Source organism: Archocentrus centrarchus, chromosome 10, assembly GCF_007364275.1.
Source record: "Archocentrus centrarchus isolate MPI-CPG fArcCen1 chromosome 10, fArcCen1, whole genome shotgun sequence".
Lineage (NCBI taxonomy): Eukaryota > Metazoa > Chordata > Actinopteri > Cichliformes > Cichlidae > Archocentrus > Archocentrus centrarchus.
The window spans coordinates 34,855,599-34,999,777 of record NC_044355.1 but is presented as its reverse complement, the minus strand read 5'-3'; the positions used below and the strand labels follow the sequence as shown (position 1 = coordinate 34,999,777).

General features: G+C 40.4%; 7 protein-coding genes across 13 annotated transcripts in view; 2 read left to right on the top strand and 5 right to left on the bottom strand.

The window, feature by feature from the left end:
* atoh8 (atonal bHLH transcription factor 8) overlaps window positions 1–14,529 on the bottom strand; it is a 14,709-nt gene extending 180 nt beyond the window's left edge. Inside the window, exons 1-4 of the mRNA XM_030740269.1 lie at window positions 12,622–14,529; window positions 11,000–11,155; window positions 6,097–6,288; window positions 1–589 (exon numbers count right to left, since the gene is read on the bottom strand). The exon at window positions 1–589 is cut by the window's left edge and continues 180 nt beyond it. Of these exons, the coding sequence (XP_030596129.1) occupies window positions 563–589; window positions 6,097–6,288; window positions 11,000–11,155; window positions 12,622–13,269 (1,023 nt within the window). The 5' untranslated portion in view covers window positions 13,270–14,529 and the 3' untranslated portion in view covers window positions 1–562. The remainder of the gene's footprint in view (window positions 590–6,096; window positions 6,289–10,999; window positions 11,156–12,621) is intronic.
* An 11,055-nt stretch (window positions 14,530–25,584) lies between these two features.
* Window positions 25,585–46,806, bottom strand: rnf103 (ring finger protein 103). The gene is made up of 7 exons (XM_030739099.1): window positions 46,187–46,806; window positions 44,020–44,168; window positions 35,118–35,233; window positions 34,048–34,470; window positions 33,776–33,908; window positions 32,687–32,773; window positions 25,585–29,684 (listed from the first exon to the last, which is right to left on the bottom strand). Exons 1-7 carry the CDS (start codon window positions 46,410–46,412, stop codon window positions 28,704–28,706), a joined length of 2,115 nt encoding a protein of 704 aa, XP_030594959.1. The 5' UTR covers window positions 46,413–46,806; the 3' UTR covers window positions 25,585–28,703.
* A 1,313-nt stretch (window positions 46,807–48,119) lies between these two features.
* Window positions 48,120–82,843, bottom strand: abhd18 (abhydrolase domain containing 18). 3 transcript variants are annotated; one of them, XR_004020479.1, is made up of 15 exons: window positions 82,394–82,841; window positions 76,148–76,256; window positions 74,352–74,436; window positions 74,174–74,274; window positions 63,566–63,641; window positions 61,319–61,403; window positions 60,628–60,655; window positions 60,049–60,187; window positions 59,692–59,781; window positions 58,698–58,799; window positions 57,989–58,176; window positions 56,969–57,105; window positions 52,376–52,538; window positions 50,272–50,913; window positions 48,120–49,655 (listed from the first exon to the last, which is right to left on the bottom strand). XR_004020479.1 is itself a non-coding variant. In XM_030739675.1 (15 exons), the coding sequence occupies exons 3-15, from the start codon at window positions 76,237–76,239 to the stop codon at window positions 50,856–50,858; spliced, it is 1,344 nt and encodes a 447-aa protein (XP_030595535.1). In that variant the 5' UTR covers window positions 76,240–76,256; window positions 82,394–82,503; window positions 82,580–82,841; the 3' UTR covers window positions 48,120–50,855. The 3 variants fall into 3 exon arrangements, 1 of the variants encoding a protein (XP_030595535.1); XM_030739675.1 differs by having other exon boundaries at window positions 48,120–50,913; window positions 82,394–82,503; window positions 82,580–82,841; XR_004020480.1 differs by lacking the exon at window positions 56,969–57,105 and having other exon boundaries at window positions 48,120–50,913; window positions 82,394–82,843.
* Window positions 82,844–84,273: 1,430 nt separating this feature from the next.
* Window positions 84,274–93,616, bottom strand: tmem129 (transmembrane protein 129, E3 ubiquitin protein ligase). Of its 3 annotated transcripts, none has more exons than XM_030739437.1 (7): window positions 93,357–93,616; window positions 91,211–91,269; window positions 90,103–90,360; window positions 85,663–85,823; window positions 85,412–85,571; window positions 85,234–85,306; window positions 84,274–85,158 (listed from the first exon to the last, which is right to left on the bottom strand). In XM_030739437.1, exons 1-7 carry the CDS (start codon window positions 93,559–93,561, stop codon window positions 84,971–84,973), a joined length of 1,104 nt encoding a protein of 367 aa, XP_030595297.1. In that variant the 5' UTR covers window positions 93,562–93,616; the 3' UTR covers window positions 84,274–84,970. The 3 variants fall into 3 exon arrangements, with proteins under 3 accessions (XP_030595297.1, XP_030595298.1, XP_030595299.1); XM_030739438.1 differs by having other exon boundaries at window positions 85,663–85,790; XM_030739439.1 differs by lacking the exon at window positions 90,103–90,360.
* Window positions 93,617–97,967: 4,351 nt separating this feature from the next.
* ccdc142 (coiled-coil domain containing 142) lies at window positions 97,968–117,971 on the bottom strand. The gene is made up of 18 exons (XM_030740270.1): window positions 117,849–117,971; window positions 116,696–116,775; window positions 115,965–116,005; window positions 115,192–115,237; window positions 110,054–110,301; window positions 109,359–109,583; window positions 107,438–108,774; window positions 106,052–106,341; window positions 104,406–104,492; window positions 103,883–104,071; window positions 102,491–102,651; window positions 101,860–102,012; window positions 101,240–101,354; window positions 100,635–100,812; window positions 100,149–100,259; window positions 99,577–99,680; window positions 98,696–98,864; window positions 97,968–98,521 (listed from the first exon to the last, which is right to left on the bottom strand). The coding sequence occupies exons 2-18, from the start codon at window positions 116,754–116,756 to the stop codon at window positions 98,413–98,415; spliced, it is 3,624 nt and encodes a 1,207-aa protein (XP_030596130.1). The 5' UTR covers window positions 116,757–116,775; window positions 117,849–117,971; the 3' UTR covers window positions 97,968–98,412.
* A 5,870-nt stretch (window positions 117,972–123,841) lies between these two features.
* On the top strand, window positions 123,842–129,905 carry slbp (stem-loop histone mRNA binding protein). The gene is made up of 8 exons (XM_030739321.1): window positions 123,842–124,279; window positions 125,169–125,315; window positions 126,226–126,339; window positions 126,455–126,526; window positions 127,801–127,923; window positions 128,082–128,237; window positions 128,335–128,443; window positions 129,248–129,905. Exons 1-8 carry the CDS (start codon window positions 124,221–124,223, stop codon window positions 129,308–129,310), a joined length of 843 nt encoding a protein of 280 aa, XP_030595181.1. The 5' UTR covers window positions 123,842–124,220; the 3' UTR covers window positions 129,311–129,905.
* A 603-nt stretch (window positions 129,906–130,508) lies between these two features.
* Window positions 130,509–144,179, top strand: part of immt (inner membrane protein, mitochondrial (mitofilin)) — a 16,864-nt gene continuing 3,193 nt past the window's right edge. Inside the window, exons 1-14 of one of the 3 annotated variants that reach the window (XM_030739278.1) lie at window positions 130,510–130,690; window positions 133,000–133,067; window positions 133,200–133,389; window positions 134,063–134,201; window positions 136,077–136,088; window positions 136,343–136,435; window positions 137,901–138,020; window positions 139,679–139,812; window positions 140,867–140,970; window positions 141,491–141,626; window positions 141,878–142,007; window positions 142,522–142,745; window positions 142,839–142,970; window positions 143,973–144,102. In XM_030739278.1, coding sequence (XP_030595138.1) covers window positions 130,649–130,690; window positions 133,000–133,067; window positions 133,200–133,389; window positions 134,063–134,201; window positions 136,077–136,088; window positions 136,343–136,435; window positions 137,901–138,020; window positions 139,679–139,812; window positions 140,867–140,970; window positions 141,491–141,626; window positions 141,878–142,007; window positions 142,522–142,745; window positions 142,839–142,970; window positions 143,973–144,102 — 1,654 coding nt within the window. In that variant the 5' untranslated portion in view covers window positions 130,510–130,648. Of the gene's footprint in view, window positions 130,691–132,999; window positions 133,068–133,199; window positions 133,390–134,062; window positions 134,202–136,076; window positions 136,089–136,342; window positions 136,436–137,900; window positions 138,021–139,678; window positions 139,813–140,866; window positions 140,971–141,490; window positions 141,627–141,877; window positions 142,008–142,521; window positions 142,746–142,838; window positions 142,971–143,972; window positions 144,103–144,179 lie in introns of all 3 variants that reach the window. The other 2 variants (XM_030739279.1, XM_030739280.1) reach the window with 2 other exon arrangements.

The window sequence follows — 144,179 nt, the reverse complement described above, 5'->3', positions numbered from 1 at the left end:
TCTGCAGTGATCCTGTGCTTCTTTCCACCGTAGAAGAGTTTGGTATGGAACATGATGTTAGTACTGTAGCCTGACTTGGAACAGAATATGTTGCACGCTGCACCCATGGTATAGTCAGAACTGAATTGCCATATCCATTTTGGAATTTGAGCATGTAATGCTCCAAACTTGATACACAGACTTGACCATTGTTGTGCAAGCCAAATCTTTTGCTAATACTATCTATTATTAATTATAATCTTGCTCATCCTCACTAACATCATCATTATCATCATAACTGCTAGTTATTAGACCTTCCAAGCATGTGATATATGTGATACAGGTATAACACCAAGAAAACACTCAATCAGCCATTTCTCAGGAAATCTGAATTCTGTTTGGATTACATAAGGTCATTATTTTTAAAATGCCATTTGTTTTTGCAGTAAATGTTATTGTTTCCCATGAAAACTGAATGCCTTTTTATTTTTTTTATTCAACACAGTCTAACAATAGAATGTAGCCTGAGGCTGGTTGTATGATCATAAGAAGGGACGATTCTGGTAACAGCAGTCTGAAAACATCATACATCCTCTGGCATTCTTCCAACCTGTCAACAAAACAAAAGCATTTCAATTTAATAAAGGAACAAAAACATTCTTGACAAAGAGACATGCATTTAATTTCTGTTATTTGAGAAAGCATAGGGTGAGGAAATATGTGATAAGGATTCAATTCATTTTGATTTCAATTGAAACAACCAATCCATTTGATTTTGAATAGAACTGGATCTGTGGTACTGGGGTACCGTGGAACTAGATCAATTCAATTCAGTTTTATTTTTATAGCGCCAAACCACAACAAACGGTAGCCTCAAAGCACTTTATATTATAACGTAAAGACCATACAGTAAATACAGAGAAAACCCAACAGTCAAAACGACCCCCTATGAGCAGCACTTGGTGACAGTGGGAAGGAAAAACTCCCTTTTAACAGGAAGAAACCTCCAGCAGAACCAGGCTCAGGGAGGGGCAGTCATCGGCTGCAATCGGTTGGGGCTGAGGGGAGAGAGATGGGACAAATGACAGACTATGGAAGCAAACCAGAGATTAATAATAACCAATGATTAAATGCAGAGTGGGGTATAAACAGAGTGAAAAGAGGTGAATGAAGAAGAAACGCTCAGCGCATCATGGGAACCCCCCCAGCAGCCTATGCCTATTACAATGTAACTCAAACCCATAACAATAATTACATGTAAAGAAAACACTGAAAAGATGTAGAATTTAGACATATTTTATTTTATCTTTTCATTCATAAAAACTGACTTCCTGGATGTCATCACTTTTAGTCTAATTTTTTTGACATCTTATCCTACAAATGGATGCAGGAGAATATAGATGTTTTTCAATAACTCATGTTCTCATTATTGTAGATTGTATTATTATGTTTTTAATATTTATTCAACTCTATTCTAAATGCCATTTGTCTGTGTAAGTGTTTGGAGTCATTTTAACATCTGATCTGTTTGTTTTTGTTCAGTTAGCAGCATGAGCTGTGTAAACATATAGAGAGATTTTGAAGTTTTAAAATCTGGGCATTTTAAGTATTAATCACAGTACATTTAAGCTGGAAGACCGCAAAAACACAGAGCTAAACTGTGATGTCATCAAGTATGCTGGTATTACAACTGAAAAATTCTCACGCTGCATCCTTGGAAAGTGCATACTTGTCAAGTACACAAGTACAAACTTGCGTACTTGTCTGTGGCGGGAGACTCACGGTGCTACGTCATCTTAAATCAACAATGTCATTTAGACACGCCAGATCTTTCACAATTTGAAAACGTGACCCAATTACGGCAAACATTGCACTTTTTGTGCAAATTTGATATGAATCTGGTAGTTTTGAGGGAGTTTTGTTAACAAACATACCAGAAACACTACCCTGTTCACCGCTCCAGCGGCAGGGTAACAATATATAACCAATGTTAGTCGTAGTAGTACATAGTGGCTGCTTCAGTGAATGCACAATATTTTGTATTCTTAGAAATTGTTGCTGATGCCTTTTTATATAATGGATACAGCCTGGTGCAGGTACAAAGGCTTAAACATTGGAAGAGGTTGCTTTGGTTGAGGATGTGCTCACTGAGTGCTTTCAGTGTTCTTTAATGGCTCTGAATTTATTCTTTTGGCAGCATGTGTTTGGAACACCATAAAATTTCCCTAACGAAAAAACATTTGCCAATACATCAGAATATTTACAGAATATTTGTTCTTAGAGATTTACAAATCACCAAAGATCAATATCAGTCTTAAAAATCCTTTATCAGGCTCTGACTAACACTGTCACCAGCTTTATGTGAAAGATACAGAATGGAGATATGTTCAGGGATTATATAACCAGAAAAGGCTGTTTTGCCTCCCAATACTGCTACTGCCACTAAATGAGTAGCTGTCGCTGCCAATTGAAAATTTAGGATTGGCATGAGAGGTAGGTTGTTGACATAATATATTTGAAATAGCTGAGCTCTGAGATTTCCATGTAACTGTGTAAAACACAGACATGTTTTTTTGTTCAGTAAGGATCACATCTATTATTTGTCCCGTGGTATGTGTGACCTTTGGGCCAAAGTGGTGCAAAAGCACAATGAAACAAGGTCTTTTTTCCTGCTAAACGTGTATACAGACTCAGTGGCTCTGAGAAAATAGCTTACACACACACACACACACACACACACACACACACACACACACACACACACACACACACACACACACACACACACACACACCATCTTTCCACCAGCTGCTGCTGTCTGACAAGCTGATGACTGTGTTTTTTCCCCTCCTTGTTTCAAAGTATGTTGAGCAGATGGCCTGGAGAGGCAGAGTAGGGGAATGTGTTAGAGAGTGTGTTAGACTGCTGGGGAATGCGCCAAGTGTGTGTGTGTGTGTGTGTGTGTGTGTGTGTGTGTGGTTTCAGTTCGCGTGCCTTCTCACTGCCCTCTGCCCTTCATGGCGCCAGCTTCACTTCCCCTTCGCTCTAAACATCTGGTGTCTGGGGTTTATAGAACACTCACATGTACGCACACACGCACACACAGAGCAGAACAGCTAGCCAGCAGGGAAAAAGCTCTAAGCTCGTTTACATCTAAAAGAGCAATATGTCTCGATTAGTGTGAAGTGAAGAAATGAGAGTACACCGTGTACGTATCACAACTGAAAATCTTTTCATCATTACATACTAAGTTTGTCCCATCTCCTTCAAAACCATATAGGTGTGCCATTCTCCTACAAAGTTTAGTAAAATGTGTAACGCTGTGCAAAATGTAAATTAACAAAGAAGGCAATAACTTGCAAACAATTCAAAGCTTACATTTTGTCACCTTGTTAAAATAATGGCCTAAGCAAATTTTTAATGAAAGTTATATTTTTGCTTAAATCATCTAGTTTTTGGTTTCAGTTCTTTCGTTTCTCTGAAAAACATGATAAAAAATGACAGATTATTATTTTAGCAAGGTGACAATTTGATTTTAAAGGGTTGAAAAATATTTGCTACCTTTTAATTTGATTCGAGCAACACATTTCAGAAAGTGAGATCCCTTGTATGTTGCATCACCACATCCATCACTAAGTGGGGAATTGATCACTCTTTTCAAGTAGTCTTTTAAACACATTAAACAAACTGGTGTATTTGTGGTCTTGTGTAAAAACTTCAGAAGTGGTAAATAGAATGTTGTTTTGCTCTTGGTGTAAAAATATCTAATTATGTAAGTTAATTGATAAATGCTTGCCTGGTTTATTTTGGGGAGGGGCTTAAGTTTAATAAGCCTGGGTTGATGCTCCTGAGGGGAAGTGAGGGAGGCATTGCCGGCCTAGAGTGTTGACTAGTGCCCAACAGCCTAGCCTTTGTTTTGTTTTTTGGCTTAGTTGATTTTTGAGTTTTCTTTGGTTCTTTTGAACAGTTTTAAGTTGGTTTTTGTATAGTTTTTGCATCTCTTGTTGGTCATATCACATATCATCTGATCTGCCTTGTTATCAGCACCTGTAAATAAATTGCACATCAGGTTAAGAGAATTCCTGCCTCCAAGTGTACTTCGTCAGCCGTAGCTGTAACCCTACTACACACGCATTGTGTAACTTTGCATCTATACACCACCACAGTAAATTTTGGATCAAACAATTAAGATGTGGAAGTGCAAGCTTTCAGCGTTAATTCAAGTGGCTTAACAAAAGTATTGCATTAAGTTTTTAGGGCTGCCAGACAGAACCTGCAGGCTGTTTGTTGCATGCAGAAATTTGTTTCCATACCACACAAATCAAACTTTTCTAAAACACACAAGCTTTTTAATTTATAGTCTTAAGATATAGCATGGCATAGATCCTATCCTATGGAGACAGGACAAAACACAAACTATGGAGGAGAGAAGACCTGAGGGATGAAAAGAGGTGGGTGGAGAAGAAATTCTCAGTATATTATTGGAAGATAACCCATAGGAGCATAACCAAGGGATGGTTAAGGATCACCTGATCCAGGCCTAACTATAAGTTTTATCAAAAAATAAAGTCTTGATGCAGAAAAGGTGTTGAAAAGGTTTTGTCTGTCACCTGAATCCAATCTGGCAGCTAGCTCCACAGGAGAGGAGCCTGAGAGCTGAAGTCTGTTGGAACACTAAAATGTATATTAAAACAGAATGCTATAATTTGCAAATCTCATAATCCCATAGTTTACATAAAACATCAAATGTTTTCAAATGTTTCTGTCATGGAAATGTACTATTTTATTATAAATATTAGCTCATTTTGAATTTGATGGGAGCAGCATGTTGGCAAAGTAAGTGGTACTAAAAAGAAACAGCTGCAGGAACATTTAGCAACTAATTAGGTTAATTGGCAACAGATAAGTAACATGATTGGGTATTTTTTAAAAAAAGGCAGCGTTTCTCAAAAGTAAAGATGGCCAGAGGCTCACCAATCTGTATCCAAATTGCATCTACAAATTGTGTAAAATTTCAGAATAATGTTCCATAAAATTGCAAAAACCTTTGTTGTATATGTGAATATGTCATTATCTAAATAATATTCCAAGAATCTGGAGACATTTCTGTGAGCCAGGGACAAGGCTGAAAATCAATATTGGATGCCCATGATTTTCAGGCTCTCAGGTGGCACTGCATTAATAATTGACATGTTTCTGCCATGGAAATCACTGCATGGAAAGCTTCCAGAAATCACTGTAAACACTGTTCACTGTGCCATCCATAAAGGCTCTATCATGATCCAGAAAGGTTGCTGTCTTCTCTGGGCCAGAGCTTATTTAAAATGGACAGAAGCAAAATGGTCAGATGAATTGAAATTTGAAATTCTTTTTGGAAAACATGGATGGTGGATCCATCCTTATAAGCACAAACAGTATGGGGTGTATTAGTGACTATGGAATTGGCAGCTTGCACATCTGGAAAGGCACGATCAATCCTGAAAGGTGTATATATTGGTTTCAGAGCAACATATGCTCACATCCAAACAATTTTTTTTATGGAAGGCCTTCCATATTTCAACAAGACAATGTGGAACTGCATAATGAAGTTGTTAAAACAGCATGGCTTTTCATAGTAGAAGAATCTGGGTGCTGAACTTTGACAGAAATACAACAAGGAAGACCCAGGACTGTTGAGCAAGTAGAATCCTATATCCAACAAGAATGGGACACCCCCCTAAAATGTCCAGCAGCTAGTCTCCTCAATTCCCAGATGTTTACGGACTGTTGTTGTGATGAGATATTAAACAGTGGTATATATGGCCCCTTCCAACATTTTTGAGATGTGTTGCTGCCATCAAATTCAAAGCAAACATTTTTCTTAAAGTGGTACATTTTCTCAGTTTAAACATTTAATATGTTTTCTACATTCTATTGTGATTAAAATATGGGTTTCTGAGACTCGCAAATGCTTGCATTCTGTCCCAGTAAGCCTGCAGTTTAAGAGCAAAGTGCTCTACTGCGATAACATGAGATCTTTAAGATATTATGGAACCCGATTATTCAAGACCATGAATGATAAAGGCCTCATTTAGTAATTGACAATGTATGTTATATGGAAAATGAATGCCACCTCACCTTCCTCTTCTTGCTCCTTCCCTCAGCCTGCAGGGTCCTTGTGCACTGTTCGACACACTGAGAGAAGTTCAGACTGCTGTGATCTGAACTGTAGTCCAGCTCAGCTAACTGAGCCAGAGACAGGATGTAATTGCAGGCTATACGTAATATAGCCAGTTTGGAGAGCTTCTGGCCATATGAGTAACATGGAACCTAGAGAACGGTCAGTTGGTTGGAGAAAGAAAAAAAAAAAGGAAAATGAATAAAGGCATTTTCTTTTTCTTTACTAGGGATGTTCCCTGTACTAATTTACTAGTCATTTAAATGACAGAAAAAGAGAAAACAAAAAAATCAAGCAAGTCAGCTAGTCTAAAAGTAAGGAGATACTCAAAAACTGAGCTCAACCTAATCAATGATTAAAACACTGTCTGTTCAAATATTGCACATATATCTAAGAGCTTTATCAAACTAAAAAGAAAACAGCCTTGAAATATTTCACTTTATGTATTGATATAGAATATATGAAAGTTTACACTTTTGAATTAAATTACAAAAACAACCTTTTCACGATATTCTTTTTTAAGATATACTAGTCCATTTATTGATCAAAATAGCATACTGTGGGACCTTCAAAAGACAGCAAAATATCAATCTGTTCTTGAAGAACGTTTAAAGGACTTCGTTATACTTCATACAATTTATCTAAAATTCTGGAAGCTGCTACAAAAAAGAAAACAGGGCATATTATGACAACAGCAGATAAATCATGGTCCACATATTAAGGAATTCACCCATCACATATTCAAAGTTGGTTGCAAACACCTTGTTAGTCTCCTCTCATTTATCTGAATTGCTATGCTGTTTTCAGCATGGGCTTACACTTTGTAATTATTGTTGCTAGTGCATTACTTCTCATTGGGTCTGTTCAGTTTGGACCTGCTAATTTGAGCAGCTCTTGGTAGAATGCTGGTAACTGCTGAAATAAACTGGCTCTCTTTTTTTATATCAGTTAATACATTGACTCCCATCAGTGCATTTTGGCATCACACTGATTTTTTTTGTTTTGGTTTTGTGTTAGATTTTGTTGTTTCTTTGTTCATTTTGTATATTTGCTGAGATCATGGATATCTTCCCTGGAATTTGCTGGAGACAGTCTCCTAGTTTGCCACAATTTTCCGATTACCACGACAAAAAAATGTTACCTTCACCTTCCACATCCTCTGTAGCTCTTCTCTCAGCTCTTGGTATTTCTCAAGCTTCTCATGTTCCTTCTTACTAATGTTGCTATCCCTTGGTATTGCTACTGTCAGAACACAATGTGTAGCAGGCAGGATAGGACCCCCAAAATGCAGGCTCCGGAAACGGGACATAAACTCAGAAGCACAGCTTTATTGCGGGAAACTAAATTATAAACAAGGAGCAGACCAGGAACTAAATACACTGAGAGAATTAATTTGGGGGAGAACATCAGAGACAAACACACAGCATGGAGAGCTGACAGCAACGACATGACAAAGGACACAGGAAAACTGAGACAATAAATGCACGGAGGGATAATCAGGAAACAGGCAACAGGTGGGGACGCACATCTGAACATAATCACAGAAACGAGACCAGAAGCAAAACTAAACAGAGAGAACAAGACACCAAGTCTGAAAAAGTAAAACAGGAAACATAGAAACAAGAACGCAGAGTTGGCACAGGAGGCAGGCATAAGAATGAACGTAAACACAAAGAACCAAGACACATGCACAAACACAGAAGGAGGAACTGAACTAAGGAGCAGTACGGAAAACATGATTAAATATACTCAAATGGAAACAAAGGACAAGAAACCAAAAACCAAGGATCACAAAAATAATGAGATAAAAACATAAGAACACTGGGCAAAAGGACCAGGACCATCACAGCTGCATCTATCACTATGGCCTTCTTCCTCTGCTTGTCCACCACCACCATCACCAGTTTGTTTGTATCTGGAAGTCCCACATGATCTCAGCATGGTCATTCTCAACCACCGTTGGGGGTGAATCCCATTTTGACCCCGGGACTTCCAGGCCATACTTGGCACAGATGTTCCTGTATTTCCAGCCACTGAGTTGGATCATCTCAGGAGCATCTCTGCACAGCCTGCACCTGAGGTCTTGCCTGGTGTGGTAGACCGCAGCCTCTATCGATCTTCTTCTTAGAGCCTGTTCCTGTACTGCCAAAATGCAGAAGTGTATGGAAAAACTAAATACACCCTTACTGCTTCCACAGGAATTAAGAGGGAGTAAGTAGCAGCCAGGTACTGCTAATCAAATGTTCTTGATTAACTGATCTTCAGGAAGTCTGACTACCTTAGAACCTATCTTAAAAAGAAGAACTTGGTTGTACATAGAAGCTATGCTATACAGTTTCCATAAAAACTTGTTTGGAAGGGTTGCTTGGAGAAAGCCTTTTCTCTCTAAAAAGATCATGGCAGCGTGGCCTAGGTTTGCAAAGTGACATCTGAACAAACTAAAAGACTTCTTGAACAATGTCCTTTGGACAGATGAGACCAAAGTAGAGATGTCAGGCTGTAATGCAGAGAGTCACATCTGGAGAAAACCAAACAGCATATCAACAAAAACACCTCATACAAACTATCAAGCACAGTGATGGAGGGGTGATGATTTTGCAGCCACAGAACCTGGGCGCCTTGCAGTCACTGAATCGACCATGATCTCCTCTGTATACCAAATTATTCTACTCACAGTCATCTATCCGATAACTAAAGCTTGGCCCAAATTGGATTATGCAAGAGGACAATGAATCCAAGCAAATAAGTAAAGATGGTTCACTTGGGGAAAAAAAGAATAAGGGTGTTGCAATGGCCAGACCAGACCTCAACCTAATTGAAATGGACCTTAATTAAGAGAGCTGTCTATAAATGAATGCCCAAAAACCTCAATGAACTGAAGCAACCTTGTAAAGAAGAGTGGGCCAAACAACAAACATGAGAAAAAGAAGCTAAAGTTAATGGCATGCAGCACATAGATGCACTAGGAGTGTAAAGAGTTAATTGTCTTGTAAAAATGCTCACTGCATCATAGAAAGTCCCCAAAAAGTCCATCAAAAAGGAATCTTTGATGAGTGTAGTGATCACAGTGTAAGGTTTTATAATGCCTTAAATGACACTGTGAATGACAGAAATACGACTGTTCAAATGCTTGCCTTAATGTGATTTGGTGCTATATAAGTAAAACTAAATTGAATTGAATTAAACTTCCTCCCACTCTACGCTAGGTTAATTGGTGATTCCATATTGGCCATGGATATGAGGTAAAATGCTTTGAGTGGGCAGTAAAATTAGAAAAGCACTACATAAATGCTGGTCCATTCTATGCCATTCTAGAGTAAACGGAGCCAATGAAAAGAACACAATATAAGAAAAATCTGTTTTTTTCTTTCTAGCCCATCTTAGTAGTCTTGCCATGGTGTTTTGGATCAACTGAAGGCTTTCCAGGGATGATTTTAAAAAACCTGATAATAAGGAATTTCATAATAGTCAAACCTAGAAGTAACAAATTATAAACTACATTTTCAGCATTGGTCTGAGATAGAATGTTCTTTGTGCAACCTGAGGCCGCCCTCTGCTACCCATCGGAAAGCGTGCAGGCTGAAGGCATTTCTGTGTTTCAGACCTGGAGTTTACAGGCTTCTTTTATATGCAGTCTATGAACCATGCTTGTAGTGGACTGTTTTGAAGAAGCATACAGTACTAAAAATGGGCAGGCCAGTGGTTCTGGATTTGCGAGTCCTGGTAAGCAGGAGCCTTTCTTTGTTTCCTCCTGTGTCTGTGTACTTTTCTCTTTCTATATTCCAAAAACATGCATGTTAGGCTAACTGAAGATTCTACATTGTCCAAAGATGTGAATTTCAGTATGAATACGCTAGTAAGGGTTAAGTGTACTGGAAAAACCACAGTCCAAATGCTCGTAGACCTGGTAGTGGTGAATCCCTTCTGCATGATTTATCCATTAATTATCTCCATTAATTCCATTAATATTAAGTTCCTGTAAAAGTAAACTGTATTCTTAATTATTTCAGAACTTCCCCTCTTACAATTTAAGGGACTGATGAAATCTTCAGAAGAGTGGGTAGGATGGTAGGGGGATTATTCACTCTCTTATCATCAGATGTCTCTGGTGTGGAGCCAGCTTGTGGACACTCCGTATGGGTGTCATCTACCCAGTCTACATCAGACACACTGAGCAGGCTTTCAGGCTCAGGGCCAGTGAAAAACCTTTTAGGCTCACAGGACTTCTTTTTGAGCTTCTTGTTAGTGCTCGGCAGAGAGATCTGTACTGAATCTTTGTCACTTTTCTGTTGAGATCTATTCCAGGTATTAATCAGAGGAGGAAGATTCTTCATTTTGCAGCAGTTACATTAATTAATAGATAAAGTAAAATACATTTCACCAAAAATCTAATTTGAAAACCAAAATTATATTTGGAAACTACAAAGAGTCTGTGTGAGAAGAGAACATAACTCTTTCTTTTTGGGCAGCAATACTTTTTTTCTTTCATGGTTGACTTGTGAACTTAAATCATTCCAGGTTTTTTCTGCTCTTAATTGGGAATATTTTTGGTTTTACTTTGATTTTACCTTTAGCAGCACTGAGTACACTTCAGTGCTTTAATTCACTGTAATTTGAATGATGTAGAACTGATGATTAATTAAATTTTGATTCATTTGCCAATGTTGAATCTTTTTAAACAATATTTACAAGGTTGTGTGGTGTAAGATAAACACAGCCTTTACAAAATGACTGACAAACTACACAAAAAAGAAATTGGATGGGGTGACCACCAAGACTCTCTTCTAACGTGAGAGAGACTCACCCCATCCAGTTCTCATAAACATATATCTGTGCTTGTACACTGTAAAGTGGAAGCCTGACCTGCTTCCTTAGAGCCTCAAATGCAGCGCTAATGGTATGGACACGGGTCCTCTCCCTGGCATTAGCTAGCAGCCTCCTGGTCTGCTGGATGGCTTTAACTTCTGGAAGACGCCCGGGTCCATCAGCACTCAACCCAACCCGCTTCCTGGGAGACTCCTGTGAGCAGAAGAAAAGAGGCTCTGATTGGTGAACTGGTGAAACATGTGTTTTTCTATTTCACTGAAGTACACACTAGCACACTATTATTGAATTTGCCCTCTAGTAAGTTTGTAAATTCTAAAATTATTTAAATACAACCTCAGAACACATGAGTAACACTGTCATTATTTATTTAACTAAAAATAAGCCAAAATGCACAAGTGTGAAAAAGTAAGTACACCCCCCACTCTTCTTTACAAGGTAGCTTAATTTCATTGAGCTTTGCAGGCATTTGTTTATGCACAGCTCTCCTGAGGTCCCACCACAGAATTTCAGTTAGGTTGAGGTCTGGACTTTGACTGGACTATTGCAACACCTTGATTCTTTTCACTTTTCAGCCATTCTGTTGCACAGTCATGGCAGTAGTACCACTGTCACAACTAAATTCTGATTTCTTTATTTGTCAATAAAAGTATTTTAAACTTATGAAATACTTATTGTTCTTCATTATGTAAAAGGAACATAATGAAGAACTAAATAAAAACTGAAATGGCAATGTGTATGAACCAAAATCTGTGCCATTGCCAAAACTTTTGGCCAAGACTGTAGTCTTTCTTATGTTCTTAGGATGATTATCCTTGCTGCATGACCCAATTTGGGCCAAGCTTTAGTTATTGGACAGATTGACCTCACGTTAAACTCTAGAACACTTTGGTGTACAGAGTTCAGGGCCGATGCAATGACAAGAAGGTGCCCAGGTCCAGTCTTGGGGTTTGTTCCGATACAGATCTGTGCTGCCATGTTCTTTTTAGGAAGAAGAGCCTTTCTCCTGGCAAACCTAGCAAACAAGCCATAGTTGTTCAGTCTTTTCCAATTGCGAATTTTAACATTTAATACGCTAAATGAGGCCAGTAAATTGTGAGCTCTTAGGGTTTTTTTTGCAGTTTCTCTGAGCACTGCATGGTGTGACCTTGGGATGAATTTGCTAGGATGTCCACTCCTATGAAGACTGGGAAATGTCTTAATGTTTTCCACTTGTGAATAATCCTTCTCACTGTAGAATGATGGACAAATTGTTTGGAAATGGCCTTATGACCCTGCCCAGAATAATGGGTAGCAATAATTTAATCTTTAATGCACTGCTAATGTCCTTCCTTCTTAGCATTGTGTTTATACACTCCTGTGCTCCAGACCACCAAGCTGCCAAAACTACTTTTGTAGAGGTGCTCACACTTGCTGATGACCAATCAAGTGTATTTGATTATCACCTGTCTGCTACTTACCCCCTTAAAGCACCCTATAGAAGCAGTAAGGTGTACTTAGTTTTTCCACACACTGTTTCTGCATTTTGGCTTCATTTTTGCCAAAAAAAACAAAAACATAATTTTAGAACCTACTAAGGACCAGATGTCCTGGTACATAAAACTTTTTTAAAGACAGCATACTTTCTTTTGCACATGACTGTATATATATTACATATTCACCTTATGTGATTCGACTTGGGGATCCATGTGTTCGGAGGACTCAGAGGACTGGGAGACTCTGGGGATAGACAGAGCTGCAGACTGGCCTGGAGAAAGTTCCAAGGAAAGGGCCTGGTGGCTGGCTGAGTGGCTGTTGCAGGTTGATGTTGAAAGAGGGAATATGGAGTGGAGGCCCAGTTTTAGTCTGCTGGACAGAGGCTGGGAGATCGAGGTGGGCCAATGGGAGATCTCTGGGTTAGAGAATGGGGAGGCGGGTACCTGGGAAACTTTGGAAGGAGCAGCAGGCACATCACTGCCAATTCTCATGTCTATGGCACCACTCTGAGCTGTAGCCATGCTATCTTCTTTAAATCCTGACAGAAACCCTGTAGTACTGGCCATTGCCTCCTGTGACATCATCAGGTGTCTCTGGAGTGGAGCCAACTTGTGGACATTCTGTGACTCTGTATGGGTGTCATCTACCCAGTCTACATCAGACACATCAACTTGGCAGGTTTTCATCCTCTCAGGCTCAGGGCCAGTGAAAAACCTTTTAGGTTCACGGGACTTCCTCTTGAACTTCTTGTTAGTGCTCGGCAGAGAGATCAGTACTGGATTTTTGTTAACAGGTCTGTTCCAGGTATTACTCAGAGGAAGAGGATTCTTCATTTTGCCACAGTTATGGTAACTAATAGATAAAGTCAAATAAATTTTTAACAAAAATCTAAGTTCAACACACAAAAAAATATATTTGGAAATGTATATTAACTACAAAATCTTAAAAAAGTTCAATAAAATGTTTCAGTTCATTCACTATGTAAGAGTGACCACCAGCTTTCTAAACCTTCATCTCCTGGAAGAATGTACTTCGCTACTGCACAAAAAAGACAAAGGGTACATTTGGGTTTCAGACACAACTTTTGGTCCTAGTCCCAATGTTTCATCCAGGAATATACTATCCACACCAACAATAACAAAAATAGCAGACAAAGCCTCAGCTTATAACTGTGTAACAAATGCTATTTCACTGCATGGGTAGCTGCATAATCATGTGTTACTTCAATTTTATCAACAAGTTTTCTGTGGCTCCGCTCTGTCTGCACAGCAGCATCCTGAATAATCCACGTTAGTACATAAAGCTGTGTAACATCTGCTGCTCAGCACAAGTTGTCCCTCTGGATTGAGAAGTGCAGAGTACTCATCCCCTGCTGTAAAGGTTTCTTTCTGTGAATGCAGTCCAGGCCTTCGCCTCAGAATTGGGGTTACAGTGGAACTGTCTGAGCGTGGCTCCAGTCAGTCTGCATAGCAGCACCGTGAATAACCCACACTGATACACACACCGAGCACAGATATGCTGGAGTGCAACTGCTGGACATAAAAATGAGAACAGCACATGAACAAGACAGCAGCTCTTCAGGAGCAGAATCACAATCCTATATGCAGTCACACTTGCTACTCGTGATATGTAGAATAGCGACGATAGTCACTGTTTTACACTTTGCATGGATAGAGTTTCATTGGATCACAGTCGCAGAATTTTGAAAAACCTTTACATGCTCAGCGTGTCAACATAATACACAGACGAAATTCCTTTGCAGAGTTACGCTGTACTTTCCAAACGCACCAACCTTCCCCGAAGGAGTGTCAGCAGCAGTTGCCGTGATACCCCCGTTAACGATGCATCCCTCGGCAAAGTTCTGGGCCCTTACTGAGGAAAGCTCCGGTGCCGCGCGGAGATGTGAGCAGGATATTTGGAACTCGGTGCGCTGTCTTAACACGAGGCAGTGACTTCGATAAATGACCTGGTATCCCGGTATTAATAATTGTGAGCTAGTTAACTGGCTGTATTCTCTCAGTTGTCATCGCAGATCGGGTCTGGTCCTCAGTGTCCCTCTGCTTCACTGAAAACACAAACACAACCTCCTCCAATTCTACTCGCTGGCGTCTGACTGGCTGGACCCCCCCCCCCCCCCCCCCCCCCCAAAAAACACACACACACACACACACACACACACACACACACACGTGAGAATAGATTTGTGCACTGGTTTCCGAGTCGTTTTTTAAAACTATAACTTAGAGTATTTGCAGCTATTTCAACGTTGCAGAACATCCGCTATGAAGCAGATCAACAGCGCCATATGTTGGCAAGTATAAGAGACTCACAAGCTTAGGCAAGTGTGCTGACATGTAACTGAATAAATCACAGTAAATCCCAAACTCTGCGCTGTAATTCAGTATACCTGTAATACAACTGAGACGGCTCAAAATTAATTTTCCCAAAGGAGCCACATGAGAAACTGAGTGGACTGTTGCAAAGGGCCACACCAATAAACTGAACTCACTTCTGCTCAGTATTAATTTTTTATCTCTTTATAAACTTATACTGGAAGAATAGATGTTACAATCGAATTACGAATACTGACTTATTTATCAATTTAAAAATGGTGATTCCACTCTTTTCAGTTCCATCTCTTCACGGCATTTCTTTTCCTGATAGCTGTGGGATGAACTACCACATTAGCAGTGACGTGCAGTCAGGCGAGGCAGGTGAGGCACTGCCTCGCCTGTCATCATGTCAAGTAAAATACTAACAATGATAAGAGAAAATACATTTGAGCAGTTGACTGTTCTATAAAATTATTTTATAAAACTGTTTTCTGAATTATTTCATCACTTTAATGGTTAAAATCGCGGAATTTACGCATCGCCTGTTCAAACACATGGAAGAAATGCGGGGTGAGCCAGTGCAGTGCCGTGCCTCACCTCTGGTGGCGCTGTGTCACATACAATAAATGAAGCAGGCGGTTGGCGCATGTCCTTTGCTGTCTCTCTTTATATCGCCAATATACATATTGGATTACACATGTGCTACACATGCTGATGTTCCACACATACCTGTCTAGTCTCCCGTTTTGGCCGGGAAATTCCCGTATTTTACCCCTCTGTCCCGGCGTCATCCCGTATTTTTATTTTCCCATATTTTCAATTTTTTTAAAGCATTCCTGTGCCGCTCCAAACTGAATTGTCACTATCACTAGGTTAGTGCCGACAACCTCGTAAAAACAACTGGACCTCAATTGGGCTCAGTATTGCCAGCTTAGCGTTTTTTGGCCCATAAAGCGATACAGCGAAATCTTCCGCTGTCACTGGGTTCTGTGTACATAAAGCCTTCTTACTGTGTCCCTTCGTACGCTTTGGCCCAGACCTCACTTCTCCACCCTCCAACCCCCGAACCTCACTTAAATAGCGAGCCTGCCCACCCGCTCCCTCCGCTCCCATCCCCGGTCCTCGCTTCGGCCTTTATCAACCTTTGAGAGCCGACAGCGAGTTTTCTTACACAAGTTGGCAACAGTGGCCCAGATAAAGGAGGAGGGTTGAATGTAGCTGGCAGTCTCACCCCACAATGTTTTCATTAAATTTGATATTCTCACATCAAACAATACGGGACTGATCTATGTAATGTGGGTCTAGGAAAGGCATTAAAGTTATTAAGTTATTTCATGAAGTTTATTTGTAGTTCTAAACATATTTATGGTGTTTTTTCTTCACTTTTTGTCTCTTCAAAGATGTTTCTCCTCTCTTCTGCAGCCTCGATTGCAACTACAGTACATCCAAATGAACAATTATGCAAATTGGGTGATGACGTCATATAATGACTTGACAGGTATGGCTCCACAGTCTGTCTAATATATTGAATGAATGTGTGTGACATGTTTATTCTTTGTGATCGGTCATAAATGCACGTGAAAACACACAGTGTGAGGCAGAAAGTACCGTGTCGCACCGATAGGGGGTAGTGCTGCCCCTTTTTATTTATTTAAAAAGAGATCCCCCCCCCACAGTTTGACCTTACATTAAATATTTTGTTTTACTTGCAGTCATTGTTGAACAGTATGGAGCTGATTAATTATTAGTATAATTATCATTAGCATAATTAAAATTGAAATATAAGCTTCTATTTTGGGTTTATACATGTGAACATTTGACTCCAGATGAGTCAGTGCCTCACCCGTCACAAACCTCACCGCACGTCACTGGATGTAAGGATTGGTTAGAGAGACAGACTGGAGCCTTCCGCTGCTAACGGGAACTTTCTAAGTGTGAGTGCTTGCACAAAGGTCATTTAATAATTATTTAAAAGTCTGCAGGTTTAGCATGTTACCTTCAACAGGTGCACACTTGGAGGTTCAAGTCTCCATTTCACTGCAGTGTCCCTTCATATACTTCATATATGTGTTGGACAGTGTGTGAGTACCGAGGTTAAAAGCTTTTATGTATATATATACATATACATATGTACATTGCTGCCCTCTGCCAAGCAAAAGACTAGAGATGACGCTATTGGTTTAAGTTCATTTAAGTTCATTTGTTTAAATTAGTGCACACATGGCGGCATGGTGGTTAGCACTGCTGCTTCACATCTAGACGGTCTGGGTTCAATTCCACTTTGGCGCAGACCTCTCGCTGTGTGGAGTTTGCATGTTCTTTCCTCTGGGAAGAAATACTCCCACAGTCCAAAAACATGCAGTTACTGGGGTTAGGTTAATCTGTCTCTCTGTGTTGGCCCTGTGACAGGCTGGTGACCTGTAGAGGGTGTACCCTGCCTTTTGCCCTATGTCAGCTGGGATAGATCTTACCATATTATTTTGTGATACTTAAGAGTCAAAAGATCTGAGACAGGGTGATTAAAATAATAGCTGTCAGTTCTGTCATCCAAGGCAAAGACCAGAGATGACACTTTTACTTTCATTTGCTTCAATTACACAAGTGCACACATTCCTGGCCTCTTCAAAATCCGATAGCTTAGATTGTTGAATCTAAGCAAGATATAATTAAATTTAATTTAATTCTATTTTATTTATATAGCGCCAAATCACAACAAACAGTTGCCTCAAAGTTCTTTACATTGTAAGGTAAAGACCCAACAATAATTACAGAGAAAACTGAACAGTCAAAACAACCCCCATGAGCAAGCATTTGGAGACAGTGGGAAGGAAAAATGTCCTTTTAACAGGAAGAAACCTCTGGCAGAACCAGGCTCAGGGAGTCTGCACACAGACCACTTTTCATTGTGTCAAAGTGTCATTTTGTCAGTGTTGTCCCATGAAAAGATATACTTAAATATATGCAGACATGTGAGGGGTGTACTCACTTTTGTGATACACTGTAATAACTAATGATTAAATCTTTCTATAAACAGAGTACAAAGACGTGAATAAGAAGAAACAGTGCATTATGGGAACCCTTCAGCAGCCTAGGCCTATAGCAGCATAACTAAGGGATGGTTCAGGGTCACCTGGTCCAGCCCTAACTATAAGCTTTATTGAAAAGGAAAGTTTTAAGCCTAATCTTAAAAATAGAGAGTGTGTCTGTCCCCCAAATCCAAACTGCGAGCTGGTTCCACAGAAGAGGCGCCTGAAAGCTGAAGGCTCTGCCTCCCATTCTACTCTTAAGTGTCCTAGGAACCACAAGTAAGCCAGCAGTCTGAGAGCGAAGGGCTCTATTGGGGTGCTATTGCACTATGAAGTCTCTACGATAAGATGGGGACTGATTATTCAAGACCTTGTAGGAGAGAAGAATTTTAAATTCTATTTTAGATTTAACAAGGACCCAATGAAGAGAAGCCAATATGGGAGAAATCTGCTCTCTCTTTCTAGTTCCTGTCAGTACCGTAGCTGTATCAGCTGAAGACTTTTCAGGGAGCTTTTAGGACAGTCTGATTATAATGAATTACAATAGTCCAGCCTAGAAGTAATAAATGCATGAATTAGCTTTTCAGCATCACTCAAATTGCGCAAATGCAAAAAAGCAGTCCTACATATTTGTTTAATATGTGCATTGAAGGACATATCCTGGTCAAAAATGACTCCAAGATTTCTCACAGTGTTACTGGAGGCCAAGGTAATGCCATCCAGAGTAAGTATCTGGTTCGACACCATGTTTCTAAAATTTGTGGGGCCGAGTACAAGAACTTCACTTTTATCTGAATTTAGAAGCAGGAAATTAGAGGTCATCCAGGCCTTTATGTCTTTAAGACATTCCTGCAGTTTAACTAATTGATGTGTGTCATGTGGCTTCATGGATAGATAAAGCTGGGTATCATCTGCATAACAGTGAAAATGTTCTGGAGCAGGAAAGACCTCTTTCTAAAGTCTTGTCTGCTGACGTGAAAATCAGGCCTGTTGTCCTCACCTGGCAAGACATATAGATCCTGGAGGCAGTTCAGAAAGCTCCAAAACCCCTTCAGGACTTCACTGATACTCTGAGGAGAAGCGTATGTGACCCTGTCCTATGTCGAACCTGTGCTACACCTGTTTAATGCTAGTTTAACACCAACACAAGCAGAATACAGCTGGGGAGGTGGCCGAAGCAAAAACTCGGGTGTGGGAGGAGTTCAGCAGGGCCATGGAAAAAGACTTTTGGATGGCCTCAAAGCAATTCTGGCAAACCATCAGGCGAATCAGGAGGGGAAAGCAGTGCACTACCAACACAGTTTGTAGTGCGGGTGGGATGCTGTTGACTTAGACTGAGGCTATAGCTGGGAGTGGAAGGAATACTTTGAGGACCTCCTTAATCCCACGGATAGGCCTTCTGGAGTGAAAGCAGAATCTGGAGATGAGGGGGACAACTCGCTCATCAATAGGGGTAAGGTCAATGAGGTGGTTAAAACAACCCTGTGGTGGCAGGGCCCCTGGAGATTTGCCCTGAGTTCCCAAAGGCTCTGGATGTTGTAGGGCTGTATTCACTGACACACCTATTCAATGAGATGACAGCAGACTGGGGTGGTGGTTCCCATTTTTAAGAAGGGGGACTGGAGGGTGTGCTCCAGCAATCGGGGATCACACTCCGCAGCCTCCCCAGTAAGGTCTATGTCAGGGTGCTGGATAGGAGGGTCCATCCCTTAGTCAAACCTTAAATTCAAGAGGAACAGTGCGAGTTTTTGTTCTGGTCGTGCAAGGCTGGACCAGCTCTTTATCCTCTCGAGATATTCGAGTGTGTGTGAATCCACAAAACAAATGTAGACTGGTTGGGCATTTGATCGCATCCCTCAGGGTATCTTGTGGGGGGTACTGCTGGAGTATGGGATGTCTAGCCCGTTGTTGTTGGCCATTCACTACCTGTACAACCGCAGCAAGAGCTTGATCCATATTGCCGGCCGTAAGTTAGATTCCTTTCCTGTGGGCGTTGGACTTTGCCACGGCTGGCCTTTGTTACTGTTTCTGTAGTGAGTTTCTCTAAGGGAGAGTGGCTGCCCTCTCCCTTAAAGATAGGGTGAGGAGTGCAGCCATTCAGGAGGGGCTCAGAATAGAGCCAGTCCTCCTCCAAACTGAAAGAAGCCAGTTAATGTGGTTCGATCTGACTAAGATGCCTCCTGGGCACCTCTTGGGTGATGTGTTCCGGACATGTCCTACCAAGAGGAGGCCCCAGGGCAGACCCAGGACATGCAGGAGAGATATAATCTCTCCAGTGTGTCCTGGCCTGGGAACACCCTGGGGTCCCTGCAGATGAGCTGGAGGAGGTGGCTGGGGAGAGGGAGGTCTGGGCTTTTTTGCTTAGGCTGGTGTCCCCATGACCCGGCCCCAGATAAGTGGAAGAAGATGGATGGATGGATATCTATTAAATGATCAAATAATGAATTGCTGTGTTAATGTCTAAATAAAATAAATTACAATTTTATTCACAAATGAATTTACTAATAGATTTTTTAAATTATTAAACCATAAAATGCACGTGACTCTCATAGTCCTCCATACTTTCCAAGTATGTTCTGGTCTTGTCCCTTTCACTGAGTGCACTGTTGCCAGCTCCTCTTTCATTATCCCTCGTACAAACACGTACCTGTATACTACAAGCATCAAACCCATGGTACTGCTTGTGAAAAACACCAGAAAAACTCAGAAAATGATTTAGAGAATTCAGCCAAGGGGCCATCAGTTCCAGGACATTTTTTTTTTTTAAGGTGAGAAATTGCAACCTGAACATCTTGCATTGTAAGTGGCCTGTCATAATATTTCAGCTTTAATGTCACGCTTTTGCTGCCAGATTTTTTAAAAAATATACCAGATTCAAATGTGAAAAATCCCAGTTGATGCCAAATTTATTTTCATTTGTAGCTTTGTACCAAAATTTTTTAATCAACCTTGAGATTTTTATTTTCACTCCTTCATATTGTAAAAAGAAGTGTTCAACTGTAAGACGATGCAATGCAAGAACAATCCTGAAGTGAGGTTTTAAGGATTAAAAGAATGGACTTAAGGCCTTTACACACCAAGTGTGTTATGAAAAAAACAACACAAAATTCCAAAGTTTCCGGATGTAAACTAGTGTAACCTATACATGTAGCATTTTTTGCAAATAACTGTCCTCAAAAAATGTGTGAAAAAACTGAAGGGATCATTAAGCAATGATAAGCTGGTCCTGATGTTTCTATGGAAGAAAAGGAAGAAACTGAGATTCCAGGTTCATCCAATTCTCAGGAGAAGGAAGCAGGAAGGAAAATTTCATGGTTTGACCCAGGAGTTGAAGCTGTATCACAACCGCTTTCATACATATTTCAGGAGGTCAGTGGGGCAGTTTGACCTGTTGCTGGCAGAGTTGGGACTGTGATTAGAACGATGGCTTGATTATAACAGAAGGGGAAAGAATGTTGTAAATGGTTGAATACTAGTCAGATTCCTTGCTGTAGGCATAAGAGTGGAGACTGCAACAGACTTCTGAACAGGCAACTGGCTGGAAAGGCCTGTCTCTCCCCGAACAAGATTTGCCCGTGTACACATATTTCTTCTGATTCGTTAATATATTAAATGTTATAATTTTTTAATTGAAGTGTTTCAGGTGTCTTCCTTCACAAATAAACACACGGCCTGACATTATGAAGCACAACAACACACATCTGATTACATGAAAGAAGACTCATGAAAAGTGCATGTGTTTGAGGGTGATGAACCGTTTGAGAAAAGTGGTACAGGTAGAGGTAGGAAACTGAAATGGTATGGATCGATACTGTTTATTGAAGAGAAGATAAATGTGCAGTTATTTTATTTATTTATATACTTTTTTACAGTGTCCCCGTGAGAACGTTCCACATGTTTCTCTTTCAAAAGCTGAACAAGAAGCAAAATGATGTTTAACAGTGCCCTGAAAGAAAACCTGTCAATTTTTATCCCTCTGGAGGGGCCGACATTGTTTAATATGTCAATGACTTAATGATCTGTTCTCCTTCTAAGCATTCCTTTGAGGCCAATACAAAAGTGCTATTGAACGGTCACAAGGTGAGCCTCTTCAAATTACAATGGAGAAAGTCACCTATCTGGGCCACGTGATCATGTCAGATGGTAAGTCCCTCTCTCCAAAAATGTTTGCATGGATTCAGTCCATTCCAAAATCACAACCAAAGAAACAAATGATGAATTTTCTGGCCATGATGTCATTGGTTGCTAGTCGATACCCAACTATGCTGCACAAGAGGCTCCACTGTCAGCAGTGATACATGGGTGGGGACTGACTGCACATAACAGACTACAGTGGACTGATGACACCGACACCTCTTTACTGACTTAAAACTGACAGTGCAGGCTGCACCAGCTCTAGGATTACCAAATTTTGGCAAACCATTCACCCAGACAGTGGACCAAAAGGGTGGATACGTGACCTCTGTTTTGTTGCAACAGCATAGGATGACAAAGACCAGTGGCATATGTCTCATTCTACCTGGACTCCGTAGCAGCAAGCCTTTCTCCTATCCTGTGGGTGGTAGCAGCAGCTGAAAAGGCAATTCTAGCTTCATATCACCTTGTGGGCTATTCAGACTTAACCCTTTTGCTGCCACATTCTGTGTCACTGATCCTTCTAGTGCAAAAACTATGTATTTATTAATTGGTTATGGTATCAATTGTATTGGTGGACATGCCAAATGCTACAGTTAAAAGATGCACTGTGTTAAACCCAGCTTACTTTTTCCCTACTGAAGCAGATGATGAACCTCATGATCGTATAGTAGTTATTTCTGAAACCTGTTCTCCGGGACCTGACGCAACGCACCCACCTCCTCAGCATCCAACTCTGATCTGGTGGTCTTTGTGGATAATTCGGCATCACACAACCCAGACACTGGTAAAGGTCAAGTAGGATATGCATTGGTCAGCATCAGGCTCATTACCACTTCACTATTCAGCTCAAGTTGCTGAACTGAAGACGGCACCTAAACAGAACATGCAACCACACTAACTTCATCTCCTAACACAGATTTACAGGCTATCCAGAGCATGGCCACTCCAGAGAGAAACAGGTATGGGAAACAGCAAGGGCTGGTGAGGTTTGGTATAGTCCCAATAAAATCCCCATTCCGCATTATGCCAAGTTAACACACAGGAAGGACCATGTGTCAAAAGGAGGGATAGTACAACAAATACAGCAACACTGGATCACAAAGGACAAAAAAGAACAGATGCATGCAACCAGTCTCATGACATGGCAAAACAGAGATGTTGTTAGAGAAAGGAGACGTGTGTGTGATGTTTGGTGATGCATGTTGTACATTCTGAACAAAACTGCCACTGATGGTTCTTTTATAGGAGCACTCACTAGCTTGGAAACATCGGGGTGGCTGTAGCTCAGGAGGTAGAGCAGGTCACCTACTAAATCGGAAAGTCGGCAGTTCGATCCCTGGCTGCATGCCAAAGTATCCTTGGGCAAGATACTGAACCCCAAGTTGCTCTCTGACACTTGCAGTTGGAGTACAAATGTGTGTGAATGTTAGACAGTAAGCACTTAGCTTAGATGTATATGGAAGTGCTGGTGTGAATGGGTAAATGTAAACATGTTTTAGCACTTTGAGTGCTCAGAGTAGAAAAGCACTATATAAGAACTAGTCCATTTACCATTGGCTAATGAACTTTAAAAAAATGCAGGCAGAGAAAATTCTACGTTTAAGTGGTCTGACAGAATTTTGGGGAAATGGAAAACTTTGTTATTGTCACTTATCACTCATGACAGGAGTCATTGAAGCTTTAGCCCTCTTAACACTGTAGATGCTGAGTCATCCCGTGTTAGAGGCCTGATTGTTAGAACCACTGATAAATCTGCCTCACATCAAATGGCTTCTTTAAATGAACAGCAGCCTCTCATGAAGGAACAACTGGAATTAAAGCCAGTATCCAACATGACGCCTCCCTATCAAAAAAAATGATGCGTAATTTTCTAATTCTCTTTCCTGTTGTGATCATTGAGATGCCTGTTTTACTGAACAGCTATGACTTTTTATGTTTTATGGAAGTTTTTTTTAATATTATCACTACTATATTACTACTAAATACAAACTTTAAAGGGTGATTAAAAATAGTCAATATCAGAAAATCAGTTTGGTTTCAGAGCTCAACTTATTTTTTCCACCACAGGGACTACATCTGAGGAGGCAGAAAAATAATTTCAAAGGGCTGATTGACTCGGTGCAGCATCTAGCTGTGTGTCTGAGGTAAAATAGTATTATTTTACCATTTCCATATCATTGTATACCAGTGTGCATTTTGAGCACACCTGTTGCCAAATGCAGTGGTCTGATTGGTTAGATCTGTTTTGTTTGCGTGTGAAAGTCAAAAATCTTGATCCGAAAAAATAAATGCCGCAAATTCATCCTATGAAATTTTGCGGTCAGTGTGAACGGCTGCGCTAAGAATAGGTGAGTCCTATCAGTACAGAGATATGTTAAAACACCTTCAAAATGACTAAAAGTCCAAACTTACAACAAATACAATACAAAACTCTCCACAGAACACATTATACAGGGTGTTCCAAATGGGACTCACATACATCACATACATGTACTCATTGTACAGGCAACCATACTGAGAACTACATGCACGCTATAAGGTCTTGTATGCCTGTTCTTATTATATATATATATATATATATATATATATATATATATACACACACACTGTATGTCGCTCTCTCTCTCTGGTATAGGCAAACCGTATAATACCAATATCAATAAAATAAAGAATCTAAAAATAAAAGAAGTAAAGATTAGCCAAAGGAGCGTATTTTTTTTTTAAAAAAAGATCCTCTTGACAAAGCAAATGTGTCTGGCTCAACACAGCCTGCAGACTATAATTTTGCTTGCTTAATATGTCAGACAGGACAGGTTTTATTAAAAAAAGAAAGAAAAAGAAGAGGCAAGTCCGGAAACTATTTTTAATGACCGAAACATTCATATGTATTTTATGTGTCTAATGCATAAAGGCCTTTATGGTCAGTAAGAGGAGTAGGTAATATCTTAACCTCAACATAATTAATATCTAGACTCTCAGATTAGCCAGAAGTCTATCCTAGATTGAGACTGATTTGTTACTCCATGAAAAAGATGTCATTAGGATGACTCTCCAGATATTGATCAAATTGAATTTTTGGACAAATATTTTCAGGATGTCCTCCAAGATTGGTTTGCAAATAGGATAGAATAGAGACAGAAACTACAGCAGAGTTCACCGGGAATGATAGAACTGTGAAAAAACTTAAAAGATTAAAAAACAAACAAACAAAAAAGGCAGCATGAAAAGTACAGACAGTGGCTGCAGTGGACACTTTTCAACTTTGCTCTTCTCCACGGTTGGCTGATGGACCAACAACAGCCGCTACAAGAGCAGTTACACTGCATCCCCCGACTGCCAGCAGACTGAATGCGCTGCCTCTGCTGAACCAAAGTCCACTTTAGGGTGACGTACGTTGAACGTGACACGTGAAACAAATGCAAACAGAGAACGTAATATCACATTCACAGGGGGATGATGAAATGAACATAATACATATGAAAATACAAATAACTGATATTTGTAATCACTTTTTTCTTTTAAAACGTGTTAATAATTGTGGAGAATGTTATGCTGCCAGTAACATCTTTCAACATGATGTGCTAAAGTTTGACCTCTTCTTTACAGGCCCTCAACACCCATAATTATGACAAAACCACTCCAAACACAAAGATCTGAAACACATCTTTAATCTTCTGATTGTTACTGCTCTACATGTATATTTTGTCTTGTCCTTAGCATGGAGAAAGAGGACAGAGATAAGCTGAAAGATTATGGTTAAGCACGCTTTAAAGATTAGGATGTTTGGAAATAATGCCAGTAATAATTTGCTAGTAGGCTCTACTGGAAACATTTTAGATATGACATCACTGGCATGTGAGAGTTTCAAGCTAAATTGTAAATTAAACCAAAGGTCACACAGTACAGACTCTTGGCATCCTTAGCTGGGTGACATGTGCACTTACTAAGTGAAGGTCTAAAAGTATGTTTCATCCTGATGTGTTTAGGCAAAGCCTCCAATTCCAAATCTCAAATGATCGCTTGATTACATTTTAATAAACCAGTTAAACAGGTTCAAATATTCTCAGTGTTAGTGCTGCGTGTTCCTTCTATGGGGATAGCCATGACAGCTAACTGAACTGTATGCTTACTATGACAAGCTGCTCATAAATGCCATCAGACCACAGGTGAGTGAATGGCTGCAGCTCAATTACTTGAAGTCAAAAGGTATAATGAAAGAAAAATAAACCCCTGCATGCTGATCAAAGCCTTTAAGAATTAAGAGGGAATCTTCCATGCAACATGACCAAAGATTTGGAATTTTCTCATTTCATACATGATATGCACTTTGTTAAATTTATATCTCATTGTCTCAATTACTTCTCCACTTTTCATCAAGGCTGCCAAAAGCCACAGGAAGTATTCTGTCCAGGTACTTTTCCGCTTCACAGAGGTGTGGGTGGGATGCATGCCATAACACATACTACATTTTGAAGTCTGTAATTGTGCTGCAGTGATTAAATAATCCCACTGGGTTTTATGACTCCACATTACAGAATAATATCACCTCTTTAGCACCGGTTTTGTCTTGTCTAAGTCCTGATGGAGTTCTCTATTTAGCTGCTTAATACTCCACTGGGCTCACCAGCTCATGTTCGCAGGGGTTTATTAAAACTGCTTCCTGCAACTGGAAATTAAGTGAACAAAAAACAAGTTTTACTTGAACAAGCAAAAAAACAAGAGGTTAAAATGTGCTGCACACTTGGTGATTAACAGTTAAAGATAACACTGTTAAATTTCATGCTATGAGTCATTTGACCCACTGTTAAAAACAGTTATCAGTTAGTGCAGCTTTACATGTGTTTTGTGACCAGCAGCAAAAAGTTTAGTTGGTATTGTTTAACCCTTGTGTAACAACCATGGCCAAATATGGGCCTGAAGATACTTAAGCTTGAACTACAACAAAGGCCATTATGAGCAATTCTGGCAAGTGTTTTCACTGATTAACCACTACATTAAACCACTGAGAGGGGAAATGTGATCTTTTAATTACAATGCAGTATTTGCCTGGAAACCTTGCATGCATTCATGTGGATATAGGTATCATCCACCTAAGCACTGTTGCAGACCTAGACAACCCACCATCATGCCAGCCCCAGATGGGAGCAGCCTAAACTAGCAGGACAACGCTTGACACCAAAAATTGCTCAGATCAAAGCACTGATCCAGCCTCCAAACTCCCAATATCCCAGTCACCATTGAGCATTCACAGGATGCACTGGAGCAAGCAGAAGTGTCAGAGCTTTTAGGAGTGAAAGAGGAATCTAAGGAATATTACATAGATGGTTTCAATGTTCCAGCTGATCAGTGCATATCTGTCACAAAATAAAATGTAATAAAAAATATCACATTTTTGGAGACAGTATGGTCTAACAACTCACTGACGATGCAGATCATATAGTCTCATAACAATATAATCTACTAGCTTTTAGCTAGGAAAACGAAAAGTGACTGTTTTGGGTGCTGCTGTACATCACCTGTGCCATTTACTCTGATCACAGTCACAGCCACCATGTTAACAGTGTTTCTGGTGCTCACAGTCAGTATGCATCATATTACCCACATGGTTTATTCCAAAAACAATTTGTGTTTGAAGCATGCAGATGAACCTTAATTTAATCCTCACGCATATGAAGCCCAATTTTGTGACAAGTGACATTTAGTTTGGTTTAGTATTCAGAGACCATAAAGATACAGCATCAAAAAGAAAATTAAAGGTGCAGGCAAACAATGCCAGTGAGGCACTTTACAATGGATAACAGCCTACAATTGGCAGGACCAATATTCTGAATCAGCTTAGAAACATCAAAGCTCCATTTTCTGATTAAAAAAATAATCCCACCTTCTGATTTCAGGGATGTTCCACCAACATGATCCAGTGAGATTAAATGTACATCATAATAGTTGACTGGTTAGAAGAAAGAAGGTTATTCTGTAAAACGTATGCACACTATGGCCATAACCTGTATACAAGGTTCCTTAGAAGTCGCCGCTGAAGTACTGCAATAGAGAGGAATGAGCTCTGCCAGCTATTATTGACCAGCTATGAAACAAAGTGTCAGCAAAATAATTCTAAAGGTTTCTGGGGGAAACTGACAGTGTTTATAGATAGGCTCCACAATATTTTCACATCCAATTTACCCATTTGAATTGCACTTCATTTTTATCCAGTTCATAACAAAATTAAATTTACAATGCAAACACAAAGCAAGGGCTTTTTTTTTTTTTGGATCTGTAAGATGGCCATGATATAGGATGGAGCACAAAGTGTACATTATGTTTGTATATTAATGTGTTCTGACAAGTCACTTCTTGTCCTGCCCTTGAAAGAAATCTAATTGGGAGGGTTATTATTGGGCTGAATAGATAACATTTTCCTCTCAGTTTGACAACAGCCAAACTTTAAGACTTGAGAAAGGTAAAATTAGAAATGTTTTCACTGCACTACATTGTTAATTGTGGCTACATGTATGGTTACTGTGAGAATCAATATCCTGTCTAGACAAAAAGCACTGTGACTTTGACTGTGACTGTGGCTTTGATAGTTTCAGCTGTCATTGTGGCCATCAACAGGAATGGAAGTAAAGATTACAAATGGCTCATAATAACAGAAGCCGTAATTACATTTACTGACCGTGTTTCCTTCTTAATTATTCTTGATGGTAAGACACAGTTTAAATTACCCAGTGAGTCTGAAGAGAGACATGAAGATGAGAAGCATTCAGCATCTGATTAGTCCTGTACTGTGTTTTCAGTAGAGCTGCTTTGTGCAGCTCTCTGCGGTTTCTTTTTGTAGCTAGGCCAGCGACATACTGGGCAGCAGTGTCTACCTGCTGCCAGCCACACCACAATGCACTGCTGATGGAAAGCATGGCCACAGGGCAGACCCATCAGTATCTCCTCAGTCACAAAGGTCTCCAAACAAACCACACATTCTGAACACTGAAGCATGTCACAGGGCCACATCGACCAATCACAGTGCTGATGGTTAGAGACACCGTCAAGTATGAGGCAGTTGTCCTCCAGTACCCGGTCGGCTGGCAGGGAGCTTGCATTCCTATGACAGCAGAAAGATGATACAGCAGCAGCACACGCACACTGACAGCTGCCGCTGGCATCCATGTCGCTGGACACAGAGAGTTGTAAGTTGAACTCCACACTACATAGTGATCTCTTGGGGCTGTTGCTACCGTGTAGCGGTTCATTACTCTCTTTGTCTGAATGTTGGCTATGTGTTTCTTCATCCACCTTTCCACAACACCCCCTGTGCTGACCAGCTGCTCTGAGCCTCCAGGTTGGCAGTGTTTTAATGTAATCCATGTTTACTAATGGATGAAGCCAGAGATCAGGAAAAGCCAAACGCTCGAATAAGAAGTTAGGATCATCCTCCCATTCTGAGTGGTCAGATGGAAACTGCTGTAGTGATGCAATTGGATGGAGCAGATAGGAAGTGTACCAGTCCCACAGACTAGCCAGCCACTCCAGGTTGGTACTGCTGTCTTCTTGGTTCCTGGTGCCACAGCGGCGTTTCTTCTCAAAGTAGTCTACTAGTAGGCCATGGGCTAGGTAGGTGGACAGGAAGAGAGCTGGGTGGGATGAATAGAAGGTCCAGTCAGCTCTCACTAGGCTGGCTATTGTGGTGGTGTCAGCATAACGAAGCAGCTTCAGACTGTAACCATACAGAGTGTCCAGGTAGGGCAGCTGAAGGAGAGCCTGGAGAGAATGATCAGTCAGTGATTAGTGGACAATTATCAATTTAACTCATAAAAACAGTTTTTAGTTTATAATTGTATATGGTGAGTGGCTACTTTATTATATACACCTTTCATTTACGCACAGACCAGCCTCAGAACAGTTTGGATTCTTTCTGATATGGATGCAACAAAGTGCTTGGAACACTCCTGGTTAATGTGGAGTAACCACACTATACTTAACTCACTGAGATGCTGGATTAAGATGGCAAAGGTTATGTGCTGTCCTGCTGAATGCAGACATTAGAACAGACCTCGGAACAGCATGGCCCCCAGGTCACATCCAGTCCTTTGGTTGTCTTTGACCAGCTTGTGTGAGGTCATTGGAAAAATCAGGATTCAAAGTTGAGTTTGTCCCATTATATCCACCAGTGCTCTCTGATAAACTCCCTAGTGACTGGCTTACTGTTTCTTTGCGATTTTGTGGGAAATCACGATACAACTTTGTTGCTTTTATTTTGAAAGCAACTATTGCGCGCAAATGAATACACCTTCATTGTAAATGCACTAGAAGAGACACTGATGAGAGATATGAGTTTGCTAACCATGAAAAATGTCAGTTCACATTAAACAAAAAGAAAAATTTAGAGTTTTCTTTTTTTAAAAACAAGAAATGGACTTCTATTTGTTTAGTGAAGTCATTCTTTGTAGGTGGGAAAACTTGAAAAATCAGCAGTGTATCAAACACTAATTTTTCCCACTGTAAAAGCAGTGTGCAAGATGCTAACAGGCATGGAATGCCATAACCAAGTGGTCAGTATAGTATACAGGAATATCTGTGCCGAGTATGACCTGGAACTCCCGATGTCAAAATGGGATACATCCCCAAGAGTGGTTGAGAATGACCGAGCTGAGATTCTGTGGGATTTCCCGATATAGATAGACAAACTGGTGATGGCTAACCAACCGGACACAGTAGCTGTGGACCATTTGGTTACACAGTTTGTACTGCGCTCAAGTCCCCGCTCCCACAAAACTCAGCCCAAATAGCTGATCAGAGCTGACTACAGTTAAATCAATTTTCTCTCTCATATTCTCTCTCTCTCTCTCTCTCTCTCTCTCACACACACACACACACACACACACACACTTTTTTTTTAGGATTAATAGGTTAACACTAGCCTAATACAATTCAATTTGCACAGTTCACTCATACAGTACTGTGCAAAAGTCTCAAGCCACCCCTCTCTTTATTGTTTGCTAGGAAAATGGGAAATGAATGTAGTAATTTATTGAAATATCTCCAAACATAGGTACAATATAAACTTAGCACACTAAGTAAGTGTTTGATCAATTATTTCTTTGTTGTAAACACGTTTCTTGGTAACATGAAAAAGCCTGGTCGCACATTTGTAAGGAAAATGCATTAAGGGATTCAACAGGAGAGTTGAGTACATGGTTTCTTTACATTATGTCCTAAGATTATATAAGGCAAAAAGAACTGAACTCTTAGGCAGGCTTTCTTGTGATTTCTTTAAGTAGTCTTCAGGATATTCTCAAGCTCTTCTTTGGATATCGGTTGTCTTTTCGACCATTTTCAGTCAATATGATCCCACACTGCTTCAATGATGAGGTCCAGACTCCATGGAGGCTAATCTATGATGATAACGTTCCACAATATGTTTTTCTATGCAGGTATGCTTTTACCTGTATTGGGATTTTAAATGAATCAGCACCTCCGAGTCACACTGTCAGAATGCTTGAAGCACAGGTCGAGGAGGAGGAGTAGCTGCAATCTTCAATTCCAGCTTATTGATTAATCAAAGACCCAGACAAAGTTTTAATTCTTTTGAAAGCTTGACACTTAAGTCTTGTCCACCCTAATTGGGAAATCCAAAAACCTGTTTTATTTGTTATTATCTATCGTCCAGTTTCTGTCTGATTTCTCAGACTTTTTATCTGATTTAGTGCTCAGTTCAGATAAAATAATTATAGTGGGTGATTTTAACGTCCATGTAGATGCTGAAAATGACAGCCTCAACACTGCATTTAATCTATTGTTAGATTCAATTGGCTTCTCTCAAAATGTAAAGGAGCCCACCCACCACTTTAATCATACTCTGGATCTTGTCCTGACATATGGCATAGAAACTGAAGACTTAACAGTATTCCTTGAAAGCCCCCTCCTGTCTGATCATTTCTTAGTTGTACCAATATCAGTTATAACCTTCATTTCTACTTTTGGCTCTACAGTATGAGGAAACCTCTAATATTTTCTCTTTTTTTTTTTCTTTTATTTCTTTGTTACCTATCAAAGTTTTATCATGTATTTTACATTTTTGGAACTTGATTAATAGTTTGTAATGACTATATTTCAATGGGTGAAAATATTTCAGCATGAAAGAAACAGCTCATACAAGTCAAAATTTTTGTGAAGAAAGGCGCCACCTCTTGGTGAAACTCTGCAATCAAATGAAAGGGGCATGTTCATAGTGGAAAGTGGATATACCCCAGGAGAAGGGGGATTCATAATGGCTTGGTACTCCCTGGAAACAGGCTGGAAACTGGGCAATTCTAAATGGCTGTATCTGTACGTGTGTGAAAAGGCTAACTTCAGACATCAAAACTTGATTTTTCAAATATTTTCAGACATTAATATGTGAAACCAGCAGAAATCAGAATTTTGGTAGACATCAAGTGACCAAACTGACCAAACAGAAATTATGTCACACCAAAACACACAAGGTCAAAATGGATTTTCTTACATTTGCAAAGTGATTTTTTTTTTTCAATCTTAACATTTTTTAAGATTTTGAAACTTGCACTGTTTATTTTCAAGATTGTGTATTGTTCCTCTTTTGTGCATGTGTTCATGAATGGCAGAAAAAGGTAACTTCTGATGTTATATGTCCAAAATCCATAAAATTAATAAAACAAATATAAAAATTTAAATGAAAGGTTAAAAACTATTAATTTATCAAAGAAGTCAGTTTTGAGAATCATGAGGTGCAGATGATTTCCTACCAGAACTGGAAGCCAGGAAACCAGCAGTATGGAGTTGTAGGTTCCAAGTGTTCGGATCAGAACTACAAATCGTTTCACCGTCGCTCCCTGTCCATGAAAGTGAATGCATGTTAAAAATCTGTCAGAATATCAGAACAGCAGTCCATGACCTGAAAGTTAGAAGACTCGGGATAAATCAACAAAGCTAAACTCAAACACACGAGTAAATCAACAACAAAAATGTTGAAAAAGAAAATTACATCAGCTTTGGAATGTGAATCCTGAATTTCACCCAGCTGAGACGCTGTGGTACTGTATGAACTAAACAGAACTGTTCAATCAAGATATCCAATTTTGATGCACAGTTCTGTAAGGGGAATTAGAGATCCACCAATCAACTGAAAAGGGACTGGCATTGATTGATTTTCAGAGTTTTTGGCCCAGACCAGTGACTGGCTGGTTAGCCTGACGTATATCCGACTACAACCAGCCCCTTTTCATGCATGCACAACATGCACACAGCAGTGCAAGGCAAATAGTTACATCCACACTCGGGGTGGCTGGGGCTCAGGAGGTAGAGCAGGTCATCCCCTAATCAGAAAGTAGGTGGAAATTGTAATGTTTATTAATTTATTTTATTATGAAACTAAAATTGTTTGTGTATGATTTCATTTATAACTCAGATCTGACTTAGCAAAGATTTTGGGGGGGGGGTGGGGGGTGGGGGTGTTAAAAAAATCAGCCTGGAAAATTGCAATTGGTGCATTTCTAGGTTCATTTGCACAGCAAATGGTCCAAATGGAATGGCCTAAAATACTCCATGGCAGTGTCGCTCTCATAAGCAGCATAGACAATGTCTTTTGTTAGGTTGTGCTTGTGTCTTTTTTCTTGCAACTGTATCAGTAATCATCAAAGCTGTCAGATAAATGTAGTGCAACAAGTAAACTTTTCACCTATCAAGTGGAATATAGTAAATATATTCCATTGTAAATATAAAGTTACACTAAATTAAACTAAAGTCAATGTGCCTCATAGTTGTATGTTTGTATAGTATTAAGTAATGAGTGGTTCCCTTCCACTACTATGCCTAAAGGAAACTGAAACAAAGACCTGTGTAATGAAGAGGTCCATCCAGGCCAGCAAGTTGATGAGGACCAAACTGAGAACAAACAGATCATTGACCTCTGGCTGGACTGAACGCAGGAAAGTATCCATGGCAGAAAGGGACAGGAACTCCCCAGTGCTTTGGAAATCAGAAAATTATTGGGGGTGGGGGAGTGGGGCGCAACAGAGGAAAAAAGAAATGGAGACAGAATGCAGTTTAGTTGGTATAAACACAACAGAAAAAAAACCCAAAAAACATTCCCATTAATAGTCATCACCTGTTGCCATAGCGATATATGCCCTCAGGCATCTTAAGGATGTAGGCCGGGCTCTGTGTCACACCAATCTCTGATAGGCTGGTGTGGTTGTCCCAGTGACGTACATCCACAAAGATGAACTCAATCCTGCCAGTGAACTTGACAGACAGGGAGGAGAAAAAGGCAGGTGGCTGGGACAGACGGGCAAACAGAAACATCTTTACTGGGTGAGCTGGGTCAGAACGCCATTCTTCCTTTAACTGCTCAGAATGATGCAGGGTTTTGATGCGATGAGCCACATGTGAGGTCATCCAACGGAAGATGTGTTCAATCTCAACCCGACGACCATTGTATTCTTTAAGCATGACTTTGCCCTTTGATGCTGAAGTTTGGGGAACAGACATGATGAGAGTGGAGTGCTGCCAGCCACGCTTGATACATGACCTAGTAGACAGAAGAAAGAACCAAACCAGTATTACACACATTAACCTGCAGCCCTACTGTGCCTTCAGATAACATGTAAAATCTGCCAGTTACTGAATGTTCTTCAGTTTCATCAATCTCACTGGCCCAGCAGAATCTTTCCAATTTATAACCTCAAAAAGGGACTACTGTTGCTATATCAGTGCTAAGAGGTATCACAATACTCCGCTGCTAGATAGTACTACACACTGTTTATTTTTGGTTAGTTTTTTAAATAAGAGCTATATATCCCGAGTTGTATTTATGTGTACCAGCAGGGCAGTGTGTGCATATCTACTGCCCTGCTTCCAGTCCCTGCAGTCAAAGTGGTTTTGCCAACACCACAGGTTTGAGGTCACAAAAAGAATTGTGTTTATGAAGCCGACTATGACAAACAGTGGTCCAATCACACCCTCTTTTACAAACTAGGAAATACTGATTATTATATATTGACTATAAATCAACCAATTTATTACAGTTAAATGTTATACAAACATATTGCATGCAACTGCCAGCTTGACACGATTCAATTGTGAAATGACAGCTGACTGACTCGTTTGATTTGACTAATTACATAACTGTTGGTCAGCTTCAGCAGTGTCTCTTTCTCTGAAGTAAAGGTTTCTCACCTGTAGTCACTGGAGCAGTTGAAGGTTCCAGTTCTGATACCAAACTGAGACACCTTCTGTACCATCTTCCCCCAGTTGGACTGACTAAGCAGAGCCTCACGGTCCCGAGCAATGACCTGCCGGTACACACAGGGACAAGACAAGGTCATATCGGCAGCATAACAAATGTCATGGGACATAAAACCCCTGAGAAAATCAGCTGTTTAATGAGGTTATAGTTGGTATGGAGAAACCAGCTCTGTTTGACTACTGTGGTATTCAAAAATCAGAATCAGAAGGTTTTACTGCCATATGGGTGAACAGGTTCACAGCACTAGGAAATTGCTGCGGTACTTCGTGCTTACATAAAAAACAAATAAGTGTAAAAACTATAAGACAATGTTACAAATATACAAATTACAAATATACAGAGATATTAGAACTATAACTATAACACAATATTACAAAATATACAGTGCAGAGAATAATTAAAAGATAAAAGAATGTAAACTATAGTCCACTAATATGTACACCAGTGCAAACAGACAGGTGCATAAACATAGGGTCATCAGCGTTTGTGGAGGGTGGTGGTAACAGTCTTAGGGTTGAATTTCTTCAACTGCCGCAGGAAGTACATCCTCTGCTGGGCCTTTTTGACGACAGAGGTGATGGTGGGCTCCCACTTGAGGTCCTGGGTGATGGTAGTTCCCAGGAAGCGAAATGAGTCCACCGTGGTGATGGGGGTGCCAGTCAGGATGATGGAGGGTAGAGGGGCTGTGTGCTTCAGTCCACTATAATCTCCACTGTCTTCTATATATATATATATATATATATATATATATTCTATATATATATATATTCTATATATATATATAAAGCAGTGCTTAACTACGTAAAGAGAAACAACAATCCAGTACTTTAGAAAATAAGGGTTGGTCAGCTTGGATCTCTGGGTCTTTAAAGGTGAAATACAGTTGCAAAAACCATGAAACTATGTGATGAAAATGGCTCTCATGAGGAGTGATATGAAAGTTCAAACAGCAGATCACGTTTCCACTGACAAGGTGCCGGTTCCAAGGAACCAGCGAACCCTTAAGAACGGGTCTGCATTTCCACTGCTCTGAGAGCTGATTCTTTACGTATGCGGGTGGTTTCTCATCCGGAAACGGAAGCTCAAATGTACAAACCTGGCAGAACACGCTCCCCTTTTGCAAACTTTGTTTCTTGTGCGGAGAACATATTTTTCCATCCACACAAAAGTACTTTAACTTCTGTGTGCAGTACAGACAGCTAGTCAGAGACAGTGCGTACGAGCAAGAAAAGTACGCGCTTTGCTTCCTTTTATTTGTTATGAACTGATACTAAGCAGCACGTTCAGCCTTAGGGCCAAACCTAATTCACGGCCATGAAAAGCGCATCACTATTCTCATGTAATACACACCTTGCAGTGAAAAGGCTGTGGAAAACTTTACGGCAAGATGAAGAACCAAGCAAGTTTGCGGTGGTAAAAGTGCTGAATGGTTCGAGCACCGGCACCGTGTCAGTGGAAAAATGGCAACAGTTGTGGTCACAATTTTACATACACTCAACTTAGGCATGAATGTAATTTTTGGGCTTTTAATGATTTCTTTTAACTGTTCTTTTTCCAGGGTTCCATAGCACCAACTTCAACCCTATTGACAATTTGTGGACTAAGCTTAAAAGCTGGTGCTGTGCCAGGAAACCAACCAATTTAAATTAACTAACAATTCTGCCAAGAAGCATGGTCAAATGTCCAACCAGAATTATGCCAGAAACTTGATGGTTGATGGCTGATGGCTACCAAAAGTATCTGGTCAAGGTAAAATTTGTTACGGGACATTTAACAAAATATTAATGGGGGTGTATGTATAAAATCCAAAAAAAAAGTTCAAACCTGTGCCCTGAATTATTGTGTTTTTGAAGTTATTAAATATGTATGCTCTACAATCATGGCACACTGGAAAAAGATGAGTGTATGTAAATTTTTGACCACAACTGTTCCTGATGACTCATGCTAAATGCAAACTGTGAATCGGGCCTTCACGGTGGAAATGCTACCAAGACTAAAATGAAGAAGACAAAAAAAAAAAAAAGAAAAAAAATCTAAACATTTCATGAAAAATAGTCATAGTACTTTACTTTTTAAAACTCAGTATATTAAAACCACATTTATTACAAAAGGCTTGAATCTTTAGTGGATGTTTTTCAGTAATTGCAGAGATTTTCTTATTGTAGGCTAACAAGTATCTTACGTTCTTCTTTTGCTTCTTGTCTGTCTGACCTCTGTTGCACTAGCTTTGCTGTGAAATATTTTTGAGGGGTGGGGTAACAGTGCAGCTATTTTGCATGCAGTTACATCTAAAATAATCAAATAACATAAAATATAAGATAAAATGACAGTTAAGACAGGAAACAAAGTAATAAAAACCTGAGTAAAAACGATACAAATAATGTACCCAGAACTCATTCTGATTTAAAAAGCCAAAGAATAAAAATAGGTTTTCAAATGGGTTTTATAAGGGTCTACTGTTGAAGCAGTCTGAATGTGAAGTGGAAGTTTGTTCCACAGTTTCAGAGCAACAACTGCATAGGCCCGATGTCCTCTGTGCTTTAATCTGGACCTCGGGACACTTAGGACCTCAGACCTCAGTGATCTAGTGGGAATCTAGTGGGAATGTGGAAACTTAAAAGATCAGAGAGGTAAGAAGGCCCTAACCCATGCAATGCCTTAAAAACAAGTAATAAAACTTTGAAGTCAATTTGGAAACTCACTGGCAGCCAGTGTAGGGATACTAATATTGGGGATATGTGGTCCTGATTACGAGTGCCAGTTAGTAACCCTGCTGCAGCATTTTGGACCAGCTGCAGTGGGCAAAGTAGTGACAGACTGACACCGGAATAAAGATTGTTACAATACTCTAGTCGAGATGAAATGAAGGACTGGACAGCCCTCTCAAAGTCTCTGAAACAGAGGAATTACTTCACCTTTGCAAGTAGTTGGAAATGAAAGAAAATAGATTTAATGACAGCATTAACATGTTTGTCAAAAGTCTGAAAACTATCAAAAATCACTCCCAAGTTCCTCGCAAAGGGTTTATTAAAAATCTTTAAAAGGGTCAAGATTGTAGAGGTCAGGAGCACCAAACACAATGACCTCTGTTTTCTGTTTGTTTAGGTTAAGAAAATTTAAAGCCATCCACATTTTAATGTCAAACAGTCCAGTAAGGCCTTCAGAGGACTCATCGATTTTCATTTCAGTGGCAGGTAAATCTGCGAGTCATCTGCACAGCAATGCAACGAGATACCTTTTTTTTTTTTTTTTTTTTTAAACAGAGCCCAAAGGGAGCATATAAATCGAAAAAAGAACTTGGGCCAAGAATGGATTCTTGGAGGACACCACATGAGTGCAGGCTTTTTGAGAAAGTAGTATCTCCCAGCCTAACTGTAAAACTTCTGTTTGCTAAATAAGATTTAATCCGTTCTAGTGTAGTCCTTTTGATTCCAACAAAATGCTACCATGATCTTCGGCAGGGATCCTCAAATCCAGGCCTCGAGGGCCGGTGTCCTGCAGGTTTTAGATGTGTCCCTGATCCAACACACCTGAATCAAATGGCTGAATTACCTCCTCAGTATGCAGTCAAGTTCTCCAGAGTCCTGCTAATGACTTCTATATTTGACTCAGGTGTGTTGAAGCAGAGACACATCTAAAACCTGCAGGACACCGGACCTCGAGGCCTGGATTTGAGGATCCCTGATCTACGGTATCAAAGGCAGCCAAATTCCTGGAATCAGTAATAGTTAAAAGGTCATTTAAAACTTTTAAAAGAGTAGTTTCAGTACTGTGATGTGCTTTAAACCCAGAATGAGATACTTCAGTAATGCCATTATGATTTAAACAGTCTGGCATTGAAGAAGGACAACTTTGTCCAAGACTTTAGAAAGAAAAGGCAATTTAGAAATTGGTCTGAAGTTAGATAAAATGGTTGGATCAAGATTTGTGTTTTTACGAATAGGCTCCGTCCATCCACCTTCTGCTTATCCGGGCCAGGGTCGCAGGGGCAGCAGCCTAAGCAGAGAAGCCCAGACCCTCCTGAGTAGCTGCACTCCTCACCCTATCCCTAAGGGAGAGGCCAGCCACCCTTCGGAGAAAGCTCATTTCTGCTGCTTGCATTTGCGATCTCATTCTTTTGGTCACTACCCAAAGCTCATGACCATAGGAGGGTAGGGACATAGACTGACCAGTAAATCAACGGCTTTGCTTGTACATTCAGCTCCCTCCTTACCACAACAGACTAGTGCAGGGTTCGCATCACTGTAGACGCAGCCCCAATCCATCTGTCAATCTCCCACTCCCTTCTCCCATCATTTGTGAACAAGACCCTGAGATACTTAAACTACTCCACTTGGGGCAGCAACTTGTCCCTGAGCTGGAGTGAGCACGCCACCCTTTTCCAGGTAAGGACCATGGCCTCAGACTTAGAGGTGCTGATTTTCATGCTAGCTGCTTTACACTCGACAGCGAACCTTTCCACTGCAAGCTGGAGGCCACCACTTGATGAAGTCAACAGGACCGCATCATCAGCAAAAAGCAGTGATGAGATTCTGAGGCCACCAAGGCAGAAGCCTTCTGCCCATACTCCCACAACACCTCCCACAGGATACCCAGAGAGACACGGTCAAACGCCTTCTCCAAGTCCACAAAATACATGCAGACTGGATGAGCAAACACTCACGCACATTCAAATATCCTCGAGAGGATGAAGAGCTGGTCCAGCGTTCTGCAACAAGGACGGAAACCGCATTGTTCCTCTTGAATCTGAGGTTCGACTAATGGATGGACCCTCCCTTCCAAAACCCTGGCATAGACCTTACTGGAAAGGCTGAGGAGTGTGATCCCCTGACAGTTGGAGCACACCCTTCAATCTCCCTTCTTAAAGATGGGAACCACAACCGTGGTCTGCCAATCCAGTGGCACTGTACCACATCTCCACGTGATGTTGTAGAGGCGTGTCAACCAAAACAATAAAAAATAAAATAAAAAAATATAAAATAAATTTTTTACCGTGTATTTGTGTGTTCTGAGTATAAAAACAATATTCTAAAATATTTTACAACACACTTATGTATGTACTGTCTGTAGTAAGTGTAACACTGAACAAAAAAGGCCAGTCATTATGATGAATGCACCAGAAGTGTTTTCCATTCATCATAGTGTTTTACACTGAGCACATCAATGTTCAACTGGTTCTTACCAATGTCTATTCATATGATGGTTTGTGTGAAAACAAAATACAATTTTAAGAGATAACATTGTTGCGTGAGCATATTACTCCAGTTTTAGCTTCACTTCATTGGCTTCCTGTCAATTTTAGGATCAATTTTAAGATTTTAAATGGCTGGCCCCTCTGTATTTGTGTGATATTATTCATGTTCACACACCTGTCAGAGCACTGAAGTCTGCCAATCAGATGATCGTAAAAATTCCTTGGTCTAGACTTAAAAATAGAGGTGACCAGGCCTTTTCAGTTATTGTGCCGAGCCTCTGGAATGCCCTACCATTTCATATTAGAACTGCTCGGACTGTTTCTACATTTAAGTCATTGCGTAAGACCCATTTCTTCTCTCTGGCTTTTAATTTGAGCTAATCTTGACATTTTGTATTTATTAAGTTATTATATTTGTTTGGATCTTTGTTTTTCTTTTATGTATGGCCTTTTTATTTTTTGGTTGCCTGTAAAGCACTTTGGTCCACTCAGGTTGTTTAAATGTGCTACATAAATAAATTTGACATTGAATGCAGAGTTTCATTTTGCAGGAGAATTGAAGGGGTTTGCCCATTTTGTGTGTGTTTTTTGATTTGTGTGTAGAGTTCTGAGAGTATGAGGCATGCTTTCAGAAAATGTGTAAACAATCGAGAAAAACTAATATGTGCTACAAACTGAAGTGAGTCTCTGGAAATCAGACCACCTCATCATTAACTTGAAAAACCTAGTGGTATGGAAACAATATGGGCAAGGCTGGCGCTAGCTTGTTAATGGTGAATGAATTTCAAAAAAAAGGTGCGTGAGGATTGTCCACTAGTAAATAGATTCCATTACTGGCCCAGACAAATGAGCTGGTCAGTTAAGTCGCAGAGGGAGTTGTTATGTTTTGTTGATTTGGTGTTAATAAATTTAACAGGTGCACTAGAGGGGTAACAATGAAGCAACCCCCAAAACAGGAATGGTTTTAAAGGTGGAGGCCAATGACTTTAACCTCCTCATCTTTTCTGTTTTTTTCACTAGTTTTGCATTTTGCCTGGGTCAGTGTCATTATTAGTAGGATGAGGCGATACCTGTACCCTACAGAGGTGGCACAGGTAGTCCAACTGCTCCAGGATGGCACAACAATACATGCCATTGCCAGAAGGTTTGCTGTGTCTCCCAGCACAGTCTCAAGAGCATGAAGGACATTCCGTGAGAGCTGGACCGAGCCTTAGAAGCTCGATAACTCATAAGCAGGATCAGTATCTGCTCTTTTGTACGAGGAGGAACAAGATGGCATTTGCCATAGAATAACAGAATAGGCAGGCCCGTCACTGGCACACTGTGCTTTTCACAGGTTCACTCTACACACATTTGACAGATATGAATGGGGGTCTGGAAAAGCTGTGGAGAGCGTTACGCTGCGCGTAACATCATTGTGGTGGGTCAGTGATAGTCTGGAGACGAATATCCATGGAGGGACTGAATGAGAGTGTGAATGATTGTTTATCTCTCTGTTAGCCCTTCAATAGACTGGAGACCTGTATAGAGGCATACGCAGCTATCAGCCCAACTACAACCCTGAACTGGATACGCAGAAGATGACAGATGTTTGTTTGTTTGTTAGTTAATGTACTCACTATTGACCAACCATTGGTGCTACACATAGACAACTTTGCAAAGAACCAATTTGAAATAAACTGAATCTAGGGACTTCGTTACAGCAGCCTGTTGCAAAAACATTTTTTTCTTTAGTTTCTTCAGTGAAATCTATGAAAATCACCAAAGATAAGCAAAGGTGGAAGTACAAATACTTTCTTGCTGTACTTTAGTAGAATTTTCAGGCATCTGTACTTTACTTAGTATTTATTTTTCTGACAACTTTTTAAATTTTACCTGCTACATTTTAAGCCAAATATTTCGACTTTCTACTCCTTCTAAGGCATGTATATAATGTTTGTTATAATTTCTAGGTGATGGAACTATATCACACCAAATATCTCACCCAAAGAACTGCAGTGTTTAGTGTGAAACTGCTTTGCAAGCTACGGTTGTTGGGCATAATTTGAATGGGCACTCCTCTCAGTTTCTTCAGAATTCAAAGAAACACGACACCAAGCACAACATCCAAGAGTGGCACGTCATCCTATGTGGTTAGAGCTTAGTCGTGATATTAACCAAAACAGGCTTGTGAGAGCTGTATGACCAAGTTTTTATTGTTAAGCAAAGAACCCACACAGGTACTGGGAGAGCATGCTCCACACGGAAAGGCCCCGGCCAGCCAGTGGATTCAAACCAAGAACCTTCTTGCTCTTACACTTGTGTGGTGGTTAGCAATGTTGCCTGTTGCTTGCAGAGTTTACTAAATCAGTGTATTCTCCTGTTTGGGCGTCAGCATCTTTATTGTTCACATTAGATTCACTCTCTTCATTGTGCAATGTTGCACTGTGCTGAACAACTCAACCGAGTAGGACAATACACATTTGTTCAGTATAAATACAGTAATGATAAAAAAAAAAGTACAACCTCTTTCTATTCTAAGGGTTTGCATATCAGGACATTACAATAAATTAAGTCCTTTGCAAGTCATAAAATACAACTTCAGATGAAAAACAACATATTACTGTGACATTATTTATTCAACAACAACTAAGCCAAAAAAAAAAATTAAGTACACCCTATGATTCAATAGCTTGTTGAACTACTTTAGCAGCATTAACTTGATGTAGTCATTTTCTGTATGTCCTTATTAGTGTCTCACATAATTGTGGAATAATTTAAACCCTTTCTTCTTTACATGGCTGCTTTAGTTCAAAGGTTTGTGGGAATTTCTTTATACATAGCTACTTTAATGTATTTCAGTCAGGTTAAGGTCACGACTTTGATTCTTTTCTTTTTCAGCCATTCTGTTGTAGATTTGCCTCTGTGCTTGGAATCATTATCCCATGACTCGATTTTAGCCAAACTTTAGCTGTCAGACAGATGGCCTCACACTTGACTGTAGAATACCTGTGGTATTCTATGAGGAATTAATGGTTCACTCAATAACTGCAAGATGCCCAGGTCCTGTGGCAGCAAAGGAAGCCCACACTGACACCCCTCCACCACCATGCTAAGCCATGACCATGGGGTGAATTTGCTTGGATGTCCACTCTTGGGAAGACTGGCAACTTTCTTGAATGTTTTCAAGAAGCAGCAACAGTTGCTTCTTGGCTGATGCCTTTCCTCCTTGGCAAATGCTCCAGACCTGCAAACTGCTAAAACTTCTGCTTTTATAGAGATGGTCATTATTGGCTGCTATTTACCCTCTGAATACCCATAGAAGCCATAAGAGTGAATTTAGTTTTTCACACACTGCTTCAGCATTTTGGCTTAATTGTTATTAAATAATGACACTGTAATATGTTGTGTTTTATAGTTCATCTGAAGTTGTATTTGCCTAATTTTAAGACTTACTAAGGACCAGATTATTCTCATTATTTCCTGATATGTAAAACCTTAGAACTGAAAGAGGGTGTACTTTCTTTGAACCTTTTTCCCCCTCTTTTGTGCTGGGATAAACTCCAACAAAGTTGGATATGAGATTAAGAACATAATGGGATAGATGGCCATGTAACCATATACCCAAAGAACAGGTTTTAATTAACTGAGTGCTTTACCTGAACTAACCAGATCCCATCTTTAGTGTCCTCCACTAATTCATAAAAGTGCATCTCTCCACTGAAGTGTGTGGTACTGGAATCTCCTGCCTCTGTCTGCTCCTTCTCTGTCTTTATGGCAGAGTACAGCTCCCCCTGTGTCAACTCTCCTGTGACAGAATAAAAAAGAAAGTGTATCATGTTTTGAAAAGGACTAAAGACTTGAAATCCACTTTCTTGCAAATTTTTAAAGCAGTCTTGAGAAGCAGTTCTCCAGGCTTTCTGAAGGTCTTTCAAAGATGTTCTTTGGACACTGGCTCCTTTTTAACTTCTTTTCTGTTCAGGTTTTGTACCCAGTTCATTTTCACTTGAATATTGTTTGTTTTTTTGGGCTTTTTTTGTTAAGCCACTTAACACTGATCCATGAAGCACTGAAACATAGAAAAGGAACCTTAGTCAAGGGATGAACCAGTGCTGTGTCAACAGTATAAAGAAATGAAGGGGGGGGCTATATCTACAGGGTGCACCAAAAAAGTAAAACCAAAAAAAAAACTTGACACTTTAGGGATTATTTGCAATTTTGAACAAAAAGTCCCCAAAGGTTATATTTTATTTTGTAAAGCCGCAAAAATGTTCCATACAAGTACAATCCATGTTTTTTGGTCTGCCCTCTGCACTGATCACAGCCTCTAAACAATGTCAGAAGGAGCGGCAGGTTGTCTGAATACAGTCTGATGTCAGTTTCTGCCAGGTCTTTCTTACTGAGGCCTTCACAGGTTGAATTAAAGCATGGGAAATGCTGTATGCCTCCTGCTCAACTGCTGCCTACACACTATAATCCAATGGGTTGAGATCTGGACGCTGTAGGGGCCACATCTCCTTCGGTCAGTCGTTTAAGATGGCTTTTACGCCTTTGACCCGTGTCTCTTTTTGATGCTGTGTTAGTGGATCTTTGACTCTTCATTCGGAGGCCATTTTTAGCTATTCTTCTCAAGGATATGTTACTGATTTTGAGATCAGCAGCCAACCTTCTCATTGGTCTTACAGGGTTCGTCTACATCCTCCGTTTGACCTTGTTTGTAACAGACTTGACCCTTACTGACTTCTTCCTACCAGAGCCAGCTTTTCTGTCAGCATTCCTGGTGAGTTCCAGCTTTTCCTTGACATTATAAACTGCTTGTCTTGGTATCCCCAGCTGTCTGGATATGGCTTTCACTGTCAGTACGGCACATAGCAAATCAGGAACTGCTTGAGTTTTGGTCATACATGTGCAACAGTGAGGAAGCAAGGTGATCAAAGAAAATATGTGACCTTATTAAAACATGACAACTTATGAGCTGACTCACCATAGAAAGCAGAGGGGGGAAATATTCAAGGGTCAAGTTTTTTTTTTTAGTGCACCCTATATCCCTCTCTCTTACTGTTGAGAAACAACTTATAGATGCTTTCAGATCCATACTAGTGCTGTTCAGAAAAATGTTTCCCAGTACACGGATTTCTTTACTACATTTAAATTAATTCAACTTTATGAATTTTATAAAAGCATAACTAGGAGGGCACTCAGAATACATACCTCTCCCACCAGAAAATTTCTGTGCCGACACCACACTACCAAAATTGAATCACTTGTTCCTTGTACCACCCCAACAAGTCCAGGAATTTTCATCAAAATCTGTTCATAATTTTCTGAGTTAACCTACTGACAGACAGACCAAAGTAACCAAAAAAACCTTCCTCTGCCCATCAGTGAGTGAGGTAAAAACTGCTTTATCATACTAAAAATCCCAACAGTGGAGGTTCTTAACCCCCTAAAGCATGGCACTGTACAGGAGCGGCCCTCCAATCTCATTGTACATTCTGTATAGTGACAATAAAGGCATTCTACTATATTCTAAATGAAAACATTGGTCTGTAGAAACCCTAAAAAATATATTTTTGCTCCAATTCCTTTGTTATCCTTTATCTTTCACATTGTTTTTTGTAAAAAATTCAACTTAATTATAAAAAGTTTGTTTTTCTAAAGTTTTTAATAAAACGGTCCACAGGTAGTTGGCCTGCTAGGTTAAAGTGACAGAAGGTGATGCAGTTTATTGGCGCTCACTGTAGGACACAATGATGACAGCAGCTCCTGCACATGCACATGTATTTACTAATTATTTTTTTTAATGCCACCAGCCTTTGTCTTTACCTGATTTTTCTACCAGCTCGCTCACATCCTTCTTCTCAGCCAGCCCGGAGTACCCCAGCCCTCGGCATTCCAGGATGGTCTTTAACTTCTTGTAACTGAGTGTAACTGGATCGACAAGCTGCGTAGCGAACATACCAGTCTCATACCACACTACTGCCTCAAAAATCCTCGCTAACATAAACAACACTATGAAATACAAGAGCAAGAAAAACAGTTTCAACCACATGTTTTGGCTGAATAAAAACGCTCAGAGAAGGTCTGTCAGAGGTTGTCTGTGCTCACAAAACAGGTTTTCATAGACTTCCCAATACAGACTTTCGATACATTTACATGAGACAAAAATAGCTGTATAGCTGGGAAGATATTCCCTGACCGTTCGCTTCTTTCGCCAACAGTTTACCGTGCTAACGGTGACAGCTCACTACTTAGCTTAGCATCCCTGGTAGGCCTCGATGATGTATCAACCAAAACTAAGAGGCTTTCGCTGTCCGCTGCACGGACAGCAGCTTCTCGCTGAAGGGCAGCAGCGTGTGAGCCTGGCCGCTACAGTTCTTCTTCACATTCACTACATTAGAAATCGACAATAATGACGGATCTGGACGTGCTCCGATCAGCTGGTGTACACGAAAAAGATGGCGTCACATCCGGTTCCACTTGACACTTCTAAACCCCACCCAAATAATAATAATAGTCCTCAAAGTGTAAACAAACAAAAGTTAAACTAAATATTTTAATTATGTGCAATGACAGGCCAACGGACCCACAAAATTTAGCTTTTAATATCATCCATTAAACCGCTTTTCCTGCTCTTACGAGGCAAAAATACCTGCAGTGAAAATCATAATTTTCTGATGAGGATTCTGCCACAAAGGGTTTCCACTGGATTCAGATCTGATTATTGGATGTCACTGCAATCACTGTCTTGTTAATGAAACCAGTTTAAGATTACTTTTGGCTTACGGTAATTCATATGATCGCAGCAAGAGCTGTGAATCACTAAACACTCCAAGGGCCACTTTTACTAAGCGGAGGCACATCAGGCCGAAGACGTAATCGCAAAAACTGAGCGGATGGGAGTGGAAGGTTCAGTTTCTACTTCATTTCAGTGATAATCAGTCCAACAAACAGACCTCTTCAGCGAACTCAAGATGTACTGTCAGGGTAGGCTCCAGGAGGACGGATACGATTTTGATACAAGGGCGAACAGCTGTGATGGAGAGTGATGGAGACTGTGCGGGAGTTAGGACTGAGACAGCTGCTCTCTAGATAAAAGGTCAAAGTTCAGGAGGACCGGAGTACTCACGCAGATAGGCTGTTCCATTACAAACAAGTCTGTGGCATATATCTGAAATCTGTATTAAAACTTAATGATGCGCATAATTTCCCCCATGACTTTTTACATTTCCACATAATTCTGGCAGCAAAATGCCCACCACAACATAGCAGAGCAATGAATTCCCTAATTTTAATAGTTCAGTTTTTTCCCTGCAATTTGTTACCCAGTGAATTACAATTAGCATTTAGCTCAAAGCAGCCTCACAGAGCTGGTGTGTCTGTTAGCTATCTGGCAGTCTTTACAAGCGTCCCATTGAATTCAGTATTTGACTTTGCACCTGATAATATTTTAAAAACAGAACGAAGTTATCCTTTAATTCTGAAGAAACTGTGACCCATTTAACAGAAAGCCTGCACAGTAGAGTAGTCCAGATCTGTATTTATTTTTTAAGTGTAGAGATTAGAAATCTAAAAAACAAAACAGAAAAAAAAAAAAAAAAATCCACTGCTTTAGGTAAATCTGTTTTCATATCAAACACAAACAATGTCATCAGATACTTGACTGCATGGATATGGAAAAAGTTGCTAAGCATATGAAACAACACAACATGGCACAGTTAACATTTGAAACACATGAAATAAAACACAATACAAAAAAAAAAAAAAAAAAAAAAACTCAAAGAAAAGAAAATCTGACCGGAACTGTATTTGTGCCTGAAGAGGAGGTGTGGCCATTCAAACACTGCCTGCACTGCTCAGCGACTATAATCAAGAACATCTGCACATAATTCATAATTACAGTTACAATAACTGTTTTTCACTAAAGGCACTGGTCCTCCTCAAAGTTAAACTCATGATGGAGTGACATCACTGTATTTTAATGTGGGTCTCCTAAAATATGCACTGTGTGCTGAATTAGCAAGTGCAAATGAATGATGATGTGTTTGTGTGCTCAGATTTGCATGAGCTGAGGTGGCGCTAAAATTCTTTACCACCACCCGTTTGTCTTCTTGGCATTGGTCATTTCTATCATAGTGCACATACTATCATTTCCATGTGGTTAAATCATGAACAGAACCATGAAGCAAAACAACCATTCTCCACTTCCCCTGTAAGATTACTCTGCCAACTTACATCAGATTTTACAGGTGAACTCAAACATTAACATCCACATTCCACTTAAAACTGCCAATTATAGGATCCTGCTGCTGTGAACACTGCTCATTAATATGGATTACAAAAAGTAACTGAGCTTAGTAGCACGGTTGCTTTTCCTGCTGTGTGTCTGTTGTGAAAAAAGGTCTACAGACAAACTATTTTTTTTGGCAAATATTAGACTAAGTAGCATCAGGAAACACCACCAGCAGGTTGTTCCAGGACTGCACCAGCAGGAGAGACACAAGATGTGTTGAAGGAAAGATGCTGAAAATGGGGCTGCCAGGAAAAACAGGAAATTGATTTTATGGATGTGGTAAGAGAGGACATGGAGCAAGTTGCAGAATACACAAATAAATGTTGTGGTGACCTCTAACGGGAGCACCTAAGAGAAGAAGAAATGTGCTGAAATTATCTGAAAAGAGGTCTCACAGTTTATTAGTGTCCAGTCAACCTCTCTAAATCATAATTCTGGAAACACAAGTGTGAGGTGCAACTGCGAGACTTTAGGATAAAAAGATAAAAGAAAAAAAAAAAAGACTTTAAATGATTTTTTTTTTGAAAAGCAGAACGTAAACAATCATTTAGATGAGTTGTGTTTTTCTTGAAGTTATTACTGAGCTGTTTACATAAACAGAATAATAAATTGAAGTATTTTAAGTAATATTTTCTTTAATGCAGCATATAGCCCATGTTCTATTCTTTCTTCACTCACCGGTGGATCATGTGGTCACACAGAATTAAGAAAAATTTGAAATCGCCATCATTGTTACAGATATTACAAACCTCACCACAGTTTAACATAACTTTTTCCGAAATCAGCTATCATCCAACTAAACAATATTATTTAACCTTAACAGTGAGTAAAGCATGTGGTAAAAATCACTTTTTAAACTGCTCTTAAGGTTATTTCCAGCAGTTTTCAGAGAAATGCTTCTGACGAGGTCAAACTACAGAAGACAAATGAAGTGAAATATTTAGCAGCTTAGGAGCCACATACTTCTTCAGGTTTTAGCAGAAACAGATCTACCAACCAAAGCTGTTGTATAAGGTGATGTCAGATATCTTTCTGCTGCCTCAAAGTATCCTACAATAATTAATGAATACTGCTTATAAATAAGAAAATATGTCTCCTGTATGTTCTTTAGATTGCTTATTTAGAGTCACAGTCTGTAAGATCTCAGGCCTGTGGTTACTACGGTGGTTTAAAATTTCAGCTACTTTTGAGTTGATACCAGAAATGTAACTGTTTAAACTGCAGCCAAACAACCAGCCATCAATTATAATCTAACTTTATGCTGTACACAGTAGACACACACAACAGGGTGGAACGACATTGATTTAATTTTGCTTTTGTAATTGCTTTTAGTATTTCCATCAGTATTTAGTTTATACTCCATCTTTGTTGTGATTTATCATTTACTTAAGCTCCTTTAAATCAGTATATTACAGCGTCATTCCATAGAAAATCAGCAACTGCCTGCCACTTGATCCCTCACAATCAGTGTTTTTGTCCCATAATTTGAGTCTTCAGCTCTGATCATTTCATGTGATTATCCCTATATTTAAGCATGAAGGATCAAAGTTGCTGGAAAAAAAAATAAGGCAACTTAAAAAGTACCAAATTTCCAATAACTCCTAAGTACTTCAAGCACCTGTAATTCAATTCAACTGCTTTCATAGTATGAAGGTAAGATTTTGCATGGCTCTATTAAATATGCTAAATGTAGTTAATTTTGAACAGCCAGAGGAAATCCGATTTGACTGGTTTTATATGGAATGACTCAGGTGTGTTTGTGTGTAATTTCCACAGTTGTTTCAGATAAGAAAGAAAACGGGAATACTGCAGAGCACATCCAGGCTTGTGATGTGGGACCAATAAAAACTGGATGACACACAGTGTTATTAATCATTGTCACCAGTTATTAAACTGAAACTAGAGGTCAAAATGTTTCTTTCACAGCCAACAAACAACATTTTACATACTATTTCAGTTTCAGTCACACATAGTGTGGTTTGTTGCAGGGTACCAGAGCGCACACCCTTGTACAAATAGAAAACATGAAGAGTTATAGTAACTGCACTCAGCTCCACCTTCTCTATGGATAGCCTGTAAATCTCAGATGTCCTGTCTCAGAAGAAAATATCTTAACTGCCATACTTCAAGCTGAGCCTTGAAGGCATCCTTATGTCTGGTCTGATGTTCTTACAGTGAGGAGAGGGCTTCAGCCTCCAGTGGCTAGTGCAGATTGGGATACTTCAGGCAGAATCTATTAAATGCATCATATATGGCCTGTCTGGAAATAAAACAGGTAGGCAAATAATTCTCAAATGATAACACAGCAAATGATAGTATGACAGGAAAGATCATGTCTAAAAATTATGTAATTTGTGAAACACAATGTGGGGTTTACCCATCTCAAGTTTTAGTGTGTTTTTCTTTCACCCCTTTCATGTAAATAAAGATGGTGAATCAACAGCTATCCAACAGTCAGACACTTTACACATAATCGTCTTCAGAAAGATAAGCTTTATCACACAAATCTTAGCATTTACAACAAAAAATCTTTGAAAATAATCATGAATTATTATACTATATTGGTTATGGATATAGTTCAAAACCCTGATCAAATCCTCTGAGAAAGATTAGTCTTTAACATGTAAAAAGTTTTATAGATTCCAGGTGTGCTTTCTTTCTGTCTTTCAATACTTAGGAGCGTTTCTTTCTGGGTGTTTAAGCTACAGCCTGAACATGGAAAGAGCAGCAGGATATTTAATCTGTGATCAGACGGATTAAAGCCTGATCCTGATGAAAAAACTCACCTGGCTGTTTTGCTGAATAACTTATGTGATGTTACAAGGCGATGTAAGCAGAGACTCGAGCTCGCAAAGAGCAGATTAACCAGACAGCAGTCATCGTTTAGCAAATAACGTTAAACTGTCTGTATCTATGAGACCTGAATCAGTCAATGCAGGCAGAAGGCAACCAACAACTTTGGCTCCTGGGAACTATTTCTGTGAAGTGTTTGTTTTTTATTTTATATTCATATAAAATTAATATGTAGAACATATATCACGCAAAGGGCAGCACGGTGGCGCAGTGGTTAGCACTGCTGCCTCACAGTTAGAATACCATCTGGAAGGCCTGGGTTCGATTCCACCTTGGCTCAGGCCTCTCCCTCTCTCTGTGTGGAGAGAGGGAGTGCTGCGTGGGTTTCCTCCCACATTCCAAAGACCTGCACTTACTGGGGTTACTGGGGTTAGGTTAATTGGCTACTCTAAATTACCCATAGGTGCGAATGACAGCGTGAATGTGAGTGTGAAAGGTTGTTTGTCTCTCTGTGTTAGCCCTGTGACAGGCTGGCAACCTGTTCAGGCCCTATGACAGCTGGAACAGGCTCCAACACCCCCCCCCCCCCCCCCCCCCACAGACCCTGAAAAAATATAAGCGGATGGATGGATGGATGGATATATCACTCAAGTATTTGAGTCTAAAGTGTATAAGACATGACTCTGATCCAAACCTCTGGCCTTTAGTCAAATACTGCAGGACTTCCTGTTATATTGTTCCTATCGTCAGTTACTACTCTAAAACAGTATTTTTTTTAAATACTAGATTTAATAAAACAAAGGATATAAAATATGTATTCCTATCAAAATATTCACAGAGTTTGCATATTTTCTTGTGAGCATAGTTTAATTAGGCATACATGAGAAACCAGACTAAAGACATCTTTCTGATAGTTTTCTATAGTTTACCTGAAAATATTCTGTTTAAACAGGTATGCACTGATGTGTCCTCCATTCAGATATCTGACTTCACATCCTGGCCAGATCTCCTGCAGACTGAGGACCCCTGTTCGGGGCACGTAGGCATCCTCTTTGGCCTGGACAACAATAATGAGACTGGTATCTACAGGAACTATGACAGAGGGAAACACACACACAGGGACAGATCATACACAACATTTAGCTGCACTGTAACATGCAAATTTCATTTGTCAGAAAACAGTGGTGGCTATAAGAAGAAAGGTGAACTGTCAAAAATTTCAGGATCAGTTTGCTCTCCAATTTGCATATAGAGTTGATGCACTCTGCACTTTATTGGTAGAATCAAGATGAGAGAATTATATCCAAGTAATTTGTTCGTCTTGTTTTTATTGACTTTACTTTTAACTGCATTCAGCCCCATATTTTAGCTTATAGACTGCAGAGTTTGCATACTGATCCTGGCCTGATTTCTTGGCTGTCAGAGTTAATGGTGTTTTATCTGATATTCTTTTATCTTCCACTGGCTCTCCTTAGGGGTGCATCCTCTCACCTCTTTTAAAAGCCAGTACAAAAAAAAAAAAAAAAGCCAATACAAAGGTCAGCATATTTTTTTTAAGTTTGCTGATAATGCAGTTATAGTGTCTTTGCTTCACAAAGATCGTGGACTTATACTTGATGACTTCACGGAGTCGTGTAAAGCATCCTATTTGAAGGCAAAGACCACGTTCTTTATCTCATCCCAACTCAGCCGCTGATTTCAGAAAAATCCACAGTGTCTTTTCTCCAGTGGAGGTCGATAACAGCAGGGTGTGTACATCAGCACAAACACCTGGGAAGTGTCACTGATGACAAACGGACATTTCAACAGCAAATAATTTTTTTTGTAATAATTTTGAGAGACTTATACATGCTTTTATTATAACAACTTGACTAGTGTAATGCCCTTTATGTTGGTTTAAATCAGGCCTCTCTTTCACACCTTCATTTGGTCCAAAACATCGCCACTCATCTTCTTACCAAAACCCATAAGATGGAGCATATCTCCCTGTTCTGGCCTCCCGTCACTGGTTTCCTCTGCATTTTAGGATTGATTTTAAGACATTATTGGATATTTTTCAATTCCAATTAAATTAAACACCTTATATTCCTACAAGCTCACTGAGATCTGCTGAACAGCTACTCCTCCATGTTTCAAAGACTAGACTTAAGAGGGGGGGGATTGAGCTTTCTCAGCCATTGTCCCTTGTATTTTTGCAGTCCTTTGGATATATTTATTGATGTGTGTGTGTATGGTGCATCTCTTCATTTATTGTGTAACCCCCCTGTTTCATATGTCTAGCACTTTGGCCAACTTTGTTGTTTTAAATGTGCTGGTTCTCTCCCAGAGTTTGCCTTTCTTTCGTGCTCTTCTCTTCCCCTCACCCTCAGCTCCTTGCAGCAGATGACCCCCCCTCCCTGAGCCTGGTTCTGCTGGAGGTTTCTTCCTGTTAAAAGCAAGTTTTTCCTTCCCGTTATCGCCAAGCGCTTGCTCATAGGGGGTTGTGTGATTATTGGGTTTTTTTTCTAATATTGTACAGTCTTTACTGTTGTTGTGAATTGGCACTATATGCAATTATCTGTAAAGAACAGAAACTCAGTTGGTTAAATGGTCTAAAGCTACATCCACACCAGAAGCAATTTTTAACAACACAGTGACTAGAGACCAAAGTGATGATATTGGGTGACTTCAAGCGAATACAGGCAGCATAACTGCTGGCAGGACCCGAGAAACTTTTCTCAACTTCCAGGAGAACGACTGAAGCAACTACCAGTGATAAATAAAGAATACCACTGATTGGCATATATGACCTGGTAGTAAGTAGTGAGCGTCACCCAGTCAACCGGCAAGCCTGGAATGTGCACAAGTCCACATCAGTTTCAAAGCAATGTGTGACAAGCAAATTGCTTCCAGGGTGGACACAGCTTAACAGGCTGATTGACAGCTACAGCAGACTGTCTAAAGGCTTTCAGTACTCAGTGAAAGACTTTAGGCAGTCTGTAGAGACCATTTACACACACAGAATACTTCATTAACCACACCTTGCTAGTTCCTCATACATTCATTTTTTTCCCTATACCCAAGTGCCTTTCTTAGCTAACATTCACACAGGCTCATGCACACCTTGCTAGTACTGGGTTGGACCCCTTTTTGCCTTCAGAATTCCTTTTTCAGATTTGTAGGTTGCACATTCATGATGCAAATTTCCTAATTCCACTGCATCCCAAAGGTACTCTATTGGATTGAGATCTCATCAAACAAACAATGCTCAGCTGATAATCAGGGGCTCAAAGTGTGCCAACAAAATATCCGCCACACCATTTCATTACCACCATCAGCCTATATCACTGACACAGAAGGCAGAACAGGTCATCTACAAATCATGTCATCCCCAGGTCCTCATGTCAAAGTATCCTTGGGCAAGATATTGAACACTGACACTGCCCCTAATACATCCACGGAAGCATGAGCATGTGTGAGTGTTAGCTAAGACAAGTGCTTAGGTCAAGGAAAACAAAAGTATTAGGGTGCACTCTATTTGTAGATAAGCACTGTATAAGTACTAGACCAGTTACCATTCTTTAATATTGTTTACGCCAAATTCTGACCCTAAATGAAACACCAAAAATTGAGATTATCTGACTAAACACAGTTTTCCTCTAATCCGATTTAGGTGAGCCCATGCAAACTGCAGCCTCAGTTTCCTGCTCTTAGCTGACAAGATGCTCTTCTATGGTCTTCTGCTAGCAGATCAGCAGTTTCTGAATGACTCAGATCAGTTCAACTGGAACAAAAAAACCACACCATGTTCAAAATTACTTAAAATCACCTTTCTTCCCCATTCTGATGCTCAATTTGAGCCTCAGAAATTCATGTGGATGATGTCTACCTGACTAATTGCACTGAGTTACTGCCACGGGATGGTTGATTAGACATTTGTGTTAATAAGTGTACAGACACTCTTAAGCATACTTTATAACACTAAGATGAAAGAGGGCAACATCTTAGCTTGCATTTATGCTTGTCTGGTAGTGTGTCTTCATTGCCAACACAAGTTAAACTGAGCACTGCTATTGCATTAGTGTAATGAGCAAGCTAGATACAATTGCCTGTGTAGGTTTTCAGTCATCCAGGTCATAGTCTGAAGAGCTTGAAAAAAGCTGACTTTAAAAAATGTTTAAGACATTTCACTTCTTTAGTTCTAAAACTGAAAAGTGGAGAGTCCCAGCTATAAATCCTAGTGGGGTTGTTCTCTTTAGAGCTGGTCATTGACCCACTATTAATCGTGTGTGTCATCACATGAGCCAAGGTGTGAAAGAAAAAAAAAAGTGTGGGTCATTACTACCACGGGTTTCAGGTGAAGCCACTGAGACCTTACACCCTCTTTTCATGCAACCTACTGAGGTCACCTGAAGTAAGGTGTGAGTGGGGGTGCCTAAGAAGGGATCTCAAGACTGCATTATAGGTGGCTGACAGTTAGTGTTGTAACCACCTCCTCTGTTCAGCGATGGTCATTCACAGTGGACATAAATGGCTTCTTTTACTCCTCTTTCAAACCATGTGTGTTCCTGGTCCAAAATGTGAACATTGGTATCACAGAAAGAGTGGCATTTCTCCTTTAGGTGCAGAAGTACAGCTGAGTCTTGTCCTGCTGAGGTGGCTCTTCTATGTTGTGCCATGCTTTTGTGGAGTGTCTGTTTGATTTCTCCAGTGTAGAGGCCCGAGCACTCCTTACTGCACTGCATAGCATACACTATGTTGCTTAGGTTGTGTTTGGGAGTTTTGTCCTTGGAATGGTCCAGTTTTTGTCTTAGAGTGTGGCTGGGTCTGAAGCACACTGGGATGTCATGTTTGGAGAAAATTATCCTGAGTTTTGTGTTCCTTTGTGTTCCTTTCACTTCTGCATTAGAGGGAATGTTTTCCACCCAATGTTGCAGGGTTCTGATCACTCCAAGTTTGTGTTCCAGTGGTTGTGAGTGTCAAAGTGTGGATACTGGTCTGTGTTTGTGGGCTTCTGGCAAACTTCAATGTTGAGGCTTTCCTCTTCCTCACTGAGCACAGCAAAGTCCAGGAATGGTAATCTATTATCCTTGGTATCCTCCCTGGTGAACTAAATGTTTTTATCCACTGGGTTGATGTGGTCAGTGAAGGATTTTACTTCTTGGGCTTTGATTTTGACCTAGGTGCCACCCACACCAAAAGTGGCTAGGTGCTATTCCTTTGAAGGAGCCAAGAGCTTTAGTTTCCACGTCCTCCATGTGAAGTTTGGCTACAATGGGTGACACTGGGGAGCGCATGGCACATGATTAATACTGAGTCAATGACCACCTCAAAAGGGGACAACCATCACTTGGGTTTAAATACCTGGCATGCTCTACCTTTTGGTTTTTGAAATGTCTTCCAAAAAATAAAATAAAATAAAAGTAAATTAAAGAAGTCCAGTTGCCTTTTTCAAGCTCTTCAGAATTACAGCCTTAGATTTTTCCTCCCACAGAGGTGTTATCATTAATATTGGTTGTACCTGTCTTCACTATAGCACTTACCAGAGAAGTTGGCCATGTGTGTACATTCGTCCATCACTCCCTTCATGAAACTTATAGATTCTCTGTGTAAAGACGGCCGACAACATTTGGCTGAATCCATCTTTTTACCATGTAGTGTGTTATGTGCATTAAGGTTTCTATAAAAGACAGAAAAAAATGCCCATCTAAAACTGATTTTATTTGCCTTTAATAATAAAACAGTCTCACAAGTAACTAGTAACAAGTAACCCTGAAAAGAAAAACAAAGCTATAATAATAATAATAATAATTAAAAAAAAAAAAGGAACAAGGAATTTGGGATAATGGGAAATTTGGGAACACAATTTTTAAGACCAGTCCAGCCACACCATACTTGACAAGTAGTTTTGTTTTTTATATTTGGAAGTCATACAACAAATATGTTAATAAAACCAAGGGGGCAAAAAGTCACATTTATTCTAAAAGTTTCAATGGGGAAATATTGGTATCTGATAAATTTATGATTTCTAAATATAAAATGACCTGTCTTCCAAAGAGCCAGGCTTTCTTGTAATTTTTAAAGTGATCTTGAGCAGTGGTTCTCCAGGATGTCTGAAGGTCTTTCAAAGTGTTTCTTTGGACATTTGCTGCTGCTTCAAGCATAAATAAGGCACCTAACTCAAGGGATGAACCATTGTTGTGTCTATACATAACAGATAACTAAAGAACCACAATTTCAATTGTATCTTTGTTATTAGCAACCTGTCACAAAAACACAATTTGAATCTATGAAAAATACCAAAGATAACAAGTTGACAGACATAAAAATAGCTAAAATATGCATCTAGATACATATAGTTATATAAAACACCCTGGAGTTCTGCCATTCCCAGACAGTTGGACAGATGGACAAAAAAGTGAGCTCTCCCTGCCTCTTGGCAGATGACACAATAAAAAAGGAACAATGTTGACTAATAACTGCTGTTATGCAAAATGGTGTGCCAACAAATAGTATAAATATGATTACTACACATTCAGTAGCTTTAGTTAACAACCACTTACTTTGGTAGAGTTTCAAAGCGCGTTCGAACACTGTTCCCCTGTGAGAGTAAATGGTCCTCTCTGTCTCCAGCCCCATCCTCTTCACTACCACCACTGGATTTGGAGCCATGCTTCACTGACAGTCTGTGATCTTGAGACAGGTCACGCAAATGCTCTTCCACATTCTCTCCCATCTTAAATGAGTCAGCCTACCAGATGTGAACACAGACCAAAAGACAGAGTGTATTCATGTACATGTTGTGTTGCATCTATCGTAAGGAGGGACTGATTGTCTCACAGAAACCTGAAATCTGATCACTAGACCAAATTTAAAAAAACAGGAAAGTGAAAAGTTTCAGACTGACATGAAACAGATAAAAAATTGCTGACATGAGAATTTGAAAAACTACAAGCTGTTCATTTTAAGAGACCAAATTATTTATTCTAATCAAAAATAATTATTTTTTGATTATCAACTTTTTACCCCACTAAATGATCTACTACAAAGAGTTTCCATATTTACACCAATTGGCATTTTCCGTTTCCTCACCAACCAGAACTGTAAGCTTAGAGCCAGCTATCCCACTGTTTCAAAATTAAATGTATGAAAAAATTACAAAAAACATTCCTGACTTTTTCAGACACTCAGTCATACTCTCACAACTGTGTGAGTAAGAGTCAGTGATGTGAGTCATGTTCTCTACTCTTCTGAAGGTGAAGAACAACGTACCCCACAGTACTCTAACAGGTTGATGATCTCCTCTTCATACACTGAATTAATTCCATACTGCTTCTCCAGCTCTGTCCAGTTCACTGCTTTACTCAGCACACCCTACACACACACACACACACACACACACACACACACACACACACACACACACACACACACACACACACACACACACACACACACACATCAAAACAATATACTTGTGTTGATAAAAATATGACTTTAAAGGCTTCACCACAATGAAGATTTGAAAGGTCAATAAATAAAGGTCAGAATAACCAGACTTATTATACAATACTATAATCTGGTTTTGATAAATTGTTACCGGGAGCTGAATATCAGTAGTTGTTTCCAGCTGCTTGTGGGAATTCCTTGTCTGAGATTGCAAACATGCAGCTTTATACAGCTAAATGTGAGTGAATTGTGCATGTTTACATCAAAATCATATCAGCAACATTAACCTTTCTAAATATGTATACAGTATATTTAGGAATTATCTCTGACATGGAGAGACTGAGTTTCTGCTCCTTTGTTGGCATTCAGCAGGAAACAACTAGCTCTCATCAGCTTCACACATGACGTGTGTGAAGGTTCAGTAAAGGAGAAACTAGCATGAGCACACAGAACATTAAAAAAAATGTTCATTGTATTAATCTGGGATACGTTTGTCTTTTATTACGTCACTGATAAATTTTTATTCAGTAAATTCACATTCTTGTGTTTCACATCTTATTTTACAAAGTTGGGACAGCAACAGTAAAGTTGAGCCTAATGTTGCCTCACACACAAAAGAGTGATTCCCAGGTGAAGCTGTATTTAGAATAAAAAATACATCTTGTGAATTTAACATTGGTACTGGATCAGTACTCTGTATTGGCAAACACCAAAGTGAAGGTATCTGTATGATATTGGAAATGATATGATATCAGCTCTAATGAATAAGTAAATATGTTCTTATGGATGTGTATGAGGTAGAAACAATTTTTATTACCGTGGTGAACACACTAGAGGCAGTGGACCAGGACAAACAGGGAATTAGAGGAATGGGTTTTGGCCAATTAGTCACTGCCAGGGACGCCATCTGGACACAAAGGCACACGAGGGTCACTCATAATAACTTTGGAGAAAATAATGTAGATATCATTTTGGGCTGTCAAGTATTTTTTTTTTGTTTTCCAAATTAAACCAACATGCTGGTAAGTACTGTTTTCTGGTACAAGAATGTTGACAAGATATTTAGAGCAATGCTGGTAGAATATACTGAAAGGATTTGATAGAAACTATCTGCTTACTGAAGAACCACTTAAACAAGCAAAATGGCTTAATATATGCTGTTTCTTTGACTCACATATCCTCCCATGGAGATGCCAGTCATTCCTAGAGGCCAGAATCCTTCTCTCTCCAGCCAGCGTAGCAGTACTGTTGATTCCAGGATCAAAGCCCCTCCCATCACAAAAAGGTCTGACACATTTTTCAGACTGGACCGCCTAAAACACTCATAAATAATATCTACATTTAATTTACAAAACATTAATCCCAACTTTGAAGAAGAGTCCACTGAAAATTTCTGTTTTGCTTTCTGAAATTGAGTCACTAAATAATGATTTTTCATGTTTTATTTGTATATACTGTCTATATCTAAATTCTCAGATGTTTTATTGGATTCAGCTTCACACAGATAAATATAGCGATACTGAATATTGAAAATGACAGCCTCAATGCTAACTTCTCTAATTTGTGCCTTCTCTCTTGTAGTATGTCAGGCTTTTTGTGTGCAAACATGAAAAGAAAAATGAGAATGAGATGCAAGAACCTGACAATGGTAAAGGTCTTTTTTTTAAAATCAAGTACACTGTTCAAACCATCTACCAGATTGGTTATTAATCAAGTAACCAGTGCTTGAAGTCAACTTTTGAAGTGAACTTACAGTTGGTCTTTGGGTTTACGATAGCCATGTGAAGCATCAGTCAAGGAATGTTCACAATAGACATATTGTAATAACAAAATAACAAAAGCACAGCTGTGGGCTGGCTGTGAGTGGGTTGTCTTCTAATCAGGTCGATGGTTTGATGCCCGGCTCCTCTGGTCTGAATGCCAAAGTGTCCTTGTGTAAGATAATAAAGCCCAAATTGCCTCTGATGCATCCACTGGAGTGTGAGTGTGTATGTTATTAGAAAGTGCTCAAAGGCATAAAATCAAGCACTGCATGAATGTCCATGTGAAGGTGGCTTGTGATCAGATCAGAGTAGAATTATAGTACCAGTCTACTGACCACTTACAAACAAATAAGTATAGGACAGAATTCAGACTTGCTACAGCAAGAGCACATTTATCAACATGCTTCTTCCATCAATACACTTCATCATTATTGTGTTTCCAATGAATCAGCAGTATGAACCCACTACCCAGAGCTGAAGTTATTAGTTTATCCACAACTGATAAATGAATGAAATGATACATGATAGAGAGGTGTACCACTGACTGTGAAATCAGCAATGAAGAGATAAAGAGTGCAACAGCAAATAAACGGAACAGCATAATGTTTATCATGAGCTGTGAAATAGACCTCCTTCCAAGGAAAATGAAAAAGTGCATGTTAAACAACAACAGAAGGATATAATAGGGGTTCTCCAGGAGTAATGAAGCCATTCCTGCCTCTTTGATCATGGGCCTAGCCATTAGGGTCCGCCGACGCCAGAAAAACTACAGATTATTTAAAAAAAAAAGAAAAAAAAAAGTGTTACTCAAGCCTCTGATGCAATTTATATAATTAATCTTTTAAGGTGCATTTCCTCCTAAGCAGTCTTGTCTGAGGTGCATCTTTGCTGGTCGATTCCACAATAAAAATGTACCTTGAACTAAGTCTGTTTCTTGCTGGTTTCTTACAGTCATGTGAGAAAGAAAGTACTCCTTCTTTCAGCTAAGTGTCAGGACATGAAGAACTCGTCTGGTCCCTAACAGGTTCTAAAATTGTTTCAATACAAACTCAAACGAACACTCAATATTTAACAAAACTAAGCCACAATGCAGAAACAGTGTGAAAACAAAGAATACCCCATGATTCAATAGCTTGTAGAGCTAGTTTTGTATAGTCATTGCTTTCTATCAGTCTTTCACTCTTACTGAAGTTTGCAGGCATTCATTTATGCACAGCAAGTTCCTACCAGGTCTGGATTTTGACCAGCCTTTGCAACATTGCAATTGATTCCAGCTATTCCATTGTAGCTTTGCTGCGGTGCTTGTGTCCTGTTGCATGACCAAGTTTTGGCCAAACTTTAGCTGTAACCTCACATTTGACTAAATATTTTGGTAGTGCACGGGAGTGCACGGTCTACTCGGTGATTGCAAGATGCCCAGGTGCTGTGGCTGCAGAACAAATCCCAATCATTAGCCGTCCACCACTATGCTTGAAAATTGGTGTGAGGTGTTTGTGCTCATATGCTGTGTACATTACAGCCCAATATCTCCACTTTGGTCTTGCCTGCCCAAAGGACAATGTTCCAGAAGTCTTGTGTTTGTTCACATGCAAATTTGCAAACCTAAGCAAAGCTGCTATGTTCTTTTTAGTCTACAGAATCTGACATGTAGTTCTTGGCTGCAGTTTCTCTGACGATTGCACGCTGTGACCTTGAGGTGAATTTGCTGGGACGTCCACTCCTGGGAAGATTGGCAACTACTTTGAATATTTTCTATTAATGAAGAATCTCTCTGGCTGCCCAATTGTTTGGAAATGGCCTTAATACCCTTCAGGCAACAATAGTTATTTCTCAATGATCGTTACTGATGTCTTACCTTTTTGGCAACATGTTAACACACATCTGAATGCTCCAGACCAAAACACTGCTAAAACCTCTGCTTTCATAAAGTTAGTCACACTTGCTGATGATTACTTAATAAAGTGCTGCAACCTACCCTCTTAATTCCTATGGAAGGGTGTACATAGTTATTTCCACCCACTACTTCTGCATTTTGGCTTAACTTTTGTAAAAAATAACACTGAATATGCCTCGTGTTATTATTCTTCTGAGGTTGTGTTTAACCCAATTTTAGAACCAGAGGTGTGCACTACATTGTAAGATTAATACAGGCAGGGTTTCTTTGCATCAGCTGGCTTGACAAAACCTAAAAACCCCAGTCCCAGATAACAAGTACCACAACACTGGTTAGCAGCTTCCTTTGTTAACTCCAGCTTTCTTTCTCGGGCTCTGTGGGCACTCACAAGAAAGGATTTTTTGACACATCACTTAATGCTCCTTCCATACAAAATGGATCAAGGGAGTGCTGCTTACTCCAGTTAGTGACATCATCCAAGAAACAATTAATAGAGCCTTATAAAGAATACAAAAATTACAAATAAGACAAGCGAGTAGGTCTAATAGTGCAGAAACACTTTAAATCGATGATTTGATCATCACAAGCTCACGTTATATTAATGTTTCTTTCTTGACTCAGTATATTCTCAGTGCAGCTGTTTATCTGTTATATGACAGCTGCACATTAAAGCTCTGAAGCTTTAAACTGCACACATTTAAACATTACAGGTTACACAGTATGTTCAGGACTGACTGTCCCACAGCCTAATAACCACTTTAGTTTGTTCCAGGTCACAGTGAAATTAATTTTGTTGACTGAATAGATATTCTAGGTGATAAATATCCTACTTTCTTTCTACTTATGTACTTTGATTTTCACATGGCTATAGGATGGTAATGAATTCTCTTCCTTGTTATTTAAACTCATTGCTAATATAAATACATGCAAAACAAGGGCAATATGACAGTATGATCTGCAATAATACAGGCAATATTTTATTCAGCATTGGGTGCACATTCATATTCAAATAATGTTGATGTTAAGAATCTTACATGGTCTCCAGTCCCAGCTAAGTGGATGCATACTGGTCTGTTCTTCTGCCACCTCTTAGGAACTATAAACTGGAACCTGAAACAACACACACTATGAGAACCTGTGAGGACACACTATAGTCCATATGACAAGTGACTGATCACTCATGCATAATACTTCTGCTGCAGGTCATACAAAGAGCTCTGCCCAGATTGTCAGTTGACAGAAAAAATGAAATGCAATATGGAATAAAATGGTCATCATTATCTGTCTGGATAAGCCCTCAAAAGGTTACGGTGGGACCGTTTTCTGGATTATGTTTTGGTTTATCTCATAAGAGTATTTGAGTTACAACCATAGAAGAAATACTGTGACTTTGCTCTCCCTCTGTAATCTTCGTTACCGCCCATCTTTTTAAGGAGCCAGTGAGCACATGACTCTGCTCAGCAATCAAGCCTAAGAGCAGTGGGGGAAAGAGATGGCCAACACAGAGAGCCTTTGCCTGGACAGCATTTGATCTGTGTGCTAGGAAGTTTGCCTGCAGCTCACTAGTAGCTCAGGCTATTCTGTGTTGGTCACAGAGGTGGCAAAAGTACACACATTTGTCACACGAATAAAGATACTTGTGTTTAAAAAAGCTTAAGGGCCCCATTATAGCCGACACATTGGTTGTTTCGCATGTCGTCTCACAGCCGCATCAATTTATACTCGCTGTTAAGACACAGGTACCTGCTGCAGTACTCTCTAAAATGATAAAGGTCACCATTCTGAAAAAAATCTCCACAGCAATGATTTTTTTTCTCAAAGTTCTTTCCACCAAGTCTCATCTTTTTAAACTGTTGCAATATCTCCCTCTGTATAATTTGTGAATCTCTTAGCTTCTGTACTGATATATCTTTCTTTTGAAAAGCCCACTCATGCATTTATTATTTCTAGGTTGGACTATTGTAATTAATTATTATCAGGCTGTCCTAAAAGCTCCCTGAAAAGCCTTCAGTTGATCCAAAATGCTGCAGCTAGAGTACTGACAGGGACTAGAAAGAGAGCAGATTTCTCCCATATTGGCTTCTCTTCATTGGCTCCCTGTTAAAACCAGATTAGAATTTAAAATACTTCTCTTCACATACAAGGTCTTGAATAATCAGGCCCCATCTTATCTTAAAGACCTTACAGTATAGTACCATACCACCCCAATAGAGCCCTTCACTCTCAGACTGCTGACTTACTTGTGGTTCTTAGGATACTTAAGAGTAGAACGGGAGGCAGAGCCTTCAGCTTTCAGGCGCCTCTTCTGTGGAACCAGCTCCCAGCTTGGATTTGGGAGACAGACACCCTCTCTATTTTTAAGATTAAGCTTAAAACTTTCCTTTTCAATAAAGCTTATAGTTAGGGCTGGATCAGGTGACCCTGAGCCATCCCTTAGTTATGCTGCTATACACCCAGGCTGCTGGGGGGGGGGTTCCCATAATGCACAGTTTCTTCTTATTTCACCTTTTTCTATTGTTTTTACTTCACTCTGCATTTAATAATTAGTTATTAATCTCTGGCTCTCTTCCACAGCATGTCTTTTGTCCTGTCTCCCTCCCCTCATCCTCAACCGGTCACGGCAGATAACTGCCCCTCCCTGAGCCTGGTCCTGCTGTTTTTCGTTCCCACTGTTGCCAAACGGTTGCTCATGGGGGGTCATTTTGACTGTTAGGTTTTCTCTGCATTATTGTAGGGTCTTTACCTACAATACAAAGCACCTTGAGGCAACTGTTGTGATTTGGTGCTATACAAATAAAATTGAATTTAAATACTCTGCCTCTTGCCCTATGGCAGCTGCGATACCCCTGATGATGGCAAAGCAATTTTTTTTTGGCCACAGTGGCTTTATTTGCAGTAGAGGAGAGACAGGAAATGGGGGAGGGATATGGGGGGAAGACATGCGGGCAAATTGGTGACAGGCCGGGACTCAAGCTTGTGCCCCCCGCATCGCAACAAGGTATATGTACAGTTGTGTTCAACTGAAGAGGTCATGTTGCCTTATGCTAAAGAGGAAATGCCCTTGAAATGTGTGTTTGAACATGACAATGACCCCAACCACACCAGTAAGCGAGCAGCATCTTGGTTCCAGACCAACAAAATTAAAGTTATGGAGTGGTCAGCCCAATCCCCGGACCTTAATCTGATAGAAACCTTGTGGGGTGACATCAAAAATGCTGTTATTGAGGCAAAACCAAGAAATGCAGAGGAATTGTGGAAAGTTGTCAAATCATCCTGGGCTGGAATACCTGTGCACAAGTGCCAGAAGTTGGTCGACTCCATGCAACAGAGATGGAAAGGAGTTCTCAGAAACAGTGGTTGTACAACTAAATATATTAGTTCAGTGATTCACAGGAATGCTAATTCCTAAAGATTTTTCAGTTCATAAAGTGAATATTTGAGATTATAAAGAAAAATGCAGACACTGCTATTTTTTTGAACAGCCCAACATTAATTTTTCTTCATTTCCTGTTAAATAATTAGAAAAATTATACATTTTTCTTCATGTTTTGATTTAGAATATAATATGCAGTGTCCCCAATGCCTGTAAATAAAAACTATTAAGGATTCTGAGCTTTATTCATGTTTTTGAATGCACTGCTATTATTTTGATATGGTCGCTGGCTTTAACCACTAAGCCACGCAGGCGCCCCCTGATGGAAAAGCAATATTAACAAAAGATGAATTACTAAGACGACTGAACACTTTCTCACAGTATTACTGGCTGACATTCACGTCACCAGTTTCTAGCTGATATCTGAATTTGCTGATGTTACTTCGCTGAAGTCAATCTGAAATACTCAGCTCATGTCCACTAAGTTAACCAAAGCTCTGTGTGTGTGTGTGTGTGTCCCAGCTGTTTCTTTCAGTTTGTAATGAAAATTCAAACTACTTTTCATCTTGTAAAAGCAGACAAACCAGTCCCTCCTTTCTTTGTGCGTAGGACTTCATCTCAGGCCATCTGATGTTAAAATATAATTCATATTTGAGTTTTCCAGGGGAATCTTATGGCGTTTATACAGTGAATGCTGCTGCTATTACGCAGCCAAAAAAAAAACAATGAGAAGAAAGCCCAGTATTTATGAGCTGAAACCAAATGATGCTGTTTGGCAAATTATTAAGAAGTCAAAATTTATGTTGAGTTCTTTTACCAGCACAAACCTTTTAAGACATTCAGCTTTGTTATTGTTTCAAATATCCAGATTGCAGAGCAGTGTGAATTATTAATGATTTCGAATCGGTCTGTACAAAGGCTAAACTATCATAATGAGCACAGTGAAACCTGCAGCTGTTTTACTGAGAAACCAGAAAGTCAAAAGGGATCAAAAGGGAAACTGATCTTAGACCAGCAGGGCTTCTGTTCTTAACACTGTTTAGCTGCATGAAGAGAACCTGTTCTGTATATTTTCTTTGACAGCACTGAATAAAACTTATTTTGCGTGTCATGTCTGGAAGCTTTTGCAAACGGAATCATGAGCCGAATGCATTGTTGTACCAAACATATTTGATTTTACAAGAAGAGCTCTATAAGTTATACTTATAAGGCTACTCTTGTTACAGTTTTTAATAATAAAATTATATATATATATATATATATATATATATATATATATATATATATATATATATATATATATATATATATAAATAAATATATAATAATATATAAATAAATATATAAATAAATAAATATATAAATAAATATAAAATTAAAAATAAATAAAATTAAAAAAAAAAAAAAAAACACACACAACGAACAAACATATGAACATACGTGCTCTTGCTGTGTTATGTTGCAATGTGTGTGCACACGAGTTTCTGTCATGAAACATACTCAATGAGGGCGAGAAGTCACAACAACACCCCCCAGAATCTAGAGGCAAACAGGGAAAGACCCAGGCCATCCGCTACCCACAAGGAGCTCAGAAGACCTGCGGCCATACATCCCGACAATAACTGCGCGCACACCCCAGAGGAGGAAGTAGCGAGATGCTAGACGGTACTCCCATGGCCAAAAGGGCAGGAGCCCCAGAGAGCCAAAGGCAATGAGCAGCCCCCCCAAAGCGTGAACTGAGTGCAGTCCTGGAGCCCCAGAGGCCCACAAACTGCCCGACAACCAGCAGCAGCCCCCCCCCCCATCCCCACACACACACACACACACACGAGGCCCGAGCCACCCCCAGGCACCAACCCCCAAAAGGGAGCAGGCCAACAACCATGCCAAGACATCTGGCCACACACCCCGTGACCCACAGGCACCCCCAGCCCAGAGGAGGCAGCAACCATCAGTGGGGAGTGGGTAATCCCACCCTCCACATCCATGTCCTGGAAGGCACCCACACACATCCATCCATCCACATCCATTGTTTGCAGTTTGTTTTGTAGTGGCATGTCCTTTTGGGTTGTTACTTGACATGCTGCTGGCTTGTACTCTTTTGCCATGGGATTAAGAGCATTGATGTCAGGTTCCTCTTCTCCCTTTCAGAATAAGAGTTCACGCCCTCTGTAGGTGCCAGAGAGAAACACTGTGCTTCAGTTTCCAACACGAGCTGTTCCTTTTTCATCAGTTGTTCCTCCAGTAGCATTTCTTTAAAGCTGCCATTCAAGCAACAAGTGCAGCTCTTTCAGCGACTGCTTTAATTTGTGCAGAGAAAACCATACTTGACCCATTACTGGTGACACTTGTGGAGGAATGTTTACACACATTAGAAACACCATCATTAGGATCAATATCATCAACACCACCTTGATAACCATCATCATTCAAATTACCAGGACCTTCATTTTCAGACACGTTTTTGTTTAGATTTGACCCACTTTCACAGTTTCAATAAATTCATGATTGAACATTTTTGCTTTAAACCAGGTTTCATGTTTTTTCCCCTTTTTCCTCATGCTGTAATAAAAAAACAAAGAAATCATGCATACACCTTATTTCATCACAAATCAATGAACCCATTAAGAGATTTTTACCTCTGAAAACATCCCACTTTGCAGTAAACCTTGTATCAGCAGTTGCTTTAGCAGAAAGTTTGACCCCCCATTTGTGTCATTACAGCTGGCCACAGAGTCCACAGCACCAGACAGTCTGTCCACCTTCACTGCACAAATCTTCCATATTTAAAGGTCTGACAGTTGACATATTGCAAGTGTGACAGTCATAATAAAAGCTGGTCAAATTCACCCAATATTAGGGAAAGGTGATCTAGTGCTTCCTTTATTACCTTCTTTTGCATAGTATACTCTGGAGCATCCTTATTAAAGGAAAGGAGATAATGCAGTCCTGTGATGTGTAAATATACCATAACACAATAAAACACATTTTAAGCAGTTATGTTAAACCCACAGGGGACCTCTGAATGTTACACTGATATTTTAGAAGCTGCTGCTTGTTATGAAGTTGTATGAAGCACTTTGTAACCTTGGCTTACAGAAGTGTTCTGCATATGAAGATGATTAGCTTTATTGAAATGATCAGTATGAAGTGAAGGCTGCAGAGTAACAGCTACACAGGTTAAGCCTTTGTTTTGGGCAGTGTGCCACTGCCAGCTTGTAGAATTTACTTCAGAGATGATCAAAGTCTTAATGAAGGTGAGATTTAAAGTGGACCACCTCCACAGCAGGACATAAAAACATGTGCAGTATCATAAGGAGCATTTCAGCCATTTCATTTCACCATGTTCATAGACTTTTAAACCTTAGTAATGTGTTCTTTTTCATTGGGTTGTTCAGGTCCACACAGCACCACAGAAAAGTGAGAACATACCAGGCAAAGTGTCAAAGATAGCAAAGATGCCTGTTTGTAGTTCAACTTCCACACAATCTCTCAGATCCACATCAACAACATCCACCATCATATTATTAAGCACACTAGTGTGTTTAGTCACATTCTTGGAGCAGTAGAGTTGTGATTTGTGTTATACCAGTAAAACTGAATTCAACTGACAGCTCTGAAGTTCACTTTCTTTGAGCTCTTTAGTTTCTGCCAAAGGCAAGGAAAAGTAACCAGAAACAGACATGCATGTCTTTAACCTTTCTATAACCATCCAACTGTAGCCTTATATTCCTTTTGAGATTATTTCTCAACATGCCCACGGTGGAATTTTCTAAGAACAAAAACTGTTGAACAGTGGATCAGACACAGAACCAGCTTTTAGTCACAACTGACCTTGGTTTGTTCAGTGAAGAAATGCATGGGAATTGTTAGCAGGATGAGGGCTGTTGATGTGTCCGTGGACTCACACAAACTGACACCGATTGCTCTAAAAGGTCCAAGGCAGGTAAGGTCTGCACAGAGAAAAGAGCTTCTTCCACAAGGAAGCCGGCAGCCATGACTGGAGCCGACATTCATACCTTACTCTGACACAACAATCCAGTGACAACTGAGAGGCTCCTTCAGCCTTAAATAGCTCATCTTGATCAGCATACAGGTGAGTAATCAGTAATGAGTAATGTGCTTCAGGTGAGTTCTTGACAAATGGGCGGAGCAACCAGGAGAGACCGCCTCTGCACAAAGGTAAACAAAAATAAGACACACCCACACAAACAGAGAGAGAGAGAGAGAGAGAGAGAGAGAGAGAGAGAGAGAGAGAGAGAGAGAGAGAGAGAGAGAGAGAGAGAGAGAGAGAGAGAGAGAGAGAGAGAGAGAGAGAGAGAGAGAGAGAGAGAGAGAGAGAGAGAGAGAGAGCCAACACAGAGGACAATTGTGTTAACAAGCAACTGAAAAGGCTGTTTGTTAACACACTTTACCAGTGAAGTGGCTGCTGTGTGTGTTTCCTCATACTCTCAGGGAGAAAACTACTTCCTGCTTCTTTAAAAAGTCTGTCCAGAACCAAAGCCACTGTTTTGGAAAACACTCAGATCAGATGCTGAATATGCAAAAGCTTGAGTTGGCAGATATGAAGAATTATCTCAGCCTGCCTTTCAGTGTTATTTATGCAACCAGCTGGTGGCTGCTGAATAAAAACCTTTAAATTATGTGCTTGAAACGTTTCTTGCAGATGTAAAGGACAAATTAAATCAAATATAATAAACAGTCCAAAAATAAATGCTCTAAGGCTTAAGTAAACAAACTGCTCAAAACAATCACAAGATTTTGATAACACCACTGTTACTTTCCAGGGCAGCAGGGTGCCGCCTGCTCAATCGCAAGACCGTCCATCACCAAGAAAGAGCCAATAGAGCAGCTTGACTGTGTTCGAGCCTGGAGGCTGCATCAGCAGATGGAGAACAGCTCGAAATAAACAGCAATGAAATGCACTCAGACACTCATTTACAGCAATATGCTGTTTATTTAGCAGCATGGTGACAAACCACTGCTTTAGTCTGATCTGCCTGGGCCACAAGCAGTAGACTGAGTGGTGTAACTGGGGATATAGTACAGCACAAAGAGATGCATGTGTGATGTATCATCCACATACTGTATGTCAGTCAAACGTGACTCACTTTGATGCATCCAGTATTACAGAGGAAGCCCTTTCCTCTCCTGATGTTCTGAGTCTGCTTTACACAATGTGGTCCAGTGGTCTGTAAACGAGTCTGTTATTCAGCCAGATCTCCATGTACTGTAACTTTCTTCCTTGAGCTTCTTTGTGGAGCAGTGCGTTACTTATTGACACAAATGAGACACAAAACTACTACAAAGACCAAAGCTGCTTAAAACACACACACACACACACACACACACACACACACACACACACACACACACACACACACACACACACACACACACACACACACACACACACACACACACGCAAACTAAATTTTTAATCATTGTTTTGATGCTTTTTTGAACCCTCAGCCATTGCTTATCAATTTCAGGGTCATGGGGAGATGGAGCTGTCATAACACAGACAGAGAACCAACAAAGCACCCAGGCAGAGGGAGAGCAAGCCAGCCCCACACAGCACAGCTGGAACAGCGACTCCATGACATCACCAGCCAGATGTTCCAGTAGTTTAACAGTTAAATGTAGCTTGTGTCCAAAGAACACCTGAAAAATACAAAAATCTCTGATGCTTTGGACCAGTGGTGGGTCAGTTTGGGCCTGGAACATTTACCATAATAATGGTTAGAGATTTGTGCTCTGAGCTTTTTTTTTCCCCAAACTGACAGCATGAGCTCTTTTACAGTAAACTGGGCATCTCCCTGCTTATTTCTGAAGTGAAATGTGTGTTTTGTAAGCTAATCAATATCCTTAGCTATCTAAATGGTAAATGGTAAATGGACTAGTTCTTATATAGCGCTTTTCTACTCAGTATGAGCACTCAAAGCGCTTATACAACACGTTTTACATTCACCCATGCACTCCCATTCATACAAGCACTTCCATGTTTACTAAGCTAAGTGCTTTTAATTAGCTAACATTCACACACATTCATACTCCGACGGGACGGTCGGAGAGCAACTTGGGGTTAAGTATCTTGCCCAAGGATACATTGGCATGTAGCCCGGAGTAGCCAGGAATCAAACCACTGACCTTCCGATCAGTAGGTGAACTGCTCTACCTACTGAGCTACAGCCACCCCAATAATATCTAAGACAAGTAGTTATTGGGGAGGTAGCTATGATGTTTTCATTTTAAAAAAGAATCAGTGCACATGGTGGTTAGCATTGCTGCCCCACAGCAAGAAGGTTGTGGGTTCAAATCCACCATCTGTGTGGAGTTTGCATGTTCTCCACACGTCTGCGTGGTTCTCTGCGGGTGCTTCAAAGACATGCAGTCAGTAGGGTTAGGTTAACTACTGACTCTAAATTGCTCATAGGTGTGAATATGAGTGTGAATGGTTGTGTGTCTCTCTGTGTTAGCTCTACAACAGACTGGAAACCTGCACAGGTGTACCCTGTGATAAAATAATTATAGTGGGTGATTTTAACATCCATGTAGATGCTGAAGGTGACAGCCTCAACGCTGCATTTAATTATTAGGGCCTGAGCACAACCTGTGTGAAGGCCCTATTGTATCTACTTTTGATTATTCAGGCAAATTAATTGCTTTTTTGAGGGCTCAAAATGCTCATTAAATTTTGCACACACACACACACACATGTCAGGTCACCAGACCTGAAATTTTGCACACACGTCAGGTCTGGTGAAAATTTACATATTTTAATGGTTTCAGACATGGCCCTTTCAAAATGTCTCTACAGCGCCACCTTTAGTTCACTTCCCACTGCTGTGTTTCACATACATGTATGAAATTTGGTAACATATGTAACATGTTCACACAAACAAAAAAGACTGCTGGGTCAATGGCCTAAACCCAACAGGAAGTCCACCATTTTGAATAAAATGGGCACTTTTAGCAATTTCCTGCCCTCATAGCTTTTCTAACTACTCCTAGGATTTGGATGGGATCAACTTAAGATTTGATCAGTGTAATCTACACACCAGGGACAATCTAAATTTCAAAACTGGTGAGTTTTAACCACGAGATGGCAAAGTTTCATGTTTCGCCATGACGATTAAAATAGCAGTAACTCAAAGCCACATTGCCCAGTCTCCACCAAACTACAATGCTTTGATAAACCTCCTGTCCTGAACACATTGACATGCACATAGTTAGTAAAAGTTAGAGCGCAACCTAGTGGGCACTAGAAATATCATGAAATACCATGTTTTATATATAGCCCCAGAGCTACATTTTATCTACATCTCTGAAATTGTGCAGGCTCATGTAACATCCTAAGATGTGCAAAAAAGTCTCTTGGAGCCATACCCAAAACCCAACAGGAAGTCAGCCATCTTTAAATTAAGGTGTCATTTTTGCCATTTTCGGGCCTCTTATTTGAATTAACTCACCAGAGCAAAATCGCTCCAGATCATCTTCACACGTAGCCCATCAAAAGTTATCCAAGGTTCTACAGAATCTCAAACAGTGTTGCTGTAACAACACTTTGATTTTGGGATTTCAATCATATACCACAGGACACCAAACTGTCACATCTCATACATTTTCCAATCTGTCGCAAACTTCATATGCTTCATGAGAGTGTGAGTTGGTGAGTTAGGACACACCAATCTACCAGCTTTGCATCACACTCATAACACTACCTAGTGGGGACAGGAAATCAGCAGTATACTGATAATCATCCCCTGAGCATTACGCTGTCATTGATGCAGGCATTACATAAAGCATCATGACATGTAATTAGTGGGCACTTGCCAACGCCACCTAGTGGGCATGGGAGACGTTTGGTGGCTGAATGACGAAAGGTACGAGTAGCCTACAGGGCTGAGAGCATCCAGGTGAGCCTGCGACGCTCCCGCCAACCTCTGAGAGCAGAACGGCTCGACTGCGCCACGGCTCGACTCGCGCTGGGTTTGAGGGCCTGATCATTGCCGCTTGTGGCTTTAATTATTATTATTACTAAATGATTTAATATTTTCTTATTCATTATTGTTCCTATATATATATATTTGAGTTTGACCCGTCCCATCCATTTGCCTCTCTGGACAGGGAAATGTGCCAAAACCAGACTTTTAATTTATTCATCAACCCATTTTCTTGTCTCTCCTTTCCCTCTTTTCTCCTTTTCCCATCTTGGTTGTTGCACAATCACTTTAGTGGTAGTGGTACAAAATATCATGTTTTGTACCTGGCTTTGATGGACTCTGGTGGCAGGATTCCAGGAACCAAATGCTCCAGAGGGGAGATGAAGAAGCCCTCTTGGATCTGACAGTCAGCAAACTCCTCTGTCTGCACACAAAGGCACAAACAATAAAAAACAATATCAAAAAACAACACACCAAGGAACAAGAGAACAAATAGAGTACCTTATTTATGTAAACTGGATAGTCCTTAGGCACCAGAGACTTGCACTTCTCTCTGTCTCCAATTATCTTACGAAACTCAAAGATTCTGCAAAAAACACACAAGGAAAACATCAGTACAGATGCATCAGTTTTTTAGTGATTCAACAACATGATGAGACCTAAACTGTTTTTGTTTTTTACTTTGATGCGTTTTTCACATTTTATTTAAAAAGTTACGACAGTAATGTTTAAGTGGACTCATTGTCTATAAAAAGAATGATTCCCAGTCTCTTCCTCACAGTAAGGAATACAGTGAGTAATATTAGATATATATTAGTGAAATAGTGGTACTGGATTAGCCTTGTACAGCGGGATTCTTTTTTCTGTGCCCAATCACATTTTGATTTCCATCTATGCTTTTGGGGTTGGGCTCCACATCAGCTCGGTTAACACAGAGAGACAGCCATTCACACTCACATTCACTATGGGCAATTTAGAATCACCAGTTAACCTATCCCCACTAACTGCATGTTTTTGGACTGTGAAAGGAAACCAGAGCACCCCGAGCAGACATGGGGAGATCATGCAAACTCCACACAAATTGGATTCAACCTAGGACCATTCTGCTGTGAGTACATTAGTAACCACCGCGCCACATGCTGTGTTCTTCCACACCAAACTTGCTCCTCCATGTTTTTATGGGCCTGCTTTGTGCACTGGTGTGCAGTCATGTTGGAACCATAAGGGGCCATCCCCAATCTGTTCCCACAAAGCATGAACTGTCCAAAATCTCTTGGTATACTGAAGCATTACGAGTTCCTTTCACTGGAACTAAGGGGCCGAGCCCAACTCCTGAAAAACACCCCCACATCATAATCCCCCCCTCCACCAAACTTTACACTCGGGACAATGCAGTCAGACAAGTACTGTTCTCCTGGCAACCGCCAAATCCAGACTGGTATATGAGATTGGCAGACAGAGAAGCGTGATTTGTCACTCTTGAGAACGCGTCTCCACTGCTCTAGAGTCCAGTGATGGCGTGCTTTACACCACCGCATCCAACGCTTTGCATTGTGCCGGGTGATGTAAGGCTTGGATGCAGCTAATTCGCCGTGGAAAACCATTCCATGAAGCTGGACTGTTCTTGAGCTAATCTGAAGGCAACATGAAATTTGAAGTCTGTAGCGATTGACTCTGCAGAAAGTTGGTAACCTCTGCGCACTATGTGCCTCAGCATCCACTGACTTTGCTCTGTGATTTTACATGGCCTACCACTTCATGAATGAGCTGCAGTTGTTCCCAGTTGTTTCCACGTTGTTATAATACCACTAACAGGTGACTGTGTAATACTGGACCTGTTGCACCGGTGGCAGCCTATCACAGTACCACGCTGGAATTCACTGAGCTCCTGAGAGCATTCTTTCGCAAATGTTTGTAGAAGCAGTCTGCATGCCTAAGTGCTTGGTTTATACACCTGTGGCCATGGACTTGATTAGAGCACGTGAATTCAATTATTTAGATGGTTGAATGAATACTTTTGGCAATATAAACAAAAAAAGGATCAGACAAATGCTATGACATAATCTTCTTTTACCTTTAGCTGTTCAGTTGATATCTGTCCATTTGTAAAGTAATTACTATTTATTCTTTAAGTCCAAAACATACTTGCGTGGATTAACAGGACTCAGGGAGACCACACAACAGACATCAGACTTGCCAGACGAACTACAACTTTATCTTTACAAGCATCTGTTCCAGATTCTCCAGGCAGATTTAAAAGACAATTGTGAAAAGCTGCTGTGGTCTCTGCTTCATACCTCTTGAGGTCTTCAGGCTTCCCCCATCCCCCAATGAAGAGTTTGTTGAGGAGAAGCCTTCGGTAGAATACATCCAGTCGGCTCACACCCATGGACCAGCCCCTGGCATCTACAAAGGGAAAGACATGCTTCATTCAAAAAGTGGTTACTTTCTCTAGCATAATTTAACATAAGAGATTGAAGAAGTCAGATGCTCATACATCATTGTATGACAAGTGAGCAATGTACTTCCCAACAAAGGCTGAAAAACAAGTGGCCCTAAGAACAGGGATTCTCTAGGAGCTAGACAGATGCTTTAGTCAAACGTGCTGGGCTTCACCAAACTGAAAAAAGATCAAATACTTGTCTTTAGGGTGGGGTTGGATTTACTTGAATTTCTTGTTTTTAAAAGACCAAAGTTACAACCAATAAGTTAGGAAATGCATTTTATTAAACAGGTGTTGTGGTTTCTGCATCTGCAAGTCTACTTGGGTCCAGCTGACAAAAATTTTGACAGACATGATTATGAGTGTCCATGTGGACGTTGGTCACACAGAAAAATCAACAGGGAAATCTGGAACAAGATAAAGGAGGCAAAAGAAGCATGGATAACTGAATGGGTTTGTGCGCACGTGCGGAACCGTGTGTGCAACAAGTTACAGCGTTCCAGTCTGGATTTTTCGCTTTCTTTCTTAACTTGTATATAACTGTGTAATACTTATTTATTTAGACCAGGCAACTTAGCGAAGCCGTGCCCTCTTGAAACATGCTAGTAGAGAGAGTTTTGGTCTGTTTTTTTTTTTTTGCTATGAAAGTGATTCTTTCACTTTCCTGGGCACCCTTGCACAGCAGCATGGCCGCCTTGTTTACACCCAGGATCAGCTGATTGCACTGAAGCCGACCGACGTGGTGACCAGGACAACTAACATTCCTGAAGAGCGCTGGAGACGGACGCACAGGGGATGCAGAGGAGGAACAAAACACCACACAGCACACAGGAAACAGGAAACAGTGTGGAAGCAGCCAACAAGTTAAATCAGTTCTTCAACAGTTTGACACTGCAGACTCTGTCCTCCGTCCTGACTCCTCTGCTACCGGTCCCCAGCAGTCCACTCCACTCCTCCTCCCTCCACCTCCTAATAGCTTGCACTCTCCTGTGATAGCCCACCTCCACCCCTCCCACTACCTCTACAGTTAGGCCTTGTTACACAAGAACTGTTGTGGCAACAGGTCGTATTTCCATGCAAGCAAATCTGAAATTTTTGGTTGAAATCACTGTCAATAGTATGTATAAGGAGGTCCCTCCAACAGTGAGTGTCTATTGTCATACATTAAGACCTGCACTGACAATGTGACAGTGGAGAAACAGATCAGGGTGTATAAAAATGAAAAGCCATGGAGGACAGCAGAGGTGCGGACACTGCTACGAGCCCGAAACTCTGCCTTTAAGGCGGGTCACCAAGACTGGCATAGCGTGGCCAGGGCAAACCTTAGGAGGGGAATCAAAGTGGCGAAGAGGGACTTTCAGAGGAAGGTGGAGGAGCATCTATTTGATAAAAATCCAAGACAGGTGTGGCAGGGACTACAGCACCTAACAAATTACAAGGGGAGCTCAGTAGAGATGGTAAACACCAATGCCCCACCGGTGGAAGAATTAAATCAATTTTTCACCCGCTTTGAGATGGGGAGATCTCAGTCTGCTCCTCCAGCTTCCCAGCCCTCCAACACTCATGTCCCCAAGTTGCTGGAACATCAGGTGAGAAGGGTGTTGAAAGCTGTAACTCCACATAAAGCGACAGGACCAGACGGGGTACTGGGTAAGGTATTGAAGGCTTGTGCTGACCAGCTGTCTGGAGTCCTCACAAGGATTTTTAGCATCTCCTTGAAACAGGCTACTGTTCCATCCTGCTTGAAAGCAGCCACCATTATTCCCATGCCCAAGAAAGTCCCTATAAGCAGCCTCAATGACTACAGACTGGTGGCACTGACCTCTGTGGTCATGAAATGCTTTGAGAGGCTTGTCCTTCACCACATCAAATCCTGCCTCCCCCAGAGCTTTGACCAGTATCAGTTTGCTTATAGGGCAAACAGGTCAACAGCTGATGCCATCACCAAGGTCATACATGCTGCTGCCAGTCACACAGAGAAAAAAGGGAATTAAATCAGGATGCTTTTTGTTGATTTTAGCTCGGCATTTAACACCATTCTGCCGAGGATTCTTGTCAAGAAGCTGACCGACTTGGGGTTCCCATCCCTCACCTGTGATTAGATCTACAGCTTCCTGACAGATCGCCCACAGACAGTGAGTGTGGGGACCTCCAAATCCTCCACCCGAATGCTCAGCATCGGCTCACCCCACGGCTGTGTGTTAAGCCCCTTCCTCTATGCTCTGTACACACATGACTGTGTCCCCCATCACCAAACAAATATAGTTAAATTTGCAGATGATATAACGGTGGTGGGTCTCATCTCTGATGGCACTGAGACAGTACAGGGAAGAGGTTCAGAGGCTGGTAGTCTAGTGTTCGGCAAATGATCTTCTGCTGAACACCAAGAAAACCAAGGAAATGGTGATTGACTGGAGGAAGAAGAGAGTGGACCATGCCCCACTGCAGATAGATGGTGTCTGTGTAGAGAGAGTCCCCTGTTTCAAGCTTCTTGGGGTGCATGTGGCTGACAACCTAACTTGGTCTACCAACACATCAGCGGTGGTCGCCAAGGCTCAGCAGAGACTACACTTCTTAAGACTATTAAAAAAATGCCACCTGGAGGTAAACTTGCTGCAGACTTTCTATTGCTCCACAATAGAAAGTGTGCTGAGATACTGCATCACGGTGTGGTATGCCAGCTGTACTGCAAGGGACAGAAAGGCCCTGCAGAGTGTTGTTAAAACGGCTGAGAAAATAATTGGCTGTCCCCTGCCCTCTCTAGATGACTTGGCAAACTCCCGAGGGTTAAACAGGGCTAGGAAGATCCTGGGCGATCCATCCCACCCCAGTCATGTTCTCTTCAACCTCCTGCCCTCTGGCAGAAGATACAGGGCCCTGAAGAGCCAGACAAATCAGGTCAGAGACACTTTCTTTCCCTGGGCTAGTACACTTCAAAATAATGCTCTGAATATTAGAAGGTGTAAATAAGTGCACGTGTGGAGTGGGGGAAACAGAGTTGTGTAATTTAAAGGGTGGGTTGCTGGGCAGGGTATACATATGTATGTACCTACTTATTTGATCTGTTATTTATTCATTTTTATTTATTTTTTAAGACACTAGATAGACTGCTTACATAATTTCGTTGTCACATCGCTGCACAATGACAATAAAGGATATTCTATTCTATTCTATTCTAGAGCGATCTGGAAGCTCTGTCATGGTTTGGGCTGTCTTTCAGCCAGTGATATTGGGGAGAGTCCTGTCAAATTTTGATCCACATGCAACACCATCTGGAAAGCATCTGATTAGCAAGAGCTTCATTTTGCAGCATGACAACAATCCCAATGCAGTTAAAGCATGCCTAGGTAGGAGAAGAAAAAAGAAACACACACACACACACACAAATACACACAGAGTGGAATATTGTCAGTCACGAACTGGCCTTGCCAAAACCCAGACCTCGACATTTGCTGAAGCAGTATGGCATCATCTTGACAGAAAACAGAACAGCAGGCAACCAAGATCCAAAGAACAACTTTGGAATTTCCTTTAAGAAACTTGAAAACTATACCTGAAGACTTCTTACATAAATTACAGAAAAGTTTCCCTAAGAGAGTTCAGCCTCTATTGACTTTGAAACTAATTAGAATTGTACAGTGTTGTTGCCTTATACTCTGTATTTCCATTTATGTTTGTATGTCTCAATAAATCACTGCACTTATTTTACAATATAAATATAAAAAAAATCAGGGCGGCTCAAGCCTTTTGCTCAGTACTGTATCTGTATATGTATTATAAATTGTATACAGTATTCGTATACAGTTTCTGTAATTTCAAACAATAATCAAAATAAAATATAACACTACAGAGGGCTACCACATGACTACTAAGAGCATTTACTTCAGATTACTGGTACCATGGACAGTATAAAAGTTAGAACCAGTCAAAACCAAAACACTGCAGCTTAGCTGTCCATTCGGACTCCATGTCCTCAGCCACCCTCGGAATACTATCAAAGTTCTGCTGGAGGTGGGAGTTGAAGATCTCGCAGACTGGGGCCACTACCAGGCATTCCCAGCGCACCCACTATACGTTTAGGTGCACCAGGTCTTTCCAGAATCCTCCCCCGCCACCTGATCCACCTCACCACCAGGTGGTGATCAGTTGACAGCTCAGTGCCCCCCTTCACCCAAGTGTCCAGAACATATGGCTGCAGATCTGATAATATGATTACAAAAATTGACCATCGACCACCGACCTAGGGTGTCCTGATGCCACGTGCAATTACGGACATCCTTATGTTTGAACATGCTGTTCATTATGGACAAACTATGGTTTGCACAGAAGTCCAATAACAAAACACCATTCAGGTTCAGATCAGGCAGGTCATTCCTCCCAATCACCCCCCCTCCAGGTCTTGTACAACTACCAGACAACTGGGGCTCTAAAAGCACTACAGGGTAAAGAATCCACAAATGAGGATGACTTCCCAGAATTATTAGAAAAACTTGAATCAGCAATCAGAACGTGGAAATAGATGAAAACTACACATATTCCCAATATCCCAGTAGAACTTTAAAGTGGAGAATCAGTAATAAATATAAATATTCTTACAGTTGCAGACAGTGTGCCTAAGTAAAGATATGCTGAAGCTCCTCAGCAACAGGTGAAACCATAAGTGAACCTTAAGCTTTCAGTATAGCCAAACTGTGACACTTGTCACGAAGTGGGAGGTGTAAAGGATGGACTGGAATTGGGCCTTCTGATCAGGATTCCGTTTACCAATTTCTCTGGTAAAAATAATACAGCACCAATAACTGCAATCACAGCTGCCCCAAATTAACAATAATTTTTTGGTAACAGTAATTACCAAAAAAAATGTATGTTTCCATAATAGTTAATCCACCAGTATACAAGCTCTTTAATCAAAATGATACTTTAATGCTAAAATACTATTATTGTTATTATTATCCATGAATTTTCAAATTTACTGTTTTACAAAAAAGCAAAAAAAAGTACAGCAAATTATTATTTTTTGTTTAAGATACCAATTACAGTTATTTACTTACATTCCTGAGCAGAAAAAAAAATGTTTTAGTGGTTGAATGCTATGCTTGATTAATTTCTGACTTCTCTGGTGTTCGGCTCAAATTTGGGTATAAAGACGTGTATTCAGTTTGTTAGTTGGTTAATAAATAAAGTAATTTTTAGTTTTTAACAGGTTTTTGACAGATTACTAAGATATCTGAGTTGTTTTTGTTTTCATGACAGGTGTATAAGCACCATATACAGTATACATATCCACAGCCACTTAATGTAAATATCTAATCAGAAAATCAAATGGAAGGAACTCAGTGCATTTAGGCATGTAGACACAGTCAACTTGACCTGCTGAGGTTCAAACTAAGCATCAGAAAGGGTAAGAAAAGTGATTCAATAACTTTGAATGTGACATGTTATTAGTGCCAGACTGGCCTGAGTAGTTCAGAAATTTATTAAGGTGTTTGAAATTGAGCAAATATAGGATAATTTTTCATATTTGATTCCTTAGATGTGGTTCCTTGTGCCTCTCGCGAGATTTGGCAACACTGACATAAACAGAGGGTGTCGCGGAGGTCTAACGGCTCACTTGACCGTGTCGTGTCCACATGTTCTTGCAGGGAGTCTTCAGAGAAAACATTTCCTATCTTTTCCTGCATAAAGTCTTGTCGGCATGGGGCTTTAGTTTTATGACAGAATTCAAATTCAGTGCAATATCAGAATAATAGTATCAATTATTTACGGAACAATAACATGTTGACTGATAAGTTCCATTTACATGAATGATTTTAATGACTAATCGTCACCTTTATTACAGTATAAAACGTCATACTGTATTCCACTGATCGCGGTATGTAATAGTAATAATAATAACAATAATAATAAAAAATACGCTGACAATATTATAACAGAGACTACCAGGACAACAGATGCTCACATGCTTTTCAACTTACTGCAAGCTTTAAACTTTAAGTTAGCAAACTTCGCTTTAGTCATTCATTATGGATTGTTTCAAACGATGCAAAAAGAAATACACTAACTGTGTTTGACACAGACAGAAACAATAACGGTACTCTACCTCAGTCGGTACCCGAACGTTTGTGATCCTTGTGGAGTTGCTCGCAGGGTAAGCTAACGGCTACAGTCCTCAGAGCAAATGTGTTGACTGCTGAGACTAATCGTCACAAACTAAAAAAATAAAATAAAAGTTGTAAGAACTTCCGGGTCGTTTCTCAATACTTGTAATATGTGTACTTTTGTGTACTTGTGCTCTTGTGGAACGTCAGTCTCAGCCCAAGGACTGTTCCAGTTCAAAGTACGTATCAAGTCAAGTACGTTCAAAGAACCCGGATGCGTTCTTGCTCCACTCATTCAATCGAGGATGGATATCATCGGGTGCAGCCAAGAATGCTACAATGCAGTTCTACCGAAGCTGAGTTGAAGACACAAGTGTTCGATGGTGGCGGCTTTTAATAATATGTCGGTACATAAACTCAAAGATTATATAGAGGCAGATGTTGCAACAGTTTGAAAAGCTGTGGAAAACTTTGAACCCCCCCCCGGGAATTACTTTGCTTCCGGTTTTGACCTCTTCTCCTCCTATGTCAGCGCGGATGTGGAGACATTATCTGAGTGGCGACACCTATTGTCCAGGAGAATACTACAGCTACATGCGCCATTACCGGTGACGCGCAAAGCAACCAATGCAACAGGGTACTCAAGTAAAGTACAGATACCTGAAAATTCTACTTAAGTACAGTAACGAAGTATTACTATAACATTGGATCGCTCCCACAGCAGCGTGAACAGATGCACTTTTTTATGGAGCTATAGTCCCTGCCCGAAAGCGATTCATTGATGCAGTTTTTGAGCAATTTCTCCTATAAAAGCCTTGGGTTTTAATACAGTGACACTTAAGTATAAAGTTATTAGCTTTAATGTGTAGGTGATGCATGTTCCTTATAAGTTTTCTGGCAACAAAATCAGCGACACAGGCATATGTGTGTTAGCCCTGTGACAGGCTGGCAGGCTGTACAGCCCTTCCCCCCAGGATAAGCAGAAGAGAATTTAAAAAGACGAGCGTTTTCCAGTTCCCTAATCTTTAGCAATTTACGTTTGGATTTCAAATGGGTTTAAAAAAAAAAAAAAGAAATATAATTCGTTTTACACGGATTTGGAGAATGAAATGAATTTTTTTATTATTATTTTTTTTTACCTTTTTAATATCCGTTTTGAAAACGAAAAACGGAGTTTTTTTTTTTTGTTTTCAAAACAGATAAGACCAAAAAGTACACAGACTCCATATTTATAACTCTCAATTATCCCAGGCCATTACTGATCAACCTGACCGTTCATGGTGGGCCAAAATGAGGCAACTGGTAACTGTCACAGTGATGGTGCAGGTGTAGGGCAAGCAAATAAGGCATTTGGAACAGTAAAGGTACAAAAACAAAAAAAAAGATTTTGTCCCCATAAAGTAATTTCCCAAACAGTAGCCTTAATAAAATAATAAAATAAATAAATAATGGCAACTGCTTTTTTTATTATAGAACCAGTCAAAAGTAGTTTCTGATATCCCAGTAAAAGTCCAGACTGCTGTAGAATCAAGGAGGAATAAATCCCACCCGCCCCAAAACAGCAATCAAAGCCAGACCTGAGACATTCCCCCAGGAGACTTCACAACACCTTAAACTTTTGTATATTTTGCCTTTTTATGACAAATATCCACAAAATATTTTTTGTATCTATTATTCATTTGTATTTATTTTTGTGGGCTCTGTCTGTTACCCTACACTGTAATTTCCCCATTGTGGGATCAATAAAGTATCAATCAATATTAAATCTCATTTATACTACTGGTAACAGGCTTTGGAATCTGGATAATGGTTCTGCATGGCCTCCACTTGTGCACAAACTCACTTTGGTAACGACAACAGTATAACACTGATTATGATAACATACTGTCAACTCAAGTTTTATTCTTTATATGCATCACTGTGTAGTTTGAGCTCAGTGGTGGATAATTCTTTCCACTTTCCTTAGAGATGTAAATGCTTAATCCCAAACTGGCACTGACTCTATCTGTAACCTGTTTCCAAGCATCTTTAATTTTGTAGTAAGCTGGTAGCAGCATATTTGGATCGATATCTCTGTGGTTATTAAACTCATTCAATAAAAATATAACTACAAACTGTGAGTTAACCTTTAAAAACTTGATGTGAAACATTCATATGTTTTACTCCACATGGAAATAACACCCAAAAGAAAAGAAATTGATAAAAAAAAAACTTCTATGAATTTTCCCCTTCCTTTAATATTAAATGTCACATTATGTTCTTCTTAAAACACATCTTCATTTTCATGCAGTGATTCACTCAAAGTTACCCCTTCAGTGTTTGCCTCATACTTACTTATATATTTATAACTATGCTGCATGAGAAAAATGCAAATTGAATGGAACAATTTGATGTTAAGTCAAAACAATACATCAAATAAATCATATCTTGTACATTTTTCTATTTGTTTTTCATGTGAGTAGAAACAGATGGGACATAAACAAAGTCAGTCCAGGTTCCACTCTCGTTGCAGATGTTTGCTGCTGAAAATCCCTCCTCAAAAAGTAAATGTCAGTGTGGAGGAGGATGTGTGTGTCCTGTCACCGCACTGCACAAACATCCAGAATACAGAATTTGGCTCTACAGGTGGGGCAAGGAACCCTGCTGGACAACCATGTCTCCGGTCTTTGCTCATCTAGGCGGCTGGCAAACCATCGACCCAGACACAACAGACACCACATGGGTCTGCAGAAACACTGCTGGCAATCTGAATCATCATCATCAGCTTCTGTAACAGACAGTAGTCACACAGGTACAGTCACATGAATAAGGCACATACACACCCACCCACACACTGTCTTACCTGCTTCGTGGCAAAGTGTGACCAGTTTGGTGTTTGCTGGAACCTGCATACAGCCGATACAGAGCTCTATCTCCTGTGTATGCAGACAGCACATACGTCTGACTCATCTTAATTAAACCAGCGGAAAAAATTTGACGCTGAGCTTTTCAGCACAGCCAATGCTTGAAGTCAAGTCTACCTGTCCACTGGGGATGGTGTATGGCTGATTGAGGTCCACCTGAGCTTTGAATGTTTCCAGGAAGAGTTCACTGAGTGTTTGATGGATCACTACATTAGGAGAGTTTCTGATGGGGGCTCGGAGCTTCTCCCTGAGCTCTGCGTACTCTGTAGAGTTCAGCCTGGAATGAGCGGGAAAGGGGATTTGTTTTTTGGTTGGTCTGTTTTGATATAAGACACTATTTTATCAAGACAGCCCTCACATGCACATACTTGATGTTGAATGGTCTGACAGCAGGGTTAATGCTGTCAACTCTCAGGGTCAAGATCTCTGTAGGGGAGGTTGAATCTGGACTCAGCTGGTGCTGTCTGGATTCTGTCACTGTCACGTGGCAGTCACTCTGCAGGGCCATGTAAATGTGATAGGTGGTCACCTAGAAACAAACAAAGAGGATCAGACACATGGTCTTGGTGTTCATGGCTAGGTTTGTGTGTTCGGGGTGTACAGAATTACTCTCTGGACCTTTCTAGAGTGGAGACTGCAGCGTGACAAAAATGATTGCAACCATGTGCAAACAAGGTGTGATGTCCCTGCCTCTGAAGTGGTCACTTTAAAGATGGGGACCGGGTCTGAGACACTCCCGGGCAGTTGCCATCTTCAAAGCAACACTGGTGCATCAATACGGCAATAAATCAGAAATCAGTCCGCTATCAGTTTTCAACTGAATGGGGTCAATCTGTGAGAAACTGGGAGAAATCTCAAATCTGTTGCCGTGTGCATCAGACCTGTAGTGCTGTGTGAAGCCGGGGGCAGGCTCACCACTGACGGACCGTTCAGAATACACACATCAGGCACAACTGTCTTAGGCCCAGACTGGACCAGATCTTAATGGGGAAAATTTATGATTTATAAATGTATAAACAGACCCAGCTAGTTAATTTCATGAATGACAAGAAGTTACTAAAAGCAGCATAGGGTGCAAGTAATGTATTAACAAAATAATACAGAGTAAGTGCACGCTTTACACGTGTTTCTCTATGAAAACAACAAGAAGAGGATGAAGAAAAATGGATCTGTTTATGATACGGGGTAAAGTCTTCTGATAGATGTTACTGGGGACTGTGTCATCCTGAGACTCGAGTGGAGCACAGGATTCATCCAGAGTTGCCTGTTTCTCCATATAAATTGGACAGCTGACATGCACAATGTATAAAAGAACACAAAACAATATTTCACTTCAGATCCCATAAATGTGCACGTTGCTCTGGTTTTTCTGCAGAATTCCTCAAGAAATGTTACATTCACAATTTGTTGGCTTTGCAAGTAATGGTGCAGCTACTGTGATGGAGAAGAACAGCCATATGCCCTACAACCCTAACCTGACCGGCACTCACTGCATCTCTCAAAGAACTTGCGGTCCATGATGCTGTAAAGTTACAGAGCTCACTCTTCAAAGGTCTGCATGCACTTTGCGTCAGGATTCTCCTCTTCCCTCCCTCCCACGTTCCATTAAGTTCAGTTACATTCTCCTCTGTTTCAATAAAATCCCAGTATTATTGTGGAGCAGGAATATGACAGGACAGAGCCAAATGTTTGACACTATGCTCACACCTTTGAGCCATCCAGCCACGCCAACGACGCACTCATCCTGATAACATTTCCCTCCCGTAACAACAACATATCAGGCACAAAATAAGGCTTTTCTGTGTTTAATTTAACGCAATTTACAGTAAGTTGCCTCCCACAAAACTTGGGTTTGTGTGAGTCATTATACTGGATCCTCAACTGGAGAAATAAATGATGGAGCAGATGAGTTTCTCATCAGCACAGACTGACTCTGACATCTGTCTGCAGTTTATAAATTAGAAGGCTTATTAATTGCAGCCCTTTGCCAATCTGTCTGAGATTGACTGCAATCAGTCTGAACTGGACTGAGACAGGCTGTGTCTCACCAGGCGACCTCAATTACTTTTAATCAGCCCCAGACAACAAAAAGAATCATTACAATTAGCCACCAGCCACCGGTTTCTGTGATCACATGGAGGGATCTCGCTAGTGTGGTGTGGGCCTTAAACCAGACATGGGCATCGTACAGCCCCTGGACCCCAGTCTGTGACTGGCCTGTGTGACATCAATGGGGGATCAAAGGCAAATAAATATATATCATGTAGTTCGTCCCGTGTTAGCCATCAAACACTCTTTGATAAACTCCCTATCAGAGAATGGCTCACTGCTTTGTTTTGTGAGAAATCACAAAGGTGGTCTTGACTGCTCCATCCCTGTATGTTTACAGCTTTGTTACCAGCGGCGATGTCCGTTCCCACTCTGCATCAGCCAGGTTCAGATTTCTCTACATGTTTAGTTGTGTACGGGTGATAAACCTTAACCACAGGAATCTACTCTCCACAAACTAAGCACACAACTTTACCACTGACTTAAAAAAAACCCTCTTTTTTTCGTGTGAGCTGACATCTTTCAGGGCTAGCAAACTCACGTCTCATTAATGTCTGTTCCAGCACATTCAGCGTAAAGCTGCTTTCACTTCCACACAAAAAACAATCCATCCACACATCCTCTTCTGCTCATGCTTTTCAGGATCACCAGCCTGTCGCAGGGCTAACACAGAGAGACAGACAACCATTCACACCTATGGGCAATTTAGAGTGACCAATTAACCTAACCCCAGAAACTGCATGTCTTTGGACTGCGGGAGCAAACCGGAGTACCCGGAGGAGAACGTGCAAACTCCACAGTGAAAGGTCCGGCCAGACAGTGGATTAAAAAAAACAAAACAACAACAACAAAAAACCAGTCACCTTCAAAATAAAAGCATCAAAGCTATATTGAGACCCTGATCTGCTAATATGCCCTGAGTAAAAAAGAAGCATTTAAGAATGTGCACCTCTCCAGGCAAACTGTAACAAGATGGATCAAGGACATTGGGGGAAATCTGGAGTACTGGAGTACTTAACTCCAAGTTGCTCTCCGACGCAAGCATTGGAGTGTGAATGTGTGTGAATGTTAGATAATAAAAGCACTTAGCTTAGTTAATCATGGAAGTGCTTGTATGAATGGGTGTGAGTGGGGTAAATGTAAACGTGTTGTATAAGCGCTTTGAGTGCTCAGAACAGAGTAGAAAAGTGCTCTATAAGAACTAGTCCATTTGTTCATGGAGGTAACTGCATGCTTGGAAAGGCTTGGGTTGAAATGGGACACACTAACAGGGACAAATGTCGGGACTTCTGAAGCAGATACAAGATAAAGTGATTGAAATTAACCCAGAATTGAAGCAGGTATTTTTGCATTGTATTATACACCAGGAACTGTTGTGCAAGTCAGTGCTAAAAGTGACTGCTGCTGATCTCATTGTACATTCTGTATAATGACAAAAAAGGCACTCTATTCTATTCGATGTTGAAAAAGCAAAAAGCAGTTTGTTGCACTTTTGGAGGAGCTACACAGCTGTCAGGTGGAATGCTGATTAAATAGTAATAAAATGCTGGCGTTTTCATTGCCTCTTTGTAGCATCTACTCTTACCAGTAGCAGTTAAAAAGCAGTATAAAGAGATCAAAGTTTATATTGAGCAGAACTGAGTTCCTCCACAACGGTCTCAGTTTCTCATGCGGTCCCTTTGGAAAATGAATGGTGCAAATCTGCCTTAGAGGAAAGAATTACTGTTCATGGTTTCTCACCTTTATCTTATACTGATATTCTGACTCATTTGCCGAATAACCCAAAAGAATAAAAATTAAAGTTATTTGAAAATTGAAAATTAAATTTATTTGAATCTTCTTCAAACAGCATTAAGGCGATTCCAGATACAGAATGCCTGAAAAAGGGAGGAAGACTGTTGTACAGAGAACAAACAAGGTGAAGGTCAAATGTCAGAAGCCAGCAGCATCATGGAGAATGGCACGGTGCTAGACACTGACTCAGTGTCAGATTGCAACACTAACCCAGACTTGGAGAGCTGTGAGAATTGAGAAAAGATGAAAATTGTCAGTTAAGCAGTAAAAAAATGTTAACAATGAAATATCCAAAAGAGTGGAAGAAACAGAAAAGCAAATTAATGAAACAGACACTGTTGTTTAACTGTTGTATAACACCAGAACTCCAAGCTTGGAGGTCACCTCATTTTTAATAAAGGAGACTTAAACCAAAATATCTGAAGCCCAGCCAAGGAGGAAGCACACAAGAGAACTGGGATGATTAAAGGTTTTGATTTCCAAGGAAGAAAGTCAACCCCACTCACTGACTACCCACCAGGGCCACTGAAGAGGTGCAGGGAGCATGCAGACTGGAAGGCTGTGCCCACAGACTGAAACAAGATTCCAAATTCTGTTCGTGCCCAGACTGAGAGTGACCTACATCTCAGTGCAGTGGGTGATGGAGGGAATCTATTGTTGTAGGGTCTTTATTTTATACTATAAAGTGCTTTAAGGTGACTACTGTTGTGATCTGGGGCTGTCTAAACAAAAGTTAATTGAAGTTAATTGAATTTTACTGAACTGAATCTCAGAGAGGGACACTGGGAAACTCCCTCTAGAATCAGAAAGTGAGAAAATTGGGAAAATTCTTGGCCAAAGCTCAGCGTTAAGGAAAAACTCCACACACACACACACACACACACACACACACACACACACACACACACACACACACACACACACACACACACACACACACCCTTTACAGCCAGTGCGTTACTCACCTTTAACACCCAGCTGTTAGTAACGATGACTCTGGCTCCTGGTACCCCTGTAGCAAACTTGTCTATGTGTCTGAACTCAGTGTTGATGCTGACTGCCACAGAGCCCCAGCTGGAGTAAGGAGGCTGTACATGGGCCTGCAGCACTTGGCTGATTGGATGATTGTGCCAGTGACCACGGGACCAGTAAAAGACAAGTGCCCAGCTGACCAAATGGAGGCAGAGAGAGAGAAGGAGAAATGCTCTCCAGCCGTCACTCACCTGGAGAAACACACCGAGAGAGCTGAGCTTTTATCTGCATCAAGAACTGCTGCCGACGAGCTTCATGCTCAAGAGAAAATACATGATTTTACATTACAATACAAAACCCTTTAGTTTGTATAACCTGAAATTTGTTGAGCATGACAAAACTTATGCTACATTAACTATAAAATATTTGTGGCAGGTTGTGTCAAACTATTTATTTTGCCACTTTTAATGCTGACAAACATGTGATTCTGGGATTTTGGGCTCCTTCTGTTGCAGTTGTTTACGCAGATTCTGCAGCAACATAACAGAAACAAATACATTTTTTTTTCCATTTATCAAATGTATAATATTACTGGCCATTAGGAGCACTATGAAGTGTACTGAAGGAACCTATATTAACTGTGCACCCTTGTCACACACAATTTGACACAAAAATGAAGAGAACACATAATCCTTCTTAACTCTCTTCATTTTTTATTCAAGTTTTATTTCTGTTTTTTTGATAACATTAAATATTTTATATTGCACATACCTTTGACAGAACAGTAAGTCACTGTAAGTCACCATAAATGATTTTCCTTGCATAGAGAAATGGGGGTGTGGCAGCATGCAGATATGCAGACAGTGAGCATGAGCCCGTGACTGAGTGGCGAGTACAAAATTGACTTTATTCTCCAGACATCATCTGGAGCTCATGGGTGAATAAACAGCTTCCTGGGCTGGAACAATAAATGAATGCGAGCATGCTCACCTTCACCAAATATCTAAGCAGGAAATGAAACAATCAGCAGCATGGAGGAGAGTGTGACGCATGTTTTTCAGTATGTGTTTGGTAAATGTGCAGACAAAGAGATAAGCTGACCTGGTAAATGTTTCCTAGGTTTTTTTCTGGAGCAGCAATACACATTCCCATGTAGTAACCTGGAGAAGGGAAAACAACACAGACATGAGCTAAACACACCACAGTGTTCCACCAGAAACACTTCACATGCACATACACCCCACACACATGAAGCCTTGCGGGGACATTAGTGTTTATCAGTCAATGTTTTGTTATGTTCTCTGTACCTGAACACCACAGAGACCCTGTGTGTATCACTGAACAGTATATGCAGCCGAGCTAAACAGTGTAAATGCTGGCATACCTGATTAACAGACTGCACGATCAAAAACTGTTACGCCTCCACCATTAACACCAACCAAATGAGCAAACCCCTTCCCATATAAATACAATGACTCATAAACTAAGTGCCCCCTAGTGTCCAAACACATAACACAAAACAAAAAGAAAATGGCTCTTAGAGCAGGAGAACAGTGTTATATATGTAGGCCTTTAAATGTCCTCCTACAAGGTCTCAAAGAAGCACAAAATGTCTCATATCTTTGCTCTATGGAAAACCCTGCAGTCGAAAAATATGTTTTTCTTTTCTGTTTCTAAAAATTAACATCCTGCTGACTAATAACACACAGAGACAGACCCCAGGTGGATCTTTTGGCCTCTTACTCAGTAAATGTATTTTTGCAAGAAAGTTATTTTTGGTTTTTGTTTGTTGTCCCATCAACAGACAAGAAAAACAAATAGATTTTTGCACTACATTAGAAAACTTAAAAAGAGTGTTGTCACTGATATTGTTTGTATTGTTTTAATCTTTATTTATTCATTTTTTTAAAGCTTGTCATGTTTGGCAGTTTTCACAATCAGAATCATGATCTGAATGCACTGTTGTGCCAAACATATCGCCTTTAGAAGAAGCTCTCTATAAATTCTCTATAGGTTTGTTGTTTGTCTTTTAATTTTATTTATCCATTCATTTCTATCACTGTCTACACCTCTTACTTATCATGCATTATGTTATTATGTTCTTTATTAGAAAATAAAGAACACAGCACAGCAGGCAGCCGATCAGGCCACACAGCAATAAGGAGGATGAGGGAGACATAAGCATGTAAACAGGTGCGCTACCTATTGCAACTTATTTATTTATTTCTAAAACCTTAAGCGCTCTTTTTTTGGCTATGATATTAACAACGCTGTGACAACATATCTTTATCTGTTGCCAAGCAGTTACCAGAGTGGATGGATGTTGGTTTTCACACATTAACATGTTCACAAGACATAATGCATCAGATAACGATTTCACATAATTCAGACAATTTACCGCCACTAACACAGGAAGAACTCTCTTATTGCTCTTTTCTTTATTTTATCGATACCGCAAATTCCTATTTGCACTGTGAGTGTGTGTTAATGTGTTAGAAATGGGGCTGCTAAAAATTAATACTGTATTAGATACTCATTTATAACAGTATCATCAACAGTGCTGTCTTCACCTCCTCCATTTGACACTCAACGTCCCACAGCACCTACACCCCCCCCCCCCCCCCCCCCCCCCAAACTAACAGCTGAACACTTTTGAATTTTGTGGAGTCACTAAAGTTCCTGTTTCAACAACATTTAAGTATTCAACAGTTACCACAGATGGGAGCCAGACTGAAGCAGAGAAGAACTACCAAAAAAGTTTATTAAAATATTTTGGTTTTTGCACTACATTAGATAACTTATAAGCAGTGTTGTCGTTGATATGTTTGTATTATTCTAATCTTTGTTTGTTTGTTTGTTTGTTTTTTTAATACCTCTTTATGGAGTGGATCACTCGGGGCAGTGACCCCCAAACTGGATGCATACATATATATATATAAAATATTTTCATGGGTATCGCTATAAAGTTTGAAATTCCGGAATCGCGACCACCCTGGATTATTTGCGACTGCGTGGCTTTCTCTGTGACGTGGAGGTGTGTTCTTTTCACACGGTAAACTCTGTCATGTCTCAATCAAAGTTTGTTGCTAAGAAGTGGCTTTAGGGGAAACAAACTACACACTCCAACAGAGAAGATCACTTTAGAACATCCAGCTATTCCTGGCTACTCACAGCTTGCATACTTTTTACGCGGAATGACTATTATAGTTCTGTCGGTGACAGTCCTCCTGCCGGTGTGACTGTTTACCTAAAGGCAGCGCGGAGTGAACCAGGATGGTGATGCTGGTCCTCCTGACATGGTACTGGATGAAGCCCACATCTTCACTCCCCAGCCAGGACGAAAACAGATTCTGGATCGTTAAACCAGCCGAACGGAACTCATTGGGTGTGAACACAAAACAGAATGAGAACACGATGTAAGCCAAAGTAAAAGACAGCTCCGGGCTCTCCATGCTTTCTGTGGACCCAGTACTGTGGAGGTCCGTCGGTGTTTGTTTATGGCACTCTACTTCCTCATACGACAGCTTTTTCTTCTTCGACTCCAAAGTTTTTTAAACGCTTGATAACAACGAACTGTCGTACTACCGCCCCACACTGGTGTTGAGACTGTTGAAAAACAAAAAATTCACATCGTCTCTGAAATTGGTTAGTTTGGTTAGTAAAATAAATTCTTTTAGTTCTTTTTGTATATATGTGAACTTTTATCTTGTCTTTATCTTCTGAATCAGATGCCTTCTTCATAGTTCTCACCCACTCTTACACACATTAGTGATTTTATCTTTAGTTTTTATTGTTTAAGGATTTATAACGTTTTGAAAGGCCCAAAGGTTCAACTTTCAGACAAATACGCTGGTATTGAACTTATCTACAAGAACTGTTTGATAATTGTATACACTTACAGGCTGTATAATATGTACCCTATTTTTATACACAGGCTGAAAAATAACAAAGTTGTTTCTGATTCTGAAAAATGAAAATACTTCATACTGTATTTCTGTTCCTGAGGGGAAAAAAAGACATTTTATATTGTTTTTGAGCTTAAGAAGGAGAACATTTCATGTGGTGTCACTGAGCCTGGGAAGGAAGTGATTTCATATTGTGTTGCTGAGCTGACTCCAGGACTGAATACTGTGCCTCTCACTCTGACTCAAAGACTGAAGTTTATGTTTCTCACCATGACTGTTTTCTGTGCCCCTGAGTCAGTTCATTTGGAAAATACAACCTGTGTTCCTGAGCTAGCCTTCTCAGAGTCAACCTTTTGTGCATGGGTACAGGGTCCTCAAGGTGCAGCCTGCACTCACATATTAACTGTGTGCAGGTCCCCTCAAAGACTGCGGTGACTGTTCCCAGCACAGAGACTAATTTGTAGCTTTATCCAGCCTGCAGAACTAAATTCTGACTTTTATGTCTCAGCCCGTCCATTTGGAACTGACAGTAGGAATTGAGACTGTTCATATTTTGTTGAGTCACCTAAGTTGGAGCTACTGGAACCCCGGTCACCAGTGGAGTCAGTTCTGAGTCCTGTGCAGTCTCTCCCTGTGCTGCTGCAGCCTCTGGATCCTGAGTCTTTTGAGAGACTCAGGATCCAGGAGCTACAGCAGCATCATTAGTCAGGAATTCTTGTCCTCCTGTGCCTCCTTGGTCCCCTGAGTGTCCTGTCCCACCTCCCTCCTCCACTGTCCCGCTCCCCTTCCTGCATCCCTCTCCACCTCCTGCAGCCTGCTCCGCCTCCTGCATCCTCCTCTAAGCCTGAATGAAGAAAACGTGGGAAGGGTTGGAAGAAAGTTATTGAATCAGGAAGTGCAGAAAATTAGTAAGGAGTAAGTGAGGGCAGCTATGAAGAGGATTGGTCCTGATGATATACTGGTGTAGATATGGAGATGTCTAGGATAGAGGGCCGGACACAATCCTGAGAGTGACAGGATCCCTGAGGAATGGAGAAGTGTACTGTATCAGATATGGGGAAAGGGGAAGATATGGGAAGGGGTTCTTGAAGCTAGTTAGAAAGAACACTACAGATGTGATGTTTACTGTGAGTGTTGATGGAGAAGTATAGAGAATGTCAGAAGAAGTTGCAATGTGTATTTGTGGATCTTGAGAATGCACATGATAGGGTATGAAGACAGTGCAGGTACAAGGACAGCGAGGACAGCGAGATAGTGATGAGGTGTACGGTGGGAGTGACAGATGGGTTCAAAGTGGGGGTGGAATTGCATCAGCGATCAGCTCTGAGCCCTTTCTTGTTTGTAATAGTGATTAACACGTTAACAGATGAGGTCAGGTAGGAGTCTCTACGGACTATGATGTTTGCAGATGACATTGTGATTTGTAGTGAGAGCAGTGAGGAGGTGAAAGAGGGCCTGGAAACGTGGAGGTACGCACTGCAGAGAAGAGATGAGGAACCAAATTTAGTAGCAGCAAGACAGAATACATGTGTGTGAATGAGAGGGAGGCAGGTTTAACAGTGATGCTGCAAGGAGTTAGCGGTAATGAATCATCCAAAGCAACAGACAGTGCACAAGAGAGGTGAAAAAGAGTGCAGACAGGGTGGAGTGGGTGACGTGATTTGTAACAGAAGGATAGCAGCCAGAATGCAAGGGAAAATTTACAAGCTGGTAGTGAGACCTGCTATGATGTATGTCAAAAAGAAAGGAAGCAGAACTGGAGGTGAGACAGTTGAAGATTTTTGTTGGGAGTGGCCATAATAGACAAGATTAGAAATGAGTATATTTGAGGAACAGCTGAGTTTGAGCGAGTTGGAGACAAAGTCAGAGAGGCAAGGCTGAGATGGTTTTGACCTGTGCAGATGAGGAATAGTGGGTATATTGAGCACAGGATGTTGAATATGGAGCTACAAGGCAGGAAGAAAAGAGGAAGACCACAGTGAAGATTCATGGATGTAGTGAAGGATGACATGAAGAGGGGTGGTGTGACAGAGGAGGAATCTAGGGTTAGGATGAGGTGGAGGCAGATGATCCTTTGTGATGACCCCTAAATGGAGTAGCTGGAAGAAGAAGTACTTTCTGTGAGAAAGGGCAAAGTAAAATTGTGATTTCAACAGGTACACAATAAATTAGATTATAAATGGTGAGTGATCAACCTGACAGGTCTTTCTAAAACGTACTATTGACAGGCATCATCAAGGAAGCCACATTTAAAGAGACACTCTCATCCATCGGTAACACAAACGTGTTCATGTGTTTTACTGCTGGATGTTTATCTGTGACAAACAGTAAATCTCCTGAGAAATCACAGAAATGCTGAAGAAGTCAAAACTCCATCAACATTTATAGAAAGTTACAGGGGTTGTGTTAAAATGCTGCTGAAGTTTAATCTTCAGGATTGTTCCTCTTCTTCATGGACCTTGGAGGTCGGTGAAGTGGTGCCAGAAACCTACTCAGTGAAGTCATACAAATTTCTGCAACTATGAACATGAAAGATAAATGTTCTATAAAACATATCGAAGACTTTTTTTTTGTTTCACTTCTTGTCTATTTAGGGACATGCACAAATGAACACACACTACTTACACATAGGCTTTGTCTGAATATTTCACAAATATTCGAAATGGGAATGTCATGATATTATGATTATATTATCCTTTTTTACCTGTTGAATGGTATCGGTCACTTTTTGGTACCCAAAGAGCGTATCATCATCAACCATTGCAGCCTAACATTTGCTGAGAGGCATGATCCCTAGAAATGGTTTACCCAATACTTGTATTCTTTAAGCTGTTGTGTTGCGGTGCACAGTGACTGACTCATGCCTCCTGTGTGTTACTACTAACAGTAATAAAAGCTATTTGTTTTCATAGTTTGTTCATACATTATTCTTCATAGATCCAGAGTAGCAGGGAACATATCCAATAAACAAAGGTAAAGGAAATGTTTGTGTTTTCTTTTTGAAGTCTTCTGACTTGTATATTCACACACAGGCCTGCAGATTATTGCCCCCAGTCACCTGTATGTTCTATTAAGGATAAATCCATATGCAATGAATGAAACCAAGAATGAGGGGGAAAAAAAGTACTAGCAATCACTTTTGGAATATCATGGAATTTGTTGTATCCTACTCCTCCCTGTTTCCATCCTGCATTTCAAACTTTTGGGAGTTTGTATTACTGAACAGTGAAATGAGTCATAAAGCCCAGACATGAATTCCTCTAAGCAACAAAAACCATCAAATGGTGCATTTCATTTAAACCAATGACAAATCCAATGGCACTCCTAATACATAAAAATGCAAACAAAAACTGAAGAGGAATAAAAACAGCTTTATTCAGGTATATTAAAACAGGTGTTTGCATACAATGGTAAAACAAATATTTCTGAAAATACTAGCATTTTTTGATTAATAAATTCATAATTTTACTAACTTAATAATGATTTACATATTTCAAACACAACCTCCTCTGGAGGGGTATGCTAGTGAGATTAATCAGGTAGTGAGCTGTTAAACGTAAAGTTTTCAGTGTCGTAAATGTGGCTCTCTTTTCAGCTGGCTAAATCACCATGGTAACTTATGAGCACATAACCTGGTCTGCAGCAGGTTATTCTTAGTTTCAGTTTATAATTATATGCTTCAAGTGTCATATTGATTCTCTGCTGAAGGAATATGTTTTGTATATGCAAGAAGATAAAGAAAACTGATCAGTGAACTTTCTCTGGTTGCTCTGATGATGTCTCTGGTTAGTTTAAGTGATGCTCAGATTGAGTCAAAGTCGGGTCATCCATCCATTTATCAGCGTGAAGCCTATCCCAGCTGCCATTGGGCAACCGGTCACCAGTCTGTCTGTCTGACAACCATTAACCTAACCTCACTAACTGCATGTCTATGGGAGGAAGCTGGAGAACTCAGAGAGAACCCACACAAACACAGGGAGAACATGCAAACTCCACACAGAAAGCCCTCAGCCAGCTGGATTTGAACCCAGGACCTTCGTGCTGCGAGGCAACAGTGCTAACCACTGCACCACCACGATGTCCAAAGGATGCCTCGAGTGTCCTCTTTAATGTGCGTGTGCTCAGAGCCTGAATTAACAAGCAAAGTTGAAACTCACTGTCGTGACACCCGTTATCTCTGACTGAAGCTTTAGGTTGTCAAACCAGCTAATGCCAAGAAAACCTGGCTATGCTGCATTTCTTCATGGTACCCCCTCAGCTCATGCATTTTTATTTTCAAAAGTAACAACAATAAAATTTCTTTTTATGTATTTACATGAGATTTCCTTGAAATTTTGATCCAGCGATGTGAGGTGAGTGTTTGTCATATCTCTGCAGGGTGTGTGTCTGTATGTGTGCTCAGTGTTCAGAGGTAGAGAGACATGGCAGTCCCGGCATCCTCCAACGACGGGCACTAGTCTGAATCCTCAAGTCCAACCATTCCTGCTGAGCCGCCCCCAGCGCCACACTGTGAGCACAAAGTAAAGTCAGTACACGTAGTAAGAGGTACTTTAAGGAAAGAAGTGTGCATTAAGCCCATTCCAAACCATGTTGTTGTTCATTAATGTGGCTGGATAAGACCTTTGGGATGGGGCATGCAAATTCATTCACTGCCTCCATGGTGAAAACTGTAGAAATGTACCTTGGAGCGAGGTATGGCTCTGTGTGGGTCGATGGGTCTACTGGAGGGAGGTCAGTAGTCACAAGTGATGACTCAGACTGAGACAGGTCCTCACCCTCCATACACCTCAGGTTGTCTATACTACTGACCACAGCAGCATCGGTGCTGCCCCTGCTTCTGCTGGCTGGACCTGAAGAATTGCACAGAGGTTACTGCCACTGCGTCTCATCACACACAGTTTACAGCCACTTGACACCACGATGCAATTCTATTAAAATGCAACTGCTACATTTTCAGGTAGTTTCTGTGTAGAGAAGTGTTATGATTCAGCTTGAACTGTACTGCTCACACAGTTTCATAGACTAAACTTAACTCTTAAGTGGGTTTACAAAAATGGTGCTGGATGAAAGAAAAATATTTTGTGGCTTTACTGTGAGCAACATATTGTCTGATTCATTCTGTATGTAAGCCGTACAAAAGTAGTTTTTCAAATTAGTTACAAAACAAATCCCTCATGGATTACTAATTGTTTTCATCAGCTGTCAGCAGACATAAATCCTTATGATAAAAAAAAAGATTTGTTTCCAGCGGGACCAAATGAAGCCCAAAATAAACAGTTTTAAAACAGTGTCACATGCAGTATGTGACATTTAAAAGCTACATCCACTGATAACACACATTTGTGGCCAAAAGTTTTCACAGTGGCTCAAACTTTTTCATCAACTGAAAGCGAACTTTGCCACTTCAGTTTTTATTTAGATGATTTTTTTTTAAATTTTCCCCACGGGAAGAACAATCACAAGGACTTCTTAAGTTTCAAAAAATTGTATTTACATTTAATAACCATGATGGAACATTTGATAGTTGCAGACTTATGAGTTTGTGGCTGATGCGACACTTACAGCAGCGTGTGAAAGGCTCCCAGGCTTCGGACTGCACGTATGCTTTTTTGGCTTGCGGCTGCTGGAGCAGACACACCACTGCTGAATCTACCTGCTGAAAAACCCTGCAGACCGAGAGAAAAATGACCCAACCCAATCAACAGTACTGAGGATAATGATTAATCATCATGTAAATCCTCTCCACCTCTGATTTTACACATTACATCCATGTATATTATGTTGGCACAACTTAGCTCTTTCACCAGGTCAACATTCAAATGAAACAATTTTTAAACACTTTACTATTTTATATCTTTCCATTTTAAATAACCAAAAACAGTTGCAGTCAAAATGTTTGAGGTCTATAACAAAGATGGGAATAAATACTGAGAATACTAAATTTAGGCAACACTCTAATTTAGGTTATCTCCTTAATCTCAAAGTAAAGCAGTGATCTCATTGATTTGCAGTATGTGGACAGATGTGTCATACAGATGTAGACTGGTTTGATCTGTTAGTGTTCAGGAGAAATCTGCCAAGTAGGTGAAGTTTATAATGAATAAAGGACAAAGACGGAAGCGGGATTATGGTACCGGAGGCTGAGCAGTCGTTGGTGGAGTTCAGCTGACAGACCATATTCATCTGATTGGATCATTTCTCTGATAGAATCAAAGTCCTGCTTCAGCTGTAGAGCTCCCTGCACGCTAAGAGCAAAAAAACACTATTCAGAGGTCTTTGTGAGAATACAAAATATGCATACTCATATCTTTCATATGTGGTTTCTTACTTTAATATTAGTACAACACTTTTTGAGTTTAATCTGTACTTTTGTACGGTCATATTGCTTCCTAATGATGGATACTGAATGATAACTGCAGCAGAGTATTAAAGCACTCCTGGCAAAACTAAATTCTGTGACATTCTTTAAAAAGAAAAAAGAAAAGTCTACTTTTGAGCCTTCTGCCTTTATTTGGCAGTCCGGGGGGAGTCACAGAGACAAACATTGCTCTTTGAAATTTTATGTCGTCAGTTTGTTCGATAACACAGTGGAGAAACTGATGTAAAATTCTAAAACATACCTGAATTTGATCTTTTGTCTCAGGATGTGTTCCATCCATGCCTCCATGAATGCCGTCATGGTTATACTCAGTGCTTGGACTCGTGCATCATCAGACAAAGGTAACACACCATCTAAAACTTGACCTATCACAGTCTGAGCTGCCAGGGATGCATATTCACTGGGAGTGTTGGGAATACCTTTGCAAAAGAGAGGGCCACAATTATATACGGCTCAAAGAAATTATGGTAAATGGACGGGTTCTTATATAGTGCTTTTCTACTCTGCTTGAGCACTCAAAGTTCTACATTTGCATGTCATTAAGTTTATAACTTTTCAGAGTTTTAAGAGTTTTTGCAGTACAATCTGCTGCTACCGGCCTCACCAGCCTGCCGGGTACTTACTGGTATATCGTTACAGTGTTTAGAGTTTTTCTACTCTTCTTTTCTCTTGTTCAAATCTTATCACCACCCATCCTGACTCTGGGTCTGCCAGAGGTTTCTTGTAAAAGGGAAGTTTTTATTCACACCATCACCAGTAAGTGCTTATAGGGAAAGGTTCCTTACCTTACAACATAAAGATTTATAAAAAATTGAAATAAATTGAATTAAAACCAAACATCAATACCTCTCCTGTGGTCGGGTCTCCAATGTACAGAAGAAGGCATGGTGTGTTCAAAGATCTCCCCTGACCTTCGCTTGCAGTCACTGGAGAAGGTCTTCAGCACCATAGAAGAGAAGGTCTAATGGACAGTGACATCTTTTGGTTAGAAGTGGTTGGGCTCATGTGGCAGAATGCCTGATCCGTTCCCCATGACTAAGTGTCCTTGATGTTAGGTAAGTACTTTGAATAACAGGTCCATCACTATTTGTTTGTGTGTGTGTGTGTGTGTGTGTGTGTGAATGGGTGAATGAAAAATAAAGTGTAAATCATTTTGTACAGCCTAGCTAAGTTAAAAGGTGCTATGTTCAAACTATCATTTAGTTTCCAAAATGCCGTATACATGTGAGCATGACGGAAGAACAACACCCACATCGAGTGCCAGATCGACTTGCGTAAGATGTTTTTTGCCCATCTGTAAAGCACATCAACAGCAAGATAACATGAAGTCAGCCAGCTGTAGTTGGCTGTCAGTTCAATGTGACATGAACGCCTGCTGGTCATCTGCTTTGCTAATGTGTTGCCAATTCTGAATACTGATATATGATCGTCAGAGATGAAGAGAAGTCATCTTTCAGACAGGTTACCGGCAGAGCAGACACGGCTCTATCAAGTGCTTCAAGTTGCTGTCTCAGCAGGAGCTGGCTGTGTTGATGGAGAGTAGATTGTTGGTCACCATCTGAATTCATCACTAGCAACTTGGTCTGATGCACCATCACCTCTAATGACGCCCTCATCATCTACAGAGACAAAGAAAAAAACCCAAAACAAACAAACAAACTTAAGCTGACACTTATTCTACTGCTGAAAGACAAAAACTGGAATAAAGACAAGTAAACATATACAGCCATGGCCAAAGGTTTTTGTGATTGCTCTGCACCATATCACAGAAACATGTAAAAGAATAATTTGGCTACAAATGTACAGATTTTGGACAACTAGCTAGAAATACATAATCAAGGACAGCCATGAGAACTTAATAAGCCAACAGTATATGCATGTTTTCCTGTCCCCCTGAGTTTGATGCATACACAACACTTATAGTAGGACCAGTTGATTGTATGCCATGGTAACACTGACAATCCTATAAACACTAAAGAAGTGTGAATATGCTCGAGTTCACTGTGCTGCAAATGTTTGTGAAACAGCCTTTTCACTGATATCATTCTTTGATCACTCAAGTACATAAAAGTCTTCTGGGTGCAACGAGTAACCTACTTTGAGGTCCCCCTGTGTAATAAGCAGGAACTTATTGAGGCTCCATGAGGAGAGGAACTGGTAAGCCTTTGACATGATCCAGACTGTGGACAGCTGCACGGAGGCTAGCACCAAACTAACAGTCTGTCTCCGTAGAGTGTAGGGGAAGAAGCTGAAAGAACCTGTGGAGAAGAGGACAGACAGAGAGGGCTGCAATCAAGTCAGTTCAATTACTCTTTTTTATATAGAGCCAGTTAAAAATAACAGTCATATTACAGTGCTTCATACTGTAAGGTAAAGACCCTATAATATTAAAGACAGAATCCCCAAAAATATGTTGATTCCCTTAAAACTTTTATAACAGAAAGAGACTTCCCGGGAGCTTTATTGCCTCTGGTAGGTCTCCCAAGGCAAATATCTTAAATTTGGTCCCGGGTGAGGAGCGAGACAAAGCGCAATTCAGAAGACCTCTATGAAAAATAAAATTATCAAGTAAAAATGTAATAAAACTTGACAGGGTCAGAAGTTGGAATTTCCGAGTTCCCATTTGGAATTTTCAATTGGAATGACTCCTCAAGTCTGACTTCCAACTTGGAAAGTTGGAGTATCCCCACCAACCCTGACTTAACAATCCAAGATGGCGGTAGTGTACATAAACAATTGTAAAACTGTATAACTTGTTATATGTACTGTCACTGTTGTGTAATTGTGACTCACTAAATAAGCTATGAGCATTAACCAGAGTCTATATATGAAGGTGCTGCAGCTGTGGGCAAAAAAACCTACAAATCAAAAAACAAGTGGTGCCAGGCACAGCAAACCCTTCCCCAGGCAGGGTTAGAACTTTTAGCTTCTCATGAACATGTCGCTCTCCTAACACCGAATCACAAAGATAACACAGAGGTCACATTCTCCATGCCCATCATTTTCCAAGGTTTAAAAACCTGAACTAAAATTACTTTCAGTTTATGAATGTAAATGCAGTTTCCCATCTTAAATTCAAGTAGCCTGCCAGTATTCATGCAGTGCTGCTTGAGGCCTGAAGATCACAAGAATCCAGTATTCATTTTCGGCCTTGTCCCTTGCACACATTATTCTGCAGTTTCTTTTTAGTACCACTTACTTTCCCATCCTTTAATAGGCCCCAACCCAATATTTTTGGAGATGTGTTGCTACCATCAAATTCAAAATGTGGTATTTTTCTTAAAATGGTACATTTCCTCAGTTCAAACATTTGATGTGTTTTCTGTGTTCTATTGTGAATAAAATGGTTTATAGGATTTGCAAATCACTGCATTCTGTTGTTAACTTAGATGTTACACAGTATCCCAAATTTTTCAGAATTGGGTTCATATTATTTGTAAGGGTATGGTGCTAATGCTGCTACGGTGTTTGTGGAAGAAACATTTTTACCTGAGGCTCTGCTGTTTGACTGATGGCAGCACAGTAAAGACAGGAGAGGTTTCAGCAGCATTAGGAAATGTTTCATTGTCGCCGACGTTGTCACAGTTCCATCTTGTTTAGGTGATTGCATAACAAAGTGGCCGGTTTGATTTATAAGACACTTATCTGTCAGAGTTGAACCTAAAGTTCTGCACACATCTGAGGGAAGATAATGAAAAAGAAAGACAGGATGATTTTTTTCTTATCATAAAGAGCAATGTTTTCACAATAAGATCATGTCCAATGTTCTTTAATACTGCTGAGTAAGTGAGGAATACCAATTAATCAGCATAAGACACTTTATTTATTCCAAATGTTGGGAAATTCCTATTTAAAAAAACAAAACCAAACAAACAAAAAAAAAAAAAAACAGACAGCTGCTCTAAAAGCACTACATAAATACCAGTCAGTTTACCAAATACCAATCCATAATCAATATTTACATTTAATCCATTTATGAGGGCTGTCAGTGTGTGAGTGTATGTGTACTAACCATAGTCCCAGTGAGCATGTGCTGTAATGAATAACAGATATAGACTCAAGTCCTCCAGCATGATTTTGCTCTCCTTTGGAACCAGACCTGCAACACACAAAACAATCCAGCAGTGTCACACAGATCACAATAAAATCTGTATCAATGACCAAATGCTTCATTTCTTCCCTTGAAATACTTTTGCAGCCACCTTTGGTCACTGCTCTTTGAGTTGTTCTGCCTTCAATAAATAAAAACAGTGCTTAGCTGAGCTCAGAGAACACCATCATCTTAAAACAGCTTAAAATATTATAGTCACACTGCATTCATAGTTCTAAATGAGCAAATGAGTCAGAGGCAAATAAAACTATCAGGAACTCAGCAAGATTGTTTGTATCAATATTAATAAGTCTCACAGGAGAAGAAGAGAGCCTTTCCCAAAAGTTTATTAAATATTTGTAGCATTGTAGGGTGTCTTATAGGCCTGAGTTCCTCCAAAGGAAGAAAGGCATATGCAATTATGCACATGGAACAAGAGCTTTGTTAAAAAGTCTATGAATTATTCTTGAGACAGACACAGGATCAGTCAGGTGATTCATAATCTATTTTTTCTACACCTCAGACAGGTGTGCTGAGCTACAGGAACCAAAGTGTGCCATCACACAGCTGCACCAGGGCCCTGGACTATGAAACCAATTCAGCGTACCCAGGATATCTTTCAGTTATCTGGCTTTAGCTGTCACATGAATGGGGTTATCAGCTTGAATCAATCCACGGTTTTCCAAGCTAACCAGGAGCATGTTCACGTGAAAGGGGGTGGCATTAGCACCATGTGACCAATCACAAACACGGGTAAGTCTACAGGCAGCAAAGCAGGTGGCATTACAAAGGAAGATAAAACTATAACATTAGAAAAAATATAAATACATTACACACACAACAGATGCAAAGCAACACAGCTGCAGCAGACAAAGCAGTGGTCTGAATGTAACAAGAAAAGCGCTGTACAGTAGTATAGCATTAAAAGCGCTGTATGAAAGTGTGCGATTTAAGCACTTTGGTCTGTACGCTTGGACAAGATGCGCGTTAAGTAAAGAATAAATAAAAAAGCAGAATTCCCTGAGCTTCCCTTAGCTATGCTGTAATAGGCCTAGGCTGCTGGGGGGTTCCTGTGATGCAATGAGTATTTCTTTTTGTCACCACTCCACATTTAATCAAGAGATATTTCACAGCATGTCTTTTGTCCTGTCTCTCTCCCCTCAGCCCAACGGGTCACAGCAGATGGCTGCCCGTCCCTGAGCCTGGTTCTGATGGAGCTTTCTTCCTGTTAAAAGGGAGCTTTTCCTTCCCACTGTTGCCAAGTGCTGCTCATAGGGGGTTGTTTGGACTGTTGGGTTTTCCCTGTAATTATTGTAGCGTCTTTACCGTACAATATAATGTGCCCTGAGCTGACTGTTGTAATTTAGTGCAATGTAAATTAAACTGAATTGAAAATTGAAAACCCAGTTTTAACTCTGAAGTTATTTGGAAAAGCCCAAATCCTGGTTTGTGGTACAGGCCTCAGGATGGACTGTTAAAAAACACGGCACTGCTGCTGCCACCAGCTGGCTGGATAACTGCATGACTAAAAAAATGTACAGACATTACTGTTGAGTGTATGTTCTTACCCGTCTCTGAAGCCCGACTGATCCTGTGGATGACCTGGAAACTCTTATGGTTTTCTTGGAGGTTGATGCTTCCTACAGTGTTTCCTCCTAGAGGTACTTGCAGTTGAAGCCACAGGGCTTTACTGCAGACAGTCCATAGCAGGGTGTGATACTGTTCAAGCAGATCAGCAAACACCAGTGACTGACCGAGGTCTAACCATTGTACTGTGTGAGGCCAGCGAACACAGTCTGGCTCCAGCGACGTCCTCTCTGCCTCAAAAATCTCTTCCTTCGCCCTCTCAAAACCTGATCTGAAAGATAGAAATCACCTGTTAGTGTTTAACTATCCTGTGATAAAACGTCTATAGCTGCTTACAGATATGCACTGCTTTCCACTAATCTGCCAGCATCTGAATGTGTTGGCTTCACATCTGAAAGCACACAGCAGGTCATTTAAAAAAAAAAAAAAAGACCAGCTTCCTTTGACGTGGCTAAAGTCTTTTTTGCACATCACTTTCAAGACTGTACAAATTGGAATGCATTTTCAGATAAACACACACAAAATGACAACTGTCTTGCACTTGAAGTTGGCCAGCTTACTATAAATCCTAATTGTTTGGGAGAATAGTTTAGCTTTATTACACAACAGGAGCATCAGGCAGCAGATTCCAAAGCGAGAGCACTGCACAAATTTAGGCTTGTTGCAAAATGGCAGTATCTTCATTATTACTTATAGTTACTTAAAAATATTCCCAAAATAAAGACAGGATCCATACGGATATAGCAGCATATGACATGGTGCACTTCACTTTGTGAAGACACTAGTGTGAATACTATGGTCTTCAGAACTTGAATAAAAGGCAGCTGGACTTCTTTAAGTTTTTTGAAGATATTTCACGTCTCATTCAAACGCCGTGATAGGTGGAGAGTCTCAGGTATTTAAACCCTAGTGGAGGTTGTCCCCTTTGGAGGAGGTTGCTGACCCACTATTATTCATGTGCATCATCACGAGTCATCATTACTGTCATTAGAATTAATAAATGAAGGCAAGAAAAATATTAACATAAAAGTGACCAACTGTATGCCTGAATGCTATATTAATGATGATGTTATTTTAACAGACTGATGAAGCAGAAATTTTTCATATCCCATGTCTGAAAAGAGTCTAAAAAGAATAGAGGATACCATCAGACAATGAAGAACCATTTTCTGCCTCAGTACCTATTAAGGGTCGGCTGTCTCTTATATTGTGGGCAACCCTAATTTGGCATACAGCCTATTTTTCTGAAGACTCATATAGATCACCGATAAATATTTGACAGACAACCCAAAAAACAGTTTCTTCAAAGCTTTCTCAGACGTCTCCAACAGTGACAGTCAAAAATAAAAACAATGACTTGACCGTACCTGCTGGTGGCATCTGGCCCAGTTATTTCCAGTTCAGCCCATTCCTGCCGAGTTCCCTCCACATTTTGGTCTCTGTTTAGCTTGGAGCTCGCTCTATTTAATTCCACCGAATCAGGTGCATTTGTCACATGAGCACTTGAAATTGTTGAGTCATTTAACAGGTCTGTTACTGCTGCCCGGAGTGGCTGTTCATTTAGTCTTTCTGGTGTAGGTGTACGTGAAACTAGTGGAGCCAGCAGGTCACTGGAGGAAACAAACACCTGAAAAAGTAGTTCTACTGAGGAATGGTGGAGTTGGCAAATCCTCGACAGAGGGACATTTAAGAGGTGATGGGAGCTGGTTAACGAGGGTGAAACTGTGTGCAGAAGTGTACAGTTTTCTAAACTTGTCTTTCTTTCTGGTTCAGGTTGGACCAAGTCCAAAACTTTCGCATTGGGCTGAGTAAAAGCTGAATGGGATATGTATTTTTGGCACTGGTTAATTTGGTCTTTTTTAGAGCCCTCTTTTTTATGTTGTATAGGTGTGGGATTGGCTAAAATAGGACAACAATTTTCCAAGATAGGACTGTTCAGATGGAGGTCTGGCATGTAAACAGAAGGTGTTGCATTTGTAGTTTGGCAAGAACATGACTGGAAAGTGGGATGATTATGATTCATAGAAGAGAGAGGACAGGAAATTAGGTAGGTATGCTGTAGCTGCTCCCATGTCCACTCAGATCTCAATGTGGAAATCTGACAGTTGACCATTTGACTTATGGAGTTATCAGAGCATGTGTAGTCCTCATGGCTGCTATGGAGCTCACAGATGTAACGGGGTTGCTCTAAAGCCCAGTAGTGCAGCTGTTTGGCTGCCATTTCTCCATGATAGCCTGCTAAAATCATCATTAACTCTTTGATTGAGAAAGGAGAAGGGTGATGGGTTTTGATCTTTGGAAGACTAGAATCCAATGCAGAAAAATCTGCCTGCTGTAATACTGCAGTCCTCAGCTGGGAGGTGCTGTGCTGTCGTCTCTGCTCATCCACTGCCTGGTTATACTGATAAGTACCTGTTAAAATATCCTCCAAGACTTCTTTTGGTACAGAGTCTAAGTCAGTCTGGGCTATAACAGACAGGATAGCTTGGACATAATGTTCCATCAAAAGCAGTGCCTGCAGACCTAATAAATCCAGAGATTCTTTGATTTTTATCAGCAGCCTGGTTTGCTGAACAACGGTACGTCTTAAGAAGTGGTCAGTCTGGACTTTGGAAAACAGGCAAGACCAGTGATTGAGATGAACCCGGAGTTCTTGACTTAGTGAGCTGAGATTGATCCTGCATGAAGACCAGGTGGATGGGGTCTGGAAAGGAGAGCAGAATGACTCTGAATAAGCACTATGCTTATGCAATTAGCATTATGAAATATGCTGATAAAGAGTTATCTAAATCTCTTCATTAATATCTCAAATGTTAGATAATACAGAAGAATCCAAGCATCCATTTTCTAAAAAGTTATCCAACTTGGGATTGCGGGAGACTGACATTTCATGTCAGGATTTAAAAAGAAACAGGTAAAATGCATTATGCAAGAAGGCTATTCAATACTGACACTCTTGTAACCTAAATCTGATGGCAGCGAAACACTAAAACTCTGTTAAGCCTACTTCAAACCAGCTATTCAGAAAAAAAACCCATCACATAACAAAGGTGCATGTAAAAACACAAATGTTCAGTATAGTTGGATAGGACACCGAAAGGTCTTCCCTCTGCTAACTCTCTAGTATAGTGTGATGTCCAGTGTCAGGATAGCGTGGGTAACTGTCTGGTGATTTCAGAGTCTGGTGATGAGCAACATGTCCTACCTCCTGCATTCTCTATTCAGTATGAGTACATAATACAGAGTAATTTAAGTAATCCTTTTGCAGTTCTGAAAGTTCAGCCTAACCTGGTTAAGTGTAAGGTATGATTTCTTCAGCTGATGCTCCAATAGACCGTTCACTCTTGACATGAAAGCTGCTGCCAGGCGAGCCCTCCTTGTATACTCGTGTATAAAAATCAGCAAGGACCGCTGCTCCAGGAGCCTCCACAGAGCTCTGTAGTTGCCCTGGAGGAAGGATGAGGAAGGCAGGAAAAGAACACCTGCTTCATCCGGCATTCCTTTAAAACAGGCCTGATTGGATGGGGGAGGAGGTGGGTGTGTGGAGAGAAAGATGATGGATTCAGTTATAACACAATAAAAATCAGAATTTTTGTTCCAGTGGTCAGAATAGTTTATATTGAAACATTGCCTCTTCTGCCTGGAGAACATTCCTGTGCTCTACGGCACTGAGCAAAGCTTGTCTTCCATTTTAAACGATTTTAACCTCAGGCCAAAAATGATAATTATGATCAGAACTGATGGTGGTTAAAAAATTTAAGCAAGTGAAAGTACACATTTACATTAATATACAATATTTTCATAAAAGTTTTTTCACACATTTTTGTCTTATAATAAGCCCAGAGCTACCTCTTGGTGAGACAGAAGAGTTCATAACTATCAAATTAGAATAAGGGACCTGAAATTAGGCAGTACTACAAGTGATAACTTATTCTGCTTAAACCTGTCAAAAATCCAGTTTCGTTGTAATCTCTGGAATTCACCTGAGGATATCCCAACTGTGTCCTACCCACCAGCTGCCACTGGGGTGCCACAGTCAGAAGGGCTTGCTGCAGATGCAGCAGGCGCTCAGAGGAACGGGACACCAGGTTGTGAGCCACTACAAAATTCGCCTCGTCCTGATCTTGACTGTCACCACGGAATAGCCACTTCAGATTCGGATTAAAGGTACTCTTGAGTAAAACTTCAGCTCGCTGCAAGGAACGGGAGATGGACATCTGTGACCAGTGACCTGAAAGGGTGTAAAATTCAACAGTGTCAAGATTAAGATTTTACATAATCATATAATGTGAAAAGCTTACAGAGAAAGTCATATGGCAGATGGTAACTAATTATTTTAGTCATCTTTTGTTTTCTTGTACACTGTAGACTGTAACTGAGTAACTTATTTGTCAAATAATACTAGCAATTAAAATTCTCAATGAAGCACAGTGTTAGCAGATGCTAAATTCTGTTGTATGAGAGTCACAAATAAGAACAGAGCAACCAGACCTCAAAAATCAGATTATGGGGTACAAGTGTGCCAAGAAAACATTCATCACATGATTATAGCAAGATAGGTTGGATTTATGCTGGTGACAGAACCAAAATCTACCACTTTAGTCGACGATGTGCAGCCTCAGCAGACACAGAGATTCATCCAACTTCAGCAATATGCCACAAGGCTCTGCTGTCTGATGAATGGAGGACTGTATTTTGCAATGCTGCCAAGCGATAGACTTACTGAACAACTTTGTGTATGTGTGCAATTGCACACAGGTGTTAGACACAAAGTGCTTGATGAGTGTACAGTATATATAGTTTAGTGGAAAACTATATATAATATCAGAAAGCAAGACAATGATCCCAAAGACATGGATATAAATGAACAGGTGTTTGGGTCAGGAACCCAACTTTTTCAAAAAGGTATAGTACTGTAAAAATTCTTGAGCCACCCCTCATTTCTTTATATTTTGCTAGAAAAATGGGTAATAAGTGCACGAAATGAAACATGTGCAAACATACGTAGAAATACAATATATAAGACAAAAACAGAGTTTGTACAATTCTAAAGAGCTTGAAGGTCAATTTTTGATGTAACACCTTTATTCTTCAACAGTCTGAACTCTGTTAGACAAGCTTTCCCGTAATTTTTTTTTCAGTAGTCTTCAGGAATCACTATCCAGGATTCCGAAAAACATTCCAAAGCTCTTCTGTAGATGCTGGATTCCTTTTGTTCCATTCTCTGTCAAGATGACGCTACACTGCTTCAATAACGCAGAGCTCCGAGCTTTGGGGAGGCCAATCCATGTCTAATGGTATTCCAGTGTGTTTTTCTATACAGGTATGCTTTGAATGCATTGGCAATATGTTTTGAATAGGATAAGATAAGGTACATTATTGGTCATTATCAAAAGATACAACAAGTGTTTCATTGTTAAGGCAGCGGGTAAAGTGCAGACATCAGTGATATCCCCAGAAGGGACCCGTCCCATCCAACCAATAACCTGCCTCAGCACAACATGGAAGCTCCTGTCAGGCATCATAGTGGCTAATATTAACAGGCAGATGGCTCAATACATGAGCGGGGCCCAGAAAGGAATTGGCAGAAACACCAGAGGAGCAAAACACCAGCTACTGGTAGATAAAGCAGTCACTTGAGCCTGTAAGACCAGACTAACCAACCTGCTCAGCACCTGGACTGACTACAAGAAAGCCCACGACTCAGTGCCTCACACATGGATCCTGGAATGCCTAGAACTGTACAGGATCACTAGGACCATAAGAGCCTACATCAAGAATTTAATGCGGATGTGAATACCAACACTAGAGGGCAACTTCAAGCCAATTGCACAAGTCACCATCAAGTGTAGGATTTACCAAGGAGATGCTCCATCCCTACTGCTGTTCTGCATAGACCTGAACCTCCTCAAGCAGATCATTAACAAGACTGGCTACGGATATCGTCTACAGAATGGAGCAAACATCAGCTACCTCCTCTACATGGATGACATCAAGCTGTATGCCAGGAGTGAACAAGACTTCAATTCACTGATCCACACCACTACACTAGGATCTACACAGCAATGACATCAGAATATCATCTGGACTGGAGAAGTGTAGTCTGATGATAACAAAGAGAGGGAAGGTACTCAGAATTGAGGGGATTGCACTACCAGACCCCAAACTCTACACTCGACACAATGCAGTCAGACAAGTACCGTTCTCTTGGCAACCGCCAAACCCAGACTTGGCCATCGGATTGCAAGACGGAAAAGTGTGATTCGTCACTCCAGAGAACATGTCTCCACTGCTCTAGAGTCCAGTGGTGGTGTGCTTTACACAATTGCACACAATGATTTGCATTGCACTTGGTGATTTAAGGCTTGGATGCAGCTGCTCGGCCATGAAAGTTCCATGAACCTGTCTATACAATGTTCTTGAGCTAATCTGGAGGTCTATGGTGATTGACTCTGTAGAAAGTTAGCAACCTCTACACACTACAAGCTTCAGCATCGGGTACTCCAATTATAACTCAGAAAATAATTTAGTTAAATATCTGCAAATTTTTCATTTTTCAAAACATTTTTTACATTTTCTGCTCAGCAGTAGGTATGGCTTTAATATCGCTCAATGATAAGTCATAACCTGTACTATTTATGGCCGAGTCATCCCTGACTAACATGATAGGCACTACACAGCAAATCACAAGTTGGCAGGCTAAACAATAAGGCTGCAGCCTAGAACAGATGTTACTATAAATAGACTGGCTCTTTACCTATAAATTTAGGATTCCCCTTTTTCTCACTATCTAGCTGCTGCCAGCTGTTTAGTGACCCATAGGTCAGTTGCTGGATATGAGGAAACCACACTTTCTCCATTTCAGTCAATATTGGTCAAGTAGGTATAGCCAGTCACACAGCACAATATGATCACATGATTAGGCTACGCCAATCAGGCACGACAAAGAGGCTGCATAGCATTAGCATATATTACCATAGCATTAGCAGCCTGAAATCCTTCATGCTGTTTACTCCACTTCAGATAAATACAGCAAAAGTATACAAAGGGCACTAAACATCCAGGAATATGAATATTGTGTTGCACATCTTTGAAGAGTAAAGAACGCATATGCCAGATTTCATGGCTCTACTCTTTGTGGTTTTGGAATCTATAGGAAAGGTAAAACTTAACAGACGGACGAAATGTATGACGACAATATCCTCCTGCTTTGTTTTGTGTGGGAGGATAAAAAGGGATAATTTCACGTGAAGTAGTCTTGCCAGGCCAAGCTGCAGTGTTCACATGGTGGGGTTAGTAGCTTGATACATGATCCTAACCCTAAACCCCTAATCCCAATACTTAATCCTAATGCCACAATTGGTAAAGGTAAGCAGGGATCAGGTAATTGGTATGCTGTCTGAAAGAAAGCTGCAAGGATTATATTAAATATATAGGAATATGCTAAATATGTTTTAGTACCTCTTGGTATACTGTAAACTTAATCTGAATTATCAGAATCTTCCAAGGCACTGGGACTCAAAATGGTAAGAAAAATAACTCAAAAATAAAAACATGCAGATCCATCCATCAATCCATTCTCTTCCACCTTTCATATTAAACTAAATTATTTTCTGAGTGCCATCTGAAAATTCAAGAGTTTTGTTCTATTTGGATAGGACAATCTAATGACATTTTCTTTTATTTGTGGTACAACTTATTTGCAGCATGAAAGTTGAATAAAAATGGAATTTTCCTCATTTTCTTGACTAAGAATTTAAAAGTATTGCACATGCTTTTTGAAATTTTAGTGTGCGCTCAAATAAGGGACTTTATAGGACTGTTTTAATTTTTTTTGCCAGTACTTAGACATTTTTAATCTCTCTGTCCCAAATTACAGATCCTGGTTCATTTTGATTATAACATTTAATTTGATTATATAACATTCAAACACTGCTGCAGATTTCAACATGCAATTAAATGGCATGAAACTTAGTTGATGGACCACTTTTCAAAAAATAAAATAGATCCTGAAAAGCATTTTAAATATGAAGCTAAAATTTCACCTGAATCATTATGTTCAAACTGTGTACCATAAATTTTTTAGACAAATCTGAGACACTCAAACAGAAGGCCCATGTTGACTTGAAATAGAATGACCCATATATTTCATATACCCATAGACACACAAACAGTCACCAGATGTGTTTCAATCATCCGATCAGAATCTACTGTCTGATTAACACTTTGCCTGTGTCTGTCAATTAGATAAAAACAGCATCTATTTGGCAATTCTAACCATAAATAACATCCATATAACCTTTTCTCTTCTCTACGATACATATGCACAGATCAAAAGTGGATAATTATCAAAATATCTTGTACTCAACATGAGCCACTAAACATAAACACGACAAATAACCTTCACAGATTTACATGATTATTCCCATATTCTATAACTAGTACAAGTAACATACCAATTTATTTAAAAATGACTTCCAAGACACAATCATATCACCATAATTCCGAAAGGCTTCTTCACTGAAGCCTTTTGGATGAGAGGTGAAACGTCTTCAAGAAACATAAAGAAGTCCAGCTGCCTTTTTTTCAAGCTCCAGAGAAGTACATCTGTTGTGGCTCTATGTAGAAATATTTGTGGAATATTAATATTTATTAACCACCTACTCAGTAGAAATTGTACAATAGTTTTCCTTCCATCCATTCTGTTATCCTGTTCGGGGTTGTGTGTGTGTGTGTGTGTGGGGGGGGGGGGGGGGGGGATGTCCCAGCTGACACAGGGCAAGAAGCAGGGTACACCCTGTACAGGTCACCAGCCTGTTGCAGGGCTAACACAGAGAGACAGACAACCATTCACATCTACGGACAATTTAGAATCACCAATTAACCTAACCCCAGTAACTGCTTGTCTTTGGACTGTGGGAGGAAACCCACGCAGACACAGGGACATGCAAACTCCACACGGAAGGGCCCGGTGGATTTGATCTTCTAGCTGTCGTTCTAGCTGTGAGGTAGTAGTGCTAACCACCATGCCACCGTGATGCCACAATAGTTTTAGGTAGAAAAAAAATTTGTTGCAGTGCTTGTTGTGCTTAACGTGCTGCTGTACATATATAAGTCATACCATCTGTGCTCAGATCTTCTGCTACCATGCAGGAACTGAATCTCCTCTGAAAGAAAAACAGGAATAATCAATACTACTACAACTACTACAACAACAATAAGAATGCCAATGATGTAGTAGCTCATCTTGCTCACAATCCCTCATATTTCACAGGTTAATGTAATATTAAGTATTAAGTTAAGTACAGAAAGAAAGTTAAAGTTTTCTTGTTGTTTGTTGGTTGTATTGCAAAAAAAGTATTAATGGATGGATGACAGATGACATGAGCTCATCGGTCCATTGGCCGGGTGAGCTAACAAGCACAAAACGGCTCAAAGTGTGTGGCCGAAGGTTCGTACACATGCATTACATGCAAGGTAATGTGAAAACATTGTTTATGGTTAAGATATAGTTATTGTAAACCCAATCTTAATCTAACATTAGGGTAAGGGTTAAACATCTCCACATATTTTTGACTGACTTTCTTATTCCAAAATCATGAAAGTTGTTGTCTCTATGTGTTAGCTTTGCAACAAACTGGCGACCTAACCAGGGTGTACCCTGTGTCTTGCCCTTTGGCAGCTGCAAGAGGCTCCAGACCCCTATGACCCTGATTTTGATAAAGCGGAAGAAAATGGATAAATGGATATATAGATAGAGATATTTGTACATTTATTTCACTGTGTGTACTCCCCCCATCCTCATACATCATTTGCTTTGGAAAAGAGACCCTTTAAAAAAAAATAAAAAATAAAAATTAAGGTCTAAAACTGACCACATCAGATACCACTAACCTGCTCTTTTTCTGGAATGAAGGACTCATGACTCTCCCAGTCTAAAACAGAGAGACAAACAACCCACAATCATCAGTCATCATCAGAAGAAATCAACTTTAGGGAGAATATATCATCAAGAATCTACATCAACTAACGGCACTGGCAATTCTACAGCCTGGAGAAAGGCCTATAATTCCTAAGCACTACCCAGGAGAATCAGAATCTTTATTGACATTATACAGAAAGTACAACAAAGTGTTGGGCAGTCCCATTCAGTGCAAAGAGAGCATTTCTCCTTTGTACAGAGAGAGAATTTCTAATGAACAGTATGAAAATATAAAGAAAGTAAGGTAATTTGTGTTCGTCAATTATCCTACCACCTTCTATGAGAAGTCAAAAGCAAACAAAATGAGCACAGAATGGAAGCGCTTTGAGCCGCAGCGTCTGTGCATGCTGCCACTTTCAATCATCTTAATGCTAGTTAATAATAATAATAATAATAAATTATTATTAATAATGATGGACCCTTGACAGTAAATAGTTACATGGATAGCAACTGATAGATCTGCCCTCAAGTCAGCTTTTTATTAAATAAATGCTGCTTTTGCTTGAACCACCAACCTTCCAACTAGCAGGTGTCCTGGTTACTTCCTGAGCTACAGCCACACCTGGGTAGCAAACGTTCTGCAGTGTCTTTCTTTATTTTCATATCAACAGACTCACAATATGTTTTGGCGTATTTGTTTTACCTGCAATCAGCCCAGGCTGTCTGTCAGGATCTCTCAGTATCTCTGGGATGCTGTGATCCATACCAGACAAAGGAACTAAGCTGTGAAAGGACGAAGCACAAACATGATGTCAAGGCAGCAGAAAGGGGTCGTATACCCTATCAGAAGTCACCCGCCAATCCTTGTGATGTCAGACAGTTTCTGTATTAGAAACCAACTATCAATGACACCCACTCACTGTTGTGATGAACTCCACACTGTTTTTGTGAACAACTGACATTTAAAAATGCACAATGTTATAGTCTAAACAATACCAAGCCTATCCTGTCTGCTATCTCTTCTCTGTATACTACTATACTCCAGCCATTGTGTTCACTACTGTCCATAGTGTTAAAATGATAAAACCTGGGACAATAAGCCACGAGGCATGTGACAGAGTTCACTCATGTATACTTTAATCTCTGAACTTTCTAACTGAAAACCTGCACATTTAAAGCCTTGATGAAAATGTTTTACATAAGCTCTAACAACAATGTAGTCACCAACCAACTACATTTGTTTGACAACAGAAGGATCAGATTCAGACTTCATGTGTTCATTCATGTCCTGAACTTGACAAATATTTGTTTCAGATTAAACTACCAAAATATATAAAAGTAAAATGAACATCACTTTTCCCCACATTAAAATATTACCGAGGCCATTTATTTCAAAGTTGTTGTTTTTCTCCTGAGTATCGTTCGACCTCTAGAGATGAAGACATGATACTATCTTCCTGTTTGTAACATCAGCAGTGATTTCATGGAGTCACAACAGCTAACCAAGGGCCAGTTATCTTGGAGCAGATGCTCTTAACCTGGTTTGGCATCACAAACATTAATTCGATTTCAAGCCATTGTGTTCTTACTCAGCACTGAAAATTGTGTCCAAGCGTCCATTCTTGGTGCATCTCAGCTCAACGGAGGAACTTTTCTGTTGAATAACAAGTGTTTTTTTCCCGAAAACCAAACTATTAGCTTCATAAAAGCGTTAAAACTCCCACCGCTGTTCCGGACAGAGACAACAGACTTCTTTCATTTCGTACCTACTAACGGTGCTACTATCCGCTCCTGCTAATATATTTAACAGTTCTCCGCACTGGATGGCTCCGTCAAATATCTTGTTACTGACTTACGCCTTTTCTAAGTCGTTGTCCTTAATCCAATGCTCACGAAGGAAGTGTGGTTTAAAATAGAATCTGAATAGTAGAGGCCTGAAAACGTAGGATGTAGCTGCAGCCAATAAGGAGAAAGCGTCTGCAGTTGTTATGGAAAACAGGAAGCTTCGTAGCTGATAAATGGTGCCTCTTGCGCCTGCGTCACTTCTGCAACGCGCAGGCGCAAGTCGATGTTAGGATTCACCTGTCTGCGGGCTGTGAAAAATATTTTGTTCAAATGAGACATTAATTAAGTTAGTTAGAGGTAAAAACCCGTGATATTACAGTATTTTAATAAATATAGTATCAAGTTGAAAAACATCCCTACATTTTGAACAGCTTACTCCTGTGATGTAGGTGCAGATCTTATCAGCCATTATTACAGGGACAATAAATAATCATTAAAATTCCTACTTAACTCATTTACAGAATCAAGAAAAAAGTGATTAAAAGTAGCAGCAATCTTAGCCTTGTTGTCAGTTAGTTTACTCTCAATTATAAAGCTGATATCCCCTAAAAATCTGATTTCTTCCTCATAAAAGTATTAATATGGTGCCATGTAATCTTACTATTCCCTTTCGCAGCATCCCATATATTAATATAAAAATGAGACTTAGCTTTCCTCATTTCTTGAATAACCTTGTTCCTCAGTCCTTTAAAAATGAGCCTGTCTATGTCCCTTCCTGATCTAACAGTTGTTATTAACTTTGAGTCCCAGAGGACCTTTGCATGGTTAACAGTTTGAAATTTTTTCGACTGCCTCTGTTTCCTCGCTGCAGGATTCCAACACATGGACATATTTGTAGAAGTTTTAGTGATACTGTCAACAGTTTAATTTCCAATCCCAGGGAATATCAGTGGTATGTTTTGAACAGGGCAGTATGGCTGGACGTTGCTGGTCGGTATATTGTGGAGGTCTGTGTGTGTCCCTTTGTGGAGCTGCCTTCTCAGACCAGCACTGACCCACCACCAAACTGCTGATGCTGAATGATGTTAAAGGCATATTGTTCTCCACGGCTTCTCCAGACCCTTTTACATCTGTCACACATGCTCGGGATGAACCTGCTCCCATCTGTGAGAAGCACAGGGTGCCGGTGGTGGAACTGTCAATTCTGGTATTCTATGGCAAATGCCAACTGGGCTCCATGGTGCCGCACAGTGAGCACAGGGGTCTCTAGAGGATGCTGGGGCCTGGGGCCAGCCTCATGAAGTCTCTTTCAGATTATCTGACCAGCTCAGTATACCAGAAGTTTGATTAACTTGATGCTATACTCTAATTAAAAAGTGTTCCTTTCATTTGAGCAGGGTAGTTTGAAAGCGCTACTTGTGACCTTTAAATTTAAAGTAACTTATCAGGTGTACTGCATATATGGCCAGTCTCTAGCAACATACATAAAATGTGAATAGGCAGAACGGCGATGTCCATCCCGACCACTGTATTCAAGATGGTGGGGCAACATAATGAATATGTTAGTTTAAATGAACCAGCACCCCAAGTCATACTAACTCATTAATATCCTTAAAGCATAGGCCGAGGAGGAGCAATCTTCCACTCCAGCTTATTAATCAACCAAAGACCGAAACAGAGTTCTAATATACACTACCTGGCCAAAAAAAAAGTCGCCACCAAAAAAAAAAAGGTCACACACTAATATTTCATTGGACTGCCTTTAGCTTTGATTACGGCATGCATTCGCTGTGGCATTGTTTCGATAAGCTTCTGCAATATGACAAGATTTATTTCCATCCAGTGTTGCATTAATTTTTCACCAAGATCTTGCAGTGATGATGGCAGATTCTGACCACTGCGCAAAGCCTTCTCCAGCACATCCCAAAGATTCTCAATGGGGTTGAGGTCTGAACTCTGTGGTCACCAATCCATGTGTGAAAATTATGTCTCATGCTCCCAGAATCACTCTTTCACAATTTGAGCCCGATGACTCCTGGCATTGTCATCTTGGAATATGCCCGTGTCATCAGGGAAGAAAAAGATCCATTGATGGAATAACCTGGTCATTCAGTATATTCAGGTAGTCAGCTGACCTCATTCTTTGAGCACATAAATGTTGCTGAACCTAGACCTGACTAACTGCAGCAACCCCAGATCATAGCACTGCACCCACAGGCTTGTACAGTAAGCACTAAAGCATGATGGGTGCATCACTTCACCTGCCTCTCTTCTTACCCTGATGTGCCCATCACTCTGGAACAGGGTAAATCTGGACTCATCAGACCACATGATCTTCTTCCATTGCTCCAGAGTCCAATCTTTATGCTCCCTAGCAAATTGAAGCCTTTTTTTTCCAGTTAGCCTCACTGATTAGTGGTTTTTTTAAGGCTACACAGCTGTTCAGTCCCAATCCCTTCAGTTCACTTAGCATTGTGCATGTGGAAATGCTCTTACTTTCACTATTAAACACAGCCCTGAGTGCTACTGTTGTTTTTCTTCAATTTGACTTCACCAAACATTTAAGTGATCGCCGATCACAATCATTCAGGATTTTTTTCCGGCCACATTTCTTCCTCGAAGACGATGGGTCCCCACGATCCTTCCAGTTTTTAATAATGCGATGGACAGTTCTTAACCCAATTTTAGTAGTTTCTGCAATCTACTTAGATGTTTTCTCTGCTTGATGCATGAAAATGATTTGACCCTTCTCAAGCAGACTGACATCTTTTCCACGACCACAGGATGTGTTCTTTGACATGGTTGTTTAAGAAATGAGAAGCAACTCATTGCACCAGTTGGGGTTAAATAACTTGTTGCCAGCTGAAAGATGATCGCCCATGCAGTAGTTATCCAATAGGAGGCTCGTACCTATTTGCTTAGTTAAATCCAGGTGGCAACTTTTTTTTTTGGCCAGGCAGTGTATTTGAAAGCCTGACTCTTAGCCTTATACACCCTAATTGGAAAAGTCAAAAAACAGTTTTATTTGTTGTTATCTATTGTCCACCTGGTCCTTACTCAGAGTTTCTATCAGTTTTCTCAGACTTATCTGATTTAGTGCTTAGTTCAGATAGAATAATTACAGTGGGTGATTTTAGCCTCAACACTGCATTGAACCTATTATTGGACTCAGTTGGCTTCTCTCAAAATGTAAGTGAGCCCACCCACCACTTTAATCACACTCTGGATCTTGTTCCAACAAATCGGATAGAAATTGAACATTTAAAAGTATTTCCTGAAAATCCCTTTTTGTCCAATCATTTCTTAATAACATTTACACTAATGAATTAAACAGCAATGGGGGAATGCATTTCACTACAGTAGAAGTCTTTCTGAAAGTGCTGTAGCTAAGTTTAAGGATATAATTCCTCCACTGTTGTCGACTTTAATGCCATGTGCCAACACAATGCAAAGCAGCTACTTATCTCTAAAATCATCCTGTCTCAGAGTGATGCTGAAAACCTAGTTTATAGTCTAGGCTGGACTATTATAATTCATTACTATCAGGTTGTCCTAAAAAATTCCCTCAAAAGCCTTCTGTAGAGTACTGACTGGGACTAGAAAGAGAGGTTTCTCTTCCTTGGCTTTCTGTTGAATCCAGAATCGAAGTTAAAATTCTTCTCCTCATGTACAAGATTAGGCATACCACTTTCCTTTTTGATAGAGCTTATAGTTAGGGCTGGATCAGGCAACCTTGAACCCTCCCTTAGTTACACTGCAATAGGCCTAGGCTGCTGGGGGCTTCCCATGATGCACTGAGTGTTTCTTCTTCATTCACCTCTTTTTACTCTCTGTGTTTATACATTACTCTGCATTTAATCAGTATTAGTCTCTGGCTGTCTTCCACAGTGTGTCTCTTGTCCTGTCTCCCTCCCCTCACCCCCAGCCGGTTGCAGCAGATGGCTGCCCCTCCCTGAGAACTGATTCTGCCAGAAGTTTCTTCCTGTTAAAAGGGAGTTTTCCATCCCGCTGTTGCCAAGTGAACCCTTCAGTCAGAATAAATATAAATGATATAAATGAAAATGCAGATCTTACTATTAAGACAATAATGGGAATTTTTAAACTATAAGGTATTTCCATATAACATAGTAAATTATTAAGCAGCCCCAGTAAAAATAAAGAAATGGAACTCATTAAAGATTTTTAAAGGGTTGTTCAATCCATAACAGTACACAATGTGACTGGTTACAACTATCTGATGATGAAGGCTTTATTTTATTCTTAGATTTATTTTAAAGGTTTTGACACGACAGAACAAATGTTTATGTTCCATACCTTGTTTGGATTTAGGGAAAACTTTGTAGAAGTAGTTAAACTTTTTTATAAAGATACAAAAATGTAATGCATATACTCATATGTCCAGCTTACTCAATGTCACTTTCCAAAACTGCACTAAAAGATATAAACCAGGTGACTTTAATTATATTTGCAAAAGAAAAAGACTGACGCTGACGCAAACACTACATTGGAAAAGCAACAATGATTAAAGAGTAAACAGAAAAGACTGAAAGCCATTAATAGTACCATCAAAATAAAATGGCTAAGATCCTATTTTTAAAATTGCAGATTGCTTTTGGGTTAAGATCCCTAACCAAATATTTAAGAAGCTAGGAGGCATCAGCTTCTTTCTCAGACGTGATTATTACCTCAAAAGACTCCCTATCAAATTGTCCTTATTCCATCAATTGTTATCCATCCATCCATCCATCCATCCATCCTCATCCACTTATCCTTTTAAGGGTACCGGGGGGGCTGGAGCCTATCCCAGCTGACACAAGGCGAGAGGCAGGGTACACCCTGTACAGGTCGCCAGCCTGTCACAGGACAACATCCAATTGTTATTATACTGGAAACTGATCAACAAACATAGCTTCAGCTCTCACAATACACCATAGTGGAGCTGTATATTTGTGGTATTTAGGAATAAATCTGTATTCTATGAAAACTGGCTAAAGACAGGAACATGGCCTGTAATGCACCTATTAGATGATACTGGAAATATAATTCCTTACAGGACCTATTGGTCCAAATTCAATCCAAATGATCAAAAACAGTACAATAAGATTGCAAAGCAGTCTTGCAGTCTATAATCCTGATGTCCTTTTCCTTGAAATTCCCTAATGTCACAATCTGGAGAGTTTTTAATCAAGAAATTATATTCTTTCTCTTCAAACAAAAAAGTTTTACAGTACTTCTCTAGAGATTAATCTGAAAAGTTAAGATAAAAAATTCTAAAATTTCCAAATTGCAATAAAAGTGAAAGAAATCCACTTTAAAATCATTAGTGATGTTACCCCTCTGGGAAATTTTTATGACAGGGCTTTGCTATAGATCATTATAACTGCTCATTCTATGATGAAAATATCGAGACAACTGCACATTTGTTTTATGAAAGTAAATTTGCTTGTGTTTTATAGGAAGAGCTGCATTACTGGTTATTTACTAAAGTTAAGGATTTCCCTAAATTATCCAAAGAAAATGTCATCTTTGGCATTTGTTTAAAAAATGGATTACATGACTTTTCAGTAAACACGGTCGTTATTCTTTTAATTGTCTTCTACAAAACAGTAACATTTTGAATAGACAAATTTCTTAATTTTTCAAAAGAAACTATGTCAAGTCAAGTTTATTTATATAGCACATTTAACACAACAGCTGACCGAAGTGCTGTACATAAATTTAGAATCTAGAATCAATTTAAGACAAAATTATTGTTGTTACATGTCAAACATATAACGAGCGTTGCCACTACTCTTCTTCGTTGATGGAGCGAGTTTTTTTTTCGTGTAAATGTTCCTTTACTGCTTGTCGGATTTCTGACATATCTCCTTAAACACTGCAATTTTACCATCTCATATATATTTGAATGTCTGCTTCGAAAGTTCAATAAAATTTTGTTCAGAACAAAAGAAAGAAAAAGCGCACTGAAAGGATCACAGTTAAAAAAAAAAAAAAAAAAAAGAGCGACAAGAGAGAGCTGCAGCAAACAGTCCCACCCTTCTATGTCCATTGGTCGATCGAGCACATCCGCTCGGTCGAAGTTCCTTGACTGCTAGAGCCAGGTCGGAGACGGTGTGTATCGCACTGTAATAAAAACGGAATATATCCGTCAGTAGAGCTTTAGTAGCGGTCACAAAGAAACCACGTAACTATTTCTAAACTGGGGATCTGGCGTGACCAAGCCTTTTCTGTCAAGCAGAACCGTCAACGCGGGAAGTCTGGTCTTGCTGCGTTGTTCTAATATTTAGCGGTGTAGCCGCCTTTTCCGGCCACGTGACCGGTTAGATTGTTTGAGGCCGCGCGTCTTTCAGAGTTGGCGCGTATGTTCAGACTGTGAATGTACTGTAGAGTCTGAGCTGAGCGCAGGGAAGTTTGCTACTGTGTACTCTCTTTTAATCGAGAAAATGTCTAACTGGACCAAAGACAGGCGGCATGAGGATCACAACATCGAACATGATAAAAGGTCAGTTACATAGCTGCCTCAGTCTGTTATTACCAGCTGTATGCGGTAAACGGAAGCTACTGTGCTAGATTAGCCAGTCTTTTGTTTGGAAAAACGTTGTAGGCGTTTTGAACGCTATACAAATTTCTTGATCTGAATGCTGCAGCGCTTTAGTAGACGCGGTGACCGTTATGTGCTAGCCTGTGTGACTTGCTTTGTTTTCTTTAGGCTCGTGTTAATGAAGCTAGTATCCTGGCTGCTAGTGGACCTGATAGTGGGGCATATGTTAGCTTGGGGGGGCCGTTAAACATAGAAAACGGTTGAAAGAACATAAAGTGAGTGAAACGTGACAAGAGGTTTACAACTGTCGTTATAATCAGAATACAAGTGAATTTAAATGTCCGATATTTTAAGGCTCTGCCCGGAGCACCCCCCCCCTCCCCCACCGCTCCATGAATGGATGAATGAATGAACACATCTGAACATTGAGAAGAAGGAAGTAAATGGCGAGAGAACTTTTCCCACTGACAGAGCTGCAGTTTTACCCGCTGCACTCGACCTCTCCTTTATAAATTCACCTCAACGCTTTGGCTTCTCCAGACTATAATTAAGCAGAGAAATTTAAAAACAAACTCCTGAAGTGTTTTGAAAATATTACTGCTGCTGTGCCGTTTCAAAGGTTTTCCTGTATGGGAAGCATACATGCGGCCATCTGTGTTTAGGAATCCTTCCAAAAACGTTATTTGCTTCCTCTGAGTAGTTTTAAGCTACATTTTTAACAGCCATGCTTCTTTTTTTAGTTTGACACATGAATGTCAGGAATGACCAATTGAGAAATGCAGGAAATAATCTTAATATGAAAACAAGGATGAATTTTTCATGTTTATGTGTATTGTGTCTTGTTGTCTAGGAGCTTTGGACCATCTCGGTGGTCCCACTGCAGGAAGAGAGGGATCAATGGAAGTCTGCGGACCAGCAGTGAGGCAGATGGTGTAGAAAGGGGAAGAGGCAGGCATACTGACCCCAGCTACAACCACCCTGATAGCAGGCATGCTAGGTAGGAGTAAGGGCAGATTTATGTGCAAAGTGATAAACATAATTACTGCAGGTGACTTTTAATTGACTGAAAGCCAAAAGGCAGATGAAGCCTTATGATTTTTTTTATTTTTTTTTGGCAGGTCTTTCCGTTTGTGCAGGAAATGTGTTTAGTAATTTTAGACTAATGTGCAATAAAAGCCTACAAAGCCTGCCTGTATTAATTACCCTGTTCAAAGGTGCTGCATTAAATATAGATGGTATTGTGCAGTGTGTTATAGTAAAATCCTTAATTTGAATTGGTCTGTGTACTTCTGACCCAGTTAACTAGGTTTATGACTTAAGGGGTTAAAATAAATAACATTGTGATTGTAAAGTAATATTTGGTAAATTAGCATAATGATTTAATTTCATTTTTCTCCTGAGTTTTCTTTAACACTACAGTTCTTCTTAGATGTTCTCCACTCTTAATTATTCTTACTCTGTGCCTGTTGCACCATTTATCTTTTAAACATTTAAAAACTATTTAATAATAGCTCTTTCTGAAGCACAAGTGAGTTTTGTAGCATCCACTGTCATCAGTGACTAATGACACTGACATATGTGCTGTATCTCAGTGTATTTAAACTCTGTTGCTGTGAGTGAAACCAGTTAGACCTTTCACTGTCTGCCAATTTCTGCTAATAAAACATTTAAATGAGTAACTCATGAACCAAATAATGTAATATTATAGTCTATAAAATATTATCTATTGAAAAAGAAACTTGCTGCGTTAACTAGCTGCTCTGTGGCTGTTGTGAATTCTTGGGTGAACAGGTTACTGACTCCATTGCTAACATGTGGCCACAACATCTGCTGGTGCTGTAGTAGCAGCATTCTCCTCAGTGTGTTCATTGTGCTGTGTACCCTCTGTTTTTTTTTTTCCTTCCTAGCTTCACGACTCCAGAGAGCGCAGGTCCAGTGTCCCGCTGTGGAAGACAGGCTGACTGGGGCAGCCAGGTGGAGGACGATGAGATGAGGAGGGATGTACACAGAGATATGCAGCGGTAATTAAACAGTTTCTATATTATAATCTAATCTTTTTTTTTGGAATGCATATACTCTTCTTGTTTTTTTGTATTGCAGCTATTTGCAGAGTCACTGTGTTTGCACTGTGTTCAGTTACAGGAGGAGGATACTGGGTGCAGATGTTACCCAGAGAGAGAGAAAGGTCTCATCTGGCTCTTCTGGGAGGTATCTTTCATTCTCTCATTTTGCCTCTGATTGACCTTTAAACTCACAATATTCATGAATTAACAAATCACTGACTTCTCAAACCATGCATCCAGTTGCCACTGTACACGTGTGCACGTGTGTAATTTCTCATAAAACGCTGCCACGCACACTTTGAAGTAGTGGTACATTGTTTGAATTCTTGTATTGAACTAAGAGGCCGTTAACAGGCGCGTGTTTATGTTTGTGCAGGTAGCTCCAGCGTAGTATACCCTGATTCATGGTTGTCCCAGAACAGTGAGAAAACCACTGTACTATAGCACCATAACATGAAATAATAATATATCACAGAACACAATAACTCTGAAAGTAAAACAAGTGATGCTAGAGGAGCTCAAAAAGTGAATTGCTCAGTAAATCAAAATGATATAAGTATCTACAAAAATTTTAAATTAATGTGTGGGTTGTGGTATGAGGTGGTAAGAATTTCTGGCCTTGTGACAGGTGTTAAAGAAAGGGTTCAGTTACATGTGAAGTATAGCCTTACCTCGTGTTTTCCACAATACTGGACTGCATCTGTACACTCCATCAGCCAATCAGATCATTGATTCAGAGCACGAGTGAAAACAAGTCTGAAGAAGTCTGTCAGGGAAACAGAAAAGAGGTCAAAGCTCAGACGATTTACTCGAAGTGTAGTTCAGGAAAAAGGGGGGGGGCAAACATTTATTCTTGACTGCAAACCTTATTTGACTTGAACCAAGATTATTTTATTACTAGAGCACCCTGGAGGATACTCTAGTAAAAATGAATAATAAACATGGTTGAAATACTATTGAACTGTACTGTCTTTTACTTGACAGCCAGTTGTTGACTGTATACACACACTGTGATCCAGCTGTTAGGCTACTTCAAAAGATATTACACTGAATTATAATGCATGGGAAACTTTATGATATTCCCGACCTTATCTGAGGACATTTTCTCTAACTGGACCTCCTTAAATTGGAATTGAATTGGACAGTTGGCCTCTGGGCTTTCACTCATTCCCAGTGTTGTCGGTGCTGAAAGAGAGAGAGGTTAAACTGAGCAGCTGGTAATTCAGGCGTTTCACATGAGAATATATTTAGACACCTTTGTGTTTACAGTCATTTCAGAGTATTTAAGAATAAAATCATGGTGATGGAGTCAGGCTGCTAATTACAGGCTTCATTCATGATGAATATCAGAGTTGCACCTTTGTATTTTTGTGTGTTGTGCACATGAATGGGGGGTGAACCTGTCTGTCTGTGCTGCAGCTGTGACTCCAAAGAGGGAGAAAACATGGAAACTGATGAAGCCGTATTACTACGACGACAGAAACAGATCAACTACGGCAAGAACACACTGGCCTATGACCGATACATCAAAGAAGTTCCTAAGTAGGTCAACAGAAATGCATATTCACACAGTTATGAAACATCCAGTGCAAAACTTAATAGAAAGTTACAGTTGTATGGACACATGCAGAAGAAAAAGATTGAAGTGCTCGTGTGTTTCATACAGTGGTAAAACATTAAGCCCCCTTTCTTGTTCCCAGACACTTGCGTCAGCCAGGTGTTCATCCAAAAACTCCCAACAAGTTTAGGAAGTACAGCCGGCGCTCCTGGGACCAGCAGATCAAACTCTGGAAGGTCAAACTACATGCCTGGGACCCCCCTGCAGAGGAAGGCCAAGACAAGACCCTTGATAACATGTAAGAAAATACTCAACCTTCAAATACCTGTACACATTCTGCACAGTCATTTGGTGGCTGTTCTCATGTATATGTGTGTGTTTTCCTTTCCCTCCAGTGAGGAGCTTGATCTTGATGATGTAATGGACATTGAACTGGATTTCCCAACTATTACAGACTCCCAGAATGCCCAGGCCTCACAGCCAGCGCACAGCCTTTCAGTGGAGGTGAGGTGAAGTCATTTTAGTGCTGCAGACTCAAACCAAAACGCACACACTGTTGTGACATCAGGAAAAGTGATGTCATAGTTCTGGTTTAAGAACTATTGCCTGAATATTTCGGTTTAGGCAAATACAGAATTTATACAGTTTAATAAGTTATTGTAACTGTAATAACATTCTCTGAATGATCACCAGTTTTCCTCTGAGGAGAACATTACATAGATCTTTTCCAGAATAGCTCCTCACATATTCTCAGACACTAACAGCTGCTCACAGAACTGTAAAATATTACTTTAGTTGAGTTGCATTAGATTAACCCTTTATTTACCAGCAGGCCCATGAACTTCAAAAGTGCCACCATTCGCGGACTTCCAGCAACAGTTGCTGTAACTCTATGTTGGCTGCGACGCGCAATTTCTCAACTTTCAGAAACTGTTTGAATTTTTACGATAGGACAAACAGTCGTGTAATTACGGTAATTCAGAGTCTCAGCGGTGAGACGCTCGGCGTTAACCAGCTGTTCACGGCAAGTAAGGGCAGGTAACGGGTGTGTCGGCGGCTGTTAAAGGGTTAACGTATACCCACATCACAGGCTTTTTGAGAATTTTGCAGACCTTATTATGAAGGGGATCCCACAGATGTAGGATGGGCTGCTTTTTTTATGCTATATGTTGGAAGAGTGTCGTGAAAGTGATTGTAATAAGCAGAAGAAAAAAAAAACACCCTTTACAAACACTGTATTAAAGTACAAACACTGTATTAAAGTACAAACACTGTATTAAAGTAAATTGTTTGTGTTTTTTTACTCAGGATGAAGACTGTTGGGGAACTCCAGTCAAAGTACAGAAGACAGCGGAGCCTGATGAGGCGTAAATTTTGAATCATTTGGTTGTGTCCCCTGACATCAGTGTACCACAGTCCACTCGGAGCGACTGCTCTGGCTGCCTTGGAAAAATGCTGTGCTCGAAGTGCTTCACTCTGCTATGTCTTTGGCTGGTAGTCATTGATTATACTTAAACATAAAATTTTGTTTCTCATCATAATTTTCTTCATCAGGTTCTTGGTGTGCTCGGAGTGTATTCTATTTCAAGATTTTACATTTTTAATCAAATTTCAAAGTGTGTACAGGTTTCAGGATTCGGTATTCAGAAAAACACTTGCTTTGCCAACTAGTTTCCTGCTAGAGCGCACATCTAGTTGTGTTGACTTCCTTTGGGTGCAAATGTGAGAATTCATCCTGGATACTCCAAATGAATAGAACCCGACTGATGGAGAAAGGGATAATCTTAATAGTTTAAAGGAAGCAGAGGCAGTGACTTGATAACAAGACTTTTTCAAATGTGTCCCATTTTGAGTTTTCTTTGACATGTTCGGCTGTGGTTTGTTTTTTGCATTTTTTAAATAGAAATATAACTGTTTCTTATTGCTGTATCTTTAATAGTTCTTGAAATAAAAAAACAAACTTGAATGTTTCACTGTTTGTTGTGATTGTTGGCTAGAACAGCAGCAAATTAAACCCTTCTCAGTGAGCCAAAGGTGTGCTGCACCGCTGTCCCACAGAGGCAGTGATTTAAAAACCGTGTTCTGACTACAGCGTTAGCCTGGAGTTTCTCCCCTTCTGCTAAGCTTCACACAGCTTTCTGACTCATTTATACAGTTGATATTGGCAGATGCTGGATTGATTTATTTGAAGATGTTTAACTATTTATTGGAAAATATGTATCAAGCTGGCAAAAAATAAGCCCTATCCAGCTCTAACTTGTGTCTTTGGACTGTGGGAGTAAACCGGTATAACTGCACTTGTGGGATTAGGTTAATTGGTGATTCTAAATTGCCCAAAGGTGTGAATGGCAGTGTGTCTGTTACCCCTGCGACAGGCTGGTGACCTGTACTCTCTGACGGCTGGAACAGCCCCCTTCCGAGACCCTGAAGAAGAGGAAGAGAATGGATCTTGTGTCATGAATCTTGTGTGGAACATCAAATACAGTTTAAACAATATTTGACGCAAATGACGTAGAACGGAAATACACTTTGACAACGTCTCAAGGGGGGGCGCTGTTGTGCACGCAAACGTTGAATCTACTGAAATTACTGAGAAGAAGAGAGGGGGGGAAACGCGAGAAGACGAAGCAGCGTACCAAAGAGATAATCTGCTGTTTTCTGTGCAGGTCAAATTATTTAGGGACTCTGACATCAAAGGCAGGGAAGACCATGCTGAGAGCTTGTCTGAGAGGAGCTAATGCTACGGCCCGGGTAAGACTCCTAATCACTTTTCTTCTCCAGTGGGCTACCATTAGCATGTTGTCATTCAGTGACCCAGAGGCTGCCTCAAGGTGCCACTGTGGATTTTATCATGCATAAGTTTGGGCTGTTAACCCTGCGATGCTGCCAAGCGCTGTATTTTGAAGCAGTACTATTGGTTGTGGACGCTGTCTCCAGAAAGCACGAAAGAGAACAGAGCAGCATGTCACTGCTAGTTGGTTTCCTTCCAGTGACATATGGCTAATGGCGTTTCAACCATAAGCAAGCTAACGAGTTTTGCTAAGGGGAGAGGTCATCATGACTAAAAAACAAACAAACAAACAAACAAACAAACAAAACCGCTTCTGTTAACTTGCGTTTTAACTCTGTTTTCACTGTTATTATCCAGAATTTTGATTAAAGGTAACCTAGCCAGTATTTTAAAATGTCACTATGCTAACGGCAGTAAGTTTTAAATAGAGCTGATGATTGAAATGAAATCCTGCTGCAGGTTCTCTCAGTAAAATTCCCAGATGCTAACGCACGAAGAAGGAAAACTATTCATCCCAGAAATTCATATGTCTGACAGCTGATCTGCAATTTGTATGAGATCTGAAAAGCCTCATGGCTGTGGGTCCGAATGATTGAGGAGTCTTCCATTACAGATGTTTTTGTTCTTAAAGATGTATAAAGTGATTGATCAGAGTTGTTCAGGACGGTTTGTGTGGTGGTAAGACAGTAGCTCTTATACCAGTAGCCTGGTGATTTGCTTTTTCATATTGGTTGTGTTGACAAATAAGAGCAGATTCACAAAGACGTTTCTTGTGTTTTTTTTTGTCAGTTTTTGTAGGTATACAGAAAGTCTGTATTATATTTTAATTTGAGTTAACAGTAACCTCGTTAACTGCACTAATCTTGGTCTGCAGCATTAGTTTGTAATCACACAAATGTGATGTGCAATTACAAACTGATATTACGCAGGAACTAGTGCTACTCTTTTCACAAGCTTTGTAGCTCACTAGAGTACTGTGCAAAAGTCTTGAGTCACGCTCATTTCTTTATATTTTGCTTCCAGGCAGCCAGAGTTTCTTGTTTTAGCATTGAGAAATAATTCTCCAGGCTTTCTGAGAATTTTCTTTGAGCATTGGCTGCTTTTTTCATTCATTTTCAGTCCAGTCCTTATACCTGACCATTTTTAAATGGACTGGTTCTTATAGAGTTTTTCTACTCTGCTTGAGCACTCAAAGTGCTTTGTACAACATGCCTCATTCACCTATTCACCTATTTCTCTTCCTTAAGAAAGGCTTCTTGACTGCTGCCTTTTTACTGAAGCCATTCAGTTGATGAGGCTGAACTGAAAATGATTTTTTTTTGGGGGGGGGGGCAGCCAGTTTCCATGTTATTGAAGCAGTGTGGGATCATCTTGACAGAGAATGGAACCAAAGGCGGCCAACAGCCAAAGAAGAGCTCTGGAATGTCCTTGTAGAAGCCTGGAGAACTATTCCTGGAGACTATTTAAAGAAATTAAAGAAAGCTTGCCGAAAAGGGTTCAGGCTGTGAAGAAGAATAAAGGTGGTCAAAGCAAATACTGACTTTCAAGCTCGTCAGAATTGTGCAAATTCTGTTTTTGCTTCATGCAATAGTGTAATGGATTTCGATGTATGTGTGGTTCAATAAATCTCCGTGTGTATTTTCCATTCTTTTTAGGTCAAGGATAATTAACTGTGATTTTACAATGAAGACATTGTGTAGTGTGTTGATTTCACTGAAATTCTACTTATTGATTACACTAAGGCAGTGGTTCCCAAAGTTAAGAGTGCTGCGGCCCACTTTTCCTTGAAAATCTAATTAAAAAACATAAACACCACAGGCTTTTGGCTATAAATTGCTGATACTTCCCAGTCATATGTGACCCACTTGCCACTGGAATACAAACTTCAATACAAGAGCAGTAAATTTAGGCCAGCGTAATGAACACTATCACAAACTAACCACCTTCTGTTACCAGTTTTAATTCACTTTTTATATAAATACAGACATTTATATGAATATGTAATTATGCATATTTGTCAGTAATTTCAAACTGAATTTCTGTTATTACTGAGGCCCCCCTGCAGTACACTTTGGGAACCACTGTTACTTTGAATGCATCACATAACACACATCAGCTGACACGGTTACCTCTCCTGGTTTGCTGCCACTGCTGAGCAGCACCTTTAAGACTGCACTAAGGTGTACGTAACATAATGTGTGTGCCTGTTCCGTCTGATAGGAGAGAATTCACTTTCTTATTCTCTGTCACGTTCTCCTCGTCCTTTCAGAAGAACTATGGGAAAATCCCTCTAACCAATCTGCAGCAGTGCCGGCACTACACAGCAGGAGAAAGCAGGTAATACATCAACACACACAGGACAGTGATGAATTGTTGAGGAACTGCACATGACATTCAGCTGTCTTCTTAGCAAGACATTGTAAAATTGCATCCTGGCATTACTAATTCATGTCTGCTCTAACATTATAGTGGTGCTTCCAAAGTTGTTGCTGCTGGCTTGTTGACAGTAAGTGGCGGCATTGGAGGAACAATATTGTATGCCAAATGGGACCACAAGTTCAGAGCAGCAGTCGAGAAGAATGTCCCGTACTCAGACTGGCTGCTGGGCCTGGCTTTGGGACCCGCTCCCAAAGATACAGGGGTCCCAGTAAAGAAACGGGTAAGGAATGAAAAGCAAAATAACCCACTCTTCACTGCACTGTCCTTAACTGATCCTCATTATAGTTACAGTGCCCAGTGTTTGTGTATATCAGGGCTCTTCAACTCCAGGCCTCGAGAGCCCCTGTCCTGCAGGTTTTAGATGTGTCTCTGCTTCAACACACCTGAGTCAAATATAGAAGTCATTAGCAGGACTCTGGAGAACTGGACTGCATACTGAGGAGGTAATTCAGCCATTTGATTCAGGTGTGTTGGATCAGAGACACATCTAAAACCTGCTGGACAGGGGCTCTCGAGGCCTGGAGTTGAAGAGCCCTGGTGTATATCTTCACTGTTGGCTAAAGAACAGTGAAGAACAATCCCATCCTTTTTTTTAATTGCTCTTTTTTCTGTTTGTGAGCCGCTGTATGTTTCTGTCAGAGACGGTTTAAAGAGGATTTATTGTGTTCAAATAGCTTTTCAGATGGCATTGAAATCCCTCAAACCTTTCGAGTGTGTCTGTGTGGAAATTGGACATAGAATTGGAGATATTCAGTAGTAAAAATGGATCAGCATAGCATTAAATAAACTTCCATACATTGCAATATAAATATCTACATCTATAGAAAGGATATACACATTTATACAACCACACTGTAATAATCTATGGCTTGCTTTAAATGGTTCCTGTTAAGATGGAGTTGGCCCAGCCACCGTCTATGATAGAAAAACAGGTGAAAGTGTCCAAAACCAAATCAGAGAAGAATGTCAAAGAGGCACCAGAGAGTCCAGACAAAGACTCCCGTCCTGTCGCGACTGCACAGAGCATAGAGGGTAAGTCTGTGATATGATCAGTTTTGACTTATTAGCACCTGCTGTGGTTATGACTGATTTCATTCTGTCACTGGGTCCAGCAGTGTTTCAGTCATCATAGCAAAACATTGTCCTTTATACAAATACTTTAGCAAGAGCTACAGTCGGGTCCTTTAGTTTTTGGACATGGACAAATCTTTTTGGTTGCTTTGCTTCTGTACACCACCACAGTGCAGTTACAGCCAGTTTTACATATAATCGCTCATTTTCAGAGCCTTAAAAATATTTTGACAATTGACTGAGATGGTTTTATGGCCAGGTGAGGCCTGCTCCCTCATTATTCTATTACAACGTAAACAGAGTTGATTACAATTGTAGAACTTGTATTTGGTAGCTGTTGGAACTCACAATATGAAGTCAAGCATTGGGCTGAAAACCCAGCCTAAATCTAATTATTAGAGAGATGGCAAAAACCTTAGGAGTGGCCAAATCAGCAGTCTGGTACATTCTTAAAGAGAAGAAATGTCCTAGCCATCTTAACAACACTGAAAGGCCCGAAAGACAGTGGAAGAAAGCTAAAGTGATAATGGCAGTATTCTTCCTTGGTTAAGAAAAACGCCATTGCGACATCAAGCAAATTCAAGAACAGACTCGATGAGGTAGACACATCGTCAAAGTGAACAACTGAGAGACGCCTTGATGAATGTCGAGGGTTCACAACAAGGTGCAAACCACTGGTTACACTCAAGAACAGGAAGGCCAGTTTGCCATAAAGCATCTGAAAGAGTCTGTTCAGTTTTTGAAGAATTTCCTTGGACAGATGAAAAAAAAGATTAACTTGTACCAGAATGATGGGAAGAGAAAAAGGTATGGAGAAGGAGAGAAAGAGCTCATGATCCACATCTGTCAAACGTGGTGGAGGTAATGTTATGGTATGGGCATGTGTGACTGCTGATGGTAGAAGCAGGATGAACTCTGAAGTGTATCATCAGTGTCACCTGATCTCAACCCATTTATCCAAGGGCCAGAATTTTTCTCGGCAGACAGCGTGAGGGCCACATGCACTGGTAAAGTAAAAAAAATTAATATTGTATCATTTGATATATCAATTTTCCTTTCAAATTTATACTATTTTTAATGATGTGATGTGCAAGTCCTGCACTTCCATGTTCTTCTGTTATGTTGACGGTTGTTCTGTGTAAGTCCTGCACAGTTAATGTAATACTTTGTTAAACACCTTGAATTAAAATTGAAAGTCTGCACTTGAATCACATCCTCACTGTTAGATTTAAAATCTGTGATAGTGTACAGAGGCATGGACCTAACTGTAGCACAAGGGAGGGTTTTTATTTTTTTTGTGTGTGTGTGTCTGTTGTGGATGGGTTTTGTTGCGATCATGTGAGATGCAGGCAGTCAGGCTGTAATTTGTTCTCACGCACTTATTTCATGCAACTGTTCATCAAACGGTTCAGGGTTTGTTTGATTCTTAGTGGTCTGAATTTTAGAACCTGCGGTTTCATAAAATTATAGTAGGATTTTGATGGGTCGTATTGTTGGGTCTCACTTTTAAATCTCTTTGAGAAGAAATTGAAGTGATCAAACCAACTCAACATTTAATATCTGCTAAAGCAAACTCTGCATTTAATGAAGGCTACACCGGTCTGGAGGGGGGACAGTGAGCTTTGTTAGCTGCTAACAGCAGTTTCAATCAGCCCAGGTTAATGGTTTCCTACTGTTTTTATTTATTCATTTTTCCATAACTGCATGCCAGGGGACTGTGTTAAGGAGCCAAGGGAGAAGGAGCAGCTCGCAGTGTTGTGCTGCATAAATGATTCTTTTTTTGTGATTTTGTTGAAATGTGTATGTAAATATGCACTCTATTGTTTTGCCCAACAGAAGCTTCTCAGGGTAAGCGGCCCGCTCCTGTACTGTCCTGCTCTGCATAATGTTAGATTTTAGACTCCTGTTAGACTTCCTTAGTGTGAGAATGTAGTTTGTAGTAGTGATTGTTATAGCTTTAAAGCATTACACACTGAAGCTGAAGAGATGATGAAAGCAGTGGATAGATGGTCTTGAACTATGCATGCAAGTGGTTTTACCCATGGTGACGTAGTTGCGATCTCACACACTGCCTTTGCCTTTCGTATTTGTGTTTCATCCAGAGGCCTCAAAAGAGGCGACTCATATCATCTCAGCCATCAGTGAGGTCCCATCAGTCCCTGCTCCATGTGACACAGAGGCAGCAGCAGTCAAAGGTAACATCTCCACTGCTGGATGCTTATATTTTTCTTTAAAAACATTCTGTTTGCTGGAAATCAAAATATTACTTTATTTATTTATGTTTTATCTCCACTGGTTATAATGAAGTTATCTAATGCTGCTGAGTGGCTATAAAGGGTTCATGCATTCAGTGTTTTCTAAAGTAGAGCTGTCCTAAATTTGAGGTGATCCATTTGCGTGAGTTGAATTACATAATCAGATTCATTTATTCATTTTCTTAACTGCTTATCCCATTTAGGGTTGGCGGGGACTGGAGCATATCCCAACTGTTGTAGGATGAGAGGCGCAGGGTACATCCTAGACAGGTCATACAACAGTCTATCACAGGGCTAACACAGATGGACAAGTGGTTCAGGTTACTGTGTTAGACCGAATGACACTGTGGCAGCAACATGAGAGCGGTTTTAAACCGGATTTGCTCACAACAAAGAACAAAGTTTCCTGAATTAACTGTCAGTAGTTATTGTTTTCTGTCAAGTGACAGCCATCCATCCATCCATCCATTCACTTCTGCTTATGCTGTTCAGGGTCGCGGCGGGACTGGAGCCTATCCCAGCTCACATAGGGCAAGAGGCAGGCTACACTTTGTACAGGTCGCCAGCCTGTTGCAGGGCCAACACAGAGAGACAGACAACATCCACACTCACATTCACACCTATGTGCAATTTAGAGTTTCCAATTAAACTAACTCCAGTAAGTACATGTCTTTGGACTGTGGGAGGAAACTGGAGTACCCGGAGAAAACCCACGCAGACACGGGGAGAACATGCAAACCACACAGAGAGAGAGGGGCCTGGGCCAAGGTGGAGTTGAACCCAGGCCTTCTAGATGGTGCTAACCACCGTGCTGTGGTTCTCATATTGTTCCCCTCCCATTGTGAATACACCTTGGATGGTTCAGTGGAGAATATCTGTTTTATTCTCCTGAGCCACAGCCACCCCAGATTAGCTCGTGTGTTTCAGTGTCACATTAGGGATTGTTTGTAGTGCTGCATTCACATCTTCACGTCATCTTGGGTAATTGGCCACAGAGGGTCCAGGTTTCCAGCTTAGTCATGATATTCTCATTCAGGTCAGCTCCTCTGGCATTCAATGTACCAGTTGTTCTTGGGACTTGGTTCCCAATCTTGGAGTGTGGGGATGATAACATCCTCCCCCCCGACCTGATGTTGTGGCTCCCCTTTTCCAAAGATTTGTGTTGTACTTTGTCGATCTTTAGTTGGGATAACTTGCTTCTTGTGGATGTTGGAACACTGAGCTACTTAGTAGTTTCGATATTAGTCTAGATCAGCCACTCCCAAAGTTAGGAGTGCTGCGGCCCACTTAAAAACCAGAAAATCCTGTGCCTGTGAGACTCTGTTCTTTCATGGATGAAAATCAGAATGTCTCGAGAATTATTGAAAGTAAGTTTGCTTTGTCTCTGTTTGTGTGCTTTTTCCAGAGGAGTGCAAAGACTGCCATGAACACAAGGAGGCAACAGAACCACTGAAAGAACGTCCAGTAGAAGAAGTGGCAGCTAGACTTGCTCAACAAGATAAGGAGGAACAAGATATTGTAGCATGTAGGATCACAATCTCTCTGTCTTTTACACACATAGACACACACTACATTGCCAAAAGTATTTGCTCATCTGCTTTCATACACCTATGAACTTGAGTGACAGCCCATTCGTAGGGTTTAATGTGATGTCAGCCTACTTTTTGCAACTATAACAGCTTCAACTCTTCTGGGAAGGTTTTCAACAAGGTTTAGGAGTGTTTATGGGAATTTTTGACCATTCTTCGAGAAGCACATTAGTGAGGTCAGACACTGCTGTTGGATGAAGGCTTGGGTCAAGGTCTCCAGAGGTGTTCTGTTCGGTTGAGTTTGGGACTCTGTGCAGGCCAGTCAGGTTCTTCCACACCAAACTCCCTCATCCATGTCTTTATGGACCTTATTTTGTGCACTGGTGTGCAGTCATGTTGGAACAGGAAGGGGACATCCCCAATCTGTTCCCACAAATCTGGGAGCGTGAAATTTCCAAAATGTCCTGGTATGCTGAAGCATTAAGGCCACTTTTCCACCGACGGGGCCCCGCAAGCTAGCTGGACTCGAACCAAGAACTCGTGACAAATGCGGCAGAAGGGTGTGACTCTGCCGTCTCAACATAAAGTTTTCTACCATATTACATGTGTATTACATGAGAAATTGAAGCAATTTTTGTGGCTGTGAATTAGGTTGGGCCCTGAGGCTGAACTTGCTGCTTTGTATCAGTTCATATCACAGATAAAAGGATGAAAAGTGCATACTTGTCGTCTTGCTCTAATCGCTGTCTGTGTTTACCTCTGTGCTGCACACAGATGCTGCAGTAGTTTTGTTTGGACCGTAAAATGTGTTTGGAGCACAACAAATGGGAGCATACTCTCCCACGTTTGTGCTCATCGGTTTCCGTGTCCAGACGAGGACCTGCCCACACTCGTACGTAAAGGAGCGGTTCACAAAGCATGGTGGAAACGCAGGCCCATTCTTAAGCGTTTTGCCGGTTCATTGAAGCTGACACCAGCACTGGCACGAGCACCAGCACCTCTGCGATGGAAAAAGTAGCATCAGAGTTCCTTTCACTGGAACTAAGGGGCTGAGCCCAATTCATGAAAACAACCCCACACAAAAATGACCCCCTCCACCAAACTTTACACTTGGCACAATGCAGTCAGACAGGTACTGTTCTCCTGGCAACTGCCAAACCCAGACTCATGCATCAGATTGCCAGATGGAGAAGCATGTTTTGTCACTCCAGCGAAAATGTCACCACGGCTCTAGAGTGGTGGTGTGCTTTGCCACGCTGCATCTGACACTATGCTTTGTCCTTGGTGATGTAAGGCTTGGATGCAGCTGCTTAGCCTTGGAAACCCATTCAATGAAGCTCTCTGTGCTGTTCTTCAGCTAATCTGAAGACTACAAGAAGTTTGGCGGTCTGTAGGTGACCTGTGGTCATGGAAATGATTGGGAGACCTGAATTCAGTAATTTGGATGGGCGAGTGAATACTTCTGGTAATATAGTGTATGAACACAGATGTTAAAACAGTTACATTCTGACCCTTGGAATCATGGTATAGTGTAATTTTATAGGATTTTAATAGAAAGCAAATATATTATTGTAAATATGTTTTACTGTGCCATTATACAGTAAAGTCAAATATCCAGTCAACCTCTCCTGCTTCCTGTGCGTTTGCTGTACAGCGGTATCAACTAGTCTTGAAGACTCACTGGCAAGCTCAGCTCAAGCTACCTTGCAGGCCATTGGAGCACAGGAGGCAGCCCTACAGGCTATCACACACCACATAAACAAACTGAAGGAGGCCATGGAATCAGAGGTAAGGAACAAATAGTTCATAAAAATGGCACGTATTTACACTAATGCACGTGTAAAATGTGATTGCCTTCATTTTAACTGTTATGTTTTAATATCCCCAGCAAATGGGGCCTGTACACAGCTGGTACTCCAAATGCAATATGAGGTACAAGTCAGTGTTTGCACCTTTGGAAAACAAAAGCCAGCCACTGTGCCCTTTAAAGTAGACCCTTTGTGCAGACAGGCACTGCTGCCAGCACTCTCGCCACACTTAGAAGGCTCCCTGGGAGTCCTTTTCTGTAAATGCACCCACTGTGACTTGCTGGATCTCCTCCTCTGTGTCAGTTGGTGATGCTTCAGTTTCATTTTGTGCAAGGGCAGCCAAATCTGGGAGTAGGTTGGAGTGGGAAGTGACAATGTGTCGGTATGGCTATTAAAAAAAAAAAAACATGTTGAGAGGCTTGTTGTGATGTTCATGTTCTGTTCAGGTTGTTTGCACCAACATTTTAGAGGTCAGTATAGTGGAACTGCTGGCCACACTTCTCTTTGGTTTCTGTGTAACTGTTGTCACGAGTAATTAACCTTATCTTGAAGGTTGGGTCATTCTGGACCCGTTGAAGGGCATACTTATAGGCTGGTCGGTTTGTAAATATAAGGGCAATTTCACACTTAAAATATCTTTTCACAGGTTGGTACCAAGACCACCTCTCAGATGTCTTGGTGCAGTCGTTTTGGCCCACACTCCACAAGTTTAATTACTGTGCTCACACCTTCCAAAACATATTGTATTAAGGTTGGAAAATGAGGTTCCACTTTATCTGAACTTCTTAGCACAGTGTACTGAGAACAATGCTTAACTCGGTGCACAACTGGAGAACATGACGAAAACTGGACTGGGCTAGCTGATTGGTTCACTAAATGATTCTCTCTCGTTTTCAACCAAATTCAGAGCTTGTTGTGTGGCATTAAGAGTGCTCCCAACAAAACATTTTATTAGTAATATTTAAGCCGTGGTACTTCGAATGGGCAGCATACCTGTTTTGCAGTAGAGTGATTGCAGTTCTTATTAAACTTAGGTTCCACCTGAGGAGAAGTCAGACCAGTGGAAGGAGCTCGAAGCTGCTCTTGCTGATAGAACCTGTGCTTTGAATGATGCCAGAGCTGCTCTGTCAAAAGCCAAGTAACACTCATGCACACACACTCAAACACAAAGATACCTTTGCATCTCATCTAACTATAAAGTCTTTGACATTCGTTCTCATTGACCCTTTGCTGTGTGATGAAGAGTCACTTCTTTTCCACTCAACTTGAAAAGCTTAACATTTCTTTCTCTAAAATGCAATTTCTTCTGTTCTGAGTAGAGGTGTTTAAGATGAGAAATCCACAGACTCCACCGTACAATTATCAGGGGTTCCTGAGCATATGGCACGAGGTTAATCTGAAAGATGTAGTAATCATTTGAAGGTTTCAAGGGTGTGACCAGGCCATGACATGCTATGTACCACCTATACAGTACCAGCCAACAGTTTGGACACACTTACCCATTCATATGAACGAATGGGTAAGTGTGTCCAGACTTTTGACTGGTACTGTATCTCCATCAGTATCTTGAGCTCTATTAAATTATTTTGGCAGTCTTTCTAATCAGCAAGCAAAAGTTCTAGACTTGCCTTTCAGTTTGCACATCTCTTTCCTTGCAGTGAAGCCTTAGACAGTCTGAGGTCAGTGATTGACAAATCTAAAGGGCTGAAGATGTCCACTGTTCGCCCACTGGTTTTAGCAGCGGAGGAGAATCTCCATAACATGGTAGTGGACTTGGACAAAGTGCTCATGAAGGTAAAACCAAAGACATAAAATGCCCTTCATTTATTTGCAGTTATAAATGCTGCTGCCTACAAATTGTGAGCATCAATGCTAATTAAGATCTGGCTTCACAATGGCATTACACTGCTCTCAAGTGGACTTAAAAAGTACTGCCATTCTTTCAGCATTAACTCTATCACTGCCATGCTTGTTAGCTTGCCCTTTTCTATTCATACTTCACTATTCTTCTGTTGCTCTCTGGTAACAACTGTTCCCAACTAAAGGTTCAGTCTGCAGAGTCAGAGGCTAAGATTGTCTCCCAGTACAGTGAACTGGTTAATGAAGCCAAACAACAGTTTCAGAGGGAAGTCAGCAGCCTTACTCCAGAGATCCAGGCCAACTGGAAAGGACTAAGTAAGAACACATACACACATGTATTCACACACACAAAATATGACAACACTTATTCTGTTGTTAATATAGCTGACAGTACAGTGAAAGATTAAGTGTGACACTTGACAAACATTCCCAGTCTAATGAGGAGCAATACTTCAGGTTTCTTACCATTAGAAGCAATGCTGAGATTAACATGTTAGAGCAATGTGCAGTGTCAGAATAGAAGGTGCTGCACCTCTTGTGCTTTGTCGCTGTGGCTACAGTAATGTATCGTTAGTGTTTCAGTGCTAATAACAGCAGTGGTAATGTGGATAATTTATTTATGATTCCTGCATTCCACTGTAACTTTTAATTACTTTTGTATTTTCAAAGTTTCGTGCAGTTATTATTAGTACATAAAGTATACTACTGTATGCAATTAAATTGAGAAACACTTGCATAGTCCCTGATCAAGAAGTACTTAAAGTGTGTCCAAAATTTTGACTGGTACTGTATATATTTTTAAGAATAACTTTGTGTCTCTGTGTGTGAGCTGGTAAACTGTCCACAGATGACCTCAATGCCCTGATCGCTCATGCACACCGTCGCATTGACCAGCTGAATCGAGAGCTGGCTGAGCAGAAGGTAAGGGAGCAGATCCACATTGATGCAGCGTTGGAACAACAGAAACTTGAGGACAAGAAAGCCCTGGAGAAGGCTGTCAGCACTGCTCTGCAACATGTTCGAGAAGAGGCCCGATTAGAGCAAGAGAAGAAGGTACAGGGCTAGAAGGTGTTTGTTTTCTCCAAATTTGTCAGTTAATGTGAACATAAAATGTTTTATGATTTATGTGTGTTTGTGTGTCTGTAGCTGGCTGAGTTAAGGGAAGTGATGGAGGCAGAGATGAGGACTCAGCTTCGGCGTCAGGCAGCGGCTCACACAGACCATGTCCAGGATGTGCTCAAAGTCCAGGGTCAAGAGCTGAGAGCTGAGGCTGAGCAGGTTATCAGTCTGCACCAGATTATACATGCATATCAAAATCAGCTGCAACAGCCTACAGGACTGTGTTATGAGACTTAGTGGCTTTGAGTTTTGAGTATCCTGTGTGACTGGAATTCTGGAAGACATCTGAATTTGTTTTAATTGATCTTTTTAAATGTAGTAAATGCAGTAAAAATCAGATAAGGGTAGCATGACAGATATTTACTTTGATCACACAAACATTATGCAGGAGTAGGCCATGGATAATGGGTATTGAGTTGTAAATAACTGGACATGAATAACTTGAGCTTTTGATATAACAGACTAGGCAGCTCATTCTCTTTCTCGTGACAATACTTTAAAGATTTAACACATTTTGCAGTCAACTTGAAAGAGAAGCACGTGAAATGTCAAAATGAGATCAGAGGTCAAATGTGACATGATATTTGGATGCAAACTGTAACGGGATATTTAGAATCCACATATAGCCGTATCATTTCCTGAATCTTGCCAATACAGAGGAGAACTTTAAACATTGTTTGAAAAATTAATTTTCAGTTTCATTAGTTTGACCGTAAGTAACGTGATACTTACGGTCCCCATACATCATTCCTTATATGCCTTTATGTTAATACAAACAATGGCAGTAAGAAACATAGTTTTACATAACTCTATATAACATCTGTATATACACTTAGACTTTTAGATCAATCTATGGACTTTAAAAGAGAGGTCAGAGGTCAAATGTGACATTTTAAATCGTTATGTGGTACTTTCTATATATTAACAATACATACAGTTACAAGAATCATAGTTTATAACTTGTTAGGTTTTTGTCAATTTTCAACCAATAAATCATTAAGTTGACCTTAAAGACCTTGGTGGATGTAAGCCAAACTTTAATGGATTGTTAGCATGACTACACAGAGCAGTCAGGCTGCTCTGTGTTCATACTGGCTGCATGGTGTGGTGCATGTTGCCCTGCAAACACTCCTTCAGAGCTATGCTTTTGGTTGTGTTCAGGTATTGAGCAGCAAGATGCTGGAACAAGAGACTCGCTACCGTCAGCTGACCCAGGAACAGCTTGATAACTTCACTTTGGATATGAACACAGCCTACGCAAGACTAAAGGGGGTGGAGGAGGCTATAGACAGTAAGATATACATGCATATACCAAAAATCAAAGAAATGCCACTAAATGATTAATCTAGGCTGGAGCATGTAATATTA

Coding starts and splice junctions, on each gene's coding strand:
- slbp (XM_030739321.1), top strand. CDS start 124,221: ATGTCTAACTGGACCAAAGACAGGCGGCATGAGGATCACAACATCGAA. Junction 126,527..127,800: donor TCATCTGGCTCTTCTGGGAG/GTATCTTTCATT, acceptor TCTGTGCTGCAG/CTGTGACTCCAAAGAGGGAG. Junction 128,444..129,247: donor CGCACAGCCTTTCAGTGGAG/GTGAGGTGAAGT, acceptor TTTTTTACTCAG/GATGAAGACTGTTGGGGAAC.
- tmem129 (XM_030739437.1), bottom strand. CDS start 93,561: ATGGAGAGCCCGGAGCTGTCTTTTACTTTGGCTTACATCGTGTTCTCA. Junction 91,270..93,356: donor TCACTCCGCGCTGCCTTTAG/GTAAACAGTCAC, acceptor TCCCTTCTCCAG/GTTACTACATGGGAATGTGT. Junction 90,361..91,210: donor ACCTAGGAAACATTTACCAG/GTCAGCTTATCT, acceptor GTGTTTCTCCAG/GTGAGTGACGGCTGGAGAGC.
- rnf103 (XM_030739099.1), bottom strand. CDS start 46,412: ATGTGGTTGAAACTGTTTTTCTTGCTCTTGTATTTCATAGTGTTGTTT. Junction 44,169..46,186: donor CGAGCTGGTAGAAAAATCAG/GTAAAGACAAAG, acceptor ATTCTGTCACAG/GAGAGTTGACACAGGGGGAG. Junction 34,471..35,117: donor AACTGCTCCAGTGACTACAG/GTGAGAAACCTT, acceptor TCTGTCTACTAG/GTCATGTATCAAGCGTGGCT.
- ccdc142 (XM_030740270.1), bottom strand. CDS start 116,756: ATGGATCACAGCATCCCAGAGATACTGAGAGATCCTGACAGACAGCCT. Junction 106,342..107,437: donor GGGCCAGATGCCACCAGCAG/GTACGGTCAAGT, acceptor TCTATCTTTCAG/ATCAGGTTTTGAGAGGGCGA. Junction 100,260..100,634: donor AGACAAAAGATCAAATTCAG/GTATGTTTTAGA, acceptor TTTTGCTCTTAG/CGTGCAGGGAGCTCTACAGC.
- abhd18 (XM_030739675.1), bottom strand. CDS start 76,239: ATGGGTGTGAGCCGACTGGATGTATTCTACCGAAGGCTTCTCCTCAAC. Junction 63,642..74,173: donor CCAGAGTCCATCAAAGCCAG/GTACAAAACATG, acceptor GTGTTGTTTCAG/GTTCCAGTTTATAGTTCCTA. Junction 60,656..61,318: donor ACTCCTGGAGAACCCCTATT/ATATCCTTCTGT, acceptor CTGATGCTTCAC/ATGGCTATCGTAAACCCAAA.